Source organism: Lycorma delicatula, chromosome 7, assembly GCF_047948215.1.
Source record: "Lycorma delicatula isolate Av1 chromosome 7, ASM4794821v1, whole genome shotgun sequence".
Classification (NCBI taxonomy): domain Eukaryota; kingdom Metazoa; phylum Arthropoda; class Insecta; order Hemiptera; family Fulgoridae; genus Lycorma; species Lycorma delicatula.
In genome coordinates, this window is record NC_134461.1 from 138431746 (window position 1) to 138575924 (window position 144179).

The window sequence follows — 144179 nt, forward strand, 5'->3', positions numbered from 1 at the left end:
GAAAATAACAACATAAAAGAAATAAATTGAATGTTAGTTTTGCTATAAGTTGAATTCACCAGATGGAGCAGTCTATTGAAAAATTGCCAAAATAAAATTATGACTGAAGCAATTTTAATTCAATACTATTTCACTTCCTGTTTATTACATTTTCCTCCATTTTATTGCAAAATATTATAAAGTACGCGTATAAATAAACAATTTCCCTTTTTTACACTAAACTAACATATCGAGTAAGAATGTATATATATATTTTTTTACACCTATTCAAACTAATATCCCATTGCTTACATGCTGAATAATTTTCTTTTTAACTTTTTATTCAGAATGAGTTGTTTAAATAAGGTTTTTGTATTTTATAAATATTTTTCAGAGTTAATGATGAATTAGGAGAGCATTATTTTTTTTATGTTAAGGAACCATTGTGTTACGGTCATCGACTGCTGTGGCCGTTAGACCCTTTTCAAAATTAAAAAAAAGAAAAGAATATTTTTTTCTTTTCTAATGAACAATGAAAGCGACTTAGTGAGAAGACTAGTCTTGTGAAACGGATCATAGTAAAAAATTTGTCAAAGAATATTAAGACCCAGAAAGAAACACAAGATGAGAAGGGTGTAAAGGGTCCTTGCCGCTTACAAAAATCATTAACAATTTCGAATTTATCAAAACAGCTGCAAATTCATACAATTATTAAAAAACATCCTTTATTATATACGTTAAAATCTCCTAGAACTATTTACATTCTATTTCCTATCGCCTAGGTTTACCCTTGAACCATCCTTTCTTTCTTCTTTTTTTCCATGAAAAACCTTGAATGACCTTGAAGAAACCATGAGACCTTGGAAATGGATTTTTCTGGTCCTCCGCAGTTAATTACAGAGGAGGCCTTGCTGCCGGCATCAGATGACACCGGCTTCAATGGTGCAATCAGTAATGTATCAAGAGTCAAGACTCGATACACACCCCGTTAAAACATATGAAGGGATGAGGGTTTCATTCTCTCATTTAAAGCCCTCCGAGCTGTCGAATTCTTCATTGTTGGTTTTTCAAAATCCTTTTCTTCTAGCATCTTTATATCAGCCTTCACAGTTTCCTGAGTGGAGATTTTCTGTATTTCAACTTATACCGTCAGTAAATTATGTTCAAATTTCTTCGGCGAATAACTTCACTTTCTTTCACCTTTTCATTGGTTGAAGGCTCATTCCTAGGTTGTTTAAAAATCTTTGTTTTGGAGACACCTGTTTTCTTTTGCATCAGTTTTTAACTATTTTCTTGTGATGGTCGAATCTTCACCCTCTATGATTCCTCTCCTCTCTTCTTTTCTCTCTATTTTGAGTCTCTCTTTGCATGTGTAAGGCTCTGACATCCCGTGTTTACTGAGTTCTGAGCGGATGGGGACACGAATGTTTCTATATCACACAATGTGACTATTTCATACGCCAAAGGAGTATATGATGACGGGTAAGGCAAATGTGTTGATGGTTTTGGTGAGGTTTTTGGAATTTAGTTTTGTTTTTAGTAGTTTAATAAACCGGTTTTGGAATTCGTTTTTGAGTTTGATATTTTCGTATGTGTGATCGATTTTGATATTCTGATGGAAACGTAAGTATTTGTATGTTTCGTTTTTGAGCATGTTATCAAGTGTTTCATTTTTTACGGTTTCCCTTTCGGGATGATTTTCCCATTGGCTCTATTAATTTAACTATTTTGTTCCAAACTCTAAGCGGATTCCTGAGGTGAAATTTTCTATGATTTTGAGTTCTTTTAGTTGTGTCTCTGTGGCTGCATATAGTTTAATGTCGCCCATGTGGAGGGGACGGTTAATTCGGTGTTTGCTTGTTTTTTGGTGTCTGATGTGGTAGGTATAGTGTGTATTGTTGAGGACGTTTAAGGGTGGGTTGAAGCAGATACAGAAACAGAAGGCGCGGAGTGAGCCTACTTGGAAAATGCCGCGTCGTATGTAGAGATCGTTTGGATTTGTTCGGTTTGTGTTTTCAGGTAGATTTTGGTCCGCTATGTCTGCACAACTTGTATAAGAAACTGTCTGAGGTATGGATTGATCTTATAAATTTCTAGAACTTCGATTTGCCAGGTATGGGGTACTGAATCAAAGTGTTTTTGTAGTTTATGTAACAGGTATGAAGGTTTCTATTTTCTTTTTCATTTTGTCCCATGATGATACTATCTATGATGAGCTATTCTTTGCATCCTTCACTTAGTTTTCTGCATACTTTCTGTTCTTCTGTGAGAATGTAGTTTTGTGTTAAGTGTTGTGCTATCATCTTGCAGAATGTTGCAGTGATGATCTTGTACAGGGTTGGAAGGCAGGTGACTGGTCGACAGTTTGATGGGTTTGATATATGTTATGCTGGGGTTGAGGAATTTAGAAAGAGTCTGAGGTTGAAGTATAATTCAGGTCTTCCGGAAAACCCTGCATAGGCGAAGAGGAGGCTTCATTAGGACGTTCAACGTTCTGCAGGCCAACCTCAACAAGTCGACTAACTGATGACCCGATGATAGCCAGGAAAGGAGAGTCCAATTTGGTGCTGATCAACGAACAGTACCTGAACCGGGACTATTTTCAATGGTTCTGGGACTCATTCAGGACTGCCACGATTTGGATCCCGAATCGCAGCAGGGGTCAAGTTTGCAGGCACGGCGCAAGCAAGAGGTTTGTTTGGTTCAACAGCGATGAGGTGAAAAGTTTTAGTTGCTACCTCGTCCCGATAGCGGACTTCTGCTGGAAAATCCACGCACTGCTAGATGCTGTTGTTGCTGTCACCGTTGGGATGGTGAAAGCTAGAGAGTTCAACTCCAGGGTGGTGGAATCGGATATGGCACATATCGACTGTAGAAATCGGGGCCTCTACGACTGGTGAAGAAATACAACAATAAAATTGACGAAAAGAAATACAAAAAGAAGATCTCCTCAGGAGCGGTAGCCTCTGGGAACGTCATCGCTGAGAGGCCGCTGACGCCGAAGCCGTGGTGTTTTCGACCATGCGGCTGATCGCTTCTGCGTGCGACGCCTCCATACTCCACGTGGGGGTGGGGGCGAGGCACCGAAAGCGACCCCTGGTACTGATAGACCCTGGAAATTGCTGGGTTGAGCCGGGAATGTCTTCGGCTGAGACTAATGGCGCAACGTGCAAGAAATCGCACGGACATGAACGCCAGGTCGACTGAGCAAAAAGCAGCGAAGAAGCATCTCCGTCAGGAGCTGCTTCTACTATCAACACTAGTAAAGCTCGCTCCTGGCGAGAACTGACGTAGACCGTGGAGACAGACCCTTGGGGGCTGGGTTACAGGATAGTGATCCGATGACTGAGTGTCTTACGGTCACCAGCTCCACTAGATGAGGTTAACGCGAAGCACGTAGTTAAAACGTTCCCGACCTACTTGGTCCGTGTCGAGCGGGATTTCAGCAGCTATTTGGGCGACTTCCCGCTCTTCTCTATGGAGGAGATGGAGAGAATTATTCGGTCGCTGAAGGCCAGAAATTGTATGTCTGGAGACTGGGACCTTCAACGGCAGATGGAAGACTGCGCATCCTGTGTTGATCCCCAAGGGCAAAGGAGAGCCGGAATCGCCGTCCTCATACCGCCTAATGTATATGCTTGACACAACTGGAAAGGTATTCGATAAGATATTATATGTGGCGATGAATTAGGCAGATGGCCTGTCATCCAACCAGTACAGTTTCCGGCACTGGATGCAGTCTAGAAGATGGTAAGGCAGTGTGGCGACCAGAGGACCTCAATCATTTTTCGCGCCACCGTTTGCTCCTCGTTAAGTTTGACGTGAAAAAACTCGTTCAACAATTTTAATATACAAAAAAAAATTATGGTACATAGACCTTACGAATAACAACAAGAAAAATACCACTGTGTGTGTTTGTGTGCGTTTACATTTAATTAAAAAATTTCATTTATATCTTTTAAAATAATATTGTTTTTTATTTACTGTTTTAATTTTGATTTCTGCTCAGGGTAGAAATATAAAAAAATATGTTATTTATAATATATATCTATAAAAAATTCGTGAACTAAAAAAGAAATTGAAGATTTGAGTAAAAAAAAATCAACGAAAAAATATAAAAAGCCGGTAAAAAATTGAGGTTACAGTGTTGACCGGTTTGCATAACTTAAAAATTCATAAAATCATCTTTTTCCTTATTATTTTTCCTGGTTAGCCCACCGGGCGGCTGGTCTAATGGTTAACTCGTCGTTGCAAATCAGTTGCTTAACAGCTGATTTTCAAAGTCGAAGGTTCTGAGGTACAATGCACTTATTTATTACCTTAAATAGGTCACATAGGGTAAATTAATCGAATCTACAAAGTTACATTAAGACTAATGGGTTACTAATTTTTCTCCTAATTAATAATCTGTCTAACGCTCTGAAAGCCTCCTACAGAAAATTAGCGGATTTTTTATCTAGTTTCAGTGAATTTCTTAAATTATTTTGTATTACATTTTCTTATTGACAAGATCTTTTTTGATATGAATCAGTTCATTTCAGGTTAAATAACTTTACTAAATTTTACAACATTTTTTTCCTATAAACTTGAAGTTACATACTTATAAATTTTTATTTAGAAAATTTACTAGTCACCTGCTATGAGTATTGCTGTTAATCAGCTATGTTATAATACTGCCGGCTCTATTAAATACATTCCTTAGAGTTAAGATTCTTTTTTAAACAGAAAATATAATTTGGGGAGCTGCCTCTCTGTTTGTTTTCTGTATATATTTTTTTTAATAAAAAAAGGAGAAATTATAATAGGATCTTTTTTTAGATTTTCAATAAAATAATACTGTTAATATTCTCTCTCAGTTATAGACTTATTCAGATAAAATTCTGAAATTAACACTTAATTTACCACGTAATATAGAATATAATGTTATAAGCTTACAGTTCGAATTTATTAATAGAATATAAAATGTTTAAAAAATATTATCTATAAAATAATTCACAGTTGAATTCTTAAAATATTTTTAAAAAGATACAATCACAGTAAAGATCAATCATTTAAAAAATTGTAGCGCATATTCTTTTGATGATCATTGTAAGGTTAACAAAATAAATTCCCTTTTTATTTACTGTTGAGTAAAATAATTTTTTCATTTAATTGAACAAATTCCTTTGAGATGTTGAATCTGAGTTTGATAGAATTATCAATTGAAGTTTTAAATAAAAAAGAAAGGAAAAAGAAATCTCCTTTGTCATGGTGCTAATCCGTTGACAGCACTCTTGGGAAATCAACGGAAATGAAATCGATGTAGCATTGATAAACCGCTTTGTATTTTTTCCAGAGCTATTCTTAATAGCCGCAGTTATAATACTGCTCTTATAGTTTTCCCCCTTCTTCTTCTTCTTCTTCTTGTTCTTCCATTTTCGCTTTTTTTTAATCTTAATTTTTATTTTTAATTTATTATTCAATATAGGATATATTTTCAAAATTATCTAATATTTCTATAGGTTTTAAACCAATCATAATTGATGTTGATTTTAGTAATTTATAATTTTTTTTTTTTTTTAAATATAGTTGACTTTTTTGTAAGACTTCTTTCAAATAATTTTTTAATATAGTTAAATACTTAAATGGTAATAGAATAAATTTAATTTTTAGTTTTGTAATTTAATTTCCATACGAATTTTTGATAGGATCAAGAAATAAAAATTGTAATAATTTATCATTAAAAATCTCTTTACTTAATTTTTTTTTTATCCTCTTCAAGTGACTCCCACCTTCCTACTTACTCCTCCTGTTTCTCCTTCCACTTTTTCTCTCATACTTTTCCTTCTTTTCTCTTCATCTTTTTCTATATCCGTGTTTTATGTCTTGCTCTCACTTTAGAAGTGACGCAAGAGATAATTCACCTTCTGCCAGTTTATTATTACTTTTCTTTCGTCTTCATCATTTTAAATACTTTATACTTTCCCCATTATCTGGTCATTATGACCTTCCTTCCTCTTTTTTTACGTTTCACTTTTTTATTTCTCTTACTCGTAATTTTTTTTCTTTTTTATTTTTCTCTTGAAAAGATGACGTTTTTTCCTCGACTGACTGGTGTTAAACTCATAATTTGTAGTTAATCTTCAACGAGGTCTTTGCTTATAAAACTACCATGTGAATAATTTTTCACAGTCTCAATTACACATTTCTGTAATTTACTTTCTAAATATATTACGTGCGTTCCTCTTCTACTATTACTTTCCCGTCTAGATAGCGCTGCAGCAGAGCTATAGCTGTAAAAGAGAAAGTATTGTAATCGGTCCAATTTGGGCACATGCGGTTTCCACCGGATCCTGACGTTTTGACTTCAAATGAACCCAAAAAACCGGATGGAAATTTTCCGAATGTTAATAATATTCGTTTTTACATGACTGTGTTCGGTGTTGGCCCCTAAATCATCTTATATTTATAAAACTACTGCACCGATTTTGACCAAACTTTGTCAGACTATACTTCTATAAATGAGGCATTGATGTCATTAAATTTTCAACTTAAAAGATCAAAAGAGTGTGAGGCTGTAGAGCAAAAGCACCCTCAGTATCTCGTGATTTCACCTGATTAAGGTCATATTTTTTTTAGCCACATTTGTTAACAGTTGAAAAATAACAATATTTTGCAAAAAAGTTTTAATAATCGCACCCCCACCCTAAAAAATGCTGTTGTAATCGTTTGCTATGTTGTGACGTAACAAGTGAGCGGTAGAATTAAATAAATGAATAATATGTAGAATAAAAAAGTAATTCGGTCTTGTTGGGTCTCAAACACGATCGCTCGCTCGAATCGGTAACTGGTACGTTAAGCCTCGCGGGTACACCAGTCTGCCGACCGTACAAGCAAAATTTGTTCTGTGTAAGTTGTGAAATTATATTAGTTCAGTTAGTGCCGACGTCGCCGCTAGTACAGCTACACCCGCGGGAATTAAATACGGTATGCGCGCGCGCATTAGTTAGAATCTTTGAATTAAATAAACGAAAATATATTATATTAAAATAAAATTACAAATATTTTAAATTAAGTTGTGTGTGTAAACCGTGCATCAGATACAAGCCGCAGTTGTCTGCTTTTTTTTTTATTACACATATTGTATTTGTATAATCTGCAGATGAATTTTTCTTTCTAATTAAAATTGTTTAATTAATTATTTACATAGATTCGACCGCTTTCTAGGTAAAACTGATTTTTATGATTTACTTACTGAAGATAAATTTTAACAGAAAAATTTAAAGGGATGAAAATGAAAGAAAATAGAATTTTTATCAAACATTTTCTGGGAATATTATTACGGGATTTTCTCATATTTAATAATTAATAATCAAAGGAAAATGCTATTCCTCTCAGACCTCAATTTAAAATTAATTATGATCATAAAGTCAAATTACTTTTTTAATGTTTTATTTTCTTTTGCTTTTTGTTGCAGATTCCAACGATCAAATATCTGAACAACAGGTAATATTTTTATAATATAAAATTGCCATAGTTTTTTTTTCATATGTTGCTTCACGATATAAATTTGTTAAAACATGTGTCCAGGAATGTTTGTTATTCCAGATTTTATTTCTTTACTTCAATCTCTATTCATACAGTTTTTAATGAAATATTTAAGGTACTTTAAACTTTAAATTTTAATCGTTTTTTGAATCCAGTTAAAATTTACAAAATAATTTTCGGATTTGTTAATACTAGAAGACCTTTCTCAAGGCCCCAAAGTTATTTTAGGGAAATAGTAGTTGGATTTTTTCCTTATGTCATTTTTAATTACAATTTTAGTGAAAATTTGTGATCGTCCGTTTACCGAGAAATTCGAATGTAAGACATAAAACTTAAGATTTTCACTGAAGATTATATGAAAATAAGATTAATAATTTTCATAAGATTTCATGAAAATTATTTTCATTTAATCACCCGAAACGAGAAAATGCATCATAAGCATTTTATTCATTTTGTATTAATTTTATAATTATTCAGTTTATATAATTTTAAAACCTAAAATTAAATTTTAATTTTGTTTTTCTATAGTTTGAAACATTTGTATCTTCAAAAAAATAATAAGTGTAGATTATAAGAGTAAAAAATTATTTTAAGTCTGTTGTGGAAAAAACAAGTAAGTCTTAATCAGTTGTAAGTAGCTAAACCCACCGGGTTGGTCTAGTGGTGAATGCGTCTTCCCAAATCAGCTGATTTGAAAATCGAGAGTTCCAGCGTTCAAATCGTAGTAAAGTTACTCTTACACGAATTTGAATACTAGATTGTGGATACCGGTGTTCTTTGGTGGTTAAATTTCAATTAACCACACATCTCATGAATAGCCAAACTCAGACTGTTCAAAACTACAATTGATTTACACTCGTACATATCATCCTCTGAAATAATACCTGAACGGTAATTCCTGGAGACTAAAGAGGAAAAAAAGAAACAAACAAAGTGTAAGAAACTAAAAAAAATCGAATGTGAACACCAGATGACTTCTTTTTTCTTTTCTTTTATTTTATTTTAACCTCCGGGACCACCATTAGGTATTGCTTCAGAGGATGAGATGAATTACAAGTAGCGTATGAAAATGCCATACCTGACTGGGATTCGAACCCGGGACCTCCGAATGAAAGGCTGAAACGCTACCACTTATGCCACGGACACATTTTTTTTAAATGAAAAGTACATAAAATTTTATTTCATTAATTAATTAATAACTTCTGATATTTTTCCATTTTTTTTTATTAATATTGAATTTATATTTATCGTAATTTTTTTTTTTACAATCAGATTAATAATTACTAATAAATCAGTATATTTAAATTAATATTAAAAAAAGGAGATGAAGTCTGGAAACGAACCGATGTGCCTTCCCCTTATAGATCCAAATATTTCATTAATTAAAACTTTATTTGTCTATAACTCAGGAACCAATGAAAGTAAGTACCATTTATGATATAACGTTGAAAGCTCTCAATGAAGGCTTATTACTGTAGTTAAGAAAAACCCAAAATCCAAACGTTTTGGAGATTGGGGTTTTTTGAACACGTTTAGTTTAGTCGATTGCAATCAAAAAGGGAGGTGCACAACTAGATGTTACAACAATCCGAAATCCAAAATTTCAACATCCTACGGCAAATCGTTTTTGAGTTGAGTTAGGTGTATGCGTACATAAACATACGTACGTACAGATGTCACACCGGAACTAGTCAAAATGTATTCAGAGATGGTCAAAATGGATATTTCCGTTGAAATCTGAAAATCCAAATTTATAGCGATCGCTATTCTTCCTTTACTTGAACAAGGAAGTGAAAACAAGAATGGAATGTGCATTCATTTTGAATTTATTGGAGTTGTTTAAAAAAAAAAGCTTTAAAAGAGAAACCACGGAGTACTAAGTGAGGAATTAATGAACTCCAAGCTACTCCAAAACATTTTTATAAATTTAAGTGTTATATTAATGAATTTAAGTGTCTTTTAATAGAATTAACCCAAATTTGAAACTGTCTTTTTAATTTTATTTTATTTTAGCTACTTTTAATTTTTATTTATATTGACCTTACCTTTCATTTAGTTTTGTGTGTTTTGAAGCAAAGATAGGTTTGAAATTAAAATGATCCTTCAGCATTTAATCTTCATAAAAAGATTAATTAATTTGTGATCAGCCTGCTTAAATTACACCATGTCAAGCCCAAATGAATCAACCAGCCGCTACTTTTGATCAAGTGAAAATAACCGATAAATAAACTTTGTAACAAAACGTCGCATGTTAAAATTTTCAGTAAACATTTTTTCGCAGGTCCTAAAACAAATTCCAACTATGACACCTAATTGCTGGATTGCTTTAGCAACATTTTTCATAGATATTTTCCCGGATTTTCTAATCTTTTGGAGGTAAAGATTTCTTGAACAATTATCGTCTTCAAGTGACATTCTGCGGGCCCTAAAACGAATATATCACTCAAAAGACTTGTTTTCGACTTAACGATTATTTCTTAAAAGCCTCAAAAATCGTTTCGAAATTCCCAGTAGCTGATTTACCAAACGCCATACTTTTCGCTGATCTGTTATTCATGTTTATATTCATCATAGACATGTAATAACACAAGGTTATATAATTGTATTTGTTGAGCGGGTACATGCACACAACTCAGCAAACTGATGCAATAGACGTGGGAGAAATAACCTCCAACATTCAGTAAAGTAGTGTATCGTCGCCGGGAGAACAATCCGTGAAAGTTCCGACACTACCACGTATATATATAATAAAAAAAATTAGAGATAGTTTTATTGAAACAATATAAATAGTTTTCATAGATCAAATACGTTATTAAAATTTGTTAATTTTCCGACAATTGTACTCAGCAGGTTAACAAAAAATTTTATGAAATTTTTAATAATATTTTCTTTCTTTTAGAGAGAAGTTGCGTTAAAAGAGAAATGAAATGTTAAAAATTTCTGTTATTTTTTGAGAAACCTGATACATTGTTATTAACTTTAAAATAATAAATTAACACAAAAAATAGTCCAGGCGTTTATCAAATTACGGACACGTTAATTCTGTTTCAAATAAATGAAACGAAATTTAATTTTAAACGAATTTAATTATCTTTTGTTTCAAATTACTCGCAAATTTTTCTGTTTTATTTATTTATTTATTTTTAATGAATGGTCAAACAGTAATCAGTAACTGTTATTAAATAAATTAAATAAACACAACATTAATTAATCCGATTGTTTTTATTTTATCTAAAAGAGAATAAATAATTCCTTTCGGCACCCCGGAAGGCGAAGGTAGATTTCACCGGTGCTAAGTAGGGGGATAAAAAAAATGTCCACCTACAGTTAACTTCAAATTTACTCAATACGACAATAGTTGCATGTGAAAAATATTTTCCCATCCAACGATTTGATCATCCCTTGCCGTAAGGGATAGTCATTTTTGGTTATGACCCGTATGATTGGTCATATCAAAAATTGTTTCAGACAAACGTTTTAGGTAATGTTTAAAGGAATAACGACCACTTTAGATCGATTCGACTAAACCTATTAAGGGAGGGATTTTTTTTTCCTCGAAATCCCATTTTTTCCACCTCATGGGCCAATAGTTGGTGATATCAAAAAAAATGTAACTTAGATAAGTTTAAGGCCCTTATCCAAATAATAGTAGGAACTTTAAACGAATACGATATTTTACTTAATAAGGAGATTATAGCGATATTTTGTATTTTTCGAAAAAGACACCCCATTTCCACCCACATGGTCCGATTTTAACCGTTAACGAACTCGACCGAGATTTTAGGTCGAGTTATTTTTAGGGAACAACTTGAAAGTGATTGTCGTAAAATTACGGCAGTTATCGTGTCAACAAAAAATTGAAATATATATACATATAAAAGCAAATATAAACTTTTGAGCTGACGGTGATTTTGGGGTCTGGGAGATGTGAAACCTGAACATATTTTTTTAATTGGTTTGCTTGGCATTTCTCCCGCCACCACCCCATTCAATCGCCTTAAAGCATAAGACCGAATGTCTGTGCCGCAAACGGCTACTGAGCCTCGAAACAGTTTAGCGACCAGTGTTCTAAATAACTCCTAGAGCTTACCTAATAGCATGAGCGGACTAAGGGCGGTGCTATACACCATCGGCTTACGTTTCCCAACCGCTCTCTTGTCGTATATTTACTAAAATGGATTGGCGCACCCCGTCAACTACTAAAAATATATATGACATCCGTAAATTAAAATTTACTTTGTCTAGACAGCAATTCGCTGCCACGCCTAGATCGCTGAATGCCAGCAAGTACCTGTCTACCATATTAAAGCGGTTGGGGCCCTAATTGGCTGGTGATCAGCCTTATATCTCAAGGTTAGCTTCCCACAGCAGTGCGTTACGAGTCTTTCCCGTAAGTAACCTACTGATGTCGATTGAACATAGCAACCGCATCAAGGAACTCCGACAATGCGGCTCTCGCCACATTGACTCGCCGCTTGTGAGTGGCCGATTTTCCCCTTGACCTCTAAGTTCCAGGGTGGCTCGGTCTCTGCCCCCTCCCCTCCAAGAACGGGGCAGTCAAACATCAGGTGTTCATTTGATTGGACCTCTCCGCAGATTCACAGCTCATCAGCTGCCAGGCGGAACCGAAACAGATATTGGTGCAAATTAACGTGGTTGGTGAGCATCTGGGCACCCGTTGCCCTTAAAAACGAACTCGTATTAAGGGCAATTAATACGAGTTAATTGCCCTTAACGAGTTAAGGGCAATTAACTCGTTAAGGGCAATTAACGAGTTTATTGCCCAAACTCGGGCAAACTCGTAGAACCCCCCCCCCCCCAGATCCCGTATAAACTTTTACAGGGATCTTCCCTTAGTCGTGGTGTCCCATTGCAGCTGCCATGCTTCCATCGCGAGGCTCTGCAGCCTCTTCCGCAGGGGGAAGATGAGCAACTGAACGAAATTTAGATCCGGTGCATTAACACGAAGATATTTGGTTAGCTGGCATTTCTCCCGCCACCACCCCATTCGGTCGCCCTAGAGCATAGACCAAATGTACTGTGCCAATAAACGGCTATGTGCCTCGAAACAGATTTGCGATCTCGTTTCCTAATTGCTCCCAATGAGCTCCTATCATGCGTGAGCGGTTAAGCTGGGCGCCATACAGCACCCGCCTATGTGTCCCTACCGCTCACTTGTCACACTAAAACTAAATCGGGGAGGCGCACCCCTTGTTACAATTAAAACAATCAAGTTACATATATTAAAAGACGGCAATTTAAGCCGCCACGCCTCGGTCGCTGTTTGCCAGCTAGTGTCTGTCCACCATTTAAGCGCTTGGAGCTTTATTGGCTGATGGCAGCCATTTTTTCCGGGAAGGTTTTCACCGACACGCTACAGGAATCAATAATTCCCCATTAAAATTAATTAAGTTAGTTACCGATGACGGTTGAACATCGCAACCTCATCGAGGAACTCCCACACGGTCCGACAATGCGGCTCACGCCACATTGACTCGCCGTTTATGAGCGGCCAGTTTTCCCCCTGACCTCTAAGTTCCAGGGTGGCCCGGTCTCTGGCCCCCCCAAGAGCAGGGCAGTCGAACATTAGGTGTTCGTTCGACTGGACCTCCCCGCAGACGCACAACTCATCAGCCGCTAGGCGAAACCTGAACAGATATTGCATCAAATTCACGTGGTTGGTGAGCACTTGGGCACCCGCCGCCCTTAAAAATGAACCTGAGGCATACCATCCCCCCAGATCCTGTATAAATCTATACAGAGATCTTCCCTTAGGCGTGGTGTGCCATTCATGCTGCCATGCCTCCATCGCGAGGCCCCAAAGCCTCTTCCGCAGGCGGGAAATGGGCAACTGTTCGAAATTTAGACCCGGTGCATTGTGATCACCGTTCCGTTCCGGTTCTAGCCCGGCCCGAAACCGTATCCCAAATACCTCGGTTTCCCGACCTCTTCGCAACTTCCACATGGCTGCTCGAACTTTCACCACTAAATCGATTGGGAGAGCCTTTCCCAATACGGTAGTAGCCTCGTAGGAGGTTGTTTTAAAAACACCAGTGCATACAATTAAGGCTCTGCGCTGGGCACTCCTTAAATTTAGAAGCAGTGCTCTATTTCTATCCAACCTATGCGCCCAAACTGGCGCCGCGTATGCAATCATAGACTCGAAGACACCTCGGTACACTAAGTACATTTGGCGACCAGAAAGCCCGTAGTCTTTCGGAGCAATCCTTCTAAGTTTGTGCATCACAGAGACGGCGTCCGCCGCAACTTGTCTAATGTGGTTGCTAAAAAGCAACTTATCATCAAACAAAACACCTAGGTACTTATGAACCCTTACTCGGCTGATTACACAGCCTTTATACTTAATGTGGGGGTTTCGACTGCATGATAATTTGTCTGCGCCCTTTAGAAGCATAAACTTCGTCTTGGGCACAGAAATCTTTAAATTTTGCATGTCCATCCAGCCTTCGGCGGTTGACAAGGCCGCCTGCGCTCTACTTTCCAGCTGTGGTCGTGAATTTCCACGAACTAAAAGGAGACAGTCATCGGCGAAAGCCTGGGCCGTGACTCCTTCTGGGAATGTCAACCCCAGAAATCCATCGAACACCAGGTTCCACAGCAGGGGACCGAGAACGGAACCCTGCGGGCTTCCCCTGGTGACGGATTTTTCCACAACTAGGTGCGCATCTTTAAACAGGGCCGTACGGTTAGACAAATAGTCTCGTACCACGGCCTGTATGGCTTCGGGAACATCGCGGCGTTCCAAAGCATAGAGGACAGAACTCCAACACAGAGAAGGAAATGCTGCCTCTATATCAATAAAAATAGCCAAAACATATTTGCAGTCGGCGCTTTCCACCTCGGTAAGAGCATTTAAGATGCAATCCTCGGTGCCAACCCCTTTCATGAAGCCATATTGGCCTCGATTTAGAATACAGCTCATATCGATGCATTCCTCGAGCCGTTCCACAACCAGCCTTTCCAGCAACTTGCCGAGAACCGGCAAGAGGCTGATGGGTCGATAACTGCCGACCTCACCAGGATCCTTTCCAGGTTTCAGGATTACCCTCACCAAAGCCACCTTCCAGCAAGCCGGAAAGCAGCCCCAGTTTAGGCATCCCGTGAACAGTCTGCCCAGTGGCTCTCTTATGACAGGCAATAAATGATGGAAAATATCCGGGTCAAGTTGGTCAATCCCCGGTGCCTTCCCTAGTGCCATTCGAGAAACCACTCGGTCTATATCTTCGGGTTCCACGGTCCGAACGCCAGGGAATGGTGTTTCACCCGCCCTAACGCCGATTTCCGCTTCCCCCTCCGGAGCATCTGGAAACAGAGTATCCAGGAACGCCCGGTAAGTCGCCACAGATGTTAATGTGTGGTCACGACCACCTAACCCGCACCGGACACTGGACAACACGTGCAATGGCTTCAGTCGGTAACAAGCCTTCGCGAGCTGCCAGGGATCGCGCTGCAATTCCCGCATGGAGTCTTTCCAAAACTTGAGTTTGGCTTCCTTGATGGCGTGAACATATTCGTTACGGGCACGAAGATATGTGGAAATTTTCCGGAAGTCGAATCATGGTACCCATTATAATAGGTAGTTTTCTTATGAAATATACCCACAAGACCACGGAGATCGCACTTCACGATAAAAATGTATATCTACGTTACTCATCAGGAAGTTACGTGTTTAAGTCCGTCAGGCGAACAAGTTTTCACTTGCTTAAAAATCTCTTACTGCATTCAGTGTACTAGGTAACGTCAGAATGGACTTCCAACTGTACGTTTTCCAATTATCTAACCCAAAAAAAATTTGATAAAACAAAAAAAGAACATTCATTTGATAAAAATGAACTTTTGAAACTGTTAACTTCATTATACTAATAATTAAAGGAGGTTTCTTCTAAAAATAGAAGCCTAGGATGTACTAGGTGAAGCCGAGTGAAAATTATTTATGTTTAATTTGTACTCCCATCGTACAGGATCCTAAGGCTTTGAATAAAAAAGGGTGGATAAAGTTGACCTTACCAAATCCTTGTGTACTTAATTATTTTAACTAAAAATATATATCTCTTTATCATTACATCTCCTCATTTAAGTAGCAAGTTTAATTGAGGAGATAACATTAATATTAATTTAAGTAAATATTAATAATTAAAACATTTAATTATTAAATGGCTAAATCAAGTTTAGATTAGCTCTTTAGTTTTTTTTATTGAAATTATCTATCCTTTTAAAAAATGTAACGGTTATCTTACTCAGAATTTACTGTTAACGAGATTTGATTAATTGTATTCTGCTTGCTCCCAGCTGTGTCCGGATCTCTGTCGTATATATATATTCACTAATTATCCTTTTCTTTATCATATTTAGGATCACATGCAGCGTTCCAATTCAATTAGTAGTTAAAAGCAAGTGAAGTAATAAATTTGTTAATTTTATTTTAATTTCTTTTCGTATTAACAGCATATATTTACTGAGATTTATAATCAAACAATTTTTTTTCTAAACATTTTTAATACTTTGTTTTCATGTTACTCATTTTTCTAACATGTGTCCGGAGTGGATTTAGGGTATTTAATAGTTTTATTTAACAATAGAGTACAAAATATTTTACATTCTCTACACCAATATACCGGGGGATAATTTAAGTATGTTAACTATACTGCTGCGTATGTGAGAGGTATTTGGAGGCAGAAAGAAATGGGGTTATAGTTGAAAATCTGCATTATGGTAGGTTTTTAATTTTTGTTCGTCATCTTGGATCTACCGTATTGAATAAAACTTAATTTCTTTAAATAGAAAGCTGGACATATGACACGTGATTTCGATTTAAAATTTTACAAGTAAAACAATAGCGAAACCCGTTTTTCTGTTAATGCCTTCGTTATCAAGTTAAAAGCATTCAAAGTTGCAATGACGGAAAAATCGTTTATCAATAAATACGAATATTTTGATTTTATTTTATATTCATAATGCATACAATAACGAAATTTAAACAGTGCTGTAATATTGGTAATAATAAACAGAACCTAATAATTAACAAAAAAAAACAACAAATTTAAAGGCTATATCAACTGATATTATTTTCTAAATAAAAATTAACTTCCAGTGTTAATATCAGCTGATATTTGTTACTTAATACTACTTTTAAAAATGACTTGTTTCTCATGTCATCCAGTTGATTGCCTACATCCAGTTGATCACAAAACTTAACAAATATTAAGGTCGTACGGAAAGTGGTACCAATTGTATAATAAAAAAAAATTAAATAAGTATTTTTTAACAAAACCTTTTATTTGGTGTGAACTAGCCGTAAGCTACTTTTCTTCATACTCACCGTGCACATTTAATAACATTTTATCTCCGGACCACCGTTTAGAATTACTTCTGAGGATGAGTGAGTTAATTTTTAGGGTGTGAAAATGCCATGTCTGAGCGGAATTCGAACCTGGGGTCTCCGGATTAAAGGCCGAGTCATATTTAAGAAATTATCGTACCACCCGCTGAGTCTTTGTATTTCCACCTTTTATTAATTTTAGTTCATTGAAATTAGTAGTGTTTTCTTCAAGTATTCTCATCATTTCAAAAATGTTCAAGCATTCTGATTATTACATATCGGATGTTGTCTAGACCAGCGGCAGTGTTCACTGTTTTACTCGGAACGTAATTGAATTTTTCATTAAACGCAAAATCTTCATTATAATACAAATAATTCTGAGTACGAAACGATAACATTTAAATAACCTATAATAACACATAAACGATAATAATGTATGAAACGATACATCATTTTTAGTTGCAGCTTTATTCTTTGTAAAGTCATCGACATAATTTTTCGTTATACTAACAGATTAATTGGTACTTACGTATTAACGCCACCGCAGCTACAGCTTTATTTAAAAACAAAGTCAATCGGATTTCGGTGGAAAATGAACAGTCTCTTTATTAATTTTAATAAATGGTTATTTATATTTATTTATTTTATAAATATAATTTAACCAAACTTAACCTACGCTCGCTTCGCTCGCTAACCTGGACTAATTAAGACCGTAATTTTTTTGAGAATTTATTTAATAAATTCAGTAATTATTGCAATTATTTATTATTTAAATAATCAATTTCTCTTGTTAATTAGCCAAGGTTAGCGAGCGTAGGTTAAGTCTGGTTAAATTATATTTATAAATTTTTTTTTTTTTTTTTGTCTTCAGTCATTTGACTGGTTTGATGCAGCTCTCCAAGATTCCCTATCTAGTGCTAGTCGTTTCATTTCAGTATACCCTCTACATCCTACATCCCCAACAATTTGTTTTACATACTCCAAACGTGGCCTGCCTACACAATTTTTCCCTTCTACCTGTCCTTCCAATATTAAAGCGACTATTCCAGGATGCCTTAATATGTGGCCTATAAGTCTGTCTCTTCTTTTAACTATATTTTTCCAAATGCTTCTTTCTTCATCTATTTGCCGCAATACCTCTTCATTTGTCACTTTATCCACCCATCTGATTTTTAACATTCTCCTATAGCACCGCATTTCAAAAGCTTCTAATCTTTTCTTCTCAGATACTCCGATTGTCCAAGTTTCACTTCCATATAAAGCGACACTCCAAACATACACTTTCAAAAATCTTTTCCTGACATTTAAATTAATTTTTGATGTAAACAAATTATATTTCTTACTGAAGGCTCGTTTCGCTTGTGCTATTCGGCATTTTATATCGCTCCTGCTTCGTCCATCTTTAGTAATTTTACTTCCCAAATAACAAAATTCTTCTACCGCCATAATCTTTTCTCCTCCTATTTTCACATTCAGTGGTCCATCTTTGTTATTTCTACTACATTTCATTACTTTTGTTTTCTTCTTGTTTATTTTCATGCGATAGTTGTTGCGTAGGACTTCATCTATGCCGTTCATTGTTTCTTCTAAATCCTTTTTACTCTCGGCTAGAATTACTATATCATCAGCAAATCGTAGCATCTTTATCTTTTCACCTTGTACTGTTACTCCGAATCTAAATTGTTCTTTAACATCATTAACTGCTAGTTATTTATAAAATAAATAATTTTATTATTTATTTATAAAATAAATAAATATAAATAACCATAATAAATAAAAATAAATAAGAGACTGTTCATTTTCCACCGAAATCCGATTGACTACTTTGTTTTTAAATAAAGCTGTAGCTGCGGTGGCGTTAATACGTATGTACCGATTAATTCATAGACACTCGCAAATTTCTATGTCAAACTTACTAACTAGCTGTGTCCAAAGGCGAGTCAAGAATCCTTTTTCCATCCTTTACACAGATAACTGGAGATAGAATGATCCATCGGTTACCGTATTTACTTTATTCCATACCTCTACCGACGTAGTTCATCCTGTTATAGAGGAGACATGCTTTGTCAAGTGGTTCTTTTTTCAGTTAAGATTATTTTTTTTTTGTCCCTAGCCCTGTAATTTTTAAATTTAGTTAGATTTTCTTGCGTTGGGCTTTTCTTAAATATTTTAAAAAACCTTTTATTTTTTTTTATAGCTTCACACATATCACTGGACACCAAAGAATAGGCGGTCATTGCACTCGCCGCAAACAGCGTTAGCAAGAAGCACAACCGCAACCATCTCGGGACCGCCAATCCCGTACTCCACAGGGAAGCGCCTGAGCAAAAGCGTTGTCCCGTTGGCCGACATTACAGAAACTACCAAGTCGTTGCCCACCCCGTACGTGTGCGTAGTTGTAATTACACGGACGTGGGATTGGATTTTGTCCGGGGAAAAATTATTATTTTATTTATTAAATTTTAAATTATTTATTATTATGTATAACGGTATAAATATGGAAATGAATATTAAATTTTGTGAATGAAACAATATGACAATTATAAAAAAAAGATGAACATATCTTATATTTTTACTTTCTTGCACAAAGTAAAGGAAGTATTGTGATCATGAAAAATTTCGGTTTTCATATTTCAATGGAAATATCCATTTTGACCATCCCTGAATCCATTTTGACTAGTTTCGGCATGACGTCTGTACGTACGTATGTATCTCGCATAACTCAAAAACGATTACCTGCAGAACGTTATAATTTTGAATTTAGTACTGTCGTAACATCTAGTTGTGCACCTTCCCATTTGATTGCAATTGACTGAACCAAAAGTGTCCAAACAGCTCAAAATCCAAAAAATTGAATTTTGGACTTTTACTTAATTGCAGTAATAAGCCCTCATTGAGAGCTTTTCAACGATATATCATAAGTGGTACTTATTTACATTGCTTCCAAAGTTACAGTCAAATAAAACTTTAATTAATGAAATATTTGGATCTTACACGGGGAAGGCACATCGGTTCTAATCACACTTCATTTTTTATCTTTTTTAATTTAAATATAATGATTAATTAATAATTTTTAACCTCTGATTGTAAAAAAAGCTTTACAAAAAATAATAATTCAATAATAACAATAAAGAAAAAAAATATGAAAAAACAGTAACAAAAAATATAAATATATAAAAAATGTATGTAATTTAATAGGTGTACAAGGAAGTCATGTAGTGTCCATATCAATTTTTTTATTTTAATGAATAGATAATCCTTTTTTTTTCTCTAAAAGCTTATAAGATTTTGTTTTAATTGTATACCAAACATCTAAAACACAATAGTACTTTTTAAAATGTAAATTGCAGAGGAATACAATTAAATAACATTGCTTTTTTAATTGGTTCAATATTCTTCATTCTATCGGTATTAGTAATTCTTTTAACTTAGTTTTATTATTGCTGACACCACTGGTGTACATTTCAATCTAATTCCCAATATAAAAAAAAAAATATATAGAAAAAAAGAAGTCGTTTTGTTTTTACTGGTTAGAGAAAAAGCTGTTAAAAAATAAAAGAACATTTTTACTGAAATAAAAGCAGGTAGTAATTACATTTGTTTACCGAAGTATTTCTTTTTTTACGTAGATTAATATTATCAAGCACTTCTTTCAGTACTTGTTTTTTTTTTTTTTATTATTATTATTATTCAACTAATTCTCTATTCTATCTCAATAGAAAACTTTCTTTTATTTCTGTCACTCTTTTATCTACCTAAAGAAATAAAGTAAAATAAAATCTATACGTTTAAAACGTTTTCATTGTTTTACTTTTCTCTTAAAGGTTATTGTTATATTAATAACGAATAATTATTGTTATATTAAATACTACTGGTGTTAAAATCTTGAAAAAAGATTAGAATATCAATTACTCGTCCTTAAATAATATTGAATTTTAATTTCAAAATATTAAAAATAATATTTTGAAAATCTGAGATTTTGAAATTTATTTTTTAATACTAAAATTTCTAAATAGTTCACATATAAAAATTTAATACAAAAATTCTAAATCGTTTGCCACATCGGTATGCGGCAAATCGATGAAGAAAGAAGCATTTGGAAAAATATAGTTAAAAGAAGAGACAGACTTATTTATAGGCCACATATTAAAGCATCCTGGAATAGTCGCTTTAATATCGGAGTTTTGTATAAACTTATACTTCAACTACTTTCATTTTTGTAACATTCCTCCTTTTTGAATAACTAATTAAATTGCATCTCGTTAAGAATCATGTGAAATTTTATAAAAAAAGTCATTATTTCGCATATTATTTAATTTATTAAACTCCAATGTGCTCTAGATATCTTCTATTTAACAGAAAATTTTATTCTACCACAATTTTTTTTTGGAAAAATATTATTCACAAAGCGTGAAAAATGCAATAATTTTTCATAGCTTAATAATCTTGATATGCCCCTTTTGCATTATTTAGTATGAAAGAAATTATTTTATGAAAATATTTAGAAGTAAATAATTTTAAGAATTTACATGAATGAAATATTAGAAATGTCTGTTATTTCTTCATCGAACACTAATTTGAATTTAAACATTATGAAATTTGACTTTGAATAAAAATGTAAACGTAAAACAAATTATTTAATATTGTTATTTTTTTTTTTTTTTTTTTTTGTCTTCAGTCATTTGACTGGTTTGATGCAGCTCTCCAAGATTCCCTATCTAGTGCTAGTCGTTTCATTTCAGTATACCCTCTACATCCTACATCCCTAACAATTTGTTTTACATATTCCAAACGTGGCCTGCCTACACAATTTTTCCCTTCTACCTGTCCTTCCAAAATTAAAGCGACTATTCCAGGATGCCTTAGTATGTGGCCTATAAGTCTGTCTCTTCTTTTAACTATATTTTTCCAAATGCTTCTTTCTTCATCTATTTGCCGCAATACCTCCTCATTTGTCACTTTATCCACCCATCTGATTTTTAACATTCTCCTACAGCACCACATTTCGAAAGCTTCTAACCTTTTCTTCTCAGATACTCCAATTGTCCAAGTTTCACTTCCATATAAAGCGACACTCCAAACATACACTTTCAAAAATCTTTTCCTGACATTTAAATTAATTTTTGATGTAAACAACTTATATTTCTTACTGAAGGCTCGTTTAGCTTGTGCTATTCGGCATTTTATATCGCTCCTGCTTCGTCCATCTTTAGTAATTCTACTTCCCAAATAACAAAATTCTTCTACCTCCATAATCTTTTCTCCTCCTATTTTCACATTCAGCGGTCCATCTTTGTTGTTTCTACTACATTTCATTACTTTTGTTTTGTTCTTGTTTATTTTCACGCGATAGTTCTTGCGTAGGACTTCATCTATGCCGTTCATTGTTTCTTCTAAATCCTTTTTACTCTCGGCTAGAATTACTGTATCATCAGCAAATCGTAGCATCTTTATCTTTTTACCTTGTACTGTTACACCGAATCTAAATTGTTCTTTAACATCATTAACTGCTAGTTCCATGTAAAGATTAAAAAGTAACGGAGATAGAGAACATCCTTGTCGGACTCCCTTTCTTATTATGGCTTCTTTCTTATGTTCTTCAATTGCTACTGTTGCTGTTTGGTTCCTGTACATGTTAGCAATTGTTCTTCTATCTCTGTATTTGAACCCTAATTTTTTTAAAATGCTGAACATTTTATTCCAGTCTACGTTATCGAATGCCTTTTCTAGGTCTATAAACGCCAAGTATGTTGGTTTGTTTTTCTTTAATCTTCCTTCTACTATTAATCTGAGGCCTAAAATTGCTTCCCTTGTCCCTATACTTTTCCTGAAACCAAATTGGTCTTCTCCTAACACTTCCTCCACTCTCCTCTCAATTCTTCTGTATAGAATCCTATATAACAATTTCAACGTTTTTAAGTACAATTCAAAAAATGTTTCAGTTTGTATTTTTGCGAATAATAAATTCGTAACAAACATACACTCATACACACTCACAAAGAGTTTAACTAAAATTATTACACTGTAATAGTAGTTAAACTCTTTGTGAGTGTGTATGTTTGTTCACACATATATACACACACACTATGTTACTACTGTGAGGTCACATATCATATTGTGGTATCCCACAATCATATTGTGGTATCCCACAATATGATATGTATTAGTATTAGCAATGTTTGGTAGAGATAATAAACATTTTTTCCTCCAACATACATATTGATTAATACTACCTTTCCGAACAGAGAAATCCAGAAATTTAGAGATACCTCTTTTCCTACAGAATATTAAGTGTATATAATGACACTATTTATGTAAATTTAAACAACAATGTTCTTTTCCGTGGAAAAATGTTGCACATTAATTTGTTCATCAGACACGAGTAATACGTGTGAAAATTTCTTCTCTAACAGTAATGATTGGTTTGTCTGGCATTTCTCCCACCATCACCCCATTCGGTTGCCCTAAAACACAAGACCGAATGTCCGTACCACAAACGGCTACTGTTCCTCAAAACGGTTTAGCGACCGATATCCTAATTAGCTCCAAGAACTTACCTAACTGCGTGAGCGGAATAATCGTGGTGCCCTACACCACTCGCTTGCATGTCCCACTGCTCACTTGTCATATATTACTAAAATGGGTAAGCGCACCCCGTTTATATACTAAAATATATGACTTGTTAATAAATTAAAATTTATTCCTTAAAGGACAGTAATTTGCTGCCACGCCTAGATCGCTGAATGCCAGCAAGTACCTGTCCACCATACTATAGCTATTGGAGCTATATTTACCGATGGCCATCCATTTCTCGAGGGTAGCTTCCTACAGAAAGTGGTAGGAGTTTTATATCCCTTAAACTACTAATGCTGGTTGAACAAAGCATCATGGAACTCCCAAACGTTCTGACAATGCGGCTCACGCTACATTGAATCGCCGCTTATCCAATTTTCCCCTCAACTTATAAGTTCCAGGGTTGCGTGAGTTTTACCCCACCACCCTCCCAAGAGCGGGCAGTTGAACACCATGTGTTCCTTCGACTGCACCTCTCCGCAGACGCACAGCTCATCAGCTGCCAGGTGGAACTGAAATAAATATCGGTTCAAATTCGCTTGGTACCAGTAATGATATTCAATATTTTTTACAGCCAGTCAAAATGGTGAACAGGATGTTACATTTAAAGCTGGATATAATCTGAATTTCAATGGACTTAGCATGCTGATCTTGAAGTAGTAATTCGAATCTGTGAAAAAGATAAGAAGATTCATAATTTTAATTTATTCACAGTTTTATGTTATAAGCTTGACACGGGATGCTTTTTATTCTTAAGAATGGGTCCTTTGCAGATATGATTCCTCGTGGCATTGTTATGTTTTGTTTGTGTCACCTACAAACAGAATAATAACGACTTCTGCATCAGATTAAATTTTAATTTATCCATTCAGAATCGAAAAAAAGTTAATATAATATTATTTTATTAAGATCCAAATTTATATACGACGACATTTTTTATAATTATTAGAATACACTTTTATGTTTTGAATTTTAAGGAAATTTTTTTTTACGAGAGAAATAAAACTTTAAAAGGCTGATTGAATAGCGTCTTATCGTAATACTTGGTATACTGCTTGATTTTTTTTTCAACCTTTTATTCACCATAGACGTTCTTATGTGGTGAGGGGCAATATAATATATATATATACGGTACTTTCTAACAACTGGTTTAATGGATCATTAACTGATGTTTAGATGAATTGGTTGGATCGATATGTGATGTGGTGAACGTCATTTTATAAGCATCTTCTACAAGTGTTATACTATTGACATTTTTTAACACTCTCACTTCATTTATTAAAAAAAAAGAAGATAAACAGCTTCCTTTAATTTTCTTTCCATTTAAACTCCTCAGAGAATATTCTTTTTTTCTACTTTATTCGAAAAGAAACAATTTTTGGTAAAATAATTTTTTTTAATAAACGTTTGTATAAGAAAGCATATAACAATAAATAAAATATTAATTAAATCTTATCAAGGACTGTTTGGAAAGTTTTCGGCCCAATTAAAAAAACACAAAATTAAGAATCTTTTACTTTCCCGTCTAGCAGTATAGCTCTAGAAGGGAAAGTACAGTATTGTAATAGGTCCAATTTGTATTTGATTATATTTGATTTGTATTTTACTGATGCAAATGTCTGCCGAGGCATTTACATCGGTGGCATCCCGACTGAGGCCTGGCTGATGACTGTGAGATGTAATCAGTTAGACGGTCTAAAGCAATCTCCGGTAAATCACCTTAAGGCTTGAAACGGACGGGGTGGTGTGACGACCGTAACGTCACAAGGTGGGTGTCTTCCCCTACGGAATTGGGAGGTCCAATTTGGAAAAATGCGGTTTTTATCGGATCTTGCCGTTTTGACATCTAAGAAATCCAAAAAAACCGGATGGAAATTTTCCGGATGTTAATGTTCGTATGCGTGTTCGATGTTGGCTTCTAAATCATCTTATATCTCCAGAACTACTCGACCGATTTTGACCAAATTTGGTCAAATTACTTCTATATATGGAGCATTGATGCCATTAAATTTTCAACTTAAAAGTTCAAAGGGGTGAGGCTGTTGAGCAAGGTCCGTAACTCGAAATTTCGCTTAATTAAGGTCGTATTTTTCTTAGACAGTTTAACAATTAAAAAATAATAATATTGGAACTCGCATCCGCACCCCCAAAAAAATGCTCTAAACTACTGTTATGTTGTGACATCCCAAATGAGCGGTGGAATTAAATAAAGGAATAATATTTTATAGTGTAAAAAAGCAACTCGAACTGGTCGTGTCTCGTACTCGATCGTTCGGTTAACTCGATACGTGGAACGTTAAGCCTCGCGGCTACACCAGTGTCGATCGTAAAAGCGAAATTTGTTCTGTATAAGTTGTAAAATTACATTAATTTAGTTAGTACCGACCGTCGCCGCTAGTACCGCCACATCCGCGCGAATTAAATACGGTATGCGCGCGCGCTTTAATTAGAATCATTGAATTAAATAAACGAAAAAAATTATATTTAATTAAAATGATAAATATTTTTAATTAAGTTGTGTGTACATGTAAGCCGTGCATCAGAAACAACCCGCAGTTATGCGGGTTGTTTTATACACGGCTGTTTTATCAGTTTTCTTCAACGTAATCACCTTACAACTTGATTCGTTTGGATCTAATGATTTTCCAATATTTTAATACCTTCAGTATAATGCAATTTGTCCAACTCTGCAAAATAAGTGTTGGTTTCAGCTTTGACCTCATCATTTGAATTGAATCTTCGTCTATTTCATTCAGGTTTGGGAAGAAGTAATCGCTAGCCGCCAAATTAGGCGAATTTGGACCATGTGGAAGCACTTAGAAGAGTAGGTCCATAGTTTTGCAGAAACAACTCGAAATATGTGTATCGCATTTATCGCAGTAAAAGAGCACTTTATTTTATCTACTGATGTTTAGTGTGAACTTCAATCAATTTTTTCATTATTAATCTACGAAAGTAAATATTTTTTTGCCGCTTAAATTATTAAAAAGATAATTCATTTAGTCATAATTAAATTAATTACGACTAAATATTTATTTAATTACTGAATTATATTTTAAACACTTCAGCTTAAATACTTATTATAATCTATTAAATTTACTTTATCCTAGCGTTTAGTTAATATTAATCCTGTATTAACTATAATAGTAATAATAATATTAATAATGATAATTGCCTTCGTTGATCTTACAAGAAAGATACATTACAGTAAAACAGAATAACATTACACATACAATTAGACAATGCTCACGGTCCTTGGACCGTCTGAGGGGTTGACAGTAAACATTAATAAAAATATTACTACACGAATATTACGATAATAAAAAAATAGCACTGTATACAAAACAAAATTAAAAGTAAATACATATATCAGCTACAATGAAATTTAATAAGAAAAACAGTAAAGGAAAAGAAATATTAGAAATTAAGTTTCTGAATCAAACGGAAACAATAAGCCTCCTTATTGGAAGTATAAGATTTCTCCTTCCAAACAATTTTGCCTTTCAAACCGTCCAGATTTTCACCTTCCATATCAGTGATACCATAAAATACGAAATTATTTTGTCGCTGTATAGAATCTAAGACTTTCTGCTGTTTGACAACTGTTTGCTTTAACCCAATATTTTCCTTAAATAATATTTCTATCTTTTTATTCTGATCTTCCATAAAAACAGCTATATTTAAGTTACCTGTTTTTAACTACTTCCTCCATATCAGAATTAATTTAATTTTTTAATTTCTCCAAAAGAGGTAACAAGAATTTCATATCCATTGAAGAAATGTAAAAATGTATAAATACAATATTAAATATACAATTTATGTTATTAATCCAGCTTACTAACCGATAACTTCAAAAGACACTGTTACCTATAAATTTAATTATTATTCCAATAGATGATATATGATGTAAAGTAAAAATGAGGAGTTGCCGAGAGGCCTATCGTAGCATTGGAGAGAGTAGAAGCCCGCGAATAGATAGGTTCCAATTATGGAATCGAGAAGACGGGATAACATTAAAATAATAATCAAAAATAAAAATAAAAGAATGGAAAATAAAAATTTTGAAAACTACACATTCAATTAAAAAAAACCCACTGATTTTGTAAGAGCATAAATTGAATTCTTATAAACGTAAAAAAAAATAAATATAAACATATATTACAAGATTTATATCACTAATTCTCGATTAAACCCGAGTTTTCAATGTAAAGAAAATGGGTCACACTCCACTGGAAAAAGCGTACGTGCTTTTCTAAGAACCCAGCTTGTAATTAAATAACAAGAGGAGATATACTACTTTACAGGCCTGTTTTTAGATTATGAACACTCCTCGCGCTTAATTTAACTATAATTAATAATAAGATGAAATAACTAAATACAAAATAACATCAACTAACACACAAATTTCACAGAATCATTTTAAACCAGAATTCAACCAAAAAAAAAAAAGAAGTGAAATAACCACTCAAAAACAACAAAACACACAGATTAAGCGAAACCACATTCTAACTAAATCCACGCAGTGCTACCGACCAACCATCCTGTATTAACTAAACTGGACACTAATTCAGTTAATGCTTGATCTAAGTATCATCAACATTAAATAAATTCTTCAATTTAATTTTCTCTATTAACTTTATTTAAATAGTTTTGATATAATTCATTTTTGTAAGATATTTTAATTAAATAAATATTTTATTTCTTAGAAAATTAAAATTAAATTAAGTTGAAATTAGTTCCGTAAATAAACAATTTAAAAAATTTTCATTTACTTATTTAAAAGTTTGTATATGGTGTAAATTTAATTCTTAATAAAGAACATTTATCCAAAGTCACTTTATTTTTTGAAAATTGAAATCATTTTACATAAGCCGAATTTTTGAAATCATTTATTAAATGATAAGCATAATCATTTTACATTTACATAAGTAAATAAATGTTGACTGTATTAAATACTAAGCTACCAGGGTCTCGGTATTTTTATAATTACAGACCGGATTATATGCATTTCCATATTACGTTTATTCTCACCGGTTATTGCATATTTTTCTTAAAATGTAGTGATGATGCATATTTTCGCTATATTTACCATATTTTTCGGGAGGGTACCTTGTTAATAAATGAAATCTTACGTTGTAGCCGGCCAAACCTAGCTGCACGACTGTTAGAGCGCACTTAGCAGTCGCGGAACAGTACCTCTGATTGTTTATGTTTACAAAAGTAACAAAATGTTAAATAATTGTTAATTATCGAATTTATCGATTTGTTATTCAACTACTTACAATTGTATGTTGATTTTGAATTAAAAAAATTTAAAATTACTATTTTTTTATTATTAAAAGTTGCATATTTTGACTCTTTTCATGCATATTTTAAGCATTTGATGTTGCATATAATCCGATCTCTATTTATAATAATCAACATTTTCATTCATAAATTTTCTGTCGAAAGATATGGTACATAGAGACTGTATTTATGGTTTTATTAAGTATATATATATATATATATATATATCTGTCTGTCTGTGTGTGTGTGTGTGTGTGTGTGTGTGTGTGTGTGTGTGTGTGTGTGTGTGTGTGTGTGTGCGTGTGCGCGTGTGTGTGTGTGTGTGTGTGTGTGTGTGTGTGTGTGTGTGTGTGTGTGAATTTATATACCCGCACAGAAGTGTGTTAAAAAATATGGAAGTCCTTAAATAACTTTGCAATAGTTACAATTTTTACTTCTCAACTAAGAAAAATTTTAATTTAACGAATGCTTCTCCTTCGAAACCATCTGATTTTCTGTACGAGAACACCGCATTGTGGGGCAATTTAAAAATTTAAAAGGGTGGATCCCTTGTTGGGCAATTTAAAAATTTTATAAGGAAAGAGTAAGGTTGTGAAACATGATTTTTAAGTGTATTGAAAATAAAAATTATTTTATGTAAAAAAAAACTTCAGGATACAACAACCCTAACCAAAATGGCAGCCATTTAATATTTTTTTCACAGAGTTTCAATGGAGGTCTACATTATACCCCAGGTATATGGTCTCATAGCGAAAAATAAATTTTTTAAGCAGAGCATTTGCTAAATTAAATCTTTTAGTGTTTCACTAAAAGATTAAAAGACTATTAATAGAAGACTAAAAGATGGTGTTATTTACGACATATGGTAGACCACTTTTGAAATAAGCTGTGAAAATAATTAAATGTCGCCATCTTGTTTTTTATAAAAGAAGTAATTTGTCGCCCATAGTTTTTTACCACAAGGTTTTTGATTTCAATCCTCTTTAAATTGTGTGACCCAACAATTTTAAAATTTTTGAGTCACTCTCGCCGTGGGAGCTTGGAATTTAGTGGACTCGTACGGAAAAGTTAATCGTTCCAAGGTACGTACGTTTACTAAATTTCATAATTCTATTTTTGATACTTAAAAATCTAATAAAGGATTTCCATGCTTTATTAACAAACTGCTTAAATTTTTAGTTTAAATGGTGGGGAAAATTATCCCTTTAAAAAAAAGAAAAATAAACCGTGTACTAAAGAGGATATAAACTTTTGAACAAAAAACTAAAAGGAAAAGGAAGCAGCCAGAAGAAATCCACAAAACATTTTGTTCCGGTTAATATAAGTACGTATATAAGTCCAATCACGCGGATTGGACTTTGATAGGCCGAATCCGGATAATCAGAATTCCGGTTAACTGGAAAACTAAAAAAAATGTGTATAGGTACTAGACATATCATTCTAACTTTTAATGGGTATCACGCTCTATAAAGATAAGAAAATATGAAAAAATAAATGTATTTCAGTAAAATTAAAAAGATATCAGAACATACGTATATTGCAATAATTACTATTTTTTTTTTTAAAATGGAATCGCCATCAAGAAAATGTAACGTAATACACGTCTATAGAATTATAAAATATTCACTGTCGCTACCGCTGATGTGTATTATATATTATGTATACTGGATCTGAAAAGTTTAAGACGTGATATCTCGATTTTTGATGATTTTATTTACGGTGCTACATATCTTGTGCAAGAAACTCACATTACCTACCCTACAGAAGATCATATATCATCATCGTACGTGACGCATTCATGCAGAATGCTTTCTGCCCACTTTGGACAGAAAAGGAGCGTGTAACGAAAGATAAGCTTATTAGCAAATCGTTCAGTCGGGTCCCTGCCTTTGAAAACTCTATCGGATCGGAACGCAGTCACAACATCACAAGACGAATAAACACCAATTACTATTTAATACTCGCCATCTCAATAGAATGACCAAGCAGCAAGGGACGGCAGTCCGTACAGTGCAATAGGCAGGAGGGTATTGTACCCTCCGACATCCAGCCTACCCGCTGAACGGCGAGAAACCTTTTTATGTCATTTTTCATCGAATATTTACGTCTAAAAACGTTTTTAAACATCATGGTATTATCGCGAAAACCATTCGTGTTAATTGTAATAAAGTTTATTTCAATCCGATTAATTGGAAAAAAGTTATGCGCGAAAAAATAAAATAAAATAAAATATATATATATATATAGAATACATAACATCTTTTTTGAAGTCGGTTGATAAAAAACGGATAAATTAATACTGTTAAAAATATCGAGTGAATAGAAATCTACAAATAAAAGAATCAGAATTTGCCAAAATGATCTAAAAGAAACTAAGTTGATTACCGAATTGTTTTGTAAAACATTTCATTTAAAAAGCTTATAAGAGAAAACTAATAATAAACATAGTGAAAAAAATTGAGTTACGTTACTGTGTTTTATAAAAATACATGAAATATATATATATACCTGTCTGTATTATCTTAAACCTCCGAAATTTTTTCTCCGATTAATTTGAAATTTTGACACAACAATGCATTCGAATACACGCGTATTTTTATATACCTTCTGTTTATAAACCTAAGATGTCACACCTATGAGAGGTAAAAACATGCTTTCTTTGAAAAACAGCGCTATCTGTTGGACGTAAAAGCAACACACCTTATATTAAATATTTTACTATTCAATTTCAATGTATCCGATATGTATGTCCGCTATAGACTAAAAAACTACTGGACCGATTTACGCGCGGAGAAAATCGAAAAAGGTAAAAGTAAATGGAAAAAAGAAAAAGAGGTAATGGAAAAGGGAAAGAAGAAAAAAGAAAAGGAGGAAATATAAATGGGGAAAGAAATGAAAAGGGGGAAATGGGGAAAAGGGAATATGGTAAAAATGAAAATGGGAAAAGGAAATTGGGAAAAAGGAAAGGAAAGAAAGAGAAAAGGAAAACGGGAAAGGTTAAATTTTTGAAGTTCCGTAATGTTCATTTTGTTAATGTTTTATCAAACTTTCAATTGTGTTCATTTAATCTATATATATATATATATATATATAGAGAGAGAGAGAGAGAGAGAGAGAGAGAGAGAGATTAATGATATTAATGTATATTAATTAATATATATATATATATATATATATATATATATATATATATATAATATATAATATATAATATATATATTTATATTATATATAATAATATAATATAATATAATATAATAATTTAATATATATATTTATATTATATATAATATATAATATATTTAATATATATATTTATATATATATATATATTAATTAATATACATTAATATCATTAATCTCTCTCTCTCTCTCTCTCTCTATATATATATATATATATATATATATATATATAATTAAGCCGATATGAAAATGGGTGTTATAGAGGAAGAAGAGGAAGTCCAAGAAGATGAAAGGGGAGAAACAATACTGAGATATGAATTTAAGAGAGCATTAAAAGAACTAAATGGAAGAAAGGCTCCTGGAATAGACGGAATACCTGTAGAATTACTGCGCAGTGCAGGTGAGGAAGCGATTGATAAATTACACAAACTGGTGTGTAATATTTATGAAAAAGGGGAAGTTCCGTCAGACTTCAAAAAGAGTGTTATAGTCATGATACCAAAGAAAGCAGGGGCAGATAAATGTGAAGAATATAGAACAATTAGCTTAACTAGCCATGCATCAAAAATCTTAACTAGAATTCTGTACAGAAGAATTGAGAGGAGAGTGGAAAAAGTGTTAGAAGACCGATTTGGTTTCAGGAAAGGTATAGAGACAAGGGAAGCAATTTTACCTCAGATTAGTAGTAGAAGAAAGATTAAAGAAAAACAAACCAAACGTACTGGAATAAAATGTTCAGAATCTTAAAAAAATTAGGGTTCAAGTACAGAGGTAGAAGAAAAATTGCTAACATTTACAAGAACCAAACCGCATCAGCAATAATCGAAGAACATTACAAAGAAGCCGTAATAAAAAAGGGAGTCCGACAAGGATGTTTCCTATCCCGTTACTTTTTAATCTTTACATAGAAGTAGAAGTTAATGATGTTAAAGAGCAATTTAGATCTGGAGTAACAGTACAAGGTGAAAAGATAAAGATGCTACGATTTGCTGATGATATAGTAATTCTAGCCGAGAATAAAAAGGATTTAGAAGAAACAATGGACGGCATAGATGAAGTCCAATGCAATAACTACCACATGAAAATAAACAAGGACAAAAAAAGTAATGAAGTAATGAAAGTAATGAAGTATAGTAAAAATAATGTAGATGAACCACTGAATATAAAAACAAGAAGAGAAATATTACGGAGATACAAGAATTTTGTTGTTTCGGAAGTAGAACTACAAAAGATAGACCAAGCCCGAGCGATATAAAATGCCGAATAGAACAGGCGAAACGAGCCTTCAGTCAGAAATATAATTTGTTTACCTAAAAAATTAATTTAAACGTAAGGAAAAGATTTTTTAAAGTATATGTTTGGCGCGTACAATATTCAGCATTGTTTCTGTACAACAGTTGTAAATAAATATACAAAATGGCATCGATTCTCTGCTGAAATAATTAAGATGGTTCATCGACTGCTTAACAGTGATTGGATGTGACTTCTTCTTACAAAACACATTCATCATTCGGGTGGGTTATTGATTCCTTGTTGGATAACACCAAATGTTTGTTATTTGGATGGTAATTGGTTCTCTGTTAAATAGTAATAATAAAATAAACTCCAATAATTGGATATTTTTTGCGTAATGTAAAACAGAATATTTTCTATCAATATATGAGTTAACCTTAAAACACAATGTTGGTAGTTGGTTCCCTCTTGCATAACTACGTCTAGTTATCAGAATAGAAATAATCATTGATGTTAATTGTTCATGACCGATAACCATTGGGTTTAATATATTTCATTTGTTTATTTTATGTTGCTTTACTTTTTTTTTAACCTCCGAGACCACCGTTAAGTATTGCTTCAGTGGATGATTTGTAACGTGTGAAAATGCCGTGCCTTACCGGGATTTGAATCCGGGACCTGCGGATGAAAGGCCGAAACACTACCATTTGGCCGGCTGTGTTGCTTTACTTACAGCAATCTATCTGTTACAATAGATTATCATCACATGGTATAACCATCGTTATAAGAAGTTAGTTTAATCTGATTAGATTTGAATTTAATTTTTGGTTTATTTATTATTTTGTTACGTGTCAAAATGTCATCCGGTGAAAACCGCACACGCCCAAATTGGACTTATTGCAATACTCTCCCTTCTAGAGTTACAACTCTGCTATAGCGCTATCTATATGGGAAAATAATAAGTATTGAATAAACTGACACTGCATAAATTGTAAGTGGATATAAATTATAAAATGTAGACATAAATAAAAATATGTACTTTTAAAAAAATTGAAATTTTGATGCGCTACAAGTGTATCATCTGCTGGTTTCTATTCAACTGATATAAGTTAAACAGTAATAGTTTTAATGTGTGCAGAATTGTGCGTACGTTCGGTGTACGAGTTTATAACGGGAAGAGACATCGTGGAGGTCTTCAACCGTTTTTCAACCAAAGATCAATATTTCTAATCCGTGCTGTCATAAGGACCTCAATCTTACAATGTTTTTAATCGAATATACAAATGTTTATGTTACTTTTAAAGCCCTATACAGTAGTCCTTAGCCAGAAGGGCGTATCTCAATTTAACTATTTTTGAGTTATGGAAGATTTTCTAAATTATTTTTATAGTATTTTATTTTTTTATATCAACGTATTTCAATCCTTTTTTGGGTAATAATTTATTAATTAACAGTTATGAGTATATATCATAATGTAAAGACATTTATATTTGTTTAAGATTAATGGAAAGAGAAGGGAAAAGGAAGGATAGTTCATAGACATTTGTAAGTATAAAAGACTGATTATTTGACTTCTGGTAGTTAATATAATGTTCTATAAAAAAAAATAAAACCTTCATTCCTTTTTTCTGTGTTGAATTTCGTTATCATTCGACATATATTTATTTTCTAAACTGTCAGTTTGCAATGATTTATTGATATTTAGTATTTCTAACATCTTTATTTTCTTTCCTCAAAGAAGTACTTGTCAATTAGAATTTTCCTTATTGGTTTTTCAATACACAAAAAAATAAAAATAAAAAAGACATAATACATATCTGTCCGACTGCAATCTAAATTAGAATTAATCTTTCATCTTCTTTTACTTGCATTATAACTAAATGATTATTCTATCGTAGAATGTAAACCCACCAGGTTGGTCTAGTGGTGAACACGTCATCCAAATCACTTGATTTCGAAGTCGAGAGTTCTAAGGTTCAAATCCTAGTATAGAAAGTTACTTATAAAGGAATTTGAGTACTAGATCGAGAATACTGATGTTCTTTGGTGGTTGGGTTTCAACTAACCACATATCTCAGGAATAGTCGACGTGAGAATGTACAAGACCACACTTCATTTACATTCATACATATCATCCTCATTGATCCTGTGAAGTAATACGTTACAGTGGTTCCGGAGGCTAAACAGAATAAGAGAATATAGATTGTAAATAACTTTTCATTCACTGTATTCTACACTTACTTTTAAAATGATTACTTCTGGGTTAGATTTTCATCTACCTAAAAGTAAGCGTTTAAATTTGTTTGCTTTTGTATGCACAGTAATATTTGGTAATACTGGGCTCAGCGGGTGTCGCATCGTGGGTTATCGATACGCCAACTCGCCGCATGACTTTTAGCTCGAGTATCCTGCATGCTTCAATGGCTTGGAACTCAACCTCCGCCCACCAGCCTCCCTCGACTAGCAGGAGACAACCGTCAGCCAGGTTTTGTTGTCTTCCAGGTGAGTTCTTAACTATTTTAAGGCGTCCAATTAGAGGGCAGGTAGTTTACTGACTTCTCTTCGTGTAAGGCCAAGAATTTGTAGATGTTCAACGTTGTTACAAATGCCGAAAAGTTCACATTTTTAACATAGAGATCCTCCTGGTCGTCATCTTGAGGTCTGGTATAAAATCCTACGATTCTCAGGTTCTAGTAAATTCTTTGTTTGTGCGATTGTGAACACAAAGTCACTTTTGAGGCAAAGCGCCTTCACCGATGATGGCGATGAATTAATTGGGGGCTTTTTCGCACAACATAATTTGCAGGTGTATATTGTACCTGGTGAGTTGCCCACCTAAGCAGGTATGGTGACGGACGTCGGAATTTTGTTTGGTGGAACGAATTCATGGGCAGCAATGAGTTCGGTAGATACTGTAAAAGTGTTGTGCGCAGGGCAGTGTGTTGGTCAGTTATTGTGAGTAGTGGAGTTTGATTCACTTCTGCAGCTGAGGTTGCTCAGCTGGTGTCGCATCGTGGCGTACGTTGACGAAGGTCTCCTGCTGGTCGAGGGAGGTCGTGGAAGGAGGTTTAATTCCAATCCGCTCAGGCATGCAGGACATACGAGCTAAAGGGTGATCAACATAAGACTCATTTAGCTCGAAGAAGACCACGATGATGCTCCTCAAAGACCGCTTGCCTGTGAAACGGCCAGTCGGCGTATCGATGTCTCGAACACGAAATATATTCTAAGTCCTCACAGACACAATTATAAGGGGCATCACTTTTTCTAATTTTTCTGACTTACTGTTCGTCCCAGACCCAAACCCCTCCGGATCTCCACCGATCCGGACCTCCGCTATCTCCTGACCGCAAATCCAAAAAACCCCAAAAATGTCCCCCCTCCCAAAAAAAATCTTTGCCGGGTCAAATTCTTCTGTTTATAGGCGTTATACGCCATTTCTGACCTATCCGACCCCTGTCCCAAAATACCCTACCCTAAAGAAAAATTGTGATACGCCTAGAAACGGAAAGATGTAGCCAGGCGAAATTATTTTTTTGGTGGGGGTAATTTTTGGGGTTTTTTGGATTTGGGGTCAAGAGATAGCGGAAGCCCAGATCGATGGAGATGCGGAAGGGTTTTAGTCTGGGACGAACAGTAAGTCAGAAAAATTAGAAAAAGTGATGGCCCTTATAATTGTCTCTGTGAGGACTTAGAATATATTTCGTGTTCGAGACATCGATATGCCGACTCGCCGCATGACCCTTTGGCTCGAGTATCCTGCATGCTTCAATGGCTTGGAATTCAACCTCCGCCCACCAGCCTCCCTCGACCAGCAGAAGACAACCGTCAGCCAGATTTTGTTGTCTTCCAGGTGAGTTCTTAACTATTTTAAGGCGTCCAATTAGAGGGCAGGTAGTTTACTGACTTCTCTTCGTGTAAGGCCAAGAATTTGTAGATGTTCAACGTTGTTACAAATTCCGCCAGTTTCGACACAGCTGAACTGTGTAATCATCTGCTGGTAGTGTGCTTCCACTTTGAAGATGAGAGTCATAAACGAGAAGAGTATCCTAAGAAGTCGGAGGGCCCTACTTGTGTTAACTGCAGACGTCTTCGTCTGCACTCTGTAAATTGTAAGAATTGTGCGCGTTATAAGCGGGCTCTCATAATGTATTACAATTTAATATCGTTAAATGGTTAAAATTCGGCAATTAATTCCGTAGGGGGCTTGCATTGCGCAGATTCAACTTGGCGAGGTCGCCATGCGTAGGAGGTTGGATTTAGATTTGTTGTAGCATCCTTTGTTGTATCCGGTGAACTGCTAGGTTTTCTCGTTGGAAAATATTTTATTTTGGTTCTGTTAGCATGTCTGCTTCACTGTGCAGAAAGGAACTTCATTCGACGATTCGCAAACGATCATCACGTTGTTGTCCGTCCGGATGATCAGAACTTGCATCTGTATGTTGGAAGTTCATATTTTCAATATAGAGATACTGCTGATCGTCATCTTGAGGTCTGGTATAAAATCCTACGATTCTCAGGTGCCAGTCGATTCTTTGTTTGTGCGGATGTGAACCCAGACTTTTTTTTTGTATGATATGCAAAGGCTTTTTCAAATTTATTCTTTTCTTTCGGATGTTTTGATCGGGCGGGGTGGGTGAAAGTGAATTTTCTTTATGTTTTGAGGTATTAGTACGAAAATACCATTCACTTAAAATGGAATTTCCTAATATATATATATATATACGAGTGATATGGAAACAGTTGTATACTGCATATCCGAGAGGTATTTGGAAGCAGAACGAAATGGGGTCCTACTTAGTTAAAAAATCTGTATCATAATAGATTTTTAATTTTTATCTGCCATGTTGGATCCAACTTATTTTTTTTTAAATTGTAAGGTGAACATATGATACATGATTTTGATTTAAAATTATACAAGAAAAAAAAAACAATGGCGAAATCCTTTTTTCTGTTAATGCCTTCGTTATTGTGTTATAAGCATTCAAAGTTACAATAACGTTAAAATCGTATTAACAATAAAACGAGGTGAAACGCATCATTGTGTCCACCTTCCTATTTAACAACATTAAGTTTTATTCAATATGGCAGATCCAAGATGACGGACAAAAATTAAAAGCACCTTTTTGATGCAAATTTTTTTTTAACTATGTAGAACCCCATTTCCTTCTGCTTCCAAGTGCCTCTCAGATTTGCAGTGTAAAGATGTTTCTAAATGTACAAAGCTGTTAATACTTAAATATCACCCGGTGTTATATATACCTTTGTATAAAATTAAATAATTAATAATTAAACTACTCCATCAATTTCATTGAAATGTAGATAAGCTGTAGTAGTAGATCTGAAGTTGTGCGTGTGAAAATTTAATGAAGACCGAGTCCTTCTTGAGTTACGCTCAATGTAATGTCGAAAAAAATTTGAATTTATGTTGACTGTGAAGTGGTGTATTTTTCATACACGCTTAAGTAGTGAGTCAAAGTGGTGAGTCGAAACTTGATGCTTGTGTGTAGGATGTATGGTTAATGGAACTTATGAAGTGACTTGTACTCACAAAATCAGTACGTTTCTGTATGCGAAATAGTGAGAGCAACGGAAACAAATAGCCGGTCTTGTACTGAACTGCTCAAGTGTATTTTTTTTTTATAATTTACTGCAGCGTTTCTCTAGCTTTCAGTATTTGTGACCCAATTTTCACCACCCCACCCCTCTCATACAATAACAATGTATTTGAGTATTTTGACTAAACTACAACCTTAATTACAAACCTTTCTAATTACCAAGAACAATAAAATTTATTGATATTTGACAACACCGAGCTATTGCATTGACAAATCCAGAATCGATGTCTCTATTGCTCTCTGTTTTACGTTTATCATATCGGACATTCTCGCTGCTTCGCGAGAAGTTCCGATTTTATCTCGAACATTCTGAAAAGTCTGCACAAACGTGTATAAATTCTGCATCTCGTTCAATTCCAGTCAGTCTCAGCCGAGTCGATTCTTTTAACACTATCAAATCTATCGAGTATGTGTATTTTGTAATTTGCGTGTTAATTGCAATTCACTGTATGCAAATAATCCATCCATGTAGGCAAAGAATTTTAAAAAGTACTTTCTTGCTAGCGACAACTTTGTAGCAGTTACGAATGGGTTAGGGATCCATTTCAAAATACTCCCGAAGGGCTCTCAATTGCCGAAGAAGAAATCTTCATAGACTTCCAAGGCAAGTGGCAAAATCAAAAGACAGTTAAGTAATAAATCACTCTTTCAATTTTGGGTAGAGATTGATGATGAGTTTTCTGCATTGAAAACAAGAACATTTCATATACTATTACCATTTTCAACATCCTACCTTTACGAAACCAGATTTTCCGCGATGGGTGCTTTGAAGACAAAATATACGTAGATCTCAGCTTAATATCGAAAAAGAAGAACTCAGAATATCTATTTCAAATATTAAACCTTCCTTCGAAAAACTTTGCTCTGCAAGACAGGCCCAAAGAAATCACTAATAATTATTATTAGACTTGTTTTTAATTTGGTAATAAAAACAAGGAGGAAAGACAAGTTAATTGTTAAATACATTTTGCAGTGCTGATACAATCCTATGTATAAGCGTATTATATTAGTGTAAATGTGTATTTTGTTATTATGTCAGAATGTATTTTGTTTTGCTTTCCTTTCAGTAAATTAATAAATTTTATTAATAATATTTTCTTTTCGATATTCTCGCGCCTCCATTTAATATTATTACGCTTCCCTAGGGGAACGCGCCCCACAGGTTGAGAAATACTGATTTACTTCAGAAGATCGAAGCTTGGGCTTGGAAATACTGAATATAAGTTTTTTACCGTATGAAAAATGTCATGCCGGACCGGGATTTGAACTCCTCCGGTTGTAAAACCAAAACTCTATCACTCCGCCATCGATATTGACATTTATCATAAACGTTATTGAGAAAATAAATCTGTAATTTAAAAAAATCTTCATAATAACCGCAGTATCTAAATTAAATAAAAAATTCAATTTTTCTAAAAATATTAACAGTTAAAGAGTTTTCCTAGAATAAAGCCGAGGAAAAATTAAAAAAAAAGAATAACAAACTGAAAAATATTTGATAATTAGATAAGGATTTTTTGTTTTTGTAAAAAAAATTTTGTAAATTGTGCATGAAAAGTTAAATTATTAGTACGGGAAAGTTTCTGTCTGCTTCTTTTTGTTGAAAGCAAGCTAGCTTGCTAGCTCGTATGCAATTAATTACCCATTTTATGTGACACCAAAACACAGAATCTCAGTTTCATCTCCGCTTTACTTCTTTTAATCTGTACTCCCGCGTGACTTAGCAATTGTACCAACTGAATTATTATCTTATTACATCTTATTTAAATTGTAAAACAGCGGTTTTTTTTTCCTACTATTTTTCATTAAATACAGTATTTCTTGCTCCGTTAAAGAATATTTATTAAACAGCAAGCCTATTTTCATTTGTTATAAACAACAAAGTAAATTTTGATCCGGTTTATTAAGGTTTAAAGGGTATTAAAAGTAGGTTTTATATTCTTTTGTTTTTTTTTAAATGAAAATTTCATTTGAAATATTTTTTTTTCTTTTTTAGACATTAGTTTTATCCTCCCCCTGGAGCCAGACCCGAAACCAAGCATGAACGCAGCTCCAGGGGGTGCCATCGCCTCAAACTGCTTAGTCGAGAACTGACGTTTTCCCCAGACAGCCGGGACTCGGTCTTTAAGTAATCGCCATGCCTCTAATGAGGGGACCTCGTAGAGATCCCCCCACCAAGACTCCGGTCTTGACGTCACGCCTCAAATGAGAAACCCCAAAGGGATCTTCTACCGGGACAACGGTCTTTCTTTGCCCCTTCGATCGAACGAAGTTCGATCGGAACACTAAAGGAGTAACCTGTCCAATTACCGGCAGCAGGATACCTAAACGACCCACCCCTCCTAAACAGGGCTGTCTCAACCCAGGTCTTCCCCAAACCACAGGAAAAGCACGTTATTATTTAGTCATAGTCCTGCAGCCGCGACCCCCGAGAATTACAAAGGGTACAGTTGGTCTCCATTGGGCAATCCTTACGTAAATGCCCCGAAATCCCACAGTTGAAGTAATGTCCTCGCCTATCGGGAACGCCGCAGGACCCAGCTCGGTGACCAATCCCTCAACATTTATAGCAACGCACCTCAGCTGACCTAAGATAATACATTTTGAACTAGAGTAAACAAACTGAAACTACGGAAATAAATATTACTTAGATTTACTAATAAATTTAACTACATTAAAATCACTAATAAATATAATTTTTTATTACATTTTTCAATTTTACCAATTTCCATTTTTGGGTGGCAATTCAAAAGTTGAAATGAAATTACTTTTGAGATGAATCTGATTTTTGTTCCCAGTTATGACTTCTGAAAAATGTATGCTATATTCATTTATAGAAAATATATCGATTGTGGTCGTACATATCAAAAAAATATTTTTTTAGGGTTGAAAACACCTTACCTTTAATATAAAAATGTAATTTGCAAATGTAAAATTGTTTGATGTTAAATATTGTTACCGTGTAAATCTCGAAAAAGAAAAGGTTATTGGTGATTCTTTCTTTTTTGTTTAGTTGTGTTCCTAAAAAGATTTTTGGTTCTTTTTTTTTATAATTCATGCTAAAATTAAAAAGACAGTTAATAACATTGATTCTAAGCAAGTAATAATTTTATGAAATACCAAGTATTGCTATCTTTCATGTAAAAATAAAATGATTCGTATATTTAAGTATGAAATTCATAATTAATTTAATAATAAAAAATTTTAATTAATACTGGAATATCCCATCGTTTAAATCAATGCAACTTAGGATTCACTGAATGTCTCATAATTTTTATCTGACGTCAACGCTTCGTTCCGTTATGAAAGCCGCTCCAATGAAAATGCCAGCGATCAGTTCATATAAAACTTTTTCGTTCAATTGTTTCTAGCTATACGATATCACTACATCTTATCCGTTAATTCACAATCCAGTTTTCATCGGAGATCTGAGTACAACCATTGAAATATACCAGTCTTTTTTTCCAAAACAAAATACAATGGCAATGTACTGCGAACCCGCAGTAGCGGGTATTCGAGTATATATGATGCGAAACAGAAGAATATTTTCTATATGACGCCAGACGGAGCTACAAAAACAATATTAGAGTGTTGTGTTGTAACAGTGTAGTTACCTAATATGTAATTCAGGCATGTTATGGTGAATCATTCCAATACTTTTGTAGATCCCTAGTCAGATTCACACCCGATCTGTAAAATCCCTCTTTTTTAATATACAAAATAGTTCTAACATTATAATGTAATATTGATCAACAGAAATTAGATAATACATCAAAGTTATTTTTCCTCCAAAATTCTTTGGAAGAACTTTTTACAGGTATCGATTGAAAAATACGTAAAAATTAGCACAGCAAGCTTTTTTTATCGCCAAACTAATAATTTGTATCCAGAACCCCATTGTTATGAACTATACTTTTTTGTTATATTTTCATGTAACCACGAATAATAATATTGTTGTTTTAATGTTTAAACAGTTAGTGTACATACGTACATACATACGAGGATCGTTCAATAATTAAAAAAAAAATTACTAAAAAATAATATTTATTTATTCAATGTCAATGAAACAAATATTACTTTTCACCATTACCTGTTAGATTCCGGGTCAAAATGATGAATCCAAATTTCATCACGAGTGATAACTCATGTTAATGAGATATCATGAATAACGTAAGGGAAAGTGCCGAAACTCGCATTATAAATTACAGCAATTTCCCAAATTTTTATAGGTCTGTTCTTTCGAATAAGATTATTGATGCTGTTTTGCAAAGCGACAGTCGAACTGCCATCGATCTTCCGATACGATGAAAATCACTGGCATTCGTTTTGGCCGATTTAAACTGTACATTCCGTGACAAAAATTTGCACATTAATAGGCCTACACTTTTTATCGCACTGTTTATATCCGTGAATAAATTTTAGCCGGTTTTGTACCTTTAGAAAATGTTTCAAGCAGAGCCGACATTTTGAAATTTAAAAAAATGGTTATATTGATGGACATTTTTTTGAACAGCTGATATTTTGTATATCAGGGGTACCAACTGTAAAAGTCAGAAAATTTCAGTTTATTTTACTAAATAGTTTTTCCGCTGTTGCCATTTGTCTTCTTAATTATTGAACAACCCTCGCACATAGCTTTTTTATAGGAGATACGGATACAAAGCTTTTTTTAATTTGGTTTGCTTGGCATTTCTACCGCCACCACCCCATTCGGTCGCCTTAAAGGATATGACCGAATGTCTGTGCCACAAACAGCTACTCAGCCTCGAAACAGTTTAGCGACCAGTGTCCTTAATAGTTCCTAGAGCTTACCTAATAGCGTGAGCGGACTAAGCGCGGTGCCGTACACCACCGGCTTACGTGTCTCAACCGCTCACTTGTCATAATTTACTAAAATGGGTGGCTTACCCCGTCAACTACTAAAAATATATATAACTTCCATAAATTAAAATTTACTTCGTCTAGTTAGCAATTCGCTGCCACGCCATATTAAAGCGCTTGGAGCCTTAATTGGCTGGTGGTCAGCCTAGGTTAGCTTCACACAGCAGTGCGGTAGGAGTCTTTTCCCTTAGGTAAACTACTGATGTCGATTGAAGCAACCGCATCAAGGAACTCCCACACGGTCCGGCAATGCGGCTCTCGCCATATTGACCACATTAGAGGGTATACTCTAAAATAAAGTTTTTGATAGAATTATCTGATCCTTTTCCCATCGAAACCGGCATAAGACAAGGAGGTGGACTTTCTCCTCTACTTTTTAATTGTGCTCTTGAAAAGATAGACAATGCTACAAAAATTTAAACAAAAATAGTGGCATACGACTGGCCTAAAGGACTAAGGATTAACTGTTTAGGTTTCGCTGATGTGACATTATCAGCTAAAAACGGGAAAAAATCTGAACAACAAATTAAAGAATTAGAAAAATAAGCTGCTAAAATAGGACTAAAAATAGCGCTTGAGAAACGAAAATTTTGACTAATGATAAAACTGCCCGATTTCCTTAGTACAAATAACAAAAAAAAAGAGCAAGTGGGTAATTTCAAATATCTCGTAGAATGGATCAGTTGGAATCCTTTAAATAAAAAAGCATTAACAGTTAGAGCTAACAAAATAGAATTAACTTTCCAACTAAGAAAAACACATATAATAAACAGTCTTTATCATCGAACTCAAAACACTATAAAAATGTGATAAAGCTGGAAGCACTCTACGCTGCAGAATCCCTAAGACTGTGCAACAAAGGTCTAATAAAATTAAAGAAAAACTAGAAGAAAAATTTTAGATACTAAATTTTTAAATAATCAGGTAAAATTAATTCCAAATAACAAATTTTATACTAAAATTGAAAAATTGTCAGACATGAAAAGAAAAAGACGAATTGCATTTTAAACCCCACTTATTTAGAAAGAATAACAGTAGATTGATAAAACAAATTTTTGATTTCTTCCAGAATAAAAAAACTAAAGGCAGCACAAGTCCAAGAAGATCTAAAAGAACTGAAGAAATTATGAGAGAAAGGAAAATTTTAAAGAGAATATTAAAAGATGAAAATAAAAGATTCCAAGAAGCGCAAAAACGTAAGAACAACAGAGCTGAACTTTTTGAAGAACGAAGGAAAAAGATATCAGAAAGAATGAAGAAGTATTGGGCAGATAAAAAAAAAAAAACAGAAAAAATCGCAAATAATGATCACACGAGTTCCAAGGTAAACTATACCGAAAAAAAAATAATAGTACAAACAAATTGTAAAGCATGTACAAAACAAATTAAAAAAAAAATATTATATATAAAATACTACTGGCCCGATTGATTTTTGCAAAGGAACTGTAGTGTAGAGTTTTAATATCGCGCCATTCAAAGTAAGTTGTGATTTTAATTTATTCATATAAATGAGTAATTTCAAATAAGTACTGTCATTTATGAGCGAGCTACTTTATTGTTTCTTCCCTCTTTCTTTTAAACATCAATATTCTCGCCTGCTTCCCTCTTCAGTTTTCCCATTGTAGTCATTCCGGATTCATTAAAAATATATATATATTATTTTTTTTTTTATAAAAACACTTTTTATATAATCAGTGTCCAAAAATCAAGAAAAAAATTTTATCAAAAATCCAAGAATAATAATTAACTTCCACTAAACAAGTGTAGGGTTACCCAAATGATTGTTATAATAAGTATATCATTAAATGAAATTACGAGTAAATATTAAAAGTAATTTTATTTTATTTTTTCAAAAACCAGTCAAACATATATTCAAGTAAGTGTATATTCTAAAATTAGACGTCTCGAAAATAGTTACGATATCTGTTTTAATTGTGTTTCATGTTAACCCGACAGACAGTAAAGAAATTCTGTAGTTTTAATTCCGTGCAACATTTCACAAACAATGCTCTTTGGCTTTGAGTACTGTAACTTTCCTGTATAAAACAAAAGTATAAAATACATGCTCGCTAGGAGCTACACAAACATAAGTACGTATATGCAGCACTAACTACCACTACTTACCCGCAGGGGTTAACTAAAAAAGATTTCTTCTGTTTCAACTAACACAATCTCATACGCCACTTTTATACGCGCACATTCATACGCATACCATCTTTTTCTCTTTTTCTTCAACCTTCTCTATTGTGTTTGTAATTTTTTCTCTTTTTCCTTCCTTCCTTTTTTTATTCTTACTTACAACTTTTTATCACTGTTATCTCATCATATATCTACTTTAATTCTTTTTATCTATTTGTCTTATCTTTACCTTCCACCATGTTTTCACTTTATGGTATTATCTAATTTTGTTTTACTTCCTGTACAAAGTAAAGGATGTATCTCGCATAACTAAAAAACGATTAGCCGTAGGATATTGAAATTTTGGATTTAGGACTGCTGTACATGTAGTTGTGCACTTCCCCTTTTGATTGCAATCTAATGGACCAAAAGTGTCCAAAAAAGCCCAAAATCCAAAAAAAATGGGTTTCGACTTTTTCTTAACTGCAGTAATAAGTCCTCATTGTGAGATTTTTGATATATCATAAGTGGTACTTATTTTCATTGGTTTCAAAGTTAAAACCAAATAAAATTTTAATTAATGAAATATTTAAATCTTACAAGGGGTAGTCACATCGGTTCCCAATCAGACTTCATCTCCTTTTTTTATTTTAATATAAATATATTGATTTATTAATAATTATTAACCTCTGAATGTAGAAACATTTTTACAAGAAATAATAATTGAATAATAACAATAAAAAACAACAAAATATCAAAAGTCATTAATGAAATAAAATTTTATGTACTTTTTATTTTTTTTTAAATTTGTATATGTAATTTAACAGGCGTACAAGGAAATCATGTGGTGTCCACATCAGATTTTTTTCAGGTAAATTAAATAAGTTATAAGTTATATAAGTTATATCTAAGTTCGTCTGTTCTATGAAAAAATGTTTAATGATTTTAAATATTTCTAACCAAATTTGATTTTTCATTAATTTTTTTCTTAAAAATAGAATAAAAAAATAGTAAATAAATACACAATTCTATGAAATTTTATTTTATTTTTACAACATCGGTTACGGCTTTGCGCGTAAATTCTCTGAATTTAATTAAAAATTGAATTTATAACCAATTATAATAATAAAAAAGTATGATACTAAAAAATTCCCTGTTTTTAAGCTGAGGTGGAAGATTTTTGTAGCAATTATCTGATCTGATCATATTGTTCCAGTTTAAAAAAATAAATAAAGTAAAAATTGAGCTTAACAATCTTCAACTGATGTCACTCGTTTTTTATTTAATTACTCGTATTAAATATTAGATTATTGCAAAGAAATAAACAAATTTAAGTACATTCTAATCATAAATTGTAACTTTTCCGATTATTTTAGAATTAATACTAAGAGAGAGAAAGTACTTTTTTCTTACAAAAATGAGTTATCTAATAAATTTTTTCTTAACTTTGATGACCATAAAACCGGTTACAAATATTAAAAAGTGTGTATTGATTTGTGTTTTGCTTAATATTTAAGAAACAGATTAACGTAGAAACATGAAATTTGGCAAGATATTTTCTATAAAAAGAGAGTTCATTATGTTATTGTTTTTTTTTAAACCTGTCGAGAGAGTGGGGTGATGCAGAGATAGGAAGTACCATAGATAAAAATCTCCTTAGTAAATCTTTTTCTTTCCTGTTCATTTCCTTTTTACTTCCTTGTAAAAAGTAAAGAAAGTATTGTGATCGCGAAAATTTTCGGTCTTCAGATTTCATCTCCTTTTTCTTTTTTTTTAGCTTTTTTTACTTCCATGTACAAAGTAAAGTAAGTATTGTGATCGCGAAATATTTCGGTTTTCTTATTTGAATGGAAATATCCATTTTGACCATCCCTGAATCCATTTTGACTAGTTTTGGCGTGACGTCTGTACGTACATATGCATATGTGTATGTGCATATGTGTCTTGCGTAACGCAAAAACGATTAGCCGTAGGATGTTAAAATTTTGGATTTATCACTCTTGTAACGACTAGTTGTTTACCTCCCTTTTTGAGTTGGAATCGAAATTAAAATTAAAATGTTAATTAATGAAATATATGGATCTTAAAGGGAAGGCAGATTGTTTCGAATCAGACTTCATCAACCTTTTTTTTTAACTTTTTTTTTTAATTTAAATATACGGATTTAATAATTATTAACCCGTGATTGTAAAAAAAATGTTTTACAATAAATAATAATTCATTGATAATAAAAAAAATGAAAAAAATTATTAGTGAAATAAAATTAGAAGTAAAATAACATGAAAATCGTAGATTTGGTGAAAGATCTCATTATTTAATATTAATTGAAAATTTTATTTTTTTTTTTTTGTCTTCAGTCATTTGACTGGTTTGATGCAGCTCTCCAAGATTCCCTATTTAGTGCTAGTCGTTTCATTTCAGTATACCCTCTACATCCTACATCGCTAACATCTAAACGTGGCCAGCCTCACAATTTTTTCCTTCTACCTGTCCCTCCAATATTAAAGCGACTATTCCAGGATGCCTTAATATGTGGCCTATAAGTCGGTCTCTTCTTTTAACTATATTTTTCCAAATGCTTCATTCTTCATCTATTTGCCGCAATACCTCTTCATTTGTCACTTTATCCACCCATCTGATTTTTAACATTCTCCTATAGCACCGCATTTCAAAAGCTTCTAATCTTTTCTTCTCAGATACTCCGATCGTCCAAGTTTCACTTCCATATAAAGCGACACTCCAAACATATACTTTCAAAAATCTTTTCCTGACATTTAAATTAATTTTTGATGTAAACAAATTATATTTCTTACTGAGGGCTCGTTTAGCTTGTGCTATTCGGCATTTTATATCGCTCCTGCTTCGTCCATCTTTAGTCGTCTACTTCCCAAATAACAAAATTCTTCTACCTTCATAATCTTTTCTCCTCCTATTTTCACATTCAGTGGTCATTCTTTGTTATTTCTACTACATTTCAATTTTAATTTAGAATTGTATTATTTCTGGTTAATCTTAGCAAATTCTTATAAAAATTGTATATTTATTTTTTTTTTTTAATAATTTTATTTAATTATTTGACAGAAAAATAAAATGCATTTTTGAATTGTATTCAATTTAAAGTAATTGTTGAAACTTTTTTTCGCTTGTGCGTAAAATGCACAAGATTTCTGGTGTGTCGTATCAGTAAAACTTAAGAATAATTAAACTATTCCCTTTAGTGAACTCCTGTATACTAGTTACAAATATTAATTTTGATCTTACGGTGTAGAATAATCGGTTTTTATTATTAGACTATTTGTTAAACAATTTATTAAATGAGTAACCAAGGGACTTTTACTCTAACCTAATATCTCCGGTAAGATTGTTGAATTAATAATTGTATAAATATTGGATGTTAATGAAAACTAATATTTTAGCAATTGTGGAACTGTCGACTTTTATTAAAGAATCGAACGATCGTATCCCACTTTCAAATGAAATAAATTTAAATGAAGAGCAGCAAAAGTCTGTATATGTAATTTAATAGACGTACAAGGAAGTAATGTGGTGTCCACATCAGATTTTGTATTCTAGTAATATTTGCTGATTTATATCAGCTGTATTTTTACTTAATTATCAGTATAAAATATGTTTTAGTGATGTTTATTCTTATAAATTTTCCAAAAGTATAATAAATTCAGTTACATTTTATTTTTTCGAATTGAGATTTGGTGTTGTGTTCAATATTACAATTTTTTTACAATTCATATAGGTATGAAATATTTTATATTATTCTTACCGTGTACATCGCGATTTGTTCAACTAGTGAACAATAAGCAACCTCCCCACGGTCCAATCAGATGAATATGATATGTATGACGTGTAAATAAGGTGTAATATTTCACAGACTCAGGTCGACATTCTTGAGGTGTGTGGTTAATTGAACCCTAACCACCAAAGTACATCGGTATCCACTATCTAGTATTCAAATCCGTACAAAAGTAACTAATTTTTTCTAGGATTTGAACTTCAGAACCTTCGATTTCTAAAATCAGCTGTTAAAGAAATGATTTGAGACTACTAGTTTACCAGCCCGTTGGAAAATTTATGCTGTTAATTTTTTTTTTTTAATCTGTTGAAGAGGTACGGATATAAAAAGACTGGGTTAACATATTTTGATAAAAATATAAGAGGGACACATTTTTTTTCCTTACTGTATTGTCCTTTTAATATAAGTAAAGTTTACGAGATAAGATTTTTTTTAGAAAACCTCACCGACCGTGATAAAGCTTGTTTTCATTAAATCTGTTGATTGTAATTAAATCAGTAGTTAATTATTTATGTTAAATATGGATGTTAGTTTAATGATGTTAATATAATGATGTGTAATATGATGTTAATTTAATTAATATTTTTAAATAAATCGCGATCTCCGCCATAATAAATCAAAATAAGTCCTATCCCCGTTGCGGAGTAGTAGCGACTTGCCCTTTCATCAGGAAATCCCGTTCAGGGATGGTATTAATCATACGCTACAAAAATTCCATTTCATATACCCACGCAAAGGTTTTCAGCTTATCTGGCTTAATTAATCATTAAAAAACTATTCATACAATAACGGCATATTAGTGGAAAGAGAAATGAACATTGGTAAAATAGACGGAGCATACAGGAAAGTTAAGGAAAATTTTGGGGTACATAAATTAAAATCTAATAATGTGTTAAACAAAGATGGTACACCAATATATAATACGAAAGGTAAAGTCGATAGATGAGTGGAATATATTGAAGAGTTATACGGAGGAAATGAATTAGAAAATGGTGTTATAGAGGAAGAAGAGGAAGTTGAGGAGGATGAAATGGGAGAAACAATACTGAGATCTGAATTTAAGAGAACATTAAAAGATTTAAATGGCAGAAAGGCTCCTGGAATAAACCTGTAGAATTACTGCGCAGTGCAGGTGAGGAATCGATTGATAGATTATACAAACTGGTGTATAATATTTATGAAAAAGGGGAATTTCCGTCAGACTTCACAAAAAGTGTTATAGTCATGATACCAAAGAAAGCAGGGGCAGATAAATGTGAAGAATACAGAACAATTAGTCTAACTAGTCATGCATCAAAAATATTAACTAGAATTCTATACAGAAGAATTGAGAGGAGAGTGGAAGAAGTGTTAGAGAAGACCAATTTGGTTTCAGGAGAAGTATAGGGACAAGGGAAGCAATTTTAGGCCTCAGACTAATAGTAGAAGGAAGATTAAAGAAAAACAAACCAACATACTTGGCGTTTATAGACCTAGAAAAGGCATTCGATAACGTAGACTGGAATAAAATGTTCAGCATTTTAAAAAAATTAGGGTTCAAATACATTGATAGAAGAACAATTGCTAACATGTACAGGAACCAAACAGCAACAGTAACAATCGAAGAACATAAGAAAGAAGCCGTAATAAGAAAGGGAGTCCGACAAGGATGTTCCCTATCTCCGTTACTTTTTAATCTTTACATGGAACTAGCAGTCAATGATGTTAAAGAACAATTTAGATTCGGAGTAACAGTACAAGGTGAAAAGATAAAGATGCTACGATTTGCTGATGATATAGTAATTCTAACCGAAAGTAAAAAAGGATTTAAAAGAAACAATGAACAGCATAGATGAAGTCCCACGCAAGAACTATCGCGTGAAAATAAACAAGAACAAAACAAAAGTAATGAAATGTAGTAGAAATAACAAAGATGGACCACTGAATGTGAAAATAGGAGGAGAAAAGATTATGGAGGTAGAAGAATTTTGTTATTTGGGAAGTAGAATTACTAAAGATAGACGAAGCAGGAGCGATATAAAATGCCGAATAGCACAAGCGAAACGAGCCTTCAGTAAGAAATATAATTTGTTTACATCAAAAATTAATTTAAATGTCAGGAAAAGATTTTTGAAAGTGTATGCTTGGATTGTCGCTTTATATGGAAGTGAAACTTGGACGATCGGAGTATCTGTGAAGAAAAGATTAGAAGCTTTTGAAATGCGGTGCTATAGGAGAATGTTAAAAATCAGATGGGTGGATAAAGTGACAAATGAAGAGGTATTGCGGCAAATGGATGAAGAAAGAAGCATTTGGAAAAATATAGTTAAACGAAGAGACAGACTTATAGGCCACATACTAAGGCATCCTGGAATAGTCGCTTTAATATTGGAAGGACAGGTAGAAGGGAAAAATTGTGTAGGCAGGCCACGTTTGGAGTATGTAAAACAAATTGTTGGGGATGTAGGATGTAGAGGGTATACTGAAATGAAACGACTAGCACTAGATAGGGAATCTTGGAGAGTTGTATCAAACCAGTCAAATGACTGAAGACAAAAAAAAAAAAAAAAAAAAAAAAAAAACGGCATATTGGTGTGACATAATAATTTTTTTTTCTACCGCTAAATATTTTATTGTGGTATCTAACAACAGGTTAAAAGCACTGCTGAATATGTCGTTATTTAAACGTTGACTAGATTTTTTAGTATGAATAGTATTAGTACTGATTAGTATGATAGTATGTCACACACTTGTTTGTCTTGCCCGTATAATTCGCACCGCAGCTACATAGAGCTTGAATTCAGATAGTATTTGGCAGTGACCAGTACTGTTTGTGTATGTCTTTGAATGAATTTCTGGATACTTTTACAAGCTCAAAGGAATACGATATTATTTAAAAGTAAAGGAGTGTCTTATTTATTTATTTTTTTTATAAAGTTAATTACCAAAATTACGTATTAAGGGGGAATTTATTTTTTTTTAAATGTATGTTTATTACAGCTTAATATAAAATATCATTTTTCAACGAAATAAGACTAGTTTAAGCAATGGAATTGATTACAAAATAATTTTTTTATATTACATTATTTGTGACTTATAAAAGTGGGATAAGCAATACTTCGCTATTGCTAAATTTGAGTGTATGAATTAAATAAACTTTTTATCATATTTGACAAATTATATTACGAAAATTATAAAATTAACAACATCGATTCAATAACTTAACTGTATTTCAATTAAATAAAGCAAAATAAAAATAAAACGTATACATAAAAATTCTAAAACTTCTTTTAGAAAATTTAATGAAGTTGTATACATCGAGAGATATTGTTTATATCGATTGTCACTGCCTACATCAATCGTTGTGTTATGTCAATATCGACTTCCTTAGACAGTTATTTAATTTAAAGTAGAAAAAGGTGGACCTACGGCCCGCCGCAAAAATTTTACATGGTTTATGTTTCATGGTTTTATTAAACACATAGTTTTGTTAAATGTTTCTGCCATTTTTAACTACATAACGTTCATGAATTTAGCGTACTGACAACAAAAACTTTTACAATGAAATATTGATAACAGGGAGTTGGCTTGTGGACGCCGTCTTCGTTTAGTCTTCTGTGTGTTCGTGTGAAGTTGTGTTAGTTGCCGGGACAGCTGCTGCTACTGGCCAGAGCGGACTACGGGATGCGCCGGGTGGCAGCGCGCAGCAGCAGCAAGCTGTCTCGTCCACCCTGTACTCTCTTAGTCTTTCTTTCCACAGTCCGTTGTAAGTACTTTTAAATACGGTGTTCTTTGGTGGTTGGGTTTCAATTAATCACACATCTCAGGAATGGTCGAATTGAGTTCTCTTCATTTACACTCATACATATCATCCTCTGAAGTATTATCTGAACGGTAATTCCCGTAGGTTAAACAGGAAAAAAGAAAGGGCATACACAAAATGAAGATTGTCTTTTATTTTTATAGATTATGTCTCAAAGAATTTATAATATCAGCGATAAGTAGGCTGACTCTCTCTCTCTCTCTCTCTCTCTCACTCACTCACTCACTCACTCACTCACTCTCTATCTATCTATATACCTACCTATATATATAGCTTATCTTCTCTCTCTCTTTTTTAATATCAATTTTTTTGTCAATTTACGAAAAAAAGAGTCGATTAGAAATTGCTGATTTTGCAATGAGATACCACCAAACATTCTCTTTTAATCATGCAGTAATAGCAGTCACGGAGAAAAGATGATTTTTATAAGTTCTATTGTATAAAAATGAATTTTTGGGATAAAGTAATTTAACATTATCCACTTATTCTTCAAAAAATTAAATAGCCCTAAAAAATAGTCTGTAAATTAAACGTGTGTACAATTAGAAGCGTAATTTACCCACATAAATTGTGTTACACCACATTGTTTAAGTGTTTCCAATAATTTTTTTATTTGTCTTTTTATTCGGAAGAAACTACTTTGATGCCAGATAACAACAAAAACGTTTTAAACTTGGTTAAAGTTTAGACGCAACAGACGCAGTGTGGAAGACGTGACTAGAAGTATAAAAATTTATATTGCTATTGACAGAATGAACCACGTACTGTAAAGGAACTGAGTAAAATCACAAAACAAGATCGTTTCTGTTACAAAAAAAAATTAAGATAAATTGAATTTTTGTTAAATATTTTTTTATTTAAAGAAAGTCAAATATTTTAATCAAAGTAATAGGAAAATTTTTAATTTTATTATTTATAAGTATCAGTAGAAATATTTATCAATATTACAAAACACAATTGTATTTAAAAAATAGAAATATTATACTACTTGATAATTTACAAAAAAAAATTAGCAGTTCTAAGTAGTATACTCATAGAATTGTTTCATGTAATTTTCCTCCCAAGTACTAGCCAGAGTATTCAACTCTTTTCCGGCGATTATTATTATTATTTTTTTTTTTTTTTAATTAAATCTTATTCATAAAATTTGAGCACATTTCTTAAAACAATAAATTACGTTTTGTTGAGTTATGCATGTTAACACCATTTACATTCTGATGCTGAAGCATGCAAACAATGCTGGGATTCGTTAGCTTTATTCAGTTTAAATGGTGTGATATTGATATGAACTGGAATAAAGTAACCCGTGCCAATTGATATACAAATTATGTTCCATTTTGCTTCGTTACATCCTAGAAATAGTTTTCCGGTAGCCTTTACGCCTCATTTATTCCAGTTAGTAACAAAAAAAGACAGATAACCTAAAAAAAGTATATATGTTAATTATTATTAATGAATATTTAAACATAATATGTGTTAGTATTAAAAACATGAAAAAACTTGAAATTTAATTAGTATCGGATTAATTAATTTTGCCAATTGTAATAAAGTAAAATACATTTTTTATTAATAAATATTTTCCAATCTCTATCGCGGAATTGTAGCATCTCTGACTTTCATCCGAAGGTTCTGTGTTTGAGTCTCAGTCAGGCATTTTTTCACGCGCTAAAAAAAATTTTATTTCATTACCATCTGTCATTAGCTATTACTTGAGTACCATCCAGAATAAAACATAATTCAGAGAAATTAATTTCTGTTTGTTCTGGCTTTCTCTCCTTCAAGCCAGTTATAGACATTAAACATATCTATTCATTGTTCTGAAGGAACAGTTTGTTGATTATTTAATTTTGTTAAAAATATTAATAAATCTTATTTGAAAGAAAATTTATATAAATTTGCATAATCATCTGTCAATTTATTGAATTAATGTGTTGTAGGCAACAATTTTTAAGGGTTTAAAACCCAGAAACATTACCGTAAAAATATACCCCAAATGAATGTCTAACTGTTATTGATGAAATAAAATTGATTAAAAACATGTGATGTGGACACCACATGACTTCCTTGCACGCCTATTAAATTACATATACACATTTTGTGCTGCACTTCATTTAAACATATTTCATTTGAAAGTGAGATACGATCTTCCAATTATTTAATAAAGTGAACAGTTACACAATTGTTGAATATTAGTTTAACATCAAATATTTATACAATTATTAATTAAATAATCTTACATGAAAGGAAGCGATGCTGTAAAGCCTCCTTCGCAGGCGAGAGATGGACAACTGTTCGAAATTTAAAACCGGTGAATATAAGAACAATTTAAATGAATATAAAAGAAATATTTAGAAATATTTCTTAGGTTCGGTAGTAATGCAGACTCGACCTTCTCAACGCAAGTTTTTATTTTCATTGCACGCAATGTACTTTGGACTTTAATCATTACAAAAAAAGTTAATTAAAAATTATAAGATATTGAACAATCTAAGTTGTAAGTTAAAGTTTATCTTTAATACAGTTTAAACTTGCTACTTAGACTGGCCATTAACCTTTATTTTCCATGCTCCTTATGTAGGGAGTAGTTCATGACGTTCAGCCCAAAGGAAGTTTAGATGGTTTACTCTGTATTTAAGTTAACTTTTCACTTTTATCTAAGACTATTTAAAGCAATCTTATGTAATTTTTTGAGTTAAAAATTCATTTTCTTTATTATTATTTTTTTATACTATGTATTAACATAGGCATATAGTTAAAAGAAGAGACAGACTTATAAGCCACATACTAAGGTTCCTGGAATAGTCGCTTTAATATTGGAAGGACAGGTAGAAGGGAAAAATTGTGTAGGCAGGCCACGTTTGGAATATGTAAAACAAATTGTTACGGATGTAGGATGTAGGGGGTATACTGAAATGAAACGACTAGCACTAGATAGGGAATCTTGGAGAGCTGCATCAAACCAGTCAAATGACTGAAGACAACAAAAAAAACATAGGCATAAGTAGTTTCGTAGGTTTTCTTTTGTTGTATTTACATTCAAAATATTTCTCTTACATTCATTTAAGTTTCTATTGAATCCTAATTACTTTGTTTGATTTCCTTTTATCTACTGAAGTTGGCTGTTTAACAAGAAAAATACGCATCTAGTTTTAGACTTTCTTGTACGAAGTAAAGGAAGGAAGTATTGATATCGTGAAAAATTTCGGTTTTCAGATTTCATCTCCTTTTTTTTAACTTTTTTACTTCCTTTTACGAAGTAATGGAAGTATTTTAATCCCGAAATATTTCTGTTTTCATATTTCAACGGAACTATCCACTTTGACCATCCCTGAATCCATTTTGACTAGTTTCGGTGTGACGTCTGTACGTACGTATGTATGTATCTCGCATAACTCAAAAACGATTCGCCGTAGGATGTTGAAATTTTAGATTTAGCACTGTTGTAACATTTAGTTGTGTACCTCCCATTTGATTGCAATTGAAATTATAATTAATGAAATATTTGGATATTAAAGGGAAGGAATATCGTTTCGAATCAGACTTCATCTTCTTTCGTTTTTTTAACTTTTTTTTTATTTAAATATATAGATTTAATAATTATTATACTCGTGTAATTATTATTGTAAAAAGCGTTTTACAATAAATAATAATTCAATGATAATAAAAAAATTTATTAGTGAAATAAAATTTTATGTACTTTTTAAAATGTATAAATGTAATTTAATAGGGATTACATATGTATGTAATAAATTTTGTTAAACATTTGATTATTCAATATTAATTGAAAATTATAATTTATAATTGTATTATTTTTTGGATTTTCTTGTTTAATTTTATCTACATTATAGTTAACAACAGAGTGACTGAAAAACAGACCTTCACAAGAACATCACTGAGCAATACATGCCCGATATTTAATAAATTGCAAAAAATTGTTATCTTTTAGTTCATTACCCCTCTGATATTGTCGGACAATATTCTCCCAAAGTCGGAGTTGATCATCGTTTTGTTTATTTGTTTTTTGTTGCCGATCATTGTAATCGCTCTTTGGTTTGATATAATTCTTCTGATCTTAATTTGAGTACGCGTTGTGTAGTTTTCAGATTTTCTCTCTCTTTATATTAATCATCTCTTAATATTTTTATTCTTTCTTTGGTTTTAATATTTTCTTCCTCTTTATATTTATCATTTTCTCCTAATTTTTTTTATTATTCCCTTGTTCTTAACATTTTCTTCCTCTTCATATTCATTTTCTTGTCGTTTTTTGAGATATATTTCTTCATGTTAGTTTTCTTTTTCCTGTAGATTGTTTATTTTTAATTTTTGATTATTCACCAAATAATCCAATAATAAAAACTGAATATTTTACACCGTTAGGTCGAAATTAACATTTGTAATCAGTATACAGGAGTTCACTAAACGGTAGTTTAATTATTTTTTTGTACGACACACCAGAAATCTAAAACTTTTGTTAATCAGCACCTCACAAAGATACGAATAATACGTATCCTAAGACTTTTACTTTATCCTAATATTTCTTGTAAGATTGTTGAGTTAATAATTATATAAATATTTCATGTTAAACTAATATTCAGTAATTGTGTAACTGTTCACTTTATTAAAGAATTGGAAGATCGTATGTCACTTTCAAATGAAATGTTGCCCACCTCCCGCCTACGGAGGAGGCTTTACAGCCTCGCGATGGAAGCATGGCAGCAAGAATGGCACGCCACGACTAAGGGAAGGTCCTTGTATAGATTTATACAGGATCTGTGGGGATGGGGGTATGCCTTTCCTTCGTTTTTAAGGGTAACGGGAGCCCGAGTGCTCTCCAACCATGTAAATTTAAACTAATATTTGTTTCGTTTCCCCCTGCCAGCTGATGAGCTGCGCGTCTGCGAGGCGAGGAGGTCCAGTCGGACGAACACACGATGTTCGACTGCCCAGCTCTTGGATGGGCTAGAACTCAGGCCACCTTGGAACTTTGAGGTTAAGGGGAAAATTGACCACTACAAGCGGCGAGTGAATGTGGCGAGAGCCGCATTGTCGGACTGTGTGGGAGTTTCTTGATGCAGTTGCTTTGTTCAGCCGCATCAAGCTTCCCTAATCTAAAGTTTTCCGAATCAATCTAAGTTTGCCTAATCGATCTAGGTTTGCCTAAGCGAAAAGACTCCTACCGCGCTACTGTAGGAAGCTAACAGAAAGATATGGCTGGCTACCAGCCAGATTAAGGCTCCAATCGCTTTATTTGTGGACAGGTACGTGTTGGCATTCGGTGATCTAGGCGTGGCAGCGAATTGCTGTCTTTGACGAGATAAATTTATTTATTAATAGTCATATATGTTTTAGAAGTTGACGGGGTGCGCCTACCCACTTTAGTGATATATGATAAGTGGACGGCGGGACATGCAAACGAGTGGTGTATGTTACCGCGCTTATTTCGCTAACGCTTTTAGGTTAGCTCTAGGAGCTTCTTAGGACACTAGTCGCTAAGCTATTTCGAGGCTCAGTAGCCGTTTTCGGCACAGACATTCGGTCTTATGCTTTAGGGTGACAGAATGGGGTGGTGGCGGGAGAAATGCCAAGCAAACCAATATATTCATTTAAGTTTTTATTGTATTTATAATTACTTTTGTTAATCTCCCTGTATCTACTGAAGTTGGTTGTTTAACGAGAAAAGTAATAGCATAACAATAATCAATAGTTGTATTTTTATTTATGCACGTTTAATTTATTACCGTTTTCATGTCTTATTAGTTAGAATTCATTATTACGTAATTAGTATTAATTCAATAAATAAACATTGCAAAAACAAGAATTTTAATTTAGGTACATTTTTAAACTAAAAAAATCATAACTAGTGCTGGAATGTATATTGTATCCGTAATAACACTAAATTAGATGTTTAATTATTATTGTACAATTATTTTTTGTACAATATTTCGAATTTTTTATTATTTAGAATTTTCATTAACATTTTTTTGTACGATTGTTTTCATTGTAGATTAGATTATATTGTATTATTATTGTTATTAAAACTTACATGAAATTTACATTACATGACCAGTTCCTGTGCAAGTTCACCATCTTTTCTGTCATCATCGGAACACTTTCATTTTACCACTGTCTAAATGTATGATAAATTTATTCATTTCGTCGATTAGCGGTCTCATTTTCTTACAATCAGTTTTAGCTTTTTTTTTTTACATGTTCCCAATATAGTTTCCAATCATCCTTATTCATTTCATTCAGTTTTCCTAAGCTATTCTTTTAATATCTGATATTAAAAATTAAAAATATATATTACTACCAATATATCTTCTCAGAGTCGATCATACCATCTCGATCGGATTTACAATTTGATGTCCGTGTTTTTAATAGTTCATCAAAATGATACTTTATTTTTTAATTTCTATGCGATTTAATTATGTCATTGTGTGGTTTTAGCATTGCTTTATCAAAAGGAATTTGTTTTATTTTTCAACCAATTAATTATGCCAGTTTTCCTATCATTTGAATTCAGAGGCTTTTCTAGAAGTGAATTGTGGTATGGCGTATTACCGATAACAACCACTGACTAGGAGGAAAGACCAGGAATTAATTTTTCAGATGCCCACTTCATAAAATTGTTGTTAACGGTATCGTGATAGTTTCCGCTTTTTGAACTCGATTTCCAAGTTAACATTGCGTTCGGGATGAACCCCATTTCTCTTCCGGCGTGAAATGTAATTAATCGATCACCTTTATTAATCGGAGCTCTTTTACTCCTGCACTACTGTAATCCGACCACGATCTTGTCGTCAAATGGGACGTTAAAATATACGATTCGTCCAAATAAACAATCGAAGAATTTTCTTTTCTGCAATCGGTAATTTTTCTTAAATATTCTATCCTCTTTCACCGAATGTCTTCTTTTTTAATCAAAACTTTCCTATTAATATCAGTTTTACACCACTTAAATTCTTATCTTTCAGGATAGATGCCAGTGTAATTATAGAACATTTAAATTGAATACTCTTTTGAAGTTCTGTACGTAATTTATTTAATGCAGGCAGTTCATTATGTTTTGCATGAAACTCGTTAACTGTTTGTCTTACAACGCCTTGATAAAAACTGTCTAATCCACTAACTGGTTTTCAACGATGTTTATACCTTTTTGGTGTACTGAATGAACACGACTGCGATTTAAATTTAAGAAGATCCTGCTTTTATTTTCGAAGTTTTTGAACTTGTCATCTTGAAATCTCACAACCTGCAGCGGTTCTTTCTTCACATTTTTGAATGCGTATTATTTGTCTGTTTGTCCTAACTTTATTACTTCTTTTTTCATAAGATCTTATACATTATTAACTATTTCACGGAGACCACGGAGTTTTTTATTTTTAACTTTGGATTTAAATTCTGCCATTGTAAAAAAAAAAAATCACTAACAAAAACGCAAAAACATACAAATTCATTAATACACACAAAACATTAAATAATACGCCACACATTACATAAGGAAAAAACTATACAATTTGTACCGGAATACGCCAAGAATTGAATTAAATTAGTTTATTGAAAATGAAAACTAAACAATAGTATTGGATATTAGTCAACAATGTGAAAAAAATAGCTATGCCATGAATACGTATAAAATGACTAAGGTATTAATAAATTATTATAATCTGTAGACTATAGGGCTATAATTTAATGATGATATATATTACTATAAATATCATCAACAACATTACTACCCATTCCAACAAGTGCATATAAATATAACTCAAATGAAATATTTTGATAACCTTTACTCGTATAAAGTGGTCATTCATTTTACGACTCGCTTGATGGAGGGATTATAATAATAACAATATATTAATACAAATAAATATTATTCGTTTTTGTACTATATATATTAAGAAATATTTATAACTACGCTAAATATTTTTTTTTTAAATATTGTCTGAAATTAAACAAGATTATGATAATAAATTTTAATTCTGGAAAAAATGTTTGTTGTTTATGAAAATAGTTAAACAATCTGAATTGCAGAACACTCTAGTAGTACGAAAATGGTGATACGGTCGCCATTTGTGACGTCATCCAAGATGGCGGCTGTCCGCCATATTGCAAACGTCACTACTGACGTCATTAATTCAATATGGCGGTGGTCGGCCATCTTGGATTGTGACGTCAGTGGCGGCCGTAGCCCGTCAGTGTTGCCAACTTGATTTATTGTGTGTCGACAGCCCGTCAGTGTTGCCAACTTGATTTAATTTGTGTCGACATGGTTATATATTGAAGTAATATTTCAAAGGTTGGTAGCACTGTTGTGTGGCGGTCGGTTTGAATTAAATAAATAAATAATATTTAAAGTGAAAAAAAATTCGGTCGGCTAGAGGTTTCGATCCCGGTCATGACAGGACAAGACCGACTGACGCCTTAAACCAATCGCCTGCGGTGACTCCCTGATGTAATGAATGAAAATTGTTCTACATAAGCTGTGAATTTTAACGTCACATCAGTCTGTACACACACACACACACACACACACACACACACACACACATACATATATATACACACAAGTGAAAAAAAAAAAAATTAGACGTACCTCGAGGATAATCCTGGTCGTCCAGGCGATGGCGTCGGGAGGCGTTACCGCGAAGGAGAGAGGTTCTCGTCGTAGATCGTGCACCGGGAGGCGGTGGCGGCGGTGTCTGCTGCGCGTGTGTTTGCGTGCGTGCGTCAACGGAGTGACGCAGGGTGTTTACCGTGCGAGATGCGGCGCTCGACTGAAGAATTGTGGGACCGACGTGGTCTAAAGTTGTCCGATTGACCAATCGCAGCGTTGGATTTCGAATCGGCGCATGCGCACTAGCCGTTAGTGCGTACGTGCGAACTGGATCGTCGTCTCTAATAAGAGCGGATGCGATAAGGAAAATGTTGTTTTTTTTATAATTATCGGGTCACTAATACAAAAGTGTCTTGAGTTGTAACCGGTTAAATCCAGTTGTGTTTGTATATAAGTGAAAAAAATTGTTGCATTTCCACACCACCCATAGCAACCGTGGTGCGTTGAGATTTTTTTTTAGAGTGAAATCTCTCCCTGATAGGCCTACAAAACACTCGTACAAATGATTTAAAATATAAGCTAAAAATTAAGTTGGATACTATAATAATTACTCCGAATAAAAATAAAGAGAGACTTGTATTCTGTGTATAAAAAATGGTCGCATTTTCACACCACCCATGAGGTAGCAACCGTGGCACATTGAGATTTTTTTTTAGAGTGATATCTCTCCCCAGTAGGCCTACAAAACACTCGACTATATATCTTAAGAAACGTCTTCATGATACTTCTTTACAAGACCGGGATGTTATGAACGACAAATGCAGATGATGAGTAATGATAAACTTGCACAAGAAAGCACATCTATGTGAAACAAAAAAATCCCAAGATAACTCTCTAATTTATGTATGCGAAACCTGCCTTCTTGTGCAAGTTTATCACTACTCATCATCTGCGTTTGTCGTTTATAACATCACGCTCTTGTAAAGAAGTAAAGAAATAATGTTTCGCATACATAAACGTAATATTGCAAGCATATGTCTATCGCACCACTTCCTTCTATTTTGAAAATACCTAAAACTTTGTTAAACACTCTCCTCATTATTTGTAACACAATTGATAGTGGATAAATCCAATATCATGTCACGGGCCTTGGAACCATTGCATACAGTAAACGTAAATAAATATCGTTTTTTTTTTTTTAAATAATAGTTAGTTACAATTTATTGTATGGGGGTTTAAAGTGTTTTTTGTTTTGTGTATGTGTGTAATTTTTTGTTGATTGTGTAATGTGTTGTAGTCCTTAAAAGGACTTATTTAAACTTTGTAGAAATTAAAAAATTCGTGCATACGATCGTTGACGGTTTTCTTTATCCTCTTCTTTGCGTTTCGTATTCTTCTATAAAATAAAATAAAGAGAAGCGATATGACGTCCTCTCATATATCGATTGGTTTTTATTACAAATCTAATTGAACTGAAATATAATGTTTTCACGCTTATTTTATTTTTTCCCCTATTTTTATTTCACTGTTAGGTTAAAGTCATGTTTAGAACTGTAAACGTAGTCCGATGACTTCGTCGCCGCTTACCGACGAAGTTCTAACGATGTATATATATATGTATGTATTATATACATATATATACATATATGTATATATTATTATTATATATATATACATATATATATATATATATATATATATATATATATATATTCAAGGTCTGTCAGAAAGTAACTGAACATTTTTAGTTCCGCATAACCTTCTCTTTAACTATATGTTCTTGGATTGTTGATATCTTATTTAGTTTTCGTGTTGTTGTTATTTGAGTGCAACGTGTTTAAGTTTTACTACAAATTGTTGTTGATTGTAGTAATATGCGATTCTCGGGAACAACGATACAACGTAAAATTGTGTGTGAAACTGGGGAAAACTTTCAAAGAAACTTTCAACTTTTGAAACAAACTTACGGAGATGATGCTCTGGGTCGTACGCAATGTTACGAATGGTTTTCACGATTTAAAAGTGGGCACCAGTCGATTGAAGATGACTCTCGACCAGGAAGGCCTTCGACTTAAACTGATGACACCCGCGTTCAGAAAAAATCAGCGATCTGGTGCGTTCAAATCGCAGATTGACTGTCAGAGAACTTGCATAAGAGGTTAGCATCTCAATTGGATCGTGCCATGACATTTTGACTGAAACATTTGAACGTGCATCGAGCTGCGGCAAAGTTTGTTCCTCGTTTGATGATCGAATAGCAGAAAGATCATCGAGTAGAGGTTTGTTGACAACTTCTTGAACAAGCGATGACGATGAGACATTCATGGAAAGGATCATAACGAGAGATGAAAACTGGGTTTAGGGCTACGACATCGAGACAAAAGTTCAATCATCATAATAGATCGGCAAAGGATCTCCACGCCCCAAGAAAGCACGTCAGTCTCGATCTGATATCAAAGTATCTGTTTTTTCGATTTTAATAGTATTATGCATTTTGAATTCTTGCCTCAAGGTGAAACAGTAAACCGTGCGTACTATCAAGGCGTTTTACAACGGTTACGTGAAAAGAATCCGCTAAAAGAGACCGGAGCTGCGGCGAGACAACTCATGGTTCCTTTACCACGACGATGCGCCCGCACACTACGCTTTGTCAATTCGTCAATTTTGTGCCAAAAATCAGATGACTGCCCTCCCCCCGGCCACCCTACTCTCCAGACCTGGATCCTTGCGATTTTTTCTTATTTTCGAAATTAAAATCAGTGATGAAAGAATACCGTTTTGTGAGACTATTAATGACATTAAAGCAAATTCGTCACGGACCTTAAAGGCCATTCCAAATGAAGCTATCCAGAACTTCTTCACGAAGTGGAAACACTGCTGAGAAAAGTGTGAATAGGGGAGAAAAGTACTTTGAAGTGGATAAGGACCAATAATGTGTGAAATTAGTAATAAAAATTATAAAAATAAAGTTCGGTTATTTTCTGAACAGACCTCGTACTAACGAGAGTATAGAGAAATGTTTCTAGAGCATTACTTCTTTTTTATTTTATATTCGGTACAACACTCAGTTGTTTTTTGTTTTTTTTTTAATTCATGCAATAGTTAATTCTTATCTAATTTGCTTTTTGTTCATGATAATTGCCCGTTAAGTAAATGTTAAGTAATTCACCGTTAAGGTAAATGCTTAATTTTTTTAAATAATTTATCTATTTATTTATATCTCTTCCCTTTTCGTGTAATTCTTCATCTTTTTCTGCAATATTTTCTTTTTTCTTTCTTTATTTTTCTTTCCTTATTTTTCTTTTTTCTTTCTATGTTTTTGTTCTTGTTATCACGATATTATAAAGTAATTCAATGTAAAATGGTAGATGATAAAAAAAAAATAATAGATGGTGAATCGCATTAATAATTAATGATATTTCTTCTTTTATAATGCAATAAAAAATCAATATTACTAATTATTTTATATTAAATCAATCTCAAACAAAAGAGGCTTAAAGTATGTATATCTTAATATTATATTTTTCAATACTAAATCTTTTTTCAATAAGTTATTATTAGACCTTTATTTTTAATTAAAGAATATTTTTATTTTATCATTTGAATAGAAGTTCTCCTTCTTATTAAACCAATTAAAAAAAAGAAATACAAAAGTAGAACACTCAATATAAATTTTAATTTTAACATCCGTAAAAGAGAAAAAAATTTTCTTACAAAATAACAATTATACTCAAACAGACATAGTAAAGAGTTTATATTTCTATAAAACTTTGGAGTTACACAAATAATAAATTATGAAAGAATACCATATGTATAAATAATATCATATTCTTGTACAAAGGCATGACAAGACAATATCATATAATAATTACAGCTAACAAATTATATTCCAACTCTATGTAGTTCCCAGCAGAATATTTATATATCTTAAATCAGTTTTTTTAATATCAATTTATAAAATGTAAATGAAAAACGTATTTACAAAGTAAATACTTTTTTTAAGATGTGGAGGAATCCCATTTATGTGCGCCGAAGCAGTGTTGGAATGAGTAACAGGTTCTGCAAGATAGTAAAAAAGGCGTATGTATTCCTGCGCACTACCGACTAAATCTGCACCCCTGTCGACCTGCCCCTAGTAAAGCATTACCACCTATTATTCTTACTATTACCAGCTATTACTTAATACTTCATCATTATTAATGATAAGTTCTATCTATAAAAGAAATTCTATATGAAAAGTTCTAAAATTATTTAAAATGCAGAATTTGCAGGGTTGCGAAGTTTACTGGATAAAGATGCTTGCATCTGTTATAATGTTTACCGGAAAGAAATCCATTTAACAAGACACTGGCTGAAAGCTCAGACGAAACCATAAAAGTCGAAAGGCCGCAGCCGTCACTGTATTTCCCGTGAACCTTCTCTAAAGCCATAAACAAATAAAATTCGCAGGGATGAATAAAATACGATCAAAAAGTGCCCGTTCTTCAAACTGTATTTGTAAAGCCACTTTAGCAATAGCCAAATCATATGCTGATTTTATTTCAATTTGCCCATATTCTTTAGTTATTTATAATGTTTGTACCAGTGTGGCATAATTACTTATTTGTCTGTAGGAAAAAGATTGATCGGTGATAAATAGCAAACTTTTAATTGGGGACTAAAAGAAGGTCACTAAAGTATCTGCTCCAATTATCTTTCAAATAATGCTTATAAGTCGTCGAAAATATATACTTGTATAACTAACGGTACCGTGTATCCTATTATATAACCTGCGAGAGTGAAATTGTATGAATCGAAATTCTGTTATTGCATAAAAAAATTAATTTAAACAAACAAATCAAACATTTTAGATAGATTTCGTAGCTACCTATTGTAATGAATACCATGATTCGACTTCCGGGTAATTTCAACATATATCTTCGCGTTTCACATCCCACAGACCCCAAAATCACCATCAGCTCATAAGTTTATTTATATATATATATATATATATATATATATATATATATATATATATATATATATATTTCACTTTCTTGTGGACACGATAACTGCCGTAATTTTGTTCCAATCACTTTCAAATTGTTTCCAAAAATAACTCGGTTTCCAAATTCTCGGTCAGGTTCGTTAACGGGAAAAATCGGACCATGGGGATGGAAATGATGTGGCTTTTTCAAAATACAAAATATTGCTATAACTTTTTTATTAAGTTTAATATCGAATTCGTTAAAATTTCCTACTATTCTTTGGATAAGGGTCTAAAACTTATATAAGTAAAGTTTTTTGATATCACCAACCACTGGTCCAAGGAGTAGAAAAAATGAGGGTTCGAAGACAAAAAAAAATCATACCTCCCTTAATAGGAACAGTATCGAATCGGTTTTAAGTGGTTGTTAATCCTCTAAGCATTACCTAAAACATTTGTCTGCAACAATTTTTGATATGATCAGCCCTAACGGCAAGGGATGACCAAAATGTTGCTGGAATTGTAAGCTGGTGCTTGTCGTATGCTAAACGTGTAAAACTTTTTTTCACATGCAAACATTGTCATGTTGAGTAAATTTAAAGTTTTTCTTAACTTTAAGGCGGAAATTTTTTTTATCCCTACATAGCAGTGGTGAATTCTACCTCCGCCTTCCAGTGTGCCAAAAGAGTTTTTTTTTAAATTTCTTAATTGATTTATTTATTTAAATTCATGGAGTGTTGCTAACTAAATAGCTCATTATATACTATTTTCATATATAAACAGTAAACCATACATAACATTTCCTTGCACGGTGAGTATTCTCTCGTAAATTGAGTATGTAAATAGGGCTTTAAACTATTGTTTAAGAAATAAATTATTCGCAAAATTAAATTGTTAAAATTAATGAACATATAAAGTATAAAAATATCCATTTACATAACTTATTTGCAACATACAGCATGTATCTGTATATTCCAAGCACATAGTCCATACTGGGCGTGCAATAATATACCCTGTTTTACTGCGTTACGTACCAACCAAGCTTGGTACATTTTCCCACATATATTTTTAAATGTTAAGGAACAAGTGATTCAATTGGCTGACATATCCGCGATGAAATTTTTTTTGCAGAAATTTTGGCCAACTTTATCCTTGTCCACCAACGCCAACCTACCTGTCAGCCCTTTTGGATTTAAGTTTAGTACATTGTTTACTTTCATTGTACAAATTTTCAAGCACTACATTGATGGCTAGGGTTTCCCAAAAAATGGCACCTTTCACCAGTCTTACCTTTCTGTTTAACCTCTGGAACCACCATAAGTTATTACTTCAGAGGATGATATGTATGAATGTAAATGAAATGTAATCTTGTGCAGCCTCAGGTAGACAATTCCTGAGATGTGAGCTTACTTGATCTGTGTACCAACAGAACTGTCAACCTACTCGGATCCATAACTTACCTTAGTAACACATCGATTTCCAATAAATTTTGTCTACCACAAAGATCAAGCCATTTTTTGAGCTGTAGCTCTTGACTATAATTTATTAAAAAATGGTAACAAAAGCATAATAAACCCTTTCTCTTAAATCAAAATATTGTGTAGATTTATTTGAAAAAGATCCACTGTCTGGTTTGGAAAAGGTGAATATTATTTTTTTTTTTAAGACTAAGTGAATATATATATATATATATATATATATATATATATATATATATATATATATATATATATATATTAGAAGAAAACGCTATAATTTGTTGTTTTACATCAATAGTAAAATGGATATTAAACAAGTATAGTATATGGATATAAAACAGGTATATCTAGTCTACTTTTAAAATGATTCAAATAATTATGTTTTAAGCTGATTTTTACTATTCATAGCATGAAACTCGGGTAATAACAAAATTATATTTTTTAATTACAAAAATTATTGTTTAATCCATCTGGGTAATTTATTATCCAAATATTAATTTCGCATTAAATGTTATTGGCTTACTTAGGACCAAGACCATGAATTAAATTTTAATGTAAAATATGTATATTATATATATGTAGGTTTATTTATTAAAACATTTCAACTCTTTTTCCATTTTTATTAAAAATTTTTGTTCATTTGCATTTAATTTCTTTAATTATAAAATGGGATATTTTTTAAATCCCTTATTTTAAAATTTAGAATGTTTATTTGTAAAGTAATTACTTTAGTTTTACCGAATTTGGGTCACTCTGCGCTGCGGATAAAGTTAATGCTGCAAAGGAAAAGTCAGATTAAGAGAACATGAGGGTGAAATAATATGCAATGTTCTTTTTTTCTCTCAGTTTGGAAGCTTTTTTGTTTATCCAAGACACTTTCCTGTCTACATATAAATTGCTCATATTGCATGAATATACAAACAAACGCATTCAAACATTTTAGTTCATTATTTAACTCTAAAAAATAATTTTTCTTTAATAACTTTATTCTGTATTCATTTAGATTAGTTTTAAATTTTATTTTTGTAATAATGATAACGTCAGATTGTTTATTTTAAGAAAAATTTGATGTAGCCAGTATGTGATTTTCCAACTAAAAAAACAAATTGAATATTTTATATTTAAATAATTGAAATATAATTATTTAATATAATTATACATAAAATAATATAATAAAAATAATAATAAATTATTAAAAAATGAAATTCCATCTTATCAGAAAATTAAGTGTGACTTGAGATCTTTCGGTTTATTTCAAAACCATAATTAGGAGTAAATATTATAATTAAGTTAAAAAATTAAAATACTTATACAGTCATGACTGTATAAATATTTCATGACATTGTTTTAATTTTTTAACTTAATTAAAATATTTTACTCCTAATGTAATGGTGGTTTTGAAATAAACCGAAAGATCTCAAGTCACACTTAATTTGCTGATAAGATGGAATTTCATTTTTTAATAATTTATTAAATATATCAGCGCTAACCACATTTGAGAAGTAATTAATATGTTATATAATAAATATCTATATTAAATAAGTTTAATAATATAATTATTTTATATAATTTAATAGATATAATTATTTAATTAATAACCTACAAAAACTTAATTTTAAAAACATTTAATTTAAATAACCATATTTTTTATCTAGATTAAATTTCTTTTTTAACTTTTTTGAGCATTTAAACATTTGTTTTTAAATAATAAAACCAATATACTAAAGGCATGCATGTAATTTTCACAAATGTTTTCTTATATGTGATGAGCTAGTTGAAATTTTTAAATTTTCATTTTTAATTATTAATGAACGTGATTATTAATACATAACATTATTAAAATACGAGGTGCGACAATAAAGTAATGAGACTGATGTGAAAAAAAATGTTGCCTACCGTTTTAGTCATGTTTAGTGTTGTCTCCTTCAAAATAGTTCCCCTCTGATTGCACACACTTATTCCAGCGCTTCTGCCATTGATGGTAACATTTCTGGAACTCATCTTCTGTAATATCCTCCAAGACCCTCGTCACAGCTTTTTGGACATCTTGTGTTGTTTGAAAATGGTGTCCCTTGACCGCCATTTTGACTCTTGGAAATAGAAAAAAATCGCACGGAGCGATATCTGGTAAATAAGGTGGCTGTGGTAGTACTGAGATTTGTTTTGAGGTTAAAAATTGCTGTACTGACAGAGCAGTATGGGATGGCGCATTATCGTGATGCAGAATCCAATTGTCAGCAGTGTTGGCACGGACACGAAGAACTCGTTTACGAAGTCTTTCTAAAATTTCTTTGTAGAAATATTGGTTAACTGTTTGTCCAGGAGGCACCCACTCTTTATGAACAATTCCCTTGGAATCGAAGAAGCACACAACCGTGCATTTCACTTTTGACTTTGACATGCGAGCTTTTTTTGGTCTGGGTGATCACTTTGAGCACCATTGCGAACTTTGGCGTTTTGTCTCTGGATCGTATAGAAAAAACCAACCTTCATCGCCAGTGATACGGCTCAACAAATCTGGATTGGTTTCCGTTTGCTCTAACAGATCGGCTGCCACATTTTCCCGTGTTTCTCGCTGTTGTTGTGTGAGATTTTTGGGGACCATTTTTGCACAAATCTTTCTCATACCAAGATCTTCAGTTAATATTAGACGAACCGTTTCTCGATCGATGTTGAGTTCTTCTGCAATCATTTTCACGGATAATCTTCGATCAGATCGTACGATTTCACGCACCCTGGTCAAGTTGACATCTGTCCGAGAGGTTGATGGTCGTCCACTGAGGTCTTCATCTTCAACATTCGTTCTGCCTTCACTAAAAATTTTATGCCACCGTAAAACTTGAGCTCTTGACATACCTCCTCTCCAAAAGCCTTCTGAAGCTTACCATAAGTTGTCGTCGCGTTTTCACTCAATTTAACGCAAAAAGAAATGGCATACCGTTGCGCAATATTTTACGGTTTCATTTCTGTGACGAGACACAAACACGTGTTCACTTATTACAGCACAACTCACGACTGAGCAGTTGCATCAATGTGCCGCTTGGACTAGAAGTAGCTTATAAACCAAGGTCAAAGATGGTGTGCCTACACAAGCTGCAGGGTTGCTACATCTTGCAAAGAAAAATCAGTCTCATTACTTTATTGTCGCACCTCGTATACACAAGTTCAAAAAATATCTACTAAGCACTTTCATGGCTAGCCATAATCTTCAAACTAGCATTAAATTATTTAAAAAGTAAAAGATTTAAATCTATCATAAAACAATTTTAAAACAGATCAAAGATTAAAAGAATGACCACCACTTAAGGTTAATTTTTATTTAAATAACCATCGCTTAACTTGAAAGCTTTCAAAAAAATATTATTTAATTTTTTTTAAATTACCTTATGATAGTTTCTGACAATTTAACTTTTTACACACATTTCAATTCCAACCTCAAGGTGATGTCCTTCAGCTACCAAAAATGCTAATCAGTTAAATGTATTTGTTAGATTAATTTTATAATTGCTTAATCTTACAAAAAAATACTCTTAAATAAAAATTATAAAATCATTAATGTAATTAAAATGTCTGCTCATAATAAACCCTGATTAAATTTAATTTTACAGCTTATAAAAGGAGTAAAATCTTGGTTTTTCCTCTTTGGTCATCTCACCAAATATTAGTGAGAGCCATTTATCTTGCCTTTGGATAGGAAATAGGAATTTTTAGATGAGACTACTGGCAAAACCATCACCCCAGCTTATTCCACTAGCTACAATTTTCCCATTTTTACAGAAGAAGTGATATACACATACAAAAAATCACTGGTGGAGCCTATAATGTAATATATAATATAGCAATATTGTAATTTAATGTGTTACAACACTGGTTCACTAATTAATGATTTCTTTGGGTTTTTTTGTTTCAGTGGGTTGGAAGTAGCAATGCTCATCAAATCTCATATGTTGTTAAGTAAAATTCCATAGATAACACGATAATGAGTAGAGAATATCGAATGAGATGGGGAGTAAACGAAACCTAGTAAAGTGGACAAAAGGCCTTATAAATTGGCACTGGAAGTGGCATGGAGGACAACTACACAAATTACACTATATCAGGCAACAATACTATTGTAAACAATTATACTGGTTTACTATCAACCAGTTTAAGTCCAGTAGCAGAATCAACTACTCAAGTATGGACAGAAGAATTTCAAAGGCAAAAAGAGCAGACGATATATTTTGCTTTTATAACAAATGGTATACTTCTAAATGTAGTTGCAATTCTTGGATTATTTGGAAATATAATATCTATGATAGTATTATCCAGACCACAAATGAAATCTTCTATAAACTATCTTCTTATTGGGCTTGCCAGGTAATAGCTTATCATAAATAATTATTAGATTAAATATAATAATAATAATAATAATAAATGACAATAATAATAAATAGTAATCACATAACAATAACAATAACAATAATAATAATAAACAATGATTACATACAAAATAGAATTTAAAGTAAGATCAGGTAGTTTACTTAGGAATTTACTTACAGGTAGTTAAATATTAAAAACCAGAATTCAGTCACATTGAAAAAAAATTATCTTGACCACTAATATTTACACTTTTAACAACTGGTATTGTATTACTATGAAGATAAGATTAGTCTAAAATTCTTTTACTGCAAATACCCTTTCCTGTTCACAAATAAAACTATCATATCAATTTATGAATGAGTTTATCTGTTATGAGTACTTTATCTGTTTCACTAATTGTCTAACAGTAACTCACCATACAGCTTCCACTGTCCACACTGGAATGCTTGTGACGTCACATCGAAAACTACCCTACAGTATTACATGTTTACTGATAACACTATCTTACAATTGCGCTGGTCAGAACCAGCAATACACCTGTACTCGCCTCTTCAAAACTTAACTCATCTTGTCTTTCCTAGAATATACTCCTATACTATTTATTTATACTCCTATGCAGAACCAGACCCAAGTTGAAGCGTGAGAATAATCTTCACAGACATTTTCCCATACATTCCTACCCTGGTCCAGTAATTCTTCTCATGGAACAACATCTGTTGTACGTGTGTTACTGGACAGTATTGCAAAGAATGATTGTTAAACGAACCTGTTAGCCTTAGAAACAGGATTCCTTTTAGTCCCTTCCTGGATTCCTCCCGTTAATATATTTTCTACTACTTTGTTCTTAATTGGCAGGAATACGTTACTCAGGTCCATTATACCAGTCTTGTTACAATATTTAATATGAAATACAAATGTGGCTGAGAAAGTCACCCAAATACTTAATTTAGCAGGTTTTGGAGTATTGACAAATCAGTGGGATAAGTATATCAATGTTGAGGGAGATTAATTGAAAATTAAAAATAGTTTTTGAGTAAGTTCTTAAAATTATTAATATACCAAACAAAAAAGGAGAAAATAAATATTAAAACTTCTAGACATTAGTGGTGGAAAGTTGAAAAAGCAGTGTAAGAAATGCATAATCACAAAGCAAGTACAATATTTTATGAATTTTACTTAAGAGCAGAATTGTTTAAAATTAAAAAAAACACATATATATATATTTTCACAACACACTGACTCTTACTTAATTTATATATATATATATATGAGAAAGAAAGAAACCAGTTTATTTTTTATCTACTTATACACTTATTGAAAAAAAAGGGTATAATGAAATGGAAAAATTTCAAAATTATTAGTTAATTTCACATCCAACTTAACCTGTGATTAAGGATATTCACAGCTTTGTACAGTAGAATGTACAAAAACTAGACAGCATTTTGTAGAAATAATTTACAATCTAGAGAAAAAGGAATAAAGATATACAAGTGAGTTGCTGAGAATGATTGAAGAGAGCTTTATTGAAAAAGTTAGGTAAAAGTGTGCCATTTTTATTGACCTAAGAAAGGCATTCGACCAAGCATAGTGGGACAGACTGATAGATATATTGGAAACAAGGGGATTACAGATGAAAGAGAGTAGTCCAATCATAAATTTTTATCTTGAATAGAATACCAGAATGCTGGTTGGGGATGAAATGATAGATGAATCAAGTATTGGAGTAGAAAGTAAAGCAGACCTACTGTTTCTCTCTTCCACCCTGTTGATATGATTCTAGAAGAAATGCTTGAATGGTATAAAAGGTGAATACCTTAGATAAAAGAATAAAATGGATTATATTTGCTGCTAATTTAAAGATAGAGGATGTAAAAAAACATTCCTTTCTTTCAGCTTCAAGATACTGGGTTTGAATCCTGTTTAGGCATAACATTTTTCATTCACAAATATTCATTTCTGTTATTAAAAATATATAAAGTAACAGTAATTGGGCATTTACCTGTTTTTACTAGATAATTTAAATTAATTAAATGTTTGTATACTTAGAAGAAACTATAAGAAATATTGAATAAAAGTTCAGTAAGAAGAAAATTTCAATAATATATTGTTAACAACAATAAAGAAAAAATCTGATGTAGACACTACATTACTTCCTTGTATGCCTATTAAATTATACATACACATTTTTTTTAAAATGAAAAGTACATAAAATTTTATTTCATTAATAACTTCTGATATTTTTTTAATAATTTTTTTTTATTGTTATAATTGAATTATTATTTATGGTAAAGATTTTTTTTTAGAATCAGAGGTTAATTATTAATAAATCATTATATTTAAATTAACAAAAAAAAGTTTTAAAAAAAAAGGAGATTGAGTTTGATTCAAACTGATGTCCCTTCCCCTTATAAGATCCAAATATTTAATTTGAATTAAAATTTAATTTGACTATAACTCTAAAACCAACGAAAATAATTATGGTATGTTGTTGAAAATTTCTCAATGAGGGCTTTATTACTGCAGTTAAGAAAAAGTCCAAAATTCAATTTTTTTTGGATTTTGGACTTTTTTTGACACTTTTTGATTGCAATCAAAAGAGGTGTACAACGAGATGTTACAACAGTCCTAAATCAAAAATTTCAACATCCTACGGCTAATCGTTTTTGAGTTGTGCGAGATACAACTCAAACATACAGACATCACCTCGAAACTAGTCAAAATGAATTCAGGTATAGTCAGAATGGATATTTCCTTTGAAATTTAAAAACTGAAATTTTTCGTGATCAAAATACTTCCTTTAATTCATAAAAAACAGAAATTCCTTTCTGTAAAAAACAGAAATTAAATCTTGAACCAATGGAAATATATAGAGTATTAAAGTACCAAGAAGCTTCATTAATGAACACACAAGAAAAAATTTGTCATCACAAAATCATTTTGTATTGATTATAGCATTTTACTTTGTAGAAGCATGACCATTAAGGAACGAAGAAAAATAAGAAGTATTTGAGATGTATATTTGTAAAAAATAGAAAAAATAAATTAGATAAACCAAGTAAGAGATGATACAAGATTTGAAAAAAAAGAGAAGAAATAATATTAAAAATAATAACAAATAGAAAAAGTTATTGGATTGGACATTGTTTGTCAGAAGGAATGCTTGTTGTAGAATGAAGAGAAGGAAATGATGGAAGGAAAAAAAAGGAAGGTATGTAAACAATACCAAGGTTTAAAGCAGCTGCATGAGGTTGAAAAGAATGACAGGAGATAGATGAATGTTTAGATTGAGAGCAAGTGCTACATAAGAACCTGCTGTGTAAATACCAGCAACAATTAATAATATTTTCCAGGTGAACAGCAAAAACCTGAAGAGTGATTAGGACAGAAAAATAAATTCTATTAGTACTTTCCAGAAGATTAATGCTCTCAAAACTGTTTATAGATATTCAAAATATGAGAATAAATTTAGTACTTGACATTGAAATTAACACATATGTTGTTAAAATTTCAATAAAATTCCAGCAACCAATTTAAAATTCTTTCTTTCTCAAATTAATGATTTAAGTGCTTTCAGAAATCAAAGAATATCTGTAATTATTTTATTAATCTGATTTAATGTAAAGAAGCAGATATAATACACTGAACAGTTGTTAAAATATGAGTCTACTATAAATGCTCAAACATTATTTAAGATCCAAAATTATTCCTCAATTTTTACTTTCCCAGCTATAGCGATATATGCTGATAGCTGTAATGGTATTTTGTTTTAGCTGATCAACAGGAAAATATATAGATCTGTCAAAAAAATAATCTAAAATGATTGAGTAAGTTTTGTTCCTTAAGGTAAAAAAATTTAACAAAATAGATTTAAATAAATTGTAAATAATCTGAAGAAAAAAGTTTTATTCCAATGCTTCCTGTCCAAAAACTCTATTTTTGTGAGGCAAATGTTTGTGCATATATACATATGAATGTATTTAGCCACATTTGGTCTTATAACTCTGGACTCAATAATCAATTTTCTTCAAACTTGGTAGATAGCAACTACCTTCAGGGGGAAAGAATATGTTATAAATTTTTGCAATAACTGGAAAAAGAGGTGGGTAAGTTTTGGCTGAAATAAATTTTCAAATCTTTACTAGGGCACATTGCCAAAATGTTTTTGTTTCAAAAGTTGAATCTCTTTTATCAAGATCACAAATTACCAAAAAAATGTTATTTAGTATTCACTCCTCTCACCAAAAATGACTATATAATTTTCTTCTTTTACCTTTTGTTAAGAAAAGGAGCTAATGAGAGATTTTTGCATCTATATTTTCTACATTGATAGGACCTCAAACCGCTATAACATTTTTTTGTCCCTCCCACTCCAAAAGATATTTTTTTTAAAAATATATTTTAAATTTAAATCCATCTCATCGATATTTAAATCCATCTCCATCTCCTTTGCATTTTAAATGTAAAAATTTTAATTTTTGGCAGCCTTTTAGTATAGCTCTTAAGTATTTCTTGAAAAACAAATTAGCCAAAAACTTTCAACCCCTTCCTAAAAAATAACAACTATATTTATTTAGAAATATGGCCGTTTTTTTTTTGTCTTGAGTCATTTAACTGGTTTGATGTAGTTCTTCAAGATTCCCTATCTAGTGCCAGTCCTTTCATTTTGGTATAACCCTTACATCTTCAATTCCTAAGAATTTGTTTTACATATTCCACAATTTTTCCCATCTACCTGTCCCTCTAACATCAAAGCGACTATTCCAGGATGCCTTAAGATGTTGTGTAAAGTCTGTTTCTTCTTTTAGCTATATTTTTCCAAATGAGGGTTTCCCAAAAGCGGGTCTCATTGCATCAACTCGGAGTGGGATATCCCGACCAATTTTAGATGATGTTCTTTCTTGATCGCCATAGTAACTTCGTCAATCGTTGCATCAAGATCCTTAACATAAAAAGCCGTCTTATGTCTTCCATAGTGTCTAATCTCGACCACCTCATCCGCGACTTTAGCCGTTAGTCTTGTTTTAACGTCGTTTCGTTTCGTAGTACAATCGACGACATAATCTCCAATCTCTCAGACTTGCCTTTTTTGACTGAAAGTGTATCTTCAGCCATATCCTCGCCAATACTTCCTTTGACTTCCTTTAATAAGTACGCATACGGCGTTCCGGCTTTCTTAACTGTGACTATTGATTTGGGAGATCCTTGAGTCATTTTCTTCTTCGCCTCTTTTTCAGTGCGCTAAAGTTGCCATCTGTTATCAGATGTCTAATCTACGGATCCAATATTCCAAAGCTTTGTACGCTTTATACTATCGTACTGCACATAAAACTCGAGCCTACCACTTTCAGCGCTGCGGATTCGATTTAGAACCCTTATAAGATTTCTAGTCGTGTTTTCACAATTCTCCTCAATCATAATCACAAAGGTGACGAAATTGTCTGTGCCTTCGTCTTCGGGGTAAATACTTCTTAAATCCCTAAGCACTGTACCGTTTGGTACATCTTTGTGCCCGTATCTAACCTCTTCATTATTCCGGTGGCGGACTTTCATATCGTCTTTATAAACAGGCCATTTGCCCAATGATCATCTGACAAGAGAAAAACTCGGGTACCTTCTATCTCTTCATTTGGGAAGCCATATGTGACGTCCACCCTTTTGAACATATCCTTCGGCCAACGAACGTTCATGACTTCTTCCAATTCTCCAGTATCATCTGATTCCAGGACGTTTTCTATTTTCTTTCTGATCTCGGCTCTGTTCGACCTTTGTTTCTTCTCAAGGTTTTGTTTGCATTTCGTCTGAGTATCACTGGTCTGGCTAAACATCGGGTTCTCTATTTCGTATAATGTATACATCGTAGCTTTTACATCCTTAGTAAATTCTGGAACCCGATAAGCGCCCTTTGATTTCGTGCTTTGTGTTCGCGTTCTTTTTAATATGAGAAATTAATTTTTGCATCAAATGATCCGTATCGGTACCATCTGTGAGAGCCCTATCGCTGCTAACTTCTATTGCATTTATTTTCCTCTTGGGGACTCTTGCTTCTGTCATGGCTAGGTCTTGGAATATTTTCGCCTCGAACGCGAAAAAATATTCAGTCCTTCTTTACTACAACTAAATGGCGTCACACACTTGTACTATCTTGTCTTTCAACTTAGAATAATTTTAACTAATTACTAGGTTAAATACGACCATTTTCTTTTACTACAGAATAGGAAAAATCGAAATAACTAAATAGTCCGTCGTCCAAAACTCACCAAATTACGTGTCCATATTCATTAATCATGCACCGACAAAACCCAATCCAAAGAACCTTAAAAATCACCAAAAACAGCAGAGCAAAATACACACCTCTGAGCACTTGTTGAATCCAACTCGACTCAGGAAGAGGAATCCTAGGTGGCTATTGCAGCACGCTAACTGAGATAGATTTAAGGAACTGGTTACTGAAGACTTTGGATATTTGCATTTGACAGGTGATGGGGCTCAAATAAATGAATACGTTAAGAACTTTCCGGATCTTGTGATGCGTGCTGATGAACTCAGTATACTCGAAACGTCTGGATTCATTGGTAAGTAACATAATCCCTGGTGGAATAATGAATGCAAATTAGCGTTGCAGGCATCAAAGAATGCTATTAACAGATACAAACGGCATCGGAATGAGGCAACCTTTGTCGAATACAAAAAACAACACTCTAAGGCTAGAATTCAGTTTAGAGGACATACTTCCACGGAATAATAGCATCAACCAGGATCTGAACGCCCCTCTCATCTTGAGTGAATTACAAAATGTACTTGCACATATAAAGTCTTCTAGCCCTCAACCCGATGGAATACTATATATCTTCATACAGGAACTCTCTATCAAGGATCTCCAGCATCTACTAACCTAATACACCTGTTCAACATTATCTTGGAGAAAAGAGTGTTTCCGGACATCTGGAGGAAGGCTGTCATCATCACTGTAACTAAGCCCAATCATAACAACACTTCAGCAGAGAACTACCGTCCGATTGCTCTAACGTGCACCCTTTGCAAGGTGATAGGGAAGATGATAAATAAAGACTAAAATGGCATTTCAAGAGAATTAAATTTTTCTCCCAACACCAATACGGATTCAGAGAAAAGAGATCTACCATGAACCACCTAATATCTTTACAGACAGATGTGTGTGAGACATTCGCCTCCAAGAAGCATCTCCTTGCTGTGACTTTAGACATTAAAAAGGCTTGTGAAATGGCTTGGAGGGAGAGGATAATTGCTACCTTGTTACAGTACGATGTTAACGGGAATATGTTGCACTTTATAGCTAATTTTCTGAGTAAACGGACGATCCATGTTAGAGCTAATGGAGCCCTTTCAAAGGTCTTCAAAATTGAAAATGGAGTCCCACAGGGATCTGTCCTAAGTGTATTGCTCTTCTTAGTTGCTATCAATGGGGTGACTGATGTGATCACTGCCAGTTAAGAAATGTATCTTCGCTGATAATATCACTATCACCTGCAGAGGTAAGAAAGTTGGAACTATGAAGGAAATAATGCAAAATTCGTTGAACTCGGTGTACAGATGGGCACAACGTAGTGGTTTCAAATTGTCGGTAGCCAAATCTAAATTTATTATTTTCTTTAGGCAACCAGTCGGATGCAAAGACTGCACTTAGGTGAAGACGAGATAAAGAGAACAAAGAGATTAGGTTTCTTGGTGTGACTTTTGATGAGAAACTGACCTTTTACAGCCACATTAAATACACCAAGGCTGTGTCTAAAGAGAATGAATGTCCTTAAACTCATTTCATCTTGCAACTGGGTTGCGGATAAATCATCACTCTGAACACGTACAGAATCATTGTTCTTTCGAAGCTAGAATATGGGTCCATACTATATGGCTGTGCGAAAGAGATAATTAAGGACACACTTGACATGTGAATACAAGTGTTGTGCAAGGGCACAACACTTGCATTCACATGTCAATAGGGGTGTTCACCACCACTACTGGCTAGGAACGGAGGGGGTGGTGTAGCAACCGGAGGGGTGTTCACCAGTTCCCATATACCAAGCTTACTGGTGGAATCCGATGAACTCCCATTGCATTACAGGAGGAAATACAAGACTATCAAACACGCTATCAACTGCTCATGGCAAATGACCAGACACTCTCGCACTTCACTACTTGAAGGAAAGATGTCCTTACAGATGTCTTTCATCTTTTTTAAAGATGTCTTTCAGAAAGAAGGTATAAAAAATCTGTTGCGGTTCCTCTCCTACAGTGGAATGAAGAGTACAACTTAGTGGTTTTTGTCTGATTTATACATTTTAGTTTGTATTTGTTGTTGTTACTTGTATGTGTTTATTCTTTATTGTTCCTGTTTCTTTATTGTTTATTTTTGTTATTTATAATCATGTAGTGTTACTTTAGTCACTAATGACTGTAATTATTGATGCGACTGTAAATAACAGCATTGAAAAAAATTAATAAATCTTTGTATTTTTTAGAAAATTTTAACAAGTTATTTTTTTTTAATTTACCACCATTTAAAAATTATTTTCTTGGAAATAAATTTTCTCACAATTTCAAATTTTTAGTGCTCAAAATCGAATTTGTTAAATATTAAAGCCGGTAAACTAATTTAATATCCCTCCCCTGATTGGGTAGCTTCCAAATTTAAAAAAAAAAAATTGAAAATTATTTTTTTTATATAAATTTTAATTTATTTTAATCATTTTTAGTGGATATTTTAATCATTAAAAAACCTTCTCATACATGAAACCCTAAATTTTCAAAAAGTAAAAAAAAACAAATTTTTTTCAAAATTGTGATTCTAAATAATAAACTAATAATAAAAATTTTGTTCATTGCGTTAGTCTGTTGAGTATCTTGCATTCAAAAATTAAAATTAAAGTTCTAAATATAACCAAACGAGTAATTTTATATTTAAAAAGCATAGAAATAATCAGTTTATTTTTTTATCAGTTTTGTATCACCTTTTTTAATCACCTGTTTTATTTAACTGAACATCATAAAATTAGAGAAAACTTCATATTTTTACATAAAAATATGGAAAAGATAATTCATAATTTTTTTTTTTTCAATAAAAATGAATTATCATAAAGGTACAAATAGAGGAATTGAAAAATAATTGAAATGAAAAAATTTCGGGTACACCAAATAATTGAATCGCATAACTTAATCAGTGTTGCCGGGAAAGTTCATTTTATATTTTAGATAATATTTTAGATAATATCATCTAGTTTTATATTTTAGATAATTTTTTTATAGCTTGTGTTTGAGCATTAAACAGTTTCAAATTTAAATCTGATTTAATATTCGGTAAAATTTATAAATTTGTAATTATTTTCCATTTATATAATTAAGTATATAACTAATTGATAATTTTATTTTATTCTTTTCAGATGTGACACTGTACTTATTTTAACATCAGTATTTTTATTTGGATTACCTCCAATATATGAGTATACTCGTACAGAATTTCTTCGAACATACAATGGAAAAATATACCCTTGTTTGACACCATATGTATTCCCTTTGGCAGTCATAGCACATACTGTTTCTGTTTATCTTACATTGACAGTAACTTTAGAAAGATTTGTTGCAGTTTGTCATCCTCTCCGTGCCAGGTCGCTTTGTACTTATGGTAGAGCAAGATTATATGTTACATTAATTATAATTTTTTCTTTTTTATACAATTTGGTAAAATTTTGGGAAGCAAATGTTGTTGAAATTCCTGATGATGAAGATCCTACATTTAATCGTACGATATATGTTATTTATGCATCTCCATTACGAAATAATAGTCTTTACATAACATTGTACATACATTGGTTGTATCTCATCTTTATTTATTTTCTTCCATTTAGTTCTTTGGCTGTTTTGAATGCTGCTATTTATAAACAAGTAAGTATAAATACAGATAAAAATTATTCAAATTATCGCTTATAATTTAAAAAGTTATGGCTACAATGAAAAACTATCAAATGTTAGATTAGATTAGATTTTACTAGAAAAGACACAGTCGGTATCTCAGCTGCTAGTTTCATTTTTTATGAGTAGGTAGGAAATACAGTTTTCAGAGAGTACCATAAACACAGTTCTTTTTACCTTACTAAACCGCAATAAAGAAGTGGCTGCCCTGCAAGTAGCTAAAACATAAAAAAGAATGCCAAGATGGAACCAGGGCAGTGGCTGACCCCTATTACTAAAGCATTCTTCCAAGTATGAAGGATTAAAGATAAGAAAAGGGGAGGAAAGCGGAAGAGGATATCGAGCCACAGATTAATAATGCCTCTGATTGAACAGATCAGGATAGTTTGTCACCATGCTCCAGATTTAACTTATGATTATTCATTATCATTAGACTGATAATTTTTGAATAGTTAAATAGTACTCTCAAAAAATTATATTTTTTATTTTCAATTATTGAAATAACTTTTCTAACCAATATTTTAATGCTCTATAAATCAAATTGCTTATAAATTGTACTGGGTTACTGTAGCTGTATAAATAGCCAGCTATTATGGTAATTGGTCTTATCAAGTTCAAAATCACAATGTGTAGAAAAAATAAGTAATGTGGAAGATCAGTTTTTTATAACGTTTATTCTATTATAGCAGAAATAGTTCAGGAAGAAAACAAACCAAATAAACATCACTCTATTATACTTGAATAACTATTACATTTAAACTAATGCTGCCAATAAGAATAGTTTTATTTCAAAATGTGATCTGTAGAGTAATTAGAGAACTAAGTGATAAAGAGAAACTAAAGAGATTTTTAATTAAAAAATCTATTTAATAATTTTTTTATCAAAAAATTATATATTTCAAATAAGATTTCTATCTGTATTCATTGATTTGCAAATAACATTATGTTTGAAAACAAATTACAATAGTTGTTATTAGGGTGAAATTGAATAAGTTCCCTATTCTGAAATGCTCAGATATTCTGTTGAGATGTTACGTAGAACTACTTACATATATACAAAACTATTATACTGTTCAAATATTTTGTAAACAGAATCACAGGGATGAAATTAAAAAATGTTTTCTTGTTTATAAAATATCTAACAATTTGCAATATATAATAATATCATCTTATACGTTTTTCGTCTTGTTAAAGAAATACAAAAAGGCAAAATATATATATATAATGTATATATATATATATTGTTGCTACATACATTCTGAGCTTCATATCGTCCAGCGCAACGCTAGCCATTAAGATCCCAGCGGGAGTACAGTAAACTACCTACGCGCTTGTACAAGCGCCATTCCCCACCAAATTAGCTGACCACACAACTTTTCTGCCACAGCGGCGCTGCGGCCCAACCCACTCGCAGCCGCCTATAAAAGAGCGAACGGTAGAACGAATTTTCAATTCATCATGACCACCACCTGGTGAAGAAGAAGAAGAAAGAAAAAGTTGCCTGGTTGGTCCAACGTGGGACCTCCTGCTAGATGCCAACTCCTTGCCAGAGCAGCAAGCCTGGCAGGCCCACCGAGAGAGCCGCTCGCTACCTTCCCTCCCCAGCTTGCCGGGCTTCAAGTGCCTTGGCTGACGGGCCCATCAGCAGTTGTCGGCCCAGTGTGGGATTGCTCAGGGAGAACCGCCTTGGCCTCGTCGGAGGAAGACAACCAACACTGACGAGACACTGCGGGGCTCTGGGGGCCACGCTGTAGACCAGCTTCAATTATAAAAATTCCCTGTGGCTACCAAACTCTCATTAGACTGTTAAATGAAATCTCCCTATATTTTAAAACCCTTTGAATAATAAATATTGATTGAAAAAACTTTACAAACATAATGATAAGAGCTTAATTTTATATTGTTTTTTTTTTTTAGTAGTCGGTAACTGGTGCATTCACCTTACAATCTCCAGTGTTATGTTTATGCTAAGTGTAATATTTCATATTTAAAATAAATGTTATTTTAAATAACTTTTCAGGACTGACACAAATGTGCATGCAACTAATGAAATATCACAGTACTTGAAAGTGTTATCAGATGATTTCAGAAGAGGCAACCTGTTCAATCTTATCTCAATAAAAACAGTTGCAATTTTGCTTACATTTATATAAATATATTGTTATTTGAAAATTAATAAATATAATAAATTTTTGTCTAAAATACATATTTTTTATTTTAAAAATATGAACAACTAATTAGTTAAAAATATCAATTTTAATCACAGTTTTTAAACACATTAACAATGTTCTGGGCAAGATAGTAAACTAGCCCAATCTATCTCAATCGAAGGAGTGTCCATTCTCACCCACATTCCTTCTCCTTATTTTTCATCCTTCATACCCACTATTAATCCTGTGGGTGTAAGTCTGATTGACTGAGATCCTTCATGATTAGAACCTGAGGACTTTGTGACTCAATAGTTCCTTGGTGTAACCCAGTAAAGGGCTGCAAACTGATTCAAGGACTTTCTTTCCTACCTGGTAGTTGAACAAGAAACCTACCACATATTTTAATTCATATTACATACGCCAAAACATAATACTTATTATCATTTACTTGTAACTAATAAGAAAGAATAAATCTTACCTAACGTTCATCTTGCTAAGATTTTAACACTGTTGTTAAAACTAATCATCCTCTATTTATCAAAAATATTTTTTTAAATCATCTATTTCTGTTGGTGGATTGCATAGCAAGGATTAGTTTAAATCTACATTAAAAAAAATGATGTAAAACTCATATATTGGCCTTAAGAAGCAGCTGCTTTTTTTGGGTGTAGTGTGAATTTATTTCATTTATTAATAGCCAAATAAAATTCATGACAAAATTTGTAGAAAATTTAATTCTGAGAAAATTAATGTAATTAAAGTTAATAAAAACTGAATAAAATTTTTTTAAATTCAATTTTGTTGAAAACCAAATCTCTTCTTCACACAGCATTCTCCATTCATCATCTTTATCATATATGCTACCTCCTTCATAAGTAAAATTTCATACCACATTTACTTTTTCCAGCAATTGTCATCTCCCACAATTTTTATTTTTACCTTTAACCAAATCATCTCGAACAGCGTTTCCCTTCCTGTGGTCCACAGACCCCCTGGGGAGCCACAAGAGATTGAAAGGGAGTCTGCAGGACATTTTATTTTCATTAAACTTTATTTATTCTACTGCTTAAACCTGGGATATTTATAATTACACATTTCTTTTCATTTTTTTATGATTATTCATTTCAGACTGTCAAGGCCCATGGTTTAAGTAAAATTAAACACAATTGTTGGTACCATTGCTGTTTCCCTTTGTGAAAAAGAGGTGAATAGCCAACCAACCCTTTGTGAAAGGTTTTCAAGTACATTTTCATCTGGCTGGTCAATTGTATCTCAAATCCCTGTGTTAGGGTGAACCATTGTTTTTGTTACCCACCATCCCCACCAAACCTATCCCTCTTTGTTTTGAGTGAAGTTGGAACCACTGACCATGAATCTTATTCACTTCAGTGGCAGAGTAACAACTTTTATTTCTTTAGATTTTTGCAGTGAATTTTTAAAATATTATGTAATTATGATGAGTTTTTCTGTTTTTGATCAAATAATTGAGCTTATAATGAAACTTTTGATTTTCAATTTGTTCTTCTTACTTAGATATGAATTGATGGTTAAGTGTGGATCTAGTTTGTCAAAAATATTAGTAATACAAATAAAGTAAGTTCCTTCACAGAAAAAAATCACACAAATATTGTCAATCTTATTTACAGATGAGATTTTCTGTTCTGAATAAAGGTGGCAAAGACAGATCACAGTGTAATCTTTGTTGTGAAATGTCATCAAATGAAACTATGAATTGTAATGCCATCTTGAAACAAAACAAATCAATTAATAAGCCAATAGAAAATGTTCAGAACAAAAACCTACAACTTTATGGTTCACAGAATCTAGGTAAGGACATTGTGTGTGGAAAAAAAATAAAAAATTCTGTTCCTGCCTCTTATGAAGTTGCCCTTCTGATTACTAGAAATGACAACCCCATACAATTGGGGAAGATTTAATTTTGCCTGCAGCAAGATTTAATAACAAAGAACTTGTTTTGTGAAAAACATGCTGAAGTGTCTGCAATATCATTATCTGAGAATACTATGAAAAGAAGAATCAGATGGCTGAAAATGTGAAAAATATTTTGCTAGAACAGTTATGTAATAGTAAATATTTTACATTGCAGTGGGATGAAAGTCACAATATTTGAAATAATGCTAATCTGGCAGCTTTTGTGTGATACAAACTCAAAAACAAAGTTTGTGAAGAATTTTTGTTCTGTGAAGTGCTACCTTGTCATACAACTGCTGAAGTCCTTTTCAGTGTTTTCAATGATTTCATAACTACAATTAAAGTTCCATGGAAAAAATCTGTATAAGGACAGATGTTGCAAGGCCCTAACAGGAATACAAAAAGGTTTGGTCATACATATCCAGAAAGTCGCATCTCTTGTGAAGTGGACACATTGTTGTATATACAGTGTAGCACTACCCACCATATGCCCACCAAAATGGAAGCCGTTCTAGACAAGGCAATAAAAAATTTCAATTTTATTAAGGCCTGGCCTCTTAACAGCCACTTATTTTCTACGCTTAGACATATATTTCCTACTTCTGAAATGAAATGGGAAGTGATCACGAACACTTGTTATTGCACTCAGAAATTCACTGGCTGTCTTGGGATATGGTATTGATGCAGTTGTTTGAGCTGTGTAACGAAATAAGATTGTTCCTCATTAATTTAAAATCTTAGTTAAAATATAATTTCAATGATATCACATGGTTCTTGTCTCTTGTTTTTTGGAGGATATTTTTAACATCTTGAATCTCTCAACTCAAGCCTTCAAGGTACATGTGTCACTATGTTTTCTGTGCAAGGAAAGATAGAGGCAACAAACAGGAAGTTAGATTTCTGGTACAGACGATTGGGGAAAGGAAAATGCGATTCGTTTCATATACTGAGTGATTTCATTTAAAAACCCCTTTCTAGTAATGTTGCTAAGAGTGTGATTACATAAAGTCATTGGTATCTCAGCAACGTCTGTATTATTCAATTTGTTCTGAAAAAAATGATTGAAAACTTCCTTCCTGGACTCAGAATATGAACTTCCTTCTGTCAAAGTATAACAACTAATAGAGCTGCTTTGTGATTCAATGATCAAAATGCTTTCCTTCATTACTGTTACTAAAGTTTTGTTTCCATTCTAAACCTGTGTATCCTGAAATTTCAAAAAGACTGAAAGACATCTGTTGCTATTTGCCACTATATCTGTGCAAGATATCATTTTCTCATCTCGCACATATGAAAAACAAATACAGGAATAGAGTTAACCTGGAGTCAAATCTATGTCTGAAATTATACAGTTTTGATCCAGACTACAGAAGTGATGTTAAACACCATCAGCCTTCATATTAGTTGACTGTTGAATTCATAATATTAGGCCTAACTGGTATGATCAAACGTTTCCAAATATCTCCATTTATAACAGTATTGCATTATCATAAATGACGCATTTACTGACATAAAATTGTAATTTATCACTTTATTTTTATGATATTAAAATAAACTTGTATATAAAACTAAAACATACTCTTATTTAAAAAATAGTCTTTGATTTCATGGGTGGCCATGGAGAATTAAGTCACTACAGGAGGTTCGCAACATCAGAAAGGTTGGAAAACGCTGATCTAGAACATTCATCAGAAGGCATTCCTATTTTAAGCGGTTCCTTTACCTTTTTTTAATAATACTTCATTCTCCACAAATTCTTCAAAATTCCTCATTCCTTGTTTATTTCATCCAGTCAATATTTTCAAATCTTCTTTATAGTTGTTTATTTCATCCAGTCAATATTTTCCAATCTCCTTTATAGCCTTACCTCAAATATTTCCAATAATCTCATTCTTTAGAATCCATGTATTTATTCATGTTGTTTCACATTTAGTTCTGCCTATTTGAGGCATTGTAACTAAATGCATTTTCTAATTTTTATGAGATTTTGCATTATGATTCCTTGCTATTATGGAAACCAAGTATTGTGATAGATGCCAACAGTTAGCGCTCACTCAGTGAGTCATCACTGGTAATTTTTGTACATACAGTTTTGTAAATATTGATATTGTTGTTTATTTATTACAATAAAGTTAAGAAATTTAAAAAATACAAAAAAATTTTTAAAATGGAAAAATAGTGAAAGTTTTTCCTTGACGATTGATCATCAGTCAGTCACGTCCAGTAATTCCAAAAACTGCTCACAATATTACTAATAAAGTATTCTCTCTACTAAAGTGTATTTATTTGCACACAACCATGTGTGTGTGTGTGTGTGTGATTATTATGTTATTCTGTAATCAATATAACGAATGAAGCATTGCATTTTTGCTGTATGTACTTATTGAATGTAAAGTGCAGTGCAAATGTAGAGAGTATTTCAATTACATTTTCACATTGCTTGGCGTGTTCCTATTTTATCAAGGAAAAGCATATTGAAGTAAGTTAAACATATTGATATTGCTGGGAATGTCACCAATAGTTGATACTAAGCGCACACATGTACTTCAACAGTATAGCGAGTGAAACAGGCAATGACAGTAAATCCAATACCCTCTGCCCAGCAACAGTCCTTTGTTTTAAAAATCTCTCTAGGAAGTTTTTTCTGTATATTGCACAATGGCCTTCGACTGTGTCCATACAAAATTCAGATCACGAATGAATTAAAACCAAATTTTACCTCACTTTCCTACATTTTTGTAACACAATGCTAGATAATGTAAATGATGATCAAATTGTTTTGAAAAGACTTATGTCTGATTACTCATTTTCATGTAATCAGGATATATCAGCAAACAAAATTATTGTTACTGGCGTGATAGACAATCCAAACACGTGTTTGCGAAACTATTGCAAAGCACTGAACAGTTTGGGTGAGGTGTCAGCCATCAACATCATTGGGCTTGCTTTTTTTAGGAAAGTAATTAAACTGTTGGCGTACAGCAGTTCATTACAATGAGATGTTGAAAAAGATGGTGCACTCTTATTTTAACAGAGAGGCACATACATCTCAGGATTGAATAGAAATCCATTGAATTGCTGGAAAAAGTATATGCACCATTTGTTGCAGAGGATGTGGAGGCATCAACTGGCTGGCGAGATCTCAGAATCTAAAGTTACTGAATCTTTTTCTTTAGAGGCATTTCAAAATAATTTTACCCTATCAAATCAACTCAAAATATCCAGCATTTAAAGAAAGACATTATTGCTGAGATAAGGGAAATAAACATTAAGTTACTGGAGTGTGTTATGAGTGATTTTTTCCACAGATATCAGATGAACATTTAACTGATGTCATTTTCAAAAAGTCTTTAAAAAAGACTTGTCAAAAAGTCTTTATACTGAATTTCAAATAAAAACCTTTCTATTACGGTGCTATTTCCTTTTTTCAAGTAACCTATTATCTCATTAAATAGGTTTGAAAACCATTATATATTACTGGGATATCCATTGTATTTACAATTTGATTTGTTTTATTTATATATATATATATATATATTATATAAATAAAATGGAAAAATTATATATATATAAATGTAACATGTCATTTCTCAATGGAAGGAGCTATTAATTTAATGCTTTACACTACATATATTTCTTTCTTATCACTCTAAAACACCTGAGGAACAAGATACATCAGTCAGAGTTCCTTTCTCTGAGATTAATGACATTCAGTAAATAGCCAATCCCTGTCACTTTAAGTGAAAGTTTACTTTCACAGCTAAACATCTATATTTCAGATGAAAAATGCAACAGTACAAGTAGCTTAATGAAGAAAGTAACATGAAATCACTTCACTTCTCAACTTCTTTAATAAGCCTTGCATTGAGATGATTCTTATTGAACTGTATCTTATGTCAGATTGCTTACAATTTGTTTAATTTAACACATACGTGCGTTAAGTATGATTGTTTTGATATTTTGAAAGAAGGTTAAAACTTCTACAATCAATTACAAATAATTATATTGTATACTTTTCTTTAATATTCACTTTGTTACGTAAGTTTCATTGTAGAACTTAATTTGTAAAATACAGAACGAAGATCATCAAGGTCTAATGTTTATAAAATGACTTGTATTCTATTTTTAACATTCAAACTATCAAAAAACTGCTACTTGTTTTATCTCTTCTTGTCCAATAAAGAATTGTTTCATTGTTCATTTTATGCTTATAACCATACTTCTCATTTTCAAATATTACATTTTATTCAAAAATTCTTACAATTTTTTTCTGATTTTCAAAATCTGAATTATCAGTTTTCCACTTCTGTCTAATTTCTTCATATCATTAGCGTTCCTCCTAGAATTAATCTCCTACTTCCATCCATACATTTTTCTGATAATTCCTTTTAGATATTTCTTAAGTAGAGCTGGTAAGAGACTACCTTGTTTCACCCATCTTCCTGCTCTCATTTCCAACCTGCATCTTAACATTTTCATCCAAATATAATCTCTTAATCAGTCTTCTCTCTCTCTCTCTCTCTCTCTCTCTCTCTCTCTCTCTCTATACATATATATATATATATTTACTTATTTATCTCTATCTCCTCCAATACACTCTTTTCTTTTCTCTCTTTCTACATCTTATTATTCTCACTTGAACTTTGAATTATTTATTTAAATGTTTTTTTCTTATGATGCAGGTGCGAAGAGCAAACAGAGAACGTCAAAGATTATCACGATTACAACGAAAAGAGATTGGTTTAGCAACAATGTTATTATGTGTTGTTGTTGTATTTTTTTTATGTAATATTCTTGCTTTAGTAAATAATTTACTTGAATGTTTTTATGGGATATTATTCGATGAACTTATAAAAGTTAGTAATTTACTTGTCACCATTAATTCTTCAGTCAACTTTGTAATTTATGTGATATTTGGTGAAAAATTTAAAAGATTATTTTTAAAAATATTTTGTTCACATGGTATATGGTTAACACTAGGCGGACGTGAATCTCCAGATTTAATGACGCATGAAGATAGCGTTATGTCAAATGGTGATGGTCGAAGTTATTCTGTTAGATGTAACAGTGGAGTTCATATGTATAGATTACATAGATCAGGAACTAGCATTGTACGGAATAACAATATACATAGTGGTATTACACCACATCGTAGTATGCGAGTTTCACGGACATTATCACCTGCACCTTGTGTTTATTATCCGGCTAAAAATATTCAAGAAGCAGACTGGGAAAATGATTTGACAACAACAACCTCTCTTAGTCAACTGTGAAGTTAGTACAAATAGAGGTAATTTTCACTTGTCAATTTTAATATTGGTTGTTCTCTAAATCTTTTAGGGTAGATTATGGTTATTATGTCAGAAGGGTAGTGATAATTTAATCAAACACCATCTCATTTTAATTGTACAGCTTAAAAATGGTAATTATTTGATTATTTTGTTGATTATTCACTTTTACAGAAATGAGCTAAACAAGTTAAACTTCTTTTATTACTAATTGCTTTATTCTGCTTATTTTGTAGACAAATTTTTATCTAACTTTTATCTCGTATAATTTACTCACTAGCTGAATAAATATCAGCACTGTTACACTAACCAAATGAGTAGAACCTGGCAGTGATTCAAATTGTCATAGGGTAGAAGCTAATAAAGCTCATTCATATTTTTTTTTTAAGCATATGGATGATCTAATAATTCAGGTGATTTTAAAAATATAGCAATTATTTTTATTTACATATAAAAAAACTTTTACAAATTGACAGCGTATTTAAAAACATTTAATTGTATCTTAAAATGTTTTAAGTTCTGAAAATTATATATTGATAGTACCATTTCAGTTCACACATTATTCAGGTCAACTTTTATTTTTTTCCCACAAAGTAAGATATCCACACCAACCAAAACATGCTCATACAGTGAGATAAGACAATCCTGTGACCTAGGCAATGTCTGAGATACTACATGTCTAAGTTAATGTCTTCTAGAAACAATTATGTGAATCCATTTTTTTACATTTATATGACTGGTCACCCTATACTGTTAAAAACCATATTCTTGGTTGATTTCAGGTTTCTCCATGCTTTGAGGAGAAGCAATTAAAATCCAATTGAACCCATCATAAACCCAACCTTATGATAGTATTATCAATTATTCGTTTTTTAGTAATTTGAAAACATTGCTCTGAAGTGATTGCAACAGTAAAATCATTCCCCCCCCCCCCCAAAAAGAAATATGAACAGATTATTTCATAGGATGCTACTGATATTTGCTTTAATAATTTACAGCGATCCTTGATGCGTTTCATTAGGGTTGTTTATTAGTCAATACCCAAAATTTTTTTTTTCACATTTCGACGCAAGAAGCATGTGGTTCATCACTTGCTCTTTGAGCTATTCACTATTGTGAATAGAAACTTACAGGATTCAAAAGTTGTTGGCAAAGAGTCATTCAGTTACTTCAAAAAGCATCGTTTAAAGCCTGAACTGCTTGTATTTTATAATTAATTGATGTATGTTTAAGTCTTTATAAAGAAAGAATCCTTCAGACATTTGGGTTTGACAAGCTGAATGAATCCATATGATGCTGGACAGACCTGTTGGACTTTCAAAATACTGCAGTGTTAACAGCATCTATGTTTTCAGGTGTATATACATCCCTATGTTTATCATGAGGCTTCTAGTTAAACCTTAAACCAACTTCAACAAAATTGTTCATCCAAACTTTAGTGTCTGAGCTAAGTGCACTATGTCATTCAATTTGTTACTGAAGTATCATAGAAATATCTATGTGCAAATATAAAATTGTCACCACTTTTTTAACACTGTTTTTATTGTAAATGCACACTGTCCAAGCTCCATTAAAATCAAATGCCATAGAAAGAACAGTTTATTGTTATCAAGTGTTACTGAATGACTTGAATGTTACTAGAAAAAAACAAAGATTACCTGTTTCAATGGCTCACCCGTTATTATAGACATTACCCTGATTTACTTTACTTTCATTGTATTGTTTAGAATGTATCTGCCTAAACACAAATCATTAAACTTTATACTTTTCCATTTTTTTGTCTTTTATGAAGAATGGGATCTTTACAATTACAACTGATATGAAACTCTTTGTTTGTTGGCTTCATTATCAATTAATACAAATTAAATAATAAACTGAAGTAACGATGAAGGAATTTGTTATCACAATTTTTTTAATCAATTTTTATAAGGTTTTTATGTTAGATAAGGGACAATACTGCCTGATTCTTTTTGAATAGCCAACTGTAATAACTGTGAAAAATTTACTTCTACATCTGGAAAAAATCTGGCAGCATCAATCTCTTTTCCTGCTACTTTAACCAACTAATAAATAGTTGAAAAATTGTAATAACAAATCTCATCATAAATTTAGTTCAGTTCTCCGTATTTATAAACGTCTGTACAGTGTTCTGTAATCTTTATAAGTTGTAGTTCTTGGAAATATCTACATAAAACAAAAAAAGATCTAGTACTATAAAAGTTAGTGATTAAAGATTTGGAAGATGCATATTAAATATTACAAGAATTTTTTTTTTACTTCAAAATTCAAATCAGTCTGCTATGGATTTCGTGAAATCCATATAATTAATTATAACCATTAGCAAAATTAATTCATATAATTAACTAAACATAATCATTTGTAATTAATTAAAGTAAGGTGAGAAATAATTTTAAAAACAGGCTCTTTTATTTTCTTTAACGAAAACCCCTTTTTAAATAACGTGTCTGATACATATATAAAAGCAATCCTCAAACAGAAAGATTGACAGGCTAAATTTTATATATACATTATAAAAACCTAATACTCCATGTTCAAAACATTTGTTCTCAAATATAATAACATGTATTATTTAATCAGATATCATTGCCCACCACCAATATAAAGGAAAATGGCAACTGAAACAAAACAAAAACAGTATTTTTTTTAACAAACCATCAAATTTAGCTGTATTTTCTTTTCATTTCATCTCCTGAAATATAACCAAGAGGTTTGTTTTAAAGCTTCTCTTTCTCAAAGTTTGTATAGAAGCTTTTTTTTTGTAATTTCAATTTTAAAAACTTCCAAAAAAATAAAATAGCTTTATTATGTTCTGAAAAATTACCCCCTTACTGTGCATAAATGATTTTTGTTATAATAATAAAACCAAAAATACTAATAAATTAATGTTTAATTTTGTTGTTTTGTTTTTTATTAGGTATTTCAGGGTTAATCTACAGTACAATCTAAAGGATTGTTGGTCCACAGTATCTGTAATCTTTAAGGTTTTTGATTGGTTACTAGTTAATATCATATTAAGTTTTTATTATAGTAGTCTATGTATTTAATATAGATATTTTAAAGTAAAGTTAACAAAATTTGGAAAGTGAAACTCCTAATTGTACAATTGAAACTGACATATACTATTTCTACAGTGATTATAAATTTATTAATTATTTGAATCTCCTCATGGTAATCTGCTGGAATTATAAATCACTCATTTACAGAAATTAATGAAGGCACAATATTTGCCTTAATAACTGTCATCTCTCTAAGATCAAGGATTGTGATAAATTAGAAATAAATGAGAAGAATGAGTGTATATATATATATTAATAATTTGTATGTAAACATTTTTGGGATTGATGAAAGGGGTGTAAATAAATATTCATAAATTTAATTTTTAAGTATATATTTAATTTAGTGAAGGAATTTCATTTCTTGTCAGTAAGCTAGTAAAATTTTCAGTTTCAGCTCTTCATAGTCTTATTTCATTTTTTTTAATTTCTGTTTTCGTTAAAATGTGCCAAAATGACAGCCTACTTTAAGGTCACAAGAAATACATTAAATAAGTAGAGGAAAAAGCACTTAAAATAATCAAGATTGCTTTTATATTAAGAATTGCCAAAATACATGATTTAATTTAGAAGACTTTTTATTTAGCAAAGTTTTATAAATGTTCTGTGACAAAATACTGATTAAATAATGGTATTTAATCAGGAAGGTAGGTATGGACCTACCACACAAAAAAAATTAAACAATTAACATTTTTGATGAAGATATTCTGTACTTATAACCATTTTTTTAACAAGTAAACATAAAATACATTGTATGTAACAGTAAATTACTTGTATAAAAATTTACACTAAAAAAATGTTATAATAACATTACAATGGGTCAAATTTTACTAGATTATCTGTTTTAGTGAGTTTATTGTCTTTTGGAATTATAGAAAAGCCTAAAATACTTTGAAATTAATAACAATTTTTACAGATATTTTGTTTCCATCTATAAATAGTTTAATTTCACATAAAATTAGAATTAAATACATTTAAATTCATTTTTACGTAGAATAATTTTTATAAGTGAACATTTTAAACACTAAAATCAGACAAGATAAATTGTGTAGAACCAGTTACCATATAAGATAATGATTTCAAGGTCTTCAACTGCATCATTAGTTAAATAATTAATGTAATTAAACACGAATTAAATGGTTGAATATACTCTTAGTTGCTTAAGGGTTTGTAGATGATTTTGGAGCTGAAAACTGTAAAACAAAACTGTATCAGACAAATATCCTTACAATATTTGTAATTCACAGTATTACTAATTACAATAGGATAATTAGAATATTTACAATATTTATAATTAGGATAATAATTTATTTGTATTTTCATGATTAAAAATATATAAAGACAATCTTAAAGAATATTTCAAATCTGTAAACATCTTGGAAGCACAGGCACTAGTGTACTTCCCTGCTGCACTAAAGGTTCTGGATTTGATTCCCACTAGGGTCTAAAAAAATAATTATGCCACATCAACCTCCCTGAGCTGTTGATGTGGTTTAAAAATATCAAATTAAAAAAAAATTCATAATTGCTCATTTTTAAAAAATTTTATGGTCAGAATTTTTTTCATTAAGGTTGAGTTTTTAGGTTATTAAGTTTAGTTTTTAAAATTTTTAATTCTAAGCTTTTAGAAGAGGCTTTTAATTGCACTTCAACAAGCAAGATCTATCTTGTTATGTAAGATTGTGAAAGTTGTATTAAAATCATTTTTATTAGGCTTACATAAATTGTTGATCAATATTATGAATTTTTAGTTAATCTCTTTTTAGAAAGTAAAGTTTTTTTTTTAATTTATTTTAAAAAGTTAACATACAATTCATAAATAATATATCAGAAGTCCAAAAATTCCTGCAGATCGAATAAACTTAAGAATAAAGTTACATGTATGGTCAAAATATCTTCTTCCTTTCACTACATAAATACTTAACTGCAGACTTTGTTATACACTTAGGCAAATTGCTTCAAATCACATAAGATCAAAATTTATTTTTTTAATGCTATTAAATTGCTTCTTCAGTATTCTTCTGCAGTATTCTTGTTTTTATAGAGTATTCTTTACCTTTAACAAATCTCAAGAAAAAAATGTATAAATGTAAGGTCTGTTGACTATACTGGAATTTCTGTGTAATCCCCATCATTCAAATCACTTATTATTAATGACTACTTCATCAGTATAATTATATAGTGTGCTAGCTAATCTGTATCATTGTCTTGAATATAAACATTTTTTAATATTGTCATAACTTCTTTTAACAATGAAACAGCTTAAATAGACTACCTGTTTTACTGCTGTACAGTGGAACTTCCCTTCAGAACATTTTCTGTGAATAGATTTTTGTATTTCCCCAAATTGATACAGATATCCTAATTGTATTTTCATGATTAAAACTATAAAAATTATCTTAAAGAACATTTAAAATTAGTGCAAATGTTGGAAGCACAGGCAGTCATAATTGCTCATTTTTTTACATTTTATGGCAAGAATTGTTTACATTAATATTTTTTAGTTACTTTTTTCTGAGTTGTATATGTTTTTAAATTGTTAATTCTAAGCTTTTTAAGAGGCTGTTAAATACACAACAGCAAGCAAAACTGAAAGTATGTAAAGGATACTAAATCAGATACTGAAGATTTGTGTATTATTTCATTTAAAATAATTCTGCTTAATTATTGTTTACAGTTGAAAATTAAATTGATAACAGAAACAGGACCAGCTAGAATAAGTTTATCAATATTATGATTTAGGGAATATTAAAAAGAAATAAAATACCATTTTCATTAAGCTGCAATAATAAACATGTTTTGTAAACATTAATTTTAGGAAAGTAGAAAGACAAATACAGAATTTTTTCCAATTTACTAACAACATTTAGATCTATTGAAGTTGTTTCTTAACAAATATTGGCTTGAAAGAAGTAGAATGTTTTTTTAATAATTGTTATAACTATCAATGGGAAGCTCAGAGATAATTTAACCCATGTTGCTTTGAGATTTCTAATGATTTTTCTTGTACTATTTTATATTTAACATTTTAATAGGTGGTGGCATATGGGGGCATTTTATTCATTGAGCACACCACTACATAAAGTAGCTGAAGATGCAGTGAAAGTTTCATTGACTTATTAATATCAGTTTACTTATTTTGTTTACTGATTTTTTACTTATTATTATTATTAATACATTGATTATTTAAAATTAGTCCTTTATGAATAATTGGCATATTTTATTAATACAGTTGTTCTATGATGTCAAATGCTATGAACAAATACAATTATCAGAAATTATGTATTGTACTGATTACAAACCTGCTAACGTTTAATAACTGTTTAGCCTAACAATAAGTAATTTTTTAAACTATTCTTTATTTTAGCAAATAGTAGATAATTTTTTGAAATTTCTATTCAATTTTTTTTGTTAACAACCCACAAATTAACGTACATAATATTTTTATTTCAGAACTACAGAACTACTTATTTTGGTTATATGGATACATAGACTATCTTCAACAATCGTGTACTATAATTTTTTTTAATTGCCTCAATTCTCTAAATTCTTACAGACACTTTTTTCTAAATTTTTCTTTCTTGTTAAATTTTATATAATTATATTTGATTTTAAACTCTTATTACAGTAATAGTTATGTATGATTAGTAATTTTATTATTTTTTTAAAATAAACAATTTAATTCCATTCCAAATTGTATGAAACAATTTGATTTAATTAGAATAATAATTTTAATTTTATTTATAATTATTTTTAAAATTTTATGTTACTAGTCTAATAATTTTTTTTTTTTTTTGTAATTCTGTACAAATTGTAAGATATTGTGATTTTATTGTATGTATTTATATACATATATTAGATAAATAGTATTTTATTATGGAGATTTAACTGTATTTTTTAAAAGATCTAAGAAAGAGTATGTATTTATAAATCATTTCATTAATATTTTGAATTATAAAAAAAATTATTTCACCGCAGGTTAGATTAATAATACCCATTCCTACCATTGTCCGATAGACTAAACTATTTTTTTATATAACCATTCATCAATAATGATAGGAAAATTAATAAAATAAATAAATTCACCCATTCAGTCGTGTTTACCCTTGACAATTCCAATTCCTTAGCATTTTCCTGGCAGATTTTACTGGTGATTTGCCATTGCCTTCCCAATGTGGTTAATTGAAACCCAACCACCAAAGAACACCAGTATCCATAGTTTATATAAAAGCATAAGCACAAGGACTTGATCCTTAAAAGTCTCGACTTTGAAAATCAGCTGATTTTGCAATGATGAGTTTAACCACTATACTAACCCGGTATGTTAGTATATAGGAAAAAATACAAATAAATAAGTAAAACTTGGCATTTATAATGAATATGAAGTTGCCAGTAAAGAAATAGATCAATGTCAGTTCCAAATATAAGTGGAATGGACTTTATTTCTGTTCGGTGTATTGATTTACGTATCAATATTTATGATGCCAAAATACCTAGCCGAATTTTATGACACTGCATAATTTAAAAAAGTCTTTTGCTTGTGGTAATATATATATATAATATATATATACATATATATTATGTACATTATCTCGAACAAAAGATTATGATCATGATTATATACATAGTATTATGTACTTATCTACTTATACATATATAAGTAGATTAATATATAAATTTCTTATTAAAAAAAAGAAGCTTTTAATTTTACAGTATGGTATTAAAGCTTTTGTGATTCATTGCACTGATAATGTTCATATATAAAATTTTTGATAGTGGCATAACATAGTGATATAACATTTAATGTGGCATAACATTTATTTCAAATGTCACCAACAACTTTAACATTTGTTTCTTCTCATCTAAAACTAACACATTTCTTTCCCAACTGATATCTAAAGTGCATGAATAAATAAAACAAAAATATCTATTTGCCTTAGCCATTTAAATAATAATTGAAATTACATTAATCTCAATTATCAGCAGCATTCATATCTATAAAGTCAAAATCTTCCTGAAATTATTGTATTATTTTACCTGTGTTTCTTTATGTTTACTGTTTTAAGTGTTCTGTAGTGTTCATTACTTAGAAATTAAATTGAATTATTTACTTTCATGCATTCAATGATTCTATGACATATTTAAATGCACTTCTTTCTAAGCTCATGCCTTTTTTTTATCTAGTTGAGGATGCCATTGTCCATGAAGCTATTCCTTCAATCTTCACCCCTCATAATTGTAACCTTGAAGGATGTTTTTGTAAGTAAGATAAAGGTGGAGGAATAGCACTATTTTTTCATAAAAAATTTCATTTACAGTAAAACTATTAAATTGGATTGTAGAAAAGTGTATAGAAGCGGTTGTTAGGGAAGTTAGTGAGGATATTAGTAAAAATCGAGAACAAAGGCATTGACATTGTTGCAGTGCATCATTCGCCTAACTGCTCTGCTTCTGAAACATTAAACTTGTTCTGTATTTGTGTGAATATCTTGGATAAAAGTGATGGGGACTATAATTGTTGTAGGGGATTTTAATATGTCTTTTTCTTCCTAAATACTAGTGTTGTCCATTGGTTCGTGGTTATACAGAGGAGGTTTGGTCTGGGAAGGAAAATCTACCTTGCAACCCAAATTACCAAGGAAACTGAGACTTGTATTGATAACATATTTACTAATATAGCTTACTATCAAATAGAAGTTATCTAAAAATTATCAGAAGTCATTTTGGATCATGAAGCTCTTATTGTCAAAATCGGATCTATTAGAGCTTAATTAAAACCGTATGCATACAACAAGTGCAGATGTATTGAAGATTTTTGTGATTTCAATTTGAATAGATTGAATTTTTTATTAACACTAGAAACATAGAATAATATAATAATGGAACATGATACGGTCAAGAAATTTGATCTATTTCTAGATCGTTTTTAGGAAATTGTTAATCAGTAATGACCAACTACTTTGAGTTACCTTAGGAGGTCGCATAATCGAAAAAACCCTTGGTTACCCACAGATTTGTATTAGAATGTGATTATCTAAGAAATACTTATAATGCATTTAAAATGTATAAAGATATCAAAATTTGGAATAATTATTAAAAGAAAAAACCTTTGAAAAAATATTAAGTTAGTGAAACAAACTTATCTTGCTTGTAAAATTTCCCTTGCCAAGGGTAATTGTAAGAAAATACGGCAAATAATTAGTTGTGAAATTAAATATTATGTCTGTGAAAAGAATATTGAGTTACATAGCAGGAAATCTTTTATAACAGACCCAAGGTTCATTGCTTCTTTCTTTTTCCTGTTTTTAGGCTGCGATAATTACTGTTCAAATATTACTTCAGAGGATGAATGAGGATGATATGTATGAGTGTAAATGAAGTGCAGTCTTGTACAGTCTCAGTTTGACTATTCCTGAGGTGTGTGATTAATTGAAACCCAACCACCAAAGAACACCGGTATCCACAATCTAGTATGCAAATCCGTATAAAACAACTGTCTTTTAGGACTTGAACACTGGAACTCTCGACTTCCAAATCAGTTGATTTGATCTAGTGTTCACCACTAGACCAACCCAGTGGGTTAATGGTCATTGCTGGAAGTTTTAATGGTTATTTTGTAAATATTTGTGGTACCAGTAATAGAACAAGGGTAGAACACTCTGTTAATGATCATGTCAATACGGTATGAATTTTTTTACCCCAGTAACAACTTCTGATATAATAAATATTGCTAATAAATTAAAATTGAAGCACTCGTCTGATTTTGATGGCTTGCCTGGGTTTTTTTGTAAAGAAAACTATTAAAGCTGTAGCCTTCCCATTGGCACACATAATAAATACTTCTTTTTGAAGTTGTATGTTTCCAACATCATTAAAAATAGCCAAAATCTGTCCTATATTTAAAAAAAGGTGATCCTAATTGTGATTAGGATATAATCAAGATTATAGACCAATTGCTGTTCTACCAGGTTTCTCTAAGATTTTTGAAAAGGCAGCATTCGTACAACTTCTACAATTTCTGGAGACCAACCATCGAACAGACAAACTATTTGGATTATCCAAATAGATCTGTTAAGCAAGCTATTGTCCAGTTTATTGAGAGATCATTTGTTGCTCTAAACTCAGGTCAAAGAGTGATGGTGTGCTTCCTTGACTTGAGCCGAACCTTTGAAAGTAGGGTCTTGGTATGGGGTAATGTTCTCTTTCATCACCTTGAGTTCTGTCCGGATTGGGGGGGAACTGTTTCAGTTGGCCTAGGAGCTACACAACTGATCGGAAAAAATATGTTGAAAATTGGTATAATCAATTGGGCCATTTAAATTATTACAAATCAGAATTGCAAAGTTTTAGGGCTGGCCACAAGGATCAATTCTTGGCCCCCTATTAGTCTTGATTTATGTAAAAACAGCATTATCAAAATTGTCTCAATGCTATTGTATCTTTGCTAATGATACTAATTTAATAAATTTTAAACCAACTGATGAATAGTTGAAATTAAATACATTTATTAAATGAATTGTTCCAATATTTCCAAAGTATTGGTTTGTCGATTTACTAGAGGATCCTGGATTATCTAATTCTAATCTATTATTAAATAGAGGATTAAGTCATCTTTCTTGAGATTTACTTTTTTCTACACGGCCAATCTTTGGAATACACCAAGTTTTTGTAAGTCTCAATTTATAACCAACTGAATTGTTGTTACATTGATACATTGTCCTCAACCTCTCCTATCCTCTATCTGATAAGTAAGGTAGACTTAACTTGGTTTACTGGGAAGAGTTAGAATTGTTACATGTTGTGGACACATGCTGACAGTTTGCTCTTTAACTTTTGTATTTTTGGATGGTTTTTTTTCAGTATTTATTGATATGTGCGACTGGAACTTGTGGTTTAAATTTTCGTGGATGTGTTTTGTGATTTTTGAACAACAGACTACTTTTTTATTGCAATTTTTGTGAGTTTGACCTTATTGCTTATAGTAATAAGGTCTATAATTTATCGATTTCTTACACTGTAAGCCAGGGCAAGAAAACAGTGCTGTAAACAAGGACTTGAATCTTTTTCACCGATTTTATTGGCGAGTAAAATATTCTAAGTGTTTAGACTGTATTATAAAGGAAAACACCTTTTGTCCAATATCTCCTTCCCTGTCCATCCTAGCCCCAAATATTTCCGATTCTATCTGAATCGGGTCCGCTCTGACCTTCTGAAACCTTCCCTCATTTTTATTTATTTTTTTACCCTTTTTTGGGGTGAATACATTTTTGGACCCCCCATTTTTTAGACCCACAATTTTTTTATTCCTTTTTTACTTTATACTATTTACCTCCCCCCAAACCCCCCTTATTTTGAACCCCGAATCCTATTAAGTGGGGTATCAAAGTACGCGTAATCGAGCGTAGTACACATTGGTAGCAGTTAAAAAATGTTAAACTTCACCTGTGACAACGAGAGAGAAAAACTTGATAAAGCATCCGCTGCAACTTCGGACGGGACTAATGTTTCTAAAATAGCCACAAAAGAAAAAGGAAGGAAGAGGGTCAAACAGTGCTCAACGGAAGAGGAAGACGCTCCACCTGGTGACATAAAGGAGTTGACACATCGGCTGGGCCTTGCACTACACATACTCACACAGAATCATGATACTGGTTTAAGCGGCTTTATTAATACATATGAGAGAAAACTTCAATCAATTCTTAGCGGGCTGTAGGCATTGTTGGAAATTTCAGCTCCATTAAATTTAACACAGACGGTCGAATCACATACAGTCGATATTAAAAAATCTTAGAAGAAAAATTTACAGATGAAGAACTGATTGGGTTCGCGACAAAGAGGTGGCCAACTGACCTGTCAATACATGTACAACAGGTGACCAATGCAGGATCGGCTGAGGGCGATATCTGCCAATTTAGAAATAGAGAACGTCGGCAGGGCCTACGGCTGCACATACCCCAGAAATTATGTCGGGTGATATAATAAAGGAAGAATCAATAATAACGGGGACAGTCGAGAGCAAATCTATTCGAGAGAAATACAAGATCTTCTATGATCTGGAAGTGGGTATTACAAGCTATTCTGAAGGCAGTCAAGAAAGTGGTAGAAAAATCTCCGTCACTGACGGAGCTTCCGGAAGCATTCGTGCTTCCGAAAGGGAAGCTGGAAGCGGCAGTAAAAAGGATGTTGATATATACCTTCAGAGGGTGGATTGGAAAAATCAAGATGGTAACACCTCTTGTGGCGGCAAAAGTACAAGGCGATACAGTTCCGGCGATAAAACTAGCGACTCCGACAGTAACAGATAGTACTACACTGGTTGTCAAATCATCGGGTAGAACACATGCAGATCTTCTCCGCACCGTCAAATAGTAAGTAACAAGGGAACAAGCCGGAGAGGTTTTGGCACTACGCAAAGGAGGCAACTATGAAATATGCATCAGGGTAAAAGGCCACACGAATACCGAAGGGCTAAAAACTATCCTGAGGGACAGAGCTGCTGAACTGCAAATTGACCTAAAAACACGTGGCAGTCGCAGGACGGTGGTACATTTGAAAGACTTAAGACAGAAACACGACAGAGGCGGAGGTCCGAAATGCTCTGGCCCAAATAATGGGAGACCAAGACGAGTTCTAGATATCATCGATTTGTCCTGCTTACGGCGATACGCATAACGCGCCAATTGTTACAACTTATCGAGCAGCGATGAAATTAATACAGGCGAGAGTCCGTGTTGGGTGGGTCTTATGCAAAGTACAGATCAGATCCGACACCCACTGTTCAGATGCTGGGGGATGGGTCATTCCTACTCCCAGTATAATTGGGCCTGATCGTACCGGAAGATGCTGCAACTGCGGGGGAGAGGGCCACAAAAAACGGGAATGCTCTGAACTCCCAAAATGTCTGAAATGTAACACAGTTAGCCATCGGACCGATAGTGGGGCCCGTAAACAACCGACAAAATGAATATAATGCAAATCGTAGAGCTTCAGAGCACGATCTGATTTGGAGGATGGCAGTGAACGACGGAGTCGATTTCCTGGCGATTTCTTAGCCAAATATGAGGAGAGTAGCAGCCCATACTTGGGAAGTTGACCGAAAAGCATTTCGGTCAACATTAATTATGGTTGCATCAGCAGATGCAACCATACTTAATGTTTCGGGGCGGTTCCCACTGTCACTAGTTACTAGAGGAAACCGGTTTTTGCAATTGAGAAGAAATCACGTTTTAATTTCGGCTTATATTTCTCCAAATTCAGGGGTAGCAAAATCTCCCCAATTTATTGACGAGCTAGAAGAATTGAAAAGAAGAAGCAGGAAGCCTGTAGTTTTAACGGGAGACATAAACTCTGAATGTCAAGAATTAGGTGATAGGATTTTCAAAGGTCGTGGATACGCTATGGCAACCATGTTTGCGGCTGTCCCTTATTCGATGCGACGAGTCGCCACTTGTTTTGGCCGAGGTAGACGTGATGGCTGTGACCAAAAGAATAGTGCCGAAAATAAGCAACTGGACGGTGAGATAAGAAGAATTAACCACGAACTACCACGCAATCACGTTTACGGTTGAACACATCCGGACTGGACTAGTTAGAGTTCCACGCTGGAAACCTATAGAGAGATTGACAAGAGAATGTCGTAGACAAAGTTTCGGGTATGTTCTGCGGAGATATCCAAATCAAGTCAGAAAGATTATCGGAATGCTTAGAAAATGTATGCAGACGTAGTGGGTCAAGGGAAGGTCCGGATAAACGTAGAGTCTATTGGTAATCCTCTGTCATAGCCGAAAAGAGAGCTGCAACACTTAACTTGAGGAGCAGGCTGCAGCGAGATACTAAGAGGAACGTTAGGGTTGATGAGAGGCTAAGAGAAGATTACTGCCATGCCAGTTAGGCATTAACAAATGCAATAAAGAACACCAAGTTCAGAACGTGGCACAAATTGCTGGAAGATCTTGAAGTAAACCCCTGGAGGTGTGCTTACAAACTGGTCATGGACCTATTTGGACGTCCAGTCCCCCCCTCTTTCTAGTGAGGTGGCCCTGCCAATTGTAGAGAAACTCTTCTCAGAAGTTGAGTCAGAATGGAGAGAGATGACAATTGAACACAACATGAGGTTCACGATAGGGGAGCTCAAGATTGCTGTGGTGGCATTAAACCACAACAAGAGTTCAGGACCAGATTTGGTTCCAAGTAAAATAGTCAAGGAAAAGGTGGCCAAACACCCCTGGATTGAGTTGGACGCCTTTACAAAGTTGCCAGTGAAGTATGTCTCGCTATCTTGTAAAATGAATTTTTCTTAAATTGTGGGTATAAAGAATCAACAAAATCAAAAAATAAACCCACTACGAAAAAGTGGAATAAATTTGTAAATTAAAAAACTATTTACAAAAAATTATTTAAAATATAAATAATTACATAATTATTTCAACTGATTGTTTTAATTTTTTTTCATAATTTAAAAACTTAATAAAATGAAATAAAAAATAACTAAATAAACAATACTTTAAAAACAATGCGGTGAGTATTTCAACATATATTAATAATTTTTTTTTGTTTTATTATGAAAGATTAGGCATTAACAGCTATGGTCATTAGCCCTGTAGAAATTGGTAGCGTGTGAAAAGATGCCATGCCTCCATGCATGACTGGGATTTGAATCCATGTCCACCGCACAAAATACTGAGACACCACCTTCTCGGGTATGGAGGTTGGCAAAATAAAATTTTTAATTTTTAAAAATAAAAATTGCTTTTGATGAAATATTAAGAAATATATTTTAGGCATCCCAGTCAAAAGCGTTAATTTAGCTTAAAAACACCCTAAACTCAAATTGCCTATCTCAACCTCAAGAAAGATAGAGATAGAATGAATATTAAACGAGTCAAGAAATATCTCCTTCCTTAAACAAAATTTTAAAGAAGGGAAAATCATTAAATTTTTATTATAGAGAAATTTCATGAAAATATTATATTTTAAAATTATTTTATATTTAAAATGTTAAAAACTTATTTTATTGGTCCCTATTATTATTACTCTACTATGAAGTTTCTACAACATTAGTAATAGAGTAGATCTCCATCTACCTACTTCCAGCGTGTTATAGACAATTTTTTAACCATTAATTTACTGGTGACTATCCTTTTTTTATTTAATATGGACAGTTATTATATTGACTGCATTGATTACATGGGATTAGGAAGCCTGGCTTGACCCAATAAGCATTGTAACTAATAAGTATACTCCCTATTGAATCAGAGCTGTTACCTACAGCTTTTTTGTGACATTTACAGATATTGTTTGATATGACTGTGTTTGACATACCTGTTGGTATGTTAAAGATATCATTTGTCAAATTTAAAAGTTTTACTGTTTATTTTTTGTACTTTTGTAACATCAATTGACATCTGCAACAATCTGTGAATGAATAAATTTTTATTTATTTTAGTTTATAAACAAGCTTACCATTAATACTTAATGAAATCACTAATTTTTTAATAACCAATTAACTATCATGTACTGAAGCAATTTTTTGTTATTTCATCTGGTATTAGTGTTATTATTTATTGTTTTCATTTGAATTTCTTTACAAATTGTTTTGATTTGCTATAAAATACTTTTTGTGTTTGTTTCATAATTTTACACTTGTTGGATACTTTTGCTTTTCTATTTTGAAGCTATAGCAATATTTTGTCAGAATATAACATTTTGTGTTATTTATTCTATCAACTACAGTAAATACCACAGTACAATGGAGTATTAGAATTTTCATTGAGCTAGAATAATTTTTTAGGATTACAGCTACCCTATGTAGCAAAAACCTTTAAATTTCTAAAACAGAAAAATATAACAAGGTTATTCATTTATACATACCAACAAACAGGTAGATCGAACATAAGATTTACTCATAGTAAATCTCACTAAATATTTTATTTTTTTTAGAACTTTTTTAAGAAATGATCAATTGCTAATGAAAGTACCAATGTGTTAAGCACCTATCAATTAATTTACATATTTATTTGAATGTGAAGTTAATGTTTTGTAATTGATATATAACTTGTAATGTAAAAGTGTCAACTTGGCTAAGAATTCTTGATAAATGATTTTTTTGTTTTCAGTAAAGATGTAAGAACTATTTGTTGCGATATTATTAAAAAAACTAATAAGTATCTCTGTCTTTCACCTGAAAATTGTTGGTTTAAACCCTATTAATGCTTTGGCTCTAATTACATATGTCATGTACCACATTCCAATAGATATGGGAAAAGAAGTGCACATTCAGGCTTTCAGTATATTTGAATCGTATTCAGATAAATTTAGCATAATCTTAAAAATAATTTTATTGAAGTATTCAAAATAATATAAATAGGTTGTTTTTTCTTAAACCAATAACATACATGTTAGAGGAAAAAATTGATTTGATTTCAAATAAGGTTACTTCTAGGAGCAAAATAATAAAAAAATTATCTAACATTAGTGCTTTTTCAGAAAATTTTACAATTATCAAATTACTTTGAGATACACCTTAAACAAAACCAAAATTCTTATCTAACAAAATCATATACATATTATTTTTTTGTATAAGTTATTAAGTTACGCCCATCATTATTTATGTATAATGATCTGGAGAATGATTCACTGCTGACATTTTATCAATTTTTACATCCTTTTATTTTCAAGATGCTACTTTGAAAAATTATCAATCTAAAGTTAGAGTAGTTGTTATCATTTACTTATTTATTTATTACTGAAAAGAGTGGGGTGGGGGTCACCCCATTTCAGTTCTTAAACCATTAAGGTGTAGATGAGTAGTAGTTTCCACTTATCTTTTATTTGTTTACTCAAATAATAATTTCTTTTACATAATATAATATTAAGCATGAGCTCTGTTCAAAAACATCCAAACTTTTTTTTTTAACAAGCTGTTGAAATCAAAAAGCACATTCTATATTTTCCTTGTTATGAATGCTTAATTTTTCTTGCTTTATTGATAATCAGTCATTGCTTCACAATGGAAAGGTCATGTTAAATAATTTCATTTTATTATTTTTTTGAGTGGTGACAGTAGATGTTGAACAAATTTAAGATAAGTTTTATTATAAGCTAAATGGTACCCAAACTGAAACAACATGTATAGTGTTGGAAGTTGGATGAACCAAAAATCAAAACTTATTCATCATGTAAGTCTTCAATCATGTTCAGACAAACAAAAGCAAAGAACAAAGATGACTGTCAGAATAACAACAATATTTTTTTACTACTGTGAAGATGTACATTGAATACATTCCATATGTCTAAACAGTTAATTAATGTTATTTTAAGTTCTCCATTATCTTCATGACAGTAATTATTGATGTTATTTCTCAGTTTTATTAATTCTCATAATTGAACATGCATCAAAACAGATCTCATGAGAATGTGCTGAATTACACAAAAACTTATAAATTATGTCTGGTCTGTAGTTCAATAAAGAACCACAGTTGAAGAGCAGGTTCACAGCACACAAACAAAACCAAGCGTGCACATAACGCTTATGACAATAGATTCAACACAAAAACATTATGATCACATAATAATTATTAAATCAATAAACTGCAGGTAATTTGTACTAAAATACATAATATATACTTTTATTATGTATTACTCTACAATGTGTAATAAATACTTTTATAACAATAAAATTTCAGTTCAATCACACAACTTATGATAATTTTGTCATTAATTTATTTCTGTTATTTGAAACTTCCAAAATCATTGCATAATAAACCTGAGCATAAAAATTCATCATATCAACTTTACCTGTAAAAGATATTGTGATAGTTACTTCTAAAGATAAAAAGAGGACTATGCATTTATATTAAGTGTGTTATCAAAAAATATATAATTATGATCGAAGCTAGAACCTCCATGGTGGAGTAATAATGTTTCACCCTTTCATCCAGAAGGTCCAGAGTTTGAATCCCTTCCACACTCTATAAAATCTGTTTCATATACCCACACACAAGCTCTGAACTTATTAAGATAAAAATAAAAAATCTATAAAATATGTTCTGCTGAAAATTATTAACGTATTGCATGTTAATAAATATACTTTACTATTTATCTTAAACTAATGTTATTAAATAATATTTATTATTAATTAAATATATTTACTCAATATTAACATATTTTTTAATTTAATTATTGTTAAATATCTAATTTTTAATATCTTAAATATCTAATATCTAATTTTATAGTAATGATGTAATATTATTTTTATTATGCTGAATGAAAACAAATTATTATATCAGCATTGTTTTCATTACAAATATTTGTGCTTTTTATTCTCTCTAATATTTGCATGATAATAAGTAAGTAGTGGTTATATTGTAATATCTATCATTTAGCGTAATATTTTTTTTTATTCTTAAAGTAGTTCACTTGAAAATTAGATATATAAAATTAAAGTACAAGTGTATTTTACTTACTTTACAGATATGTAGATCGAATTATTAGGAGTCAGTGATAAGATGTAAAAAATTATAAATACTGTTAATAGATGACAGAATAGATGAATTCATCATTTAATCAGAATATCAAATACATTGACTATACAGGTATTGGAAGGTTTTAATAAAATATGAAAAAAAGGTTTAGTTAATCCTTGTATGATCAAAAAAAAATTATATATAATCCTTTAAACAAACTGCAAAATTTCAGTAACAATTTAATTTTTTTTTAACATACAATAATGATTGGATTATTATACACAATGATTGAATTTTGTTTTTTTTCATATATTTGAGACATGCAATTAATACTACAAAATTATTTTGATAGCCTATCCAGCAATCCATAATTATCTGGAACATTGAGATTATTTACTTTCTTGTACATGATGATCGGCAATGTTATTAATTTGAATTTTAAACTTTAACAAAATATCAAACCAAATTGTATAATAAAACGTTTTTTAAAAACATTCAAATCATTTTCAGTCACGTTTGCAATCATCTGATCCAGTGTGAAAAGAGCAGCACCAGTCAATGATCATGTAGACAACTGAAAACCTTTTGAAATTTTTTAAAAATATTTTATTATTCGATTTCTTTCAGTGAATCATTAAAAATTTTTAATTTAAATTTACAATAAAATTAACTAATTTTGTAAATAAGAATAAAACTATAAAATAAATATTTTTATAACATCTAAAATTACAAAACTAGGCCTAATAACTATCAAAATGAAAATTTCAAATAACTTTAAATAGAACGATTCCTTTTTTCTTAGTTTTAATTTGAGATTTTGTAAACTTCAAATTGTCATATGCAATCATCTGAACTAAACTGAAAGTTTTTATTTGTTTAAGTATCACATCATACAAAATGATAATTACTAAAAACAAACAGGTTTTTTTACACTAAAACAATTTGACTTAATGAAATAAATTCATCGATTTGGTTTCATTCTTTATTAAACTTAACAGTTTCATATAATTTTCTTTGGTGACCATCATGGACAACAAAAGTCATTCCTTTTTATAAATGAAAAATATGTTTTGAAATTAAACCACCAACATACAACAGACGGAAATACTCAATTACTCTTTTTTTATTGGTCTTAAATAGTTTTAGGAATTCAATATCATTATCAGAGCACATCAATAGTAAGATCTAATTAAAAATAAATATATTTTTCTATTAAATGTTACAATTGGTGCACCATTACATAACAGTTATAACAATTAATTTACTATGGTGCTAAGTATAAATCCAACTGATAATTATTCCAAAATGCCAATATATATTTTCATATGAACGTTAACCTCTGTTTTTGGCTAATTCTTTATTTTATTTATTAAAACAATGAATATATACAATTATATTAGAAGTATGGAATCAGAATGTTTTCTTCAGCATGAAAATGTTGTATTTGAGGATTTGAACAAATGAATAAGACCAAAAAATGTTACTTTTATAAACAGTAATATTCATACTAAATATGTTTCACTTAGTTATTTGTTTACCAGTAATAATGTTAAGACAGATCCAATGTGATCAATATAAAGTATTATTACGGACCAATCAGAATAAAAGATTTATTTATTTAATATTTAGCGCAAAATTAACAAAAAATAAAATTATAATTTAATTTAAGGTTAAATGAGATAAAAGGTAAAACAAGGTAAAGTGAGATTTAGATACACAGATTTTTATGTTATAAAATGTAATATTTTTATTAGTTCTGACTTTTAACCAGCAACTTTATAATTAACATTTATATTAGAATTTTGGTTGTTACATAGGTTAGATTAATTTTATATCAGAATTTGATGAAAGTTAAATTAAGTTGTGGAGAAAATGAAAAGGAAAGACAGAATGAAGAATAGCGGCATTGAAGTGGGGAAAAGAAGAAAACAATTTGTAAGAATGATAAAGAGTAAAAACATTTTGGGCTGAGTTGCCCAACAACCATCCCCAAGTAATAAGTCAGGGATATTCAATGTTATATTATTTCTTAACCTTAAAAAAAAATATTGCATCCTGGTGGATCTATCTCCATCTAACAGTACAATGTACTTCATGTAAGGTGTCTACTTGTTCATTTGTTTTAAATGTACTGGATATTCTAGTAGAGAGCCAAAGCACAATTATCAGGTAGTGGTGAGAAAAGAATGGGATGTCGCTTACTATCCAACAAAGATCCATTGAATTGCACTTTTACTTCTTTTTTCTTCCATATTTCAGATAATTATTCAGTTTGGTAGTTGAATATGTCTAATCCATATTGGAATAGTCTACAGTAAATGATCATGGAAAGAAAAGTAGAAGAAAATAACTGTTTTAATGCTATAAATTGCAACATAACAGGTTAGTTAATTGGAAGGACAGCAAATGAAGAAAGATGCTCAAATCTAAAAATATGGATATAGCTAGTAAATCAAAGTCAAAGAATATAAAGGCTTTTCCTAATCAAGTAACAATACAATTATTATTCACATGTATTCTATATAACATTTATTTAAGGGGACATTATAACAAAAAAAACAAATATTAAAATACACATTGGATCATATATGTTACTTTTTTTAATTTAGTAAATGTAATCAATTTATCTATTTTTATTTACTGATGAAGTTTTTAAATTGAGATTTTTGCTAACAATCTTATTTTAATAGTATAAATATATATTATATGTAACTACATGTCATAATATTCAAACTATTAAACATTATATGGTACAATAGTTATGTCATAATCATTAATAACCACACAGTAATACATTTTAGATAAATAGCTTTTCATAATATTGTAATTTTATTAATATATAGTATTAGTAGATTTTAGATAACAATTATTTACAATAGTAAGTTTTTACTGTTTAATGGGCCCAAACAGTGAACTTATTTTATTGTTTTGTTGTTATTATTGTAGTTTAATTAAATGTTAATAATATTAGATATTGTAATTAATTATAAAAAATTAGCAGCAGAACATATTTTGATACTTTTTCTTTTCCTTATCTAGTACCCTGAGTTGGGAAATATTTGATAGATAGGCCATCTTGTTCTATCCCTCCTGAATTCTTTTCTATTTTTACTCCCAATTCTCCTTAATATTATTTAGCTATCTTTTCCTTAGCTTTCTCTTCCAATTTCCCATCCACTTCACCCTTTCAATATTGTTCTTTCTTCCACAATTACCTTAACATATCTACATCATTTACTTCTTGCTCACTCTATTTTGTTTCAATACACTTTCTGTATTTGTGAGAGCTTTTACTTCTACATTCTTCATGCAGTCACATTTCTCAGACCTACCGTACCACATTTCTAAGTAATCTCATCAGCATAACTCATACTTTAGTTTCCTTTATTCTTTTGAAAACTTTTATTTAAAGGCTTGGGTTACATTTTCATATTTATCATGCAATTTTATTATTTATAACTATTAATTGTTACTACAGCCTTTAGTTTCATTAAACGACCTAAATAATTGTTTATTATGAAGATTTTATGTTGTCCAGTTATACCCAACAGAAACTATGTTTATTACATATTTCTTCTATTTATTGGTAACTAAAAGAACATGCTAAAAATTAATAAATTTTACCTTTTGTTAAACTTCTATTCTTATAATCTTGGCTTAGCTATTGCACATATTTTAGAAAAGAAGATCAGATAGGTAAAAAAGCTATTAGTTCAAAGAAGCCTAACTACTATATCACCTGGATATCCCTTTGAACTTCTGTCAGTAGAGCAATATTAATACATCACATAGTTTAATGAGCACAATATACTTAAATAATTAATAAAATATAGAAAAATGAAACATTTCACTTAACTATTTACTCGATTTATGAACCATTAAACATACTAATATAAAACTTTTAAAACTGACTAACTCTCCTTGAATTTTTTCATATTGTTTTTCAATTCCTTAAATTATAAGTTATTGTTTAAGACATTTCATCATACGATGGAATATCAATTATTAACTTTCAAATTATTTTCTTTATCTAGGTAAAAATTGCATATTACTCTTTTATGAAAATATCATGTAATTGTAAACTATTCTTTAAAAATTGATCAAAACTGATTTACCCATAACCGATTCATTAAATAAATATTTAATGAATATATTTAATAAATATTTAATTCCTAAATAAACATGTTTTATTGTTATCTTTTTACCTCTTAATAAATTATAGATAACCACTTAAATAAGTGGAAACAGTTTTCTGGACAGAAAGCCAAACATTAATTTTTTGCAATTCACCACCTGTCCCAATGTTTCTTATCAATATAATAAATTTTAACCATCTGCAACATAAGTGGCATTAGTCAAATGCTTTCTCTGAGAATTTTGAGACTCATTATACAGACAATCCCTGTGGTCCATAAAGTGAACATCTCATTTATAGAGCTGAACATAGTTTGCATTATGTGGGGCTGTTAAGTACGAATACATTTACCTTAGTGAAGAAGGCAGTAGGAAACAGCTTCAATTCTCTTTTATGAGTAGGCCTGGTATTACATAATTGTTAATCATGAGAATGACAAGATTTTCAGAGATGACTTGCCTCATACCAGCAGTTTTATTACAGCCTATTTCCCAATTACAACTTAATAGATACCCAAAAGATACAGATAACTGAAGTTAACAGTTGATAATTTTATTTAAATCAATATACCATTTTTTTTATTTACTAGACCAAACAAAATAGTGTCTTATGAAGACCTCTTCGCTACAGTACTTCAATGAATAAGAAAAGTTAACCGTTAAATGTAAGGTTCCACTACAATTAAAAAATGATGTCATAAGTAAATGTATAAAATAAAGTTTTATAAATACAAAAAATATTGCCATTACTGTTAAAGTAAATATCTGAAACATTTTCAAATTTACACACAGGTAACATCTTTAAAATAACTGAATAAATACAATATACTTTAGGTAAAAATGTTTTACTGAAATTATTTTAAATAGTTCTCATCCTATCCTGCTGGATTTTTTTTTATTGTAACTTTATTATATGCTTTTTATACTGTTTTTAGCAAAACACAATAATCTATATTTTATATATATATATAAATAATTATTATTATAACTTAGAATATTGGTCTGCATATTCCCAGATGAATTGAACAGTTCCAAGGATGAATACAGAATTATTTTATATGACTACTTTAATTTATATGATGAGCTTATCAATGACTGATTTTATTATTAGGAAATTAGCGTTAAACTTCTATGACTTGAGTTCTGATTACATCTTTTTATACAATGTGTGATTCTAGTAATTGCTCGTATATATGTTTTATTAGCTATTTCAAAGTTAATGTTTCTTATCAGAACCTGATAATCAAGCCAAGGTGGGGAACCTGATTAATATTATATTCCCTGGCTTTGATGCACCCTTCTTATAGAAATCCTGAATCTACAGTTAAAACATTCATTCTGCTCTCTCTCTCTCTCTCTATATATATATATATATATATATATATATATATATATATATAAAATAGATTCAACTTGATCCACCCAAGTACAGAACTGAAAAAAATAAAATGACATCTTATTTCAGCCCGCATTTTCAGTTGTAGATTTCTTCTTTTTTGTAAAATATTTAGTGTTAACAAATATTTGTTTTATATTTAGTGTTTACAAAAAAGAAAAATCTACAACTGAAAATGTGGATCACCGCGAAAGCACTTTTGTAGAGATTGTATGAAAAAATAAGATGAGTGTCATTTTATTTTATTCAATTTTACTTGGGTAGATCAAGTTGAATTTATTTTACACATACAATAATTATTAGTACAGAAGGTATATGGGTCTTGAAAAGTCGACTTTAGAAAAATATATACATATATCTTGTCTATGTTTTCATTCAGAAAATTTCTTCTTCAAAGTAATTAGCTTATTTTTTTCTTTTCTTTTTTCTATTTAACCGTAGAGCAACATTTTATTGCTTTCTTTGCACTTTTCACATGGCAATAACCTCTCTGATTCTTGACTTATAAATAAAGAAGATTCTTTCTATAGCAAATAAATTTATAGTGTTTTTATTATTCTTTTGAAAAACTGTTTTTCAGTTTTGTTAAACCGTTACTGAAATCGTAAATAAAAATGTTCAGAAATTGTTTATAAGCACAAAAATCTCAAAATAAATGCATATTTTTTATAGATAAACAATCATTCTCAGTTGATGCAGGGGAATAAGGTAAACGTAAATATTTATAAAGTCAAGACTTTCTAAGAGATAAAAAAATAAATTAGAAATAATCATAATAATCTAATCAACAAATACTAAATTTCAAAAACAAAAAGAGTATTTCTACCTCACACTAATAAATTAGATAAAATATCAGAATGTAAAATAAAGTACTAGTGACTAAAAGATTATACAATATCATTTTAGATATGCCAAGCTCAAAGCAGAAAAAAAAGCTTAAAAACAATTTAAATCATTTAACCTCCTCAAACTAATCATCTGTTAAGTAGTTCAGACCATTATTAAGCTAATTCTTTACTTTAGACTTACGTTGCCTGAAACTCTTTTGAATAATGTTTTAGTTAACAGTTTCTATTTTTATTATTTGACTACTGAGAACACCCTCCTCTCTCAATATCAACCAACAACAGAAAATGTAATATATGAAAATTATTATTATTATTTATTATCATTCATTGCTTGTGAAACATTGCCCTAGAATCTCCAGATGAATGATGCAGATGTTACCACTCTGCCAGAAAGATCAGAGGAGCGGTATATAATACAATATTAATTTATAAGTTCATTATAAAAATGCAATTAATTAAGACAGAAATAGATAATTGGATAAAAAAACATATTTTTAAAGCAGTCAGCATTTAAATAATATATCCGATCACTGTAAATAATTTTATAAATTATTTATTCATGTACCTCATCATATATGTATATAAATTGATTTTTATGAAAGAAAAAGTATATTATATAAAATTAATAAGGTTTTTGTTTTATATTTTTATAAATAAACATTTAAAATTTAATTTACTATGTTTTTTTTTAAACTAATGACAGTTTTTGTTCACTATTAGTGTTACAATATGTAATTATGATGTAAAATATATTTGTTTACAATGTACATAATCTGGGTGTTAAAGAATTTAGTTATGTATGTTGTGTCTATATGTATAAGTGTAAATGGAAGGAAATTAAAGAAGTGAGTTACGATTAATTATAGATTGAAGGATTAAGGTAGATTATTTATACTGCAAGCAAATTATTAATGTTCTGTAAAATAATGTTTACTATAAATGAAAATTTATTGTTTATCATATCGTCATATTATTTATTTTATAAGAAAATAATGTAAGATATTATATAAAAAATGTTTTTTAAGGTATTGTGATTTTATGTAATCTATAATAAAAAAAAAAAATTAAAAAAAGCAAATATGTTGGATTATTGGTTGTATGGTTTTGTAAAATAAAATACTATGTTATTATCTAATTATTTATCAAAATAATTATAAAAATAGTTCAGTATCTTGAATTATTATTACTTAGAATGCATCATCTAATAAGTATATATATATATATATATATATATATATATATATATATATATATTCATTCCAGTATTAATTAATAATAATTGTGTAAAATATTACAATATATTGTTCTATATTTTGTCAAAAGTAAATAAATTAATAAATTATGGTGCTGTGGTTTATTTTTAATATTTAAAACAATATTGCTTAAAAACAAGATTGTTTTTATTGATTTTTTTTTTTCATCGCAAAGTACATCGCTGTGCAGGGTGCTCATTTTGAATATCTTTTATAAAAATGTGGTAAATATGTAAACTTTTGCTGATATAAGTACAGAATTTAATTTACATTTTTTTTTTTTCATTTCATTCATAAAATGTTATTACATGCTGCAACTATGTTTAGTCTGTAGCAGTTTGATTTTAAGATGTTCATTGTACATTTTACTTCTTTCAAAAGGGTTTGTGGTAATTATAATTAACAACAAAACTTTAATCCTGCATGGCTAATCAATCATGAAGAATTCTGAAAATTATCAACCCATTGTCTTTTTTGTGATAATTTTGATTCTGAAAATGATCAAGTAAAGACCCGATTCTGACAACCAATCAAGCTGCTTACCTCCACCTAGGCTTGTTCTCTTCACTTGGATCTCCCTTTCACAGAGGAATACCACCTTTGAAAATTTCCCTCAGAGTTACAAAAATGTTGTAAATTTACTTTCCGAATATTCCTTGTATTAATATAATATAAATAAAAGATATTCTTTTGAAAATTTCTTCAGTTAATTTAACACTAAATGAAATATTTACAATGAGTTAGGTCCTTTCTGGCAAGCTCAGTCGTTGGTTTTCAGAGTGGTATATTGGAACTGAAAATAACTGTCTTGTCTATGATGGTGTGATCATAAACTAACTTATCAATCTTATAGGTTCAACTCATTTGAAGAACTACATTTTGATAGCTAATGAACAGGCAGCACATTCAAGGTTGTCTGGGGCCTAGAACTACAAAATTCAGAGTCTCATCTTACACAAGGACCAGTTAGCAAACTGCAAGATATAATGTATCTACCCAGGTTTATATAAGGTACGTTCAATAATTAACAAGACAAATTGTGTAGAGAAATAATGGTTCACTCAATGGCAATGAGACTTTTTGAGGGTCAAGTTGGCAATCTTGGGAACACATTTAATCAGCTGTTTGATCAAAATAAATCTAAACATATCTCTCTTTTGTTGATTTCAGAATGTCAGCTCCACTAGATGTACGCTGGAAGGGCAACGTTCAGTGATAAGATTTTTGCTATCATAAGGTATGAAACAGGTGGAAATTTACTAAACAATGTTGAAACAGTATGGTGAAAAGTGTTTAAACCACAGTAACATGTATAAGTGAGTGGAACAGTTTAAAGACAGAACAAGGGTGATTGATCTTCATCGCTCTGGAAGACCAGTTGAGGTTTCAACTACCGTGCTGCAAAATCGCATAAATGATCTTATTCGCTAAGACAGGCAGGTCAGAATTTCCCAGATTTGTAGTTTGTGTAATATTATTGTTAGAACTGCACATTCAATCATTCATGACATGCTGAATTATTACAAAACATGTTGAGATGGGTTCAAAGACAGTTGACTGAAGCTCATAAAGATACCTGGATTTGCATTTGTTCTGAGCTCAAAGAACCAAACCCGAATCTAAACGAGAACAAATCAAACAGCAAAGTCTTGAGTGAAAACATCCAGGTTTACCCGCCAAAAAAAATTCAAAATTCATGTGTCAACCAGTAAAGTGATGTTGACGGTCTTCTGGGTCTTGCAAGGCCCAATTTTTGGGGACTATTTAGAACAACATACTGTGATCAGGGAATACTATTTTAACATGCTCCAATAGAAAGTGAGACCTGCGATAAGGTGAAAACGTCTGTCTCAAAAAGTAAGATTCTCTTGCATGACAATGCGCATCCCCACATCGCTCAGAGAATGAGTGTAATACTTGAAAAGTTGGGTTGGTAGGTGTTTACCACATCATTCTTACAGCTCAGATCTCACCTCATAAAATTTTAATTTGTTCAGCCCACTCAAAGACTTTTTATACGGCAACAAGTTTGATGACAACAAAACAATCAAAAAAGCGGTACACGAATGGTTCAAACAGCAAGGCAAAGAATTCTATACTGTAGGAATCAGAAAGCTCACATAATGGTGGGACAAGTATCTAATTGTTACTGGTGACTATGTTAAAAAGTAGTGTAAGTTTCATTGTCATTGAATAAATCAGTTTTTCTCTATATCAATTTGTCTCATTAATTATTGAACATCCCTCGTATATAAAATGTGCTTCAATTTATCATATCACAATAATCCCATGAAAATATATTTAATTATTTTTAAGCAATAAACATATTCCATTTTTATTTAGCTCCACCACATCTGTGTTTAGTGAAACTGCTTGTTAAAATTGCTTTAAAATACATCACACAATAACCAACAAGGCAAGTATCATAACTACCTGCGATGGTAATTATACTTTCACAAGCTAAATTAAAATTCATCAGTATTACTGACTAGATAACAACTGACCCATGATCGCTTCCAAAGAAGTTTTTGGACATGCACCAGGTAAAATGTGGAAGTAAAGATGAACACAAGGACAGAATGATGCCTAAAAATGTACCTGATGAAGATGACATAAAAGTATACGACCCGTTTGTTCAATAAGCATAAATTCAAGTTCTGCCTCAGTTGATCAACTATAGTATCTCGAGAAGAACATGATAATGAGCCCCACGAATAATTGTGGCATTGCCAATTATTAGGCAGGGCAAAGGAATCTGTGAAAACAGATTGGGCAAATCATCCTCACTGATATCAGAGTTTGTGGAAAAGTATAAGTTGCAGATCTTCATTTTAAATGGGTACTGATTACATTCACTGAGATTGTAGGGATGTTTGTAATCAGCAGAATCCACATGGCTATTACGACTTCCTTCAGGAAAATAGCCACATCTTCATGAGCCCACCCTCCATTTGATAGTTCCGTCTCACAGGCGTAACCGCGAAGACATTCCACCTTGGAGACAGAGATGAGTTTCCTGCAAACACAGTTTCTGAGGATTTTGACATCCTCATGGTGAGAACAGAGACTGAAAACATTCCACTGAATAATATTATTTGTATTCATAAAAATTATTTTTTTTCCTTTATAAGTAAAACTGTGTGCAGCTCTTATTTATCAAGTATTATGCAGTTTTTCTTTCTGATGTTTAAAACTTTTAGGGAGTGTTTTGTTTTTTTTGGGTACTTCAATTACCACCTTATCCTTGAAGAGAATTCAATGGTGGGGATTTGGAAGTCTGGGAGGCTGAGATAAATTATCAGGCAACAATCTTTTAATAGATCCCTTCATAGGGATCTTAGTAATTGGTGCAAAGACAATTTTATTTGGTGGTGTACCAACTAAGGTAGTTTTTAGTTGACTGTATTCCCAAAGAACCACAGGAAAGGACACTTTCTGTTCAGTAAAAATTCTTAATAATTGTCTGTTCCTCCTTATAAAGGGGACATTCTCAAGACGTTGCCAAATTTGAACTCTTACAATACATTTTCCAATTTCAGTGCATGCGTTTTCATCATTTCCTATATAGCTGTAATGTGCACAAACTTATTCACTCAAGCAACCAATTTTGTTGTGACCAAAACCCTGACACTGATAAGTTGGTACTTAATAATAATAAATATTATAACATTTTTAATGAAAATAATAGATTTATTCATTAATCACATAACACATAAATAAATAAAAACCTAATCATAGTATAATCATAATAAATATTACTTTATCATTGGCAGCGTTATATATATTTTACACCTTTGTATCAGCAGCTGAGAGAAATTTTTTTTCTAAAGCACAAAGAATTTATTTTAATATAACATATTATCCTTAAATTAATCATTCTGTAACAAAATATAAATAAATATATCTTCCATGATGTTCAGAGAAATATATTTCTACACTTCCATAATTCCTTTCAAAGCATGTATATATGACAAAAGACTTTTTACAGCATCTTCATTTTCAATAGATGTCAGAATTTTATTTGTTTCCTCTTTTATTTCTTTAAGACTACAAATAAACTGCAAAAAATAATAAAAGAACTATATTAAATAAATAAAACATGAAGTAAAACAAATCAATACCAAATGTAATCATATAATTAGGATTAACATAAAAGAATGCTAGAATTTAAAAAAAACACAGCTCTACAAATATTGAGTATCAATTATTGGATGTGGTAGAATGTAAAGAAACCTTTTAAAATTTTGCCTTATGTACAGGAAATGGATTCAACATGACTGAGATATATAAACGAAACACATTCATGGTTGCTGAATCAGTAAGCATAGTACATGGGTGTGCAACAAAAAATCAAAGTGCATTCAGTAGTGCGCAGAATTGGAATCAGTTGCATCTGTTCAACATTAATTTTTATCAATACATGAACAAGGAAAATCTGTTGATAAGGCTATTCAAAGATAGATTTAACATTTCATGAAATGGGAGATGCAAAGAAACAGAAATCTCCAAGAAATGAATTTCACAAAAATTGTACCATTTTAAATTTTATCAAGAAAATTTACTTATTCTTCTATATGAATTATATTCCCTTCAAAGTAGTGTTTCTTCCAATCCTCAAAACATTTATAGAAAGCATTTTTTAGTATAGCCTAAAGTTAGTTACTAAGCAATTTTCCTTTATCTCATCTATAGTCGCAAATTTTTTTCCTTTTAATCAGTGGAAACAAGAAAAAATGATGTAAGGAGAATGCAGAGGCTAAACAATCGGTCTGTTGTTCCTTTGTACTAAATAATCACACAAATTAACAGTTAAGTATAAGTTGGAGCGTTATCCCGCTGCAAAAAGTGTTTTCTCACACATTTGTGGTTGTTTTCTTCAGAACTCATTTGCCTCATGTAAACAGCATAAAACTTCTGAGTAACACTTTTTGTTAACTGTATAATCTTGTGAGAAGAGTTCATAATATCACTGTAATTGATAAAAGCAGTAAGGAAAACATACATTGTTTTGAATGTGGCATGCTTTTTCAGTCTTCAACCCTTTTGTTCTGCTTCCCATAGAATGATTGGACCTTCATTTCAATATCCTAACTGTACATCCATATTTCATCACTTGTTATGACATGTTCAAGTAATTCAGAGTCATCAGCAATTTCATCAACAACTGTTCTGCAATGCTACTTTTGTTAAAATTGTTTAACAGTTTTGGAATAAATTTTGTTCCTATTCATTTCATAACCAGTTAAAACTGTTTCACACGAGCCACAAGAGATTCCTACCTCTTCTGCAACTTCTCTAATAGTAATTCGATCTTTATTTTGATATTTTTATTGATTGTAGTTGTGTTTGAATATCAACCCTGTTGTCAACTTCAACGACTCCAAGGCCTTCTTAAAACCATTTTTAACACTCATAAACCCTTGTTGTCGACATAAAATCCTCACCAAAAGACTTCCCTACTAACATCTTCACCATTTCACAACACTTTATTCAAGTTTTAATGAAAATCAATAGTTCCATCTTTTTCAGACAAAATAAATCATCACTTGTAATAAAATATGACCTAATTACTTGGCTGCCAAATTTGAGCTATGTGTCTAATATGGCTGAAAATATTACTACACATTGCAGACATTATTGCCATCGCATAGGTAAAAGATGGAACTCAAGTCAAAAACCATAGTAAGCAGAATTAAAAAGTTCTCACTCATTTTTTTATCATCCCTAGAACATGAAATTTATTTTCTAACATTCATGCTTATTTGGAACTGAATCGGCCCACATTATTTTGGTTAAACAAGGTTCTGTCTGTTGTACCCATTTTCTCCAATTTTTGTGCAAGTTCAAAATTGAAAAAACATAATTTCCATGACAAAGTAGTGAAATTATTTTAAACACCACCCCTAAACTACAAACAGTCTGGCTCCAACATTGTACACTATTCAGAATTTTCACTTTTTCAAGAAGTTATTACATCTAATGGAGAATTAAATTCTATAATATAATAAATATATGAAATTTTTTTTTAGGAATTATGGATGTCACAATCCTGTAATTAACTGAATTGGCAGAGCAAAGAATAATGATCAGTAGTAGATTTTTAGAAGCATGAATCCAATTTTATTACTTATTCACACATTATTCATTTTCTTCTGTAAAAAAAAAATATATACAAATAAATTAATAGGCTTAATTTAAAAAATATATAAATTTCTATATCTACCTCTGACACTGATTTACAATTATTATATAATAATAGTATTTTCGCACTGAAATCTTTATGAAACAAATCCTCAAAATTTGACTCATCATGGTCAGATTCATAACCAGATGAAAGCTGAGAAAAGTGAGCGGCGTAATTCATGTCATGATGAAATGAACCTCTTGATTTGATATTATTAATCCATTCAGTTAAAAGTATATGAACAGTTTCATGATCACTCTTTTTTAACTCCTCTGTTACTGATAAAGGTGCTGAACTTTCATCAATATCCTTAAAATGAAAAGCTAACATAAGTTCATTAAAAAAAAATTCTTTGTTTTACTAATAAATACACAGTAATTAGTAACTTGTTCCATATTTCGCTTTCTAGAATGCTTCAGGTAAACTAGACATTATTGGAAATAACTAAATCTGAAATTTATAAAGATCTTTTATAAGATATTGAAACTTTACTTATAATCAGGCAAGTTGAAAAAAATTCTGTAAATATGCTACCAAAAAAAGAAATTCTTTATAAACATATGTTAGAAAATAAAATGGATTAACTTATTTTACCACATCAGCCTAATACCTGATTATTGAGCATTAGCCCAATAATAAAATAGTACAGGTACCAATAAAAACAAAATTTTTTTTTCCAATGATAATAAAACCCCAGTGGGAAATAAATCCAGGACCGGCTTAGAAGCCAACATGCTAATCACTATACAGACTTAGAATTGCTCTATTTTTTATAAGAAATAAATCAATCAAAAATACACCATTTTCATTAAATAAAAAACTTGGGAAAAGAGTTTTCCCTTCATCTTTTCAAACACAATTTTTGAGCTTAATAACTTCCGTAAAACAAATCTGAAAAAGATCTAATTAACAAATTGACTAAAAGAGTTATTTTTATCTTCATTAAAATTCAGGTTATTTGAGTAATTACTTTATCAATAGTAGATCTTTAAACAATATTGTCAATAATCAATTTAAAAATAAGTTTAACAATATTCAACTGTATTAAAACAAATTCAAAAATCTAGTTCTCTTTCAATTAAATATTATTTAACAAGAAAGTCTAAAAGGTATTTATGCAGTTTTCATGAATTGTTTGTACAAAAAAGGAATTGAGCACATTGCATACTGCATAAATTCAAACCTATTACTAAAAACATCAACACTTAAGGAAGTGATCAGCTGAAATCACTGAAATAATAAATAATACATTGAAATTAATTTTTTTTTTAATTCACAGGTAGTATATCAAATATATAAAAATTCGCTGAAATGTTTTCATCAAATAACAATAAGAAATAGTAGTATCGATATAGCTGGATCAATGAATAGTCTACAGTTGATTAATTAGATTCTGCAGATGCGAGTTGAAGTACATCTCTTTCCAGACTCCTGACATCTGCAAAGGCGTAACTCAAATTTCAACAAAGTTTAATCCAAAATCAGCTAAGAATTAAATCAAACTAATTTCTTTTCTAATCTTCAGCACAACTGATTTTGTCAAATATTTTATCCTAAAAAGAAATAAGATAATTTATCAAAAGTTAACAACTTAATAATCATAGTAGGTTAGCTTACAAATAATTTAAATACATAAAACAAACCTCTTCATGTGATAATAGAATTTCATTTAATTCATTTATACTATTGTTAATTTCTAGAAGTTCTTCTCTAATATTATTTATGTTGATTAAATTTTTCTTAAATTCAACATTATTAACAACTGTTATACGTGTATTTAATGTTTCCTGTAAACATAAACAAATACACATTATTTTATGAAATCAATTCTCTTTACTACAAACACACAACGGTTTTCATTCTGGTAAGAAGTAATGAACCTTTTAACACATGATTCTACACATACGCTTATGGACCTTCAGTGTAACTTTATTCTAGTTAATCACATATAACTTAATATTTACTACACTCATGCACTATTCATTCAATTATCAATCCAAATCAGAATAATTTTTCTGTTCATTTGTGAGCATGATCAGTTTTGATAGAATTACAAAAATCATCAAAAAAGAAAAAGTGATCACCACTTTTCAGTCTTTCCCAAGTCTAGATCATATTTTTAAAGATATTCACATTTTATTTGTCAGATAATTTTTTTAAATAAAACAGTAAAAGTTAAAAACTCTTAAAATTAAGTTGTCACCCTGAATTGTTATTAATATAAAGCAGTATAAAGTGATAATCTAACATTAACCCACACGTAGTTTCTCACAATATTTCATAATATATTCATACGGTAATAGATTTATAAAGTAAATAATTAAATCATATAAATGAAAATTGATGTTTTTAATTGAACATTAAAACAGTTGAGTTTATTCACTTAAGACCATAGATAAATTTTATTAATCTGAATATAACAGTTAAAATGAATAATATATGTAAGGAAATGATCAGCTATCACTGAAATAATAAATATTAAATAATACATTCAAATTAATTTTTTTTTTTTTTTAATTTTGCAGGTAGTATATCAAATATATAAAAATATTCTGAAATGTTTTCATCAAATAACAACAAGAAATAGTAGTATCGATATAGCTGGATCAATGAATAGTCTACAGTTGATTAATTAGATTCTGCAGATGCCAACTGAAGTACAGCTCTTCCAGACCGCTGCCATCTGCAAAGACTTAACTCAAATTTGACAAAATTTAATCCAAAATCAGCTAAGAATTAAATCAAACTATCTTAAATGTTATTGAAATAAATGAAGATGTGAATATGACCACTTACTTCATGTTTAAAAATGGTTTTTTTATTTCAATTGGTTATTAAATTTAGAAATTAACTCACCAATTTAATCTAAACATGGCTCCAAAAAAAAAGTTAAGTTTCAATCCTTTTTCAGCTTCATCCCATGAAAGATTATTCTGGTAATATCAGAAATAGTACTTCCATCATCATCAGAATTCTTTGTTCCTTCTGATGTATAAGTAGAAATTTAAATAAAGATTTCACATCAATACACCAGAGGTTGTAATGCTTTTATTTAAACTCCATAATCATCTAACTCAGCGAGTACATTTATCAAAAATATTAATCTTTTGGCTCCTAACCCGCTGTGATAAAGAAATTTTAGTCTCACTGAAGTCCACAACCAGGTTGAAATGGAATAAGTTTGCTTTTTAAAGTACTGCTGCATGTAAATTGAAGCTAAATTGCACATTATTTGTAAATAAATTATAAGATATGTCTGAGATGAAATGAATCTCTAAAATATTCCAATCACACCTTGATCCATACATTGAAAAACAGATTTAATGTTTTGAAGTAAGAAACAAATTTGGTACACTGCTAAAATTTGTCAATTTGGGATATGCGTGGTAGTTACCTACCGTAACATTTTTTTTTTTTTTTGTTTATAAAAAGTTTCTTCCTATTAATGAATTTCACTCATCATCCATGCTTTATTATTTGACAAATAAGTAATCAGGCTTTACACGATTTTTAAATGTTTGGGCTTTACTGATTATCACAAAAAACTTTTAAGCTTTCACTGTCACTGCCCATCATATTTACATTAAATAGAACTATAACCATATTCCTAATGCTTATCTCCAGTGCACTTTTCATTTTTACTTCCTTGTACAAAGTAATAAAAGTATTGTGATGATGAAAAATTTCAGATTTCAACAGAAATATCCATTTTGACCATCCCTGAATTCATTTTTACTAGTTTTGGTATGACGTCTAAACATACTTATGTATGTATGTATGTATGTATGTATGTATGTATGTATGTACGTGCATATGTATCTCACATAACTCAAAAACATTAGCTGTAGGATGTTGAGATTTTGGATTTAGGACTGTTGTGACATCTAGTTGTGTACCTCCCCTTTTGATTGCAATTGACTGAACCAAAAGTGTCCAAAAACTGTTTCCTAACTGCAGTAACAAGAACTCATTGAGAGCTTTTCAACAATATACAAGTGGTACTTATTTTCATTGGTTCCAGAGTTATAGTCAAATTAAATTTTAATTAATGAAATATTTGGATCTTATACGGGGAACGTACATTGGTTCGAATCAGACTTCATCCACTTTTTTTTTTATTTATTTAAATATATTGATCTATTAATAATTCCTCTGACTGAAAAAAAAATAACAATAATAAATTAAATATGAAAAAATATCAGAAGTTATTAATGAAATAAAATTTTATTGACTTTTCATCTTAAAAAAAATGTGTATATGTAATTTAATAGGCATATAAGTAAGTCATGTGGTATACACATCAGATTTGGTGAAACCATCTGATTAATCATTTTTGTTTTCATTTTGTTGATAGTTACATCATAATAATTTAAAAAAACATAGCATTTGATAGATGTAAGACTTACATTTATTTAGAGTATTAAAGGGATTTTTACTCTATCCTAATACTTCAGGTAAGATTGTTAAATTAATAATTGTATAAATATTTGATGTTAATAAAAACTAATATTTTAGCAATTGTGTAACTGTCCAATTATGTACTTTTCACTTAATAAAAATGTGTGTATGTAATTTAACAGCAAAATCATGTAGTGCACACATCAAATTTTTAAATTTTAGTATCTGATGCGAACTGCAAAACAGGTTCTTTGGCTTCATCTAAATTATAGATTTAATGTTCATAAACAAGACATATTCATAAGATAAGAGTTGTTTGGTTATTAAAAAGAAATTAACTCATGAGAAAAGGTTTATACTTACAGTTTTAGTTTACTACATATCTGCTAATCTTTTCCAAATAATTGCTATTCAGTTTTAAGCACTTTTTGTAACACTGCACCAGTTTCTTAACCCCTCTGCATAGAAGTTCACCATCTAGAAATTGAACCAGTTGACAACGGCAGTCTTGAGTTTCTTGTCGTTTTCAAACTTTGTCTACCAAGCCACTTTTTCAAATACAAGAAGACGAAATAGTCACTATGTGCAAGGTCATATGGAGGGTGGCTAAAAAGTTCCTAACAAAAATCTTTAATCTTCTTCATGGTTAAGGCAGCAGTATGAGGACGCATGCTGTCGTGAAGGAGTTTTACACACACAATAGTTTCCCATATCGTAGATTTTGTATCGCACATCTCAGTTTGGTGAGCGTTTTGCAGCACACATCAGCTGTAATTGTTGATGCACGTTCCATGAAATCAATCAAAAGATGCTCTTTTCGTCCCAAAAAAAGATAGCCAACATTTTTCAACTTGGGTACAGAGATTGCTTAAACTTTTTCAGTTTTGGGAAACTTGAATGGTGCCACTGCATTGACTGTTGTTTTGATTTTGCATTGGTCCACATCTTGTCACCCATAACAATGTGGGAAAAAATCATCTCCATCTTGTAAATCAATAGTGGTCCAAAAATGCTTGTCCATCGCACATTCTTTGCTCTTTGTGTTGGTCGGTGAGCATTTTTGGTACCCACCTTCCACAAAATTTGTGATATCTGAGCTTTTCTGAGACAATCTTGAAGAATTTCCAACATACGGAAATTCATCAGCCAGAGCATTAATCCTCAATCGCCAATGATGTGATCCTCAATCACATCACAGTTTTTGGTTCACTTGTTCAACAATTTCGTTGGTCTGAATACTGGGCCTGGCCTGCCACTTCGGTCTTCATCATCGTATTTGTGTGGCCATTTTTAAAGTCTCAACACCATTGTCTAACCTTTCCTTCACTCAGTGCTGTAGGTCCATACACTAGGCACAACTCCCAATGAATTTCAGCAGCTGAAGATTTTTTTGCAAACAAAAATTGAATCACGCGCGCACTTCACAACTGGTGAGAGAAATGATTGTCACAGACATTGCAATCAGCATTCACCAGCAGGCAAGTGACTGCTTAATCAAAACAACTGCAGTGGTTTCATAAATAGCTGAAAATTTACTTTATGAATATGCCTCATAGTTCCATCTAACACCGAAAAAACATTTTCACCCAATCACTAATGACAGTTTTATTAGCAAACTATGTTTAATCCACTAATATTGGTATGCAATAGTCTCTCAGTTTTTAAAATTAAAGTTTTTTAGCCAAATTCAGAACCTTGAATTTTAATCAAGCAAGAATCCAGTATTTTTCAATACAAGTAACTATTTTCTTGACTGTTTTCAAATAAACATAACATGGTCAATTCATTTTTCCAAACTTTATATACAGTAAAAGCCAATAAGCTATATTTTTTTGATGTAATTGAATTACAAATACCAATTTCTAAATATTAAGTTAATCAAACATTTTCAGAAATCTACATCTATTTATGTTTGTTGTTTGACTTTCTGTATATAAGTTACATAAAAGACAATAAAATTTGAACTGAAAACAAATTGAATATCTTCGAATGAAATGAGGTGTAAAGTATCCACACTTTACAAGCAGTACAACAAAATTTGTACTCTGGTAACAAATAATAAACAATATTAAGAAAAATAAAATGTACATAAATTATTAAAAAAAAATATGATTTCTGGAAAAAATCTATAGAAGGAAAAAGATTTACATTTCCTAAAGCACCTTTACAATTGTTTAAAAAACAATACAATATGAAAGGACAGTAGTTGTAAAGAAATGACTACTACAGTATTTAAGTATTGTTTATAACCATTCAGGAACTGAATAGTTATTTACTCAGTTACAATTATTCACTTTTAATATTATTACAAAACAATTTTGTAAATATTCTGAGGTTTTGTCATTTCCATCAATCAGCAAAAATCTGTTTCACTGTACACAAACAGATACAAAAACATTTTGTGCAAAACTAGTGCATGTAAATCCTTACAAACCAAATATTTTACTCAGATTTGTTCATTTCAACCAAGAATTAATTTTTACTAAGATCCTTTTTTTACATGTTCATCCAGAAACAACAAGATGCCCGATAAAGTTTTTCATGTTAGATAAATTTTGTAAAAAATTCATTTTTGAAAAATGTTAATACTTTTATTCCTTGAATGCATATAAATAACAGTTTATACGTTATTCTAAAGATCACTAGATGAATTATTTTTGTTATAATTTTAACTAAATCTAAATTTTTAAATTATTATTTTTTTTTTTTTATTTAAAAAATAATTTGTTTTATTTAAAAATATTGTAATGGCAGTTTTAATTGTCGTAATTCTTTTTCTCGCCGCTCAGCTGACTCAGTTGTAGACACAAAAGACATGATGATATGTTGAAGTACGGTTATGTACAGTGTTTTCATCTATTCAATTTATTTATTACATTAATTCTACTCAATATATTCAATTTGTTAAACTAAAATGCAATTACGACAAATAGGATTACCTGAATTTAATCAAAAATGTTTCTATACAAAATGTAATTCAATCAATAAATAATGCATAAGCTCAGTACATATTCGTCTATAATCATTCAAACTTCAAATAATCAACATATTTATTGGTCCTCCAATCCGGATATTGAACTTCAGCGACGTATTTAATTTTAAATTGTAAGTTTCAAAATGGACTTAATTCGTTTAGACATTCATTCGTATAGTTATACAAGCTACTCCAAAAACTGTAATCCATACAAACATTATACGCAGTGAAATTTAACTATAAAAGTGTAAGCAATAGAGGAATTGATGTGTAAGAATTTTTCTTTTCTTATTATTATTATGTCTAATTTCTTATTATTAATATTTACGTTAATATAATTAAATTCAAAATGACTGACCAGGAGGCACTCAACAGTAAGACTTTGCAGACTAATAGCAAGGAGCTTTTTAAAAAACGTGGTATACCTTTGCTGACAAGTTAAATATGATGAGATTCAATCTCAGTTGGAAGCTAAGACAATCTAAGTAACTTAGAATGTAAATCTTTGTTATATAAAATGTCTATAAAACCAGATAAATCAGATCCTACCGATATGAAACCAATTAGTCAAATTCAGTTCTTACAGCCAATTAAATTGCCATGTTTTAGTGGAAATTTACTTGACTGGCAGCATTTCTTTAATACATTTAGTGACTTGATAAATTCTAGAAATGACCTTTCTGATATTCAAAAATTATACTACTTAGTCATCTTTAAGGGATGAGGCTCTTAATATTATCAAAGACTATCGATTATTCAGTCTCCTTAAATCTCCTTAAAAAAAGATATGATAATAAATACATAATCTCTGTTCATCTTATTGAAAATATTAAAAAAATTTGTTTCATTGATAATTAGATCATTTTATTAATAAAATTAATTCTTGTATAAGTTCATTGGAGGCAATGAATTTACCTGTAAATCCTTTTGAGCTCATTGTTATGCAATTACTAGCATCTAAATTAGTCAAAAATACTTGCAAAAATTGGAAGGAAAGACTTTCTAATGAAAACTTTCCTAATTTCAAAAACTTAATAGAAGACAAATACCTGAAAATGTTGCAGCTAAACTTGAGTATAATTCGCAATCAAATAACACTCACTCTTTTAACAAACAAGTATTTAACAAACCCTTTAAAGAAAAAGGGAAATATAACAATACAAATAAAATTTACAGGAGAAATTTAGTTTCCATGCAAATTCAAAAATTATTAAATGTACAATGTGTAAATCCGATCATTATTTATATTTATATAAATAATAAATTTTTGTATATGTTATAAATTTTTTACATGTATGTAAAAAATTTCTTGATTTAACAGTAGATGAACGCAAGGAATTTTTAGTCCAGAATAAGTGTTGCTTTGTTTTCAAACAGGTCACTCTGTAAATAATTGTATGAATAAGCATGTATGTAAAACATGTTCCTAAAAGCATCATTCCTTAATCAATACAGAGGAAATTAATAAATCTAGCGCTAAGCCTGAAAATAATACTTACCATGCATTAAAATTACAAACAAAAATGTTTTATTGTCTACTGCTGTGTGCAATACTGTGGACAAACATGGAAATTATCAGACATGTAGAGTGTTGCTTGATTCTGGCAGTCAAGCCAATTTTTGCACAACGGAATTTGCTCATAAACTTGGGCTAACTTTAACAAAAAATAATCTTCCAACTTCTGGAATTAATAGCTCATTGTCAAATTAGTGTCACAGTTAACTATACTGTCACTATGAAAACTTTACATTAGACATTGTTTGTGCTGTATTACTGAACCTGACAATCTTCCTGCTGAATCATTTTATTCATCTCATCTTAATTTACCTGAAAACTTATTTCTTGCGGACCCAAACTTTAACATTTCTTCAAATACTGATGTCCTTTTAGGTGCACAGTACTTCCTAAACCTTATTCTGCCGAATAAATTTGTACATAACCAGCATTTTCCCTTGATACAAGAAACAAGACTAGGATATATATTAGCTGGAAACCTTCCTTTAAATGTTACACGCAACAATTCAGTTTCTTCCTTTTTCATTACAATAAACTTCATCACAGATAGAAAAATTCTGGGAGGTAGAAGAACCTATTTAGTCAAACTAACCTCTCATGGTAACTCAATATGTGAAAGGAATTTCATAGAAAATACAATTAGGAATAAGGATGGTAGATTTATAGTTACGTTACTTCCTAAATCAGATAACATCTTGGTGATTCTCTTAACGCCAAAAATAGATTTTTGGCGTTAAGAGAAAAACGTAAGCTTATTCAAGACCCTAGTTTTAAGAAGGGATACTCTAATTTTATTAATGAATATATAGACCTAGGTCATATGTCTGAACTTAATTCAAAGGATTTATTGATACCTGACTCAGTTTTTTATCTACCTCATCACACTGTTTTCAAGGAAACAAGCTTAACAACCAAACTAAGAGTTGTTTGATGGCTCAGCCAAATCCAGCAATAGTCTATCTCTAAATGATACACTGATAGGACCTACGGTCCAACAAGACTTATTTTCAATAATTTTAATTATCACATCTGATATCACAAAAATGTACATACAGATTCTAGTTACAAAAGGACAGTAATTTACAAAGAATACTGTGGCGTGAAAACCCTGAACAAGACTTAAAGCATTATGCCTTAAGAACAGTTAATTGCCTTAATTCAAATTTCCAATGATAATAACGATCAATTTCCTAATGCCTGCACAGCCATATTAAATGATTTTTATGTTGACCTTATTACAGGAGCTGATAGTGTACATGAAATTAAGAAGTTAAAAACTGATATAACTTATTAAAAAAGTATGGCTTTTTTAACCACCATTCATAAGTGGTTCTCCAATTGTCAAAATATTGTTTTCTCCACTGATGATACTGTACTATTAAATACACCTATATCATTAAATAAAAATGAAAACATATGTACTTTAGGTATATTATGGAATAATTAGATAAATTAACTTATGAAGTCAATCAAAGGGAAGTTAAAATATTCACTATGAATATTTCAATAATATTTTAATAATGGATCTATGATCCATTAGATCTTATTGGACCCATTATATTTTTATGCAAAGCCTTTGGCTAGTCAAATGCAATTGGGATGATACTTTACCCGATAATTTACTATCGCAGTGGCAAATTTTATACAATCAATTAAGTTTAGTTAGTTCTATAAATGTTGACAATGTGTAAAGTTAAACACTGATAGTAGCATCAAATCCTTTCAACTCCATGGATTTGCAGATTCATCTCTTAACGGTTTCGGATGTTGTATATATGTTAGAATTACTTACTGTAATTTATTGTTCCAAATCACGAGTTGGCCCTTTAAAACAAATGACTCTTCGAAGACTTGAACTGTGCTTGTTTGCTCTTATCACGTTTATATAAAGTTACATTAGCTTTAAATGAAAGAATCAATGAAATTCATTTATATTCTGATTCTATGATTGCATGATTGCACTCCATTGGATTCATGGTCAATCCACCAATTGGAAGGTGTTTGTAGCCAATCGTTGGCCCTCAATAATACATCTCTATAACTATGGAATTTCATCCTATCCGCCCAAGTGGTGCAGCATACAACATAATTGCTTTGCACACGCCCTTGTACAGGATACTTAGGTTCTAAAATTGAGACCCCAATCTGGATTGACCATACGTCGAATCCCAAAAAAAGGCACAACAAGCCTTTTCTGTGACATATTGAAGGTGTCTATTGAACTGAAGTTTCTCATCAATGTACACCCTGAGGTACTTCTGAACCTCAGTGTATTTGATAGCCTAACATCGATACTCAAACTTGGCGACTCTCCGCTAAACCCCCTTTGAGGAGCATCATCGTGATCTTCACAGGGTAGCAGTCTTGTGTTGATGAGCTCACAGCTCAAGCACCCTGCATGCACAAGTGACCCTGAACTCGACCTCCCTGCAAGCATCCTTCATACAGCAGGAGCCTTCACCTTCGAATCCTGCCGATATACTCTCTTGGGGATGTCTTCCAGAAAAATTAATTTTGTATTATGGTGGCATGATTCTTTCTGTTGGGCAACTAATCATCACTTTAATTCTACTGAAACAAATGTTGATCCTCAAGGCCTTGTTGAAAAACTTCAAACTGTTCAGGTATCTCTTTTGACCTATAATATTACTGATTATACTGAGAAATAATCATCGCTGTCTAAACTAATTCGTGTCTTTACTTATTGTTTTAGATTCATTCAAAATATTAAGCATAAGTCTATTAACGATAGATAGTCTATCTGTTAGCATATTTTAAATCTGAAATTAATGATCTTCAAAACCAACATTTCATTTCGAAACAAAGTAAACTCAGTTAGCTAGATCCATTTTTAGACTATAAAGGTTTACTTCGTGTAGGAGGTAGACTGAAACATTCTAATTTCTTTCGATAAAAAACATCAATTAATACTACATCCTCATGCAAACATAACAAGGTTAATCATCCACAGTGAACATTTACGTCTTTTATATGCTGGACTACAATTAATTCACAGTTCTCTTCGTCAAAGATTTTGGATTGTGAATGCAAAAATAGCTATTCGTTCTATACTTACGAATTGCCTAAAATGTTTTCATTTTAATGCTGATAACCAATCTCAGCAACTTGGTCAATTACCCTCTTCTAGAATCACTCCTTCGCGAGCCTTTTCTAGTTGCACTATTGACTATGGTGGCCCTATTATGATTCGCCATGGCGGGCAGGAATCTAAAATTCTTTCAAAGGCCTATATTGCGCTTTTTATTTGCTTAGTTACTAAGGCTAACTGAATCCTTCATTGCTGCCTTAAGACGATTTATTGCTCGCAGGGATATTTGTAATCGAATGTATTCAGATAACGCTACTTTTGTTGTGCTAGGAACACTCTTTATGAATTGGTTTCAATTTTTTAAATCGAAGGACTTCAATTCGGCTATTCAATCTTTCTCAAATTCTCAATTTCAAATGGTCATTTATATTCCCCCTTCCTCGCCCCACTTTGGTGGCTTGTTGGAAAGTGTGATCAAGAGTGTTAAATTTCATCTTCACCGTGTCGTTTGACAAACCATTCTTACCTTCGAGGAATTTTATACAATTTTAACTCAAATCGAAGCATGTCTTAATTCTCGCCCACTTTTTGCTGTTTCTAATGACCCTAAAGATCCTGAACCGCTTACTCCTGGCCATTTCTTAATCTGTTCTACTCTTACTTCATTTCCTGACCCAGACTTTTCTGAAATTCCAGAAAATCGTTTAGGTAGATGGCAATTATTGCAGAAATTTATTCAAGTTATTTGGAAATGGTAGTTTCCTAATAGAAATCTGTGTGAGGGCGATTTAGTTTTAATTTGTGATAATACTTATACATTATTTTGGAAATCTGGAATTGTTACTCATGCTTTCATGGGTTCTGATAATTTAGAGTTGACATTTGTACATCAAATGGTGTATTTCGTAGACCAATACATAAATTGTCTGCTACCCTTATCAGATAATTGTTTTTATTCAATGTTCTTTTTATATGTATTCATTTTGTTATACTTATTACATATCTTAACTATATGATACTACCTAATATTTGTATTTCAGTTATATTGTTCAAAATTGTATCATATTTGTATTACATTACATTATATTACATTTTTACAGGCATAGATTACTAAGGTCATTGCCCTCATCACGTTCTTAGAAAGAAGTTGGTATCACCATCAGGATTGTCATATGTAAGTGTGTAAAGGGCCCTTACAAACAACAAAGACAAACACAACACTTACGGGATGTAAAGGGCCCAGATATTAAAATTTGAGATAAGGTTCTCAAAAGACCATGAAATTAAAAATACAATTTATCAATACAATTTCCTTCTACCTGTCTCGTTTATAGTTAAGCACTCTCGGGGTGACCAGAACCACCGTTGAGCAGTATTTCAGGGCACTGTGGCAGTTGACTCCTCCTTATAAATAGGCTATAGGCATGCACCACGCCCACCCACAGCCTCACGCCCTCAGTCTACCCTTGATGGTCCCCCATGCCATCATCGGACACACCCCGACTCACCGTTCTTGAATGCAGATGAGCCAGGGTGGCCTAGGCAAGAGGGCAACCTCCTGTCACTATACGTACCACGCTTCGAGACTCCCACATATAAATAAATGAAACTACCACCTCTTAGAGACTCTTTATCACAGCATTAAATTTTTCACTTTTACAGAAGTCCACTGGCGTGTAAAAATGCAACTCTTTTCTTCATTTCCCATTATCCAGATCAGCAGTAATATCATTTCTAAGATGGAACCTCTTTCTGATGTCCTCATATGATGCTATTCTATTAGATGTTTGACTGTCAGTGTTTTATTACAAACACCGCACATTTGTCTCTCTTCGCCAGTTAACAAATATGAATTTGTTAATCGCATGTGACAGATTCTAAGTCTGGTCACAGCTACTTGTTCTAGGAGAGTCTACTTACTTCTGCCACTCTTACAGGAAATGCATCCAAATCATCGCAGATTGTTGCCTTTCTGGCAGCTTTGTCTGCGCTCTCATTACCTGTAATACCAGCATGCCCTGGAGTCCGCACAAATACGCATCGCTGTCCTCGTTGATTTAAAATGTATAAAATAGACAGGATAAAACGTATAAAATAGACAGCATTGTTATTGTTATTTTATATTATTTTTAAACACCTCTATTGTTAATGTTATAATATGTAATAGTATGGTTATATATACAATGTTTTCATCTATTCATTACATTAATTCTGCTCAATATATTCGATGAGTTAAACTAACATGCAATTACGACAATTTAGATTACCAGAATTTAATCAAAAATGTTTCTATACAAAATGTAATTCAATCAATAAATAATGCATAAACTTAATACATATTCGTCTATAATTCAAACTTCAAATAATCAACTAGTCTCTGGTTACAGTTTTCATATTTTTCATTTAAACTGGGCTGACTCTGAAGGTCCTTCTGACAATTATAACATTAGACCAAACATTGCATTGTTCAGCTACACCCATGTTACCCTGTAATAAAACGTTAAGGTATTATAAAATACTAATGATATCAAATAAATAACATTTTAATAAACATTAATTTAATTTCTTTAATTTATTAAATTTAAATTAAACTTACTAAATATTTTGAGAAATTAAAGTTCAATAAAATGTTCATATTTGCAGTCAAAATGAAGTCAACTATCTGAAATTAATTTGTTGCTTGTCAAAATTTTTTAGGATCTTGCAATTTATTAATTTTTATAAAATTTATCAATTTTATTAATTTTTTAATAAAATTAAATGGACCATAATGAAAGAACAAAATGTCAAAGCAACAGGTCATCTGTGGTTTCATTTTCCCCCCTACTACTAACTCTCCATAATTCAATGAACCATGCCCTCTCATTTTTTTTCAGTCCCCATTGATGTGGAGTCAAATATTCCGGCTATGTCAATGCAACTAAAATAATGTGCAGCGATTTAGTTTTAACAGGCCAAAAAGTAACATTCATCATCTTGTAAAAGACTTTTACAGTGATAAAACTGGGAATAGGTGGGCAATTAAACTTTTTACATTAAGGATGAATTTTGCAGTGTTCAAATGGTCGGTAACATGAGAAGCACCAAAAGGAGATGAATATAAATTGATCCACCATCCAGGTACACCTATCGAAAGAACAAGTAGGGCACATTATTGTACAACTGGACTGCTGAAAAATCATGGTGGGTGCCATGTAAACTCAAAGAAAAGAACAAAAAACTAAAGGAATGTGAAATGTTATTGTGACAAAAGAAAATTACTTCCTTTGCAATATTGTGATGGGAATTGAAACTTGGATACTTTAATACATCCCAGAAGAAAAATGGCAATGCTTAGAATATTAGCAATGCTGTTCCCCACAATAAAAAAATTCAAAATACAACATTCTGCAAAAACATTCTATCAAGTGTTCTGCAACTCAAACACATGTGCATGACTGACAACATGGATGCCGGGTAAACTGTTACTTCTTTGCAATACATAAAGATGTTAAAACACCTTGACACCAGACATGTGAGTTGTGTTCAACAACCCGTAAAGAGATTTTCATCTTTAAACACTTGGCGATGTAAATTATCACCATCGAGGCTATTGTGATTGAAATTTGAATCTATTCCACTTTTACTTCTTTCTGAAACTGAAGAAAGATTTAAGAATATTCATTCCACCATCCAAGTGAACTGAAGGGCATAGTAAGGTTGTGGAACAAGGAAAGACCACAAGCAATCTTCATTGACAGAATTTAGTAAACTGATTTACCATTGAGAAAAATGTGTAGCTGTAAATAGAGATTACATAGAAAATAGTTTGCAAATAAAATAATCTCTTTTCATGCGAGATTTATGAGTGCCTGTGCATTACATTTCAGCCACCTGTTTTTTATTAATGTGAAAATTTTTAGTGTGGAAAGAATTCTTTCCACACACTCATTGGTGTATATTTTACCTTATGAGCTGTGATAAGAAAATGCTCAAAAAATTCTAATGACAAAACAAAAGTAATGACTTTAGCTTTTTGTTTTCACTATAAAGGAAGAATGCCTCATTTGACTACAATTTTCTTACAGTCGTTAAATATGATAAGGAAATGCCCAGAAAGTTTATCTGAAAATAAAATTTAAAAAAGACTGAATAAAGTTAAATTTATAAGCTTATAGAAGTTTTCCTGACTTTTTTTAATAAATCCTTATTTCTGGCATTTTCTCTTTTTGGCTTGCCATCTCAATCATGCAGTGGACATTGATTTGAGAAAGTGTAAATAAAAATATCTAAGCCAATTTTCAATTATGTACTTTTTTCTTTTTAAGTATATTTTACCCTTAAAAAACTTACATTACATCTCAAATCAGACAAGTTTTTGAAAAAAGAATTTAAGATCATTTAAAAATCTTAAATTACTCATAATTTTGAGATCGGTAAAAATTCTTAAGATTAACAATAAACTTTGAATTTTATACTTTTAAATTGGACTAAGCATGAGATTCAATTTTATTTGCTAGGCATGCTCTACAGTCTACGCAATATAGCTGTCAAATTAGTATAAATCAATCAACAATATCGTACGTATTTTAAATTCTACAACAGGTTCAAGTTTGACCACAAAAATATCTTTAAAAAAATTTAAGTAATATTATACATTCTTCCAAAACCTGGTGAAAACCGATTTAGAGGCAAACACCGAACTCACATACATACAAACATTAACATCTAGAAAATTTCTGTCCGGTTTTTTCAGTTTTTTGGATTCCTTAAGTGTCAAAATGTCATCTGGTGAAAACCGCATATGCCCAAATTGGACTTATTGCCATACTTTCCCTTCTAGAGCTACAGCTCTGCTATAGCGCTATCTAAATGGGAAAATAATAAGTATTGAATAAACTGACCCTACATAAATTGTAAGTAGATATAAATTATAAAACTTAGACATAAATAAAAATATGTACTTTTAAAAAAATTGAAATTTTGATGCGCTACAAGTGTATCATCTGCTGGTTTCTATTAAACTGAAAAGAGTATAATTATTTAAACAGTAATGGTTTTAATGTGTGCATAATTCTGCGTATGTTCGGTGTACCAGTTTATAACTGAGATAGACAAAAAAAACAACCAAGGATCAATATTTGTAATCCATGCTGGCATAAGGACCTCAATCTTACAATGTTTTAATAGAATATACAAATGTTTGTTACTTTTAAAGCCCTATACAGTAGTCCTTTGCCAGAAGGGCGTATCTCAATTTAACTATTTTTGAGTTATGGAAGAGTTTCTAAATTATTTTTATAGTATTTTATTTTTTTATATGAATGTATTTCAATCCTTTTTTGGGTAATAATTAATTAACTGTGTTGAATTTCGTTATCGTTCGACATGTATTTATTTTCTAAACTGTCAGTTTGCAATGATTTATTGATATTTAGTATTTCTAACATCTTTATTTTCTTTCCTCAAAGTAGTACTTGTCAATTAGAATTTTCCTTATTGGTTTTTCAATATACAAAAAAATAATAAAAATGGCAGAATATATATCTGTCCGACTGCAATCTAAATCAGAATTTATCTTTCATCTTCTTTTACTTGTATTATAACTAAATGATTATTCTATTATAGAATGTAAACCCACCAGGTAGGTCAAATGGTGAACACGTCATCGCAAATAAGTTGATTTCGAAGTCGAAAGTTTTAAGGTTCAAATCCTAGTAAAGACAGTTACTTATATGAGGAATTTGAATACTAGATCGAGGATACCGGTGTTCTTTGGTGGTTGGGTTTCAATTAACCACACATCTCAGGAATAGTCGGCCATAATGATGATATGTATGAATTTACATTCATACATATCATCCTCATTGATCCTCTGAAGTAATACATTACGGTGGTTCCGGAGGCTAAACAGAAGAAGAGAATATAGATTGTAAATAACTTTTCATTCACTGTATTCTACACTTACTTTTAAAATGATTACTTCTGGGTTAGATTTTCATCTACCTAAAAGTAAGCGTTTAAATTTGTTTGCTTTTGTATGCACAGTAATATTTGGTAATATTGTGCTAAGTGGGTGTCACATCGTTGGTTATCGATACGACGACTCGCCCCACGTCCCTTTAGCTCGAGTATCCTGCATGCTTCAGTAGCTCGCAATTCAACCTCCGCCCACGAGCCTTCCTCGACCAGCAGGAGACAACCGTCAGCCAGGTTGTTGTCTTCCAGGTGAGTTCTGAACTATTCTAAGGCGTCCAATCTGAGGGCAGATAGTTTACTGTCTTCTCTTCGTGTAAGGCCAAAGAATTTGTAGATGTTCAATGTTGTTACAAATGCCGAAAAGTTCATATTTTTAATATAGAGATCCTGCTGATCGTTATCTTGAGGTCTGGTATAAAATCCTAGGATTCTCAGGTTCTAGTCGATTCTTTGTTTGTGCGATTGTGTCGCAAAGTCACTTTTGAGGCAAAGCGGCTTCACCGATGATGGCGGTGAATTAATTGGGGCCATTAATTAATTGGTACATTAATTAATTAATTGGTACATTAATTAATTAATTGGTACATTAATTAATTAATTGGTACATTAATTAATTAATTGGTACATTAATTAATTAATTGGTACATTAATTAATTAATGTACCTGGTGAGTTGCCCACCTAAGCAGGTATGGTGACGGGCGTCGGATTTTTGTTTGGTGGAATGAATTCATGGGGACCAATGAGTTCGGTAGATACTGTAAAAGTGTAGTGCGCAGGGCAGTGTGTTGGTCAGTTATTGTGAGTGGTGGAGTTTGATTCACTTCTGCAACTGAGGTTGCTCAGGGGGTGTCGCATCGTGGCTTACGCTGACGATGGTCTCCTGCTGGTCGAGGGAGGTCGTGGAAGGAGGTTTAATTCAAAGCCACTCAGGCATGCAGGACATACGAGCCAAAGGGTGATCTACATAAGACTCATTTAGCTCGGAGAAGACCACGATGATGCTCCTCAAAGACCGCTTGCCTGTGAGGCAGCCAGTCGGCGTATCGATGTCGACATTTATATTCGTGTAACGTCTGTATTATTCAATTTGTTCTGAAAAAAATGATTGAAAACTTCCTTCCTGGACTCAGAATATGAACTTCCTTCTGTCAAAGATAACAACTAATAGAGCTGCTTTGTGATTCAATGATCAAAATGCTTTCCTTCATTACTGTTACTAAAGTTTTGTTTCCATTCTAAACCTGTGTATCCTGAAATTTCAAAAAGACTGAAAGACATCTGTTGCTATTTGCCACACTATATCTGTGCAAGATATCATTTTCTCATCTCGCACATATGAAAAACAAATACAGGAATAGAGTTAACCTGGAGTCAAATCTATGTCTGAAATTATACAGTTTTGATCCAGACTACAGAAGTGATGTTAAACACCATCAGCCTTCATATTAGTTGACTGTTGAATTCATAATATTAGGCCTAACTGGTATGATCATACGTTTCCAAATATCTCCATTTGTAACGGTATTGCATTATCATAAATGATGCATTTACTAGCATAAAATTGTAATTATTACTTTATTTTTATGATATTAAAATATATTTTTATATAAAACTAAAACATATCTTATTTAAAAAATAGTCTTTGATTTCATGGTTGGCCATGGAGAATTAAGTCACTACAGGAGGTTCGCAACATCAGAAAGGTTGGAAAACGCTGATCTAGAACATTCATCAGAAGGCATTCCTTGTTTATTCATCCAGTCAATACTTTCCAATCTCCTTTATAGTTGTTTATTTCATCCAGTCAATATTTTCCAATCTCCTTTATAGCCTTACCTCAAATATTTCCAATAATCTCATTCTTTAGAATCCATGTCTTTATTCATGTTGTTTTACATTTAGTTCTG

The 144179-nt window shown here is 31.5% G+C and overlaps 2 protein-coding genes across 2 annotated transcripts; one reads left to right on the top strand and one right to left on the bottom strand.

Annotated features, from left to right (window-relative positions):
* The first annotated feature begins 7432 nt into the window (after nt 1-7432).
* On the top strand, nt 7433-98641 carry FMRFaR (FMRFamide Receptor). Its single transcript, XM_075371018.1, has 5 exons — nt 7433-7464; nt 72260-72708; nt 82125-82626; nt 91418-92025; nt 98551-98641. Exons 2-4 carry the CDS (start codon nt 72416-72418, stop codon nt 92006-92008), a joined length of 1386 nt encoding a protein of 461 aa, XP_075227133.1. The 5' UTR covers nt 7433-7464; nt 72260-72415; the 3' UTR covers nt 92009-92025; nt 98551-98641.
* A 23424-nt stretch (nt 98642-122065) lies between these two features.
* On the bottom strand, nt 122066-129905 carry LOC142328392 (uncharacterized). The gene is made up of 4 exons (XM_075372099.1): nt 129846-129905; nt 126020-126163; nt 124416-124685; nt 122066-122250 (listed from the first exon to the last, which is right to left on the bottom strand). Exons 1-4 carry the CDS (start codon nt 129903-129905, stop codon nt 122125-122127), a joined length of 600 nt encoding a protein of 199 aa, XP_075228214.1. The 3' UTR covers nt 122066-122124.
* Nucleotides 129906-144179: the final 14274 nt, after the last annotated feature.

What these genes read in the sequence shown, in the direction of transcription:
- FMRFaR (XM_075371018.1), top strand. Translation starts at nt 72,416, where the DNA reads ATGGAGGACAACTACACAAATTACACTATATCAGGCAACAATACTATT. An exon ending in CTTCTTATTGGGCTTGCCAG is followed by an intron (nt 72,709 to 82,124) that starts GTAATAGCTTAT and finishes TATTCTTTTCAG; the next exon opens with ATGTGACACTGTACTTATTT. An exon ending in ATGCTGCTATTTATAAACAA is followed by an intron (nt 82,627 to 91,417) that starts GTAAGTATAAAT and finishes CTTATGATGCAG; the next exon opens with GTGCGAAGAGCAAACAGAGA.
- LOC142328392 (XM_075372099.1), bottom strand. Translation starts at nt 129,905, where the DNA reads ATGTTGGAAATTCTTCAAGATTGTCTCAGAAAAGCTCAGATATCACAA. An exon ending in TATCACAAATTTTGTGGAAG is followed by an intron (nt 126,164 to 129,845) that starts GTGGGTACCAAA and finishes TTATGTTTACAG; the next exon opens with GAAACATTAAATACACGTAT. An exon ending in TTCTATTATCACATGAAGAG is followed by an intron (nt 124,686 to 126,019) that starts GTTTGTTTTATG and finishes TTTCATTTTAAG; the next exon opens with GATATTGATGAAAGTTCAGC.